Genomic DNA, 144,179 nt, shown 5'->3' on the forward strand with positions numbered 1-144,179 from the left:
TTTTTATTTTTTTTATGTGTTTTCAGTCCCCAAAACACCATTGACTTGTAAAGGAACAGGCAAAACACATAAAAAGTTTCCAGTTTTTGGCTGAAAACTTTGCTGTGTAAACAGCCCCTAAGTTGTTGACTAGGATTAAGTCAAAAATTACTATATCTCTGTTAGTATAAAGTTAGTATATCTCTGCAAGAACTCAGAAGAAATACATTTTCCATCAGCCAAACAGTTTCAGTATGTGCATGAAAAATTTCACTTTTGTAATGCAGACAAGGTCAAAGCAAAGATGTGGAATTCTCAATAAATTCTTGAAATCATTTTATTTGAACCTCAAAACAAGACGGGAATGAGTATGTGGTACATTGGGAATGTAGACACAGCTGTACTTTTACATTTTTTTTTTTTTTTGGTGTAAGCTCAGAGAAAACAAAATTGTTAATACAGTCATAATAATTGCACTTCATAAATCTAGACTGTAGCCAGCTTTTTGCCTTCGCCAGAAATCCCCGTCGATTCTGTTGAGTTGCTAAATTCAATTTACCGGTGAAATTTGACTGACAAAAGAAATGCTAATTTAATGCCAGGGACCGCTGTGCCCATCCAATTTTTCTTTATTTCCCCCTCTCTGTCCCACAAGGCATTAGTCTTCTCAGTAATCTAAGTGCAGTACATTCACAGGAAAGTCACAGTCGGAATAAATATTTCAGTGTTGAGACAAAGCTTACTAGGGTCTCAACCCGGCTCGAAACCGCTAGCACAGAGCTGAGAAAACTGCTCCTCTCCTTTCACCTCTGTTTGAGAGAGGCAATGATTGTTTTTATCCTTTCAAAAAGAGGAATGGTAAAGTGACACCTCTCTGGTCCTCATTTAATGGAGTCACATGCACTTCGAAGCTTTCGAAACCATGAGGGAAGAGTTGTTTGATCCCTAACCAATTGAGAACAAGATTTCCAACAACAGACGGCTCATTTTTAGAATTCCAAATTAGATTTTTTTCGGCATGTCAGAATAAGTTTCTATGACTGAAACAGACCTGATAAGCCTAATCTTGTTAATGAGGGCGGTCTCATTTCAGAGCTTTCCAACAACAGGTTACTTTAACATCTGCTTATGTGGAGAATTGATTCCAGTGTAGGTAAATAAATGAGTGTTCTGTTGTTTAGCACTCTGTGGTGGTTACACCATGAGAACAGCAGAAACATATACTGCAGCCAAAGGAGAATAAAATAAAAAAATTAAAGACCTTTAACGAAACATTAAAAAAACCTAAGCATTTTACACTCGTACTCCCTTAGCAGCCAATGCATATTATATACTACAAATATATATTTATATAAAACAACAAAAATAGGTTCAAGTCTTCAAGTTCTTTAAATACATTATATCTGAACGTCTAATTTCCCTCAGACCTCCCAAGACTTTCACACATTTTTACAACCCAAGCAGTGCAATTTCTCTATAATATCAAACTACCACTAAGGTTTTCCATTTTATCCATTAGCATCACCTAAAAGCACTGATCTAGTTGCCTTTTTGGTCTTTGAAATTCTGTAATGCGTGCATACCGTTACCTCTTACAGTGTTTTGTGAGCACAGGTTCAACCGTATTTTTTACAGACAAGCGTGGTGCTTTAAGACCATCATCTTCATCGCGCTAATCCAAACAATTACTTGGGGAGGAGGCCGTTTTTACTTCATTGAAACCATTGACTCTCACCAAAAATTAAAATATTAGTCTGATGATAAAATAATTCAAAAGGAAAAAAGAGAAACAATTGGAAAACAACAACAAAAAATCCCTCTTGGTAAAAAGAGAGAAAAGAATCACAGAATCCACATTTAGGAACATTCCAATTCCCAGCTTGCAATTCTCTCCCAGCTCTGAGCCGAGAGGCACCGATTGGCTTTCCAGCATTTAACCAACAGTGTTCTGATCCAGACTTCCCCCCAGTCTGCTTTGAGCAGGATCACCCAACTCCACTGCAAATCTAGGCAATGGCAACAACTGCAGTTTGTGATTAAAGATTTTCCAGTCGCTCTTTATATTGGTCAGACCAGTCTCTTCTTATCTGTAAACAGGGAGGCGGATGTGTGCATGCTGGTGGTCCAATAGTCTCGGCACAGACACAGTCTCGTATCCCTTCCCCAACATCTGCTCCTTGATGCAGGGAGGATGGATGTCACTGATCAGGTATTCCAGTGACTGCAGACTGCTGCTCAACACTGACGTATTACATAAACTCTTACTGGGCAAACTGCAGCACAGACCACCCGTGCTGTCTATGGGCAGGTGATGATGATGATGATGTTGATGGTGGTGGTGATTATGATGAGGGTGCTGGTGAGGGTGGGGGAATCCCAGCTCCCTGTGTCCTGTGACCGGTCCACCTGTGGTCGTAGCTCCTGGAAGCTCCTGTGGGTTGTAGCAGTCGCTGTCCGGAGTCACCAGAATGCTGTTCCATGGCGGTGCAAAGTACTGACCGACAGAAAAGTTCCCATGCATCCCCACACAGTTCAAAGGGGAAGAGCTGACCTTGTCTAGCCCACCCCCTCCGCTCGTACTGGCCGTCATCGGGTAACCTCTGGAGGAGGACACCTGCGCCCCCCCGAGCATGATGGACCCACCTGGGGCGCAGGTTTCGGGCGACTTACTTATAGCGCCTCCACCTCCGCTCCCTTCGCTATACATCCTTAAAACCGCATGCTGCTGCTGCTGTTTCTGCCACAGGAGGTAGTCCATACCTTCAGGATACACCCCGGCCTTCATCACCTCTCCGTTCTGCCCTGGCAGCACAGTCCCTGAATAGGCCATGTTTCCCTGCGGAGCCACACTAGTCACGTAAGTCCCCCCCGAGGAAATAGCAGTGCCCGGTTTGGATGGACTGGGGTTCGGAGGTCCTGTCGACACCCCATTCTGACACACCTGCTGCAGAGCCTGGGCCTGGCAGTGCTGGTTGATCTGGTAGATGATGCTCTGGATGGAGGGAAGATTTGACTGGGGAGGGAGGTTCAATCCTCGCCCCCCCGCAACAGGGATCACAGGACCGGCCACAGTGACGTTTGGGGGGACCGCCAGAGAGGTGGCCTCTGGTGGTTTTGGAGGCCCTGCGTGGTACACAATCTGTCCGTGGCAATGACCTAAAGTGCTGCTGTTGGGAGGCGGATAAGGAGCTACTGCTATCTGCGCTGGAGACAACTTAGTCCTCCTGCCCTCTGAGTTTTTGAGGACGCCCTTTGTGGAGTGTGCGAAGGATGACGAGGAAGATGAGGATGACGATGAAGAGACCTTGACAATCGCTAACAAACCCTGATAGCCCCCTGTGTGGAGGTGTGGGTAGGGGCTGTAGCGCTGTCCGGTGGTATCGTATCCGTTCACAGTCCGGTTAACGTGCTTGTGTTGTGGGACCCTGATGTTGGTGGGGAAGATCTTGATGGACAGAGGGCTGTTGGCCGTCTTCTGCGCGTAGGCATCCAGCTCTGCTGTGCTGGGGTAGCGCGGGGAAGGCATTGGGACAGTCAGCTCACCTGCAAGACAATAAAATATGTATGAAAACCATGAGTCAGAGTTACAGCCCACAACCTATTTGTCATTTGGAGCTTGAAAGCTACCGGTCACCATCTAATTCATCAGCGGCCAGCACATTCTTCTAAACAGACACGATTCTACATACCGTACTTGTGTGCACATCCCCATCCTTTTTAAAAGAGACAAGTGTGGTAAGCCTGAATGAGTCAGTTCAAGTGACTAAGAAAATAATAATACAAATTTAATGGCACAAACCCTAGATGTGTATTTCACAAATAATGTTAATATTGAAAGTTTTAAATTCACCCTGTCTATAGAAACTATTTTATTCCTCATCCAGTCCTCTCTCTCTCTCACTTTATATTCCAGTGGAGGTTTATCCCTGGATAAATAGCTCTGTTTTAACTCGAAATCAGGCACCTAAGGCATTATTAAACCAGCGCTTTGTGAAATTAATTTGGCCTCGCTATTGTTCAAAATTGGGTTACCCTTGGAGACGGAAAGGAGAGCGAGCAGGAAGTGAGGAGGATAAAAGACTTGTTTAATTGCACTGACACATTTGAGATTTATAAGTAGCACCAGTAGGTCTTAGCCTTGGCCAGGCCAATTTCTCAATTATTCAATCAGACCATCTCCAAATGAGGAGACAGACCTACATTACCCCTCCCATGAACTCCTGAAAACTCCACTCACTGGGAATCCGTAACCGGGTTTTTTCAGCTTGTACAGAGAAAATGTGAGACAGAACGTACTGCAAGAGCTTTGTCATAAAACAAGACTGAGACATCCATTAAAAACTGTGCTGCGAAACTGACTCACTCCTATTAAAACGCAAAGACCCACACGTTGGGCAGGGCAGGAAATGATTTTTTTTTTTTAAACAATAAGCCCTTAATGTCTCCGACAGCAAGACAGAGTATCCTTGTAGTTGGACTCTGTTTTGGCTTGATCAGGGTTTTGAGTCCGGCCTTTTCAGACAAACCCGGGGCTCTTGGGATTCTGAGAAAAATGACTTGGGAAACAAGAGGAAAGAGCTGCGAGAGGCAGCACAGAGGATGAGCGGAGGTGAAGGGCCGTGGTGAGATTGGATTTAAATGACATTATTCAGGCAATTTCATGGCTACTTAGTTCAGTGCTACAAAAAGGCAGAGGGGGAGCAGGCAAAGCACTCAATTTACAAGTGATAAATCAACTGCCACAAATGACTAGAAACCCTCACAAAAATTATATTTTAAGGAAAGCATATTTCTTCATATCTGCATATTTTCTGCTTGTTTTTATCATTCTGACTAAATTTAAACTGCCACAAATGACAGTGTCAGCAAATGTCAGAGTGGTTTTCCAGAACTCCGGGATCCAGCTGTGAGGAAGTTGTCACATTTCTGATTGTCACACATCCTTTCCTCTCTAGCTTCCAAGCTGACACAGGTCAATCACTCAAGCAGCTAAATCTACATCATCCATTGCTCTAAGCCCTTAAAGTCTAATAGCTCATGGTAAAAAACAGTGGTAAAAAAGAAAGAAGTGATGTGATTGCAGAGTCAAGAAAACAAACATTTGGCAACAACATACGCTGTCATATCTGCAGAAGCAGCTGAAAAATGATAACATTTTGTTTGCAAAATAGTTAAAAAATCATTAGAATCAATGATAATGTCTAAAATATTATAAACAGTTTCATTAAAATGAGGCACTAAGAAATACTGTTTTTTGCACTAGTGTTTATCTTGAACAATTAAGCTGAAGGAAAAAGGATCTACGGAATGTCAAATAAACATTTCTTTAGCTGCTGCACAACTTTTCCAGTGGACATAGCATATCTGACCCATTCCCCGTTCCAAAACAATTTTATTTCATGTATATTTATAGGATGTCTTGCTTGAGTGGCCTGCCTCAGAACACAGCATTTCAAATGGAATTGGAACCAGGGCTCCAGAGAAGACCAACAAATACAAAATTGCATCCAATTGTGCTTCTGCTGCTGCTGTTGTTGTTGTTGATATACACCTCTGTTTGGGATCTCTGTCATGTGGTGTGACGCTACTTCTGGGTTTTTTTTTAAGACCCCCTATAAATGAGTTCACAATATTGTTTGTTGCTTTTATTTGACTGTCACTGTCTGAACTGATTGGCACTTATTTAATTTAATTTATGACCACCTTTTTATGGATACAGTTTTTTTTTCATGCATGCACCACTTTCCAGCTGTTTATTTAAAAATAAAAGTCAGGTCATGTTTAAGGCAACATTTGTGCATAAATCTAAACAAACCCCAAAAATTCACTGTCTCAGACCAGCTCTTTTATGTCTAATAAGTCTTTTTAAAGCATTCCTGAGGCTACAGAGGTCTGTAGAGTGTTTAAAGCGCGTATGTTAGCTGGCATCTTCTTGGGCAGCGGATGAAAGGATGCTTGTCTCCGCGCTGTCACAGTCTAATTGGAGGTGTTCTAAATGGGTCAGATGAAATGGGGGCTGTCGAGCATCTGTCCAGCCCATGCAGGGCCAGCGCAGGGGCCGACACTTTCAACTCCCTCGGTGACAGCAGTGCCACGGCGCTTTGATGTTTCCCCGACAGCCAGCACAGAAGGGTGGGTGGGGAGGGTGTGTGCGTGTGCCACAGTGTGTGTGTGTGTGTGTGTGTGTGCGTGAAACAACTAAACTGAGATTTTCCTCACTTCATTGGATCCAGAGTGAAAAAATAAAATAAAATACTGGATTTCAAAGAGGCATCAGTGGTCCGTATGCAAATAGACTTGCCAATTTTCTGATCTCCCTTACGTAAGGAGGGGGGTCGGACTGGGTGACTATCTTTGATCATCACATGGTTTAATTAAGGAGCCATGCTTTGCCATGTCACTCTCCCTTAGCCTTCTATCTCTGTACTCCCTTCACTCCATCTCGCTTCACCAAAACGTGCTAATTATCATTAAAGCTCAGCTAATACGGTTGCTGCCATGTGTTTTTGGGTGACAGGTCCATATTTTCCATTCCTAAACTGCTCTGTTGAATCCTTTCGTACAAAGGATAAAGCCACTGTTGCAGCTTTTCTCTCAGTGTCCTGCTCTTGTTTGTCAACAGGCAAAAGCCTCCAGCGCCCGACCTGCCATCAAAGGGTTTCACACTTCACAGGCCACGGGGATTAGAGGCCTTTCAGACCCATAGAGAGCTGCTCCAACCCACAAAGGCCTCTGGCTATTACAGCAGCTATGAGCACAACGGTGGAGAGAGAAAGAGAGGCGGACAAAGTTTTAGTATGCAGCCATCACTGATTTTCTTTAATGTAACTAATGTAAAGTGAGTATTCAAAACACAGACATAGAAACCACCTACTGAAGAAATCATCTGTTGCAACTAGTTGTTAACCTGCATGTTGGCGACACATCAGACACAAACATATTTTTGTGTATATTGACGATACTGCCTACTCCCTCGACTAAAGATTTTTCTGGTCGACTGGTCATCTGCTCGAGTTCACAGAGACGGCAGAAAGTGCATCATGTTTGCTTTCATTTTTTTACAACAGCGCATTTTGCTGTTATTTTGAGTGCACACAAATAAAACTAGAGTCTTTGCAGATATGAGAAATGTGTTACTCTTATCTGTGTGACCGAAAATAAGTATTTTAAGAGCAAGTGAGCACACCAGTGCCTCCATCTGTCCTGCAGTGAGCACTACACAGGCATGATAGGTGAGCATTTGGGTGTTCTGCCCAGAGGTACTGTATTAAACACTAGCCATTAATGATCTGTTATTCACAGACTGCGTGACTTCGCCTGTGGATTAAACAAATTAATTTTGATGACTGATAAAATTTTGGTCAACCATTACTCTTCTGGTTGACTAATGATTAGACGACTATTAGGGGGCAGCCCTAAAGATACACTCTTCATACATAGGCCTGTCACGATAACAAATTTTGCTGGACGATAAATTGTCCAAGAAATAATCGAGATAAACAATAATATTGTCTTTCTAAGACCAATTTCAATGAATATAATGATAATGGAATAATAAAGCATACAGCTTTTCAAAGATCAATAAACTTATTTTATTTTATGGCAGATTCAAAGCAAGAAATACCAATGTGTTGACTTTGTGTGGCTTAAAATTAATAAAACTTGTATATTATATTATGTTTATATGCCAGTTAGGGATGCTCATATTGAACGTTTAACCATTAACCTAAAGTAAAAATTTTGACCGATGAAGGGACCCTTCACATATCACGTCTTTTGGGCTCTTAAAGCTGCAGTCGGTAACTTTTGACGCTCTAGCGTTTAATAAACAGAACTGCATGCATCTTGCGGAAGAACATTGTAGCCGGAACTAATTCTCTCTGTTTATGTCTATGAAGAATCACAAAGGTACTGGGTTACTCCGCTGAAGCAATCTAAAATAGTCCGAATATAAACACTTATTATAGGTGTACTCTAGTGATTCAGGACAGGCTGAAAACACAGTTTGGAACATGGATTCATGGTGTACTCACTTATTATATACATTTTGTAAATCTTGAACACAAAAAAAGTTATGGACCGCAGCTCTGATTGGTTGTTTCTTAACGGGAGTGATGGGTTTCTGCAAATGGCAATAGGAGCACTGGGAGGAGCCAGAGGAGCTTGATTTTTTCACAAATTATCTGTCTCATATTCTACTGTCAGGACATAATGACAGGTTTAACAAATATGTAAAAAAATACATTTTTATAAAAGTTACCTACTGCAGCTTTAAGTTTGTTTTTTCAAATGCGGTATGCGCGCTCGTAATGGAAGCAACGCGCACGCACGTGGTGCGACGCTCTCATTTTTTCCAGGTGCATCCGCACCTAGTTCAGCTGTTCAGAATGAAACAAGCGCACCAGGTCATGTGACAAGAGCCAACTCAATCAGCTTCCTTCGGGGTGAAATTCCACGTGGTTTTTTAAAAACGGGGTGCACCAAAACACTACCTTAATTTTTTTTATTGTGCGATTAATTGATTTATCGACTATCGCTACAGGCCTAATCATACAGTGTAGAGAGCTTCATTGGTTGTAACGGGAGATTTTTTTTTCAAGTGCAGATTATGTTTGATAATGTAAATGTCCTTTGCTTGTTTTCTGTAGCTGCTGTTATTCAAAGCAATGGTAAGCATTATAATTAATAATTTACAATGTTTTTATTAAATTGTTGTCACGTTAAATACAAATTCAGTAATATAAAAAATATTTTAATGACATGATATCCATATGCAACATGACTAAAAAGATTTGTGTAGTTCATAGATTACACTAACATTAGGCTGCTTTTAGCCATACTCTGGAGTAAATTCACTCACAGACTATGAAAGTAGTCAGAAACTATAAAACGATTAAATATAATATAATGAATATTAATACACACACACACACACACACACCAGATGGGTAGATGCTGAACTTTCAAACAAGACATGTTATCTCACACTTCCCCCTGCCCAGATATTACACTAACATTATCTGTCACCTAGGCCATCTCCCGTGTGAGAGCGAGTGTGAGATCTTTCATCAGCTCAGACCTGCGTGACTTATTGGTGCTCAATGTCTCTGATCACGCTTGCGAGCACAGCACAGATGGCGTCCTGTGACAAACAGACACGTACACCTAAACACACGCACCCACATGATAAACTCAATAACAGATCCACACAAGAGACATGTTCGCAGCGTGAACACACCACATACGCAAACAAAACATACTCCAGTAAATAGGCAGACGTGAAACCACATACACTATCACACACACCGGCTCAGTGGAGTGAAGCATGTTGTGGTTGTTCCTATTTGCAATATGTATGTGTGTGACGTGTATGCTAATGTGGGGCAGGAGTTCTAACAGGTGTCTGCATGGGCGACAGCCTGCAATGCCTCCTGGGCAAAATGCTTCAGACTTGCTACATCTCGACATGCGACAGCCTTGTACGGATTAATTATTTCCCTTGAGGAAGGCAGCAATCCATTCCTCGCTCGCTCACAGAACAGGAGCTACTGTGTGTGTGTGTGTGTGTGTGTGTGTGCGCTCAATCCCACAAACAGTGAGAGCAGGCAAACCGAATTACACCGGCCCTGTCCTGTCCATTTATTGCAGATTATTCCTCTTCACTTTACAGAAATGATCCATCACATCCGCTGGCCGCTTTGATGCTGCACGTTTACCAGCAATCTAATATCAGTGCTGTCCTCAGCGAGCGTATTCAGTCATGCATTGTGCCTTTTTCCTCTTCTGGCACAAGGACAAATGATCCCGTCCTGCCAGGCACAAAGCGCACCGAGAGGACGGGAGGGGAAGATTGTGGGAAGCGGGATGGCAGGGGGATAATTAGCGGAATGACCTCTGTCCTTAATCACTCACGGCTGGCACTGAATGCCCGTGTGTCAGAGCGGCAGTTTTCTAAATGCCATCTCTCATTACCACCAACGCACACCAACCAGAGAGGCTCTGCGCACACACAAAAACACAAAAAGACAACAGGACCTGATCTCCGCAATCTCCCTGCCATCCGGCAGTAGCCTCGAATGGCAAGTGGACACCTGCAGGCTGGAATGGCTGGTATTGGGGCAAGCAGGGTCAGGAAAGAGCTGAGGGTTCAGGGGAAGCCATAAGGAGATCGTGCGTCCTTCACGCTGCCTGGACTGCCCTTGAACGAGCAGGCAGTGTGGAGGAGGCATAATCCTAAATACTCAATTAACACTACTCTAATTAGCAGCAAGAGCTCTGGGTGGGGGGCATCAGAGGGATATAAGTGAATGAGAGTGGGGAAAATTGTTTTAATCGGCTGTGTAGGCCGTTTATTCACTCTTTAAAGCAATGCATCGATGTAGAGAACGAGAGAAAAAGAGAGCGAGGGGCCAGATGTGTGCAAGCATCCTCTGGGAGGCGTCTGCAGGAAATGATGCAGAGATGAAAGAAAAACTGTGGCACAAAATAACTGAATATTTTCAGAGTCACATTTACAATTAACCCTACCCAAAATATCAACTTCCCATGAAGTACAGATGACGTTGTACACCTCAACCCTATAAATATGTGAATTGTCTGTGACGGTTGAGAGGTGACAGGATAACAACAAAAAAAAAACCTTTGAGATGTCCAGCCGCATCGAGCATGCTTGCAGAAGCGGGAGAGAAGGGGTTTATCAGCCGCCGAGTTTCAACAGAACAACGAACACACACAAAACCACATCAGCCTTGGCTCAACAAATATGGGTTGTGGCAAGGCACAGATAAACAGGAACTGATTCTCAGAAAAACACACACATACACTGTCAGAGGCAATGCAACATCCAGCAGGTTCACAGCACCCCCCCCCCATCAAAACCTGACCTGTTAAAGCATATGAGCGGTCAGCACAAACGCTTAGACAGGAACAGCCATCATCTTTATGTGCCTGTGTGTGTGAGACATCTGACCCGGCTGGCAATTTTGGGCCAAGTCCAGTTTCTTTTCCACTGTAGGTGCCTGGACTCCTCAATGTGATTTTACATAAACTGCACAATTGAACAACAGATGGGCTGATTTCAAATTCACATACTTATGAGTGTGAAAAATATGTACTACAACAGAGATATGACAGTATGTGTTTGAGTATGTAGCAAGAAGAAGGTATGTTAACCCTAGAACAGACTGTAATTTCATAAAACTGCATTTTCATAATATATCAGAACTCTGAATTTGTAAACTACTCTTAAATGCAACAATAACATAATAGGTTCATTACATCATAATGCATTATAGAGGGTATTTTAAACAATATTATAATGTCATGAAACTATTTTTTGAAACATTTATTGTTGAATAGTGCGTTTAGTTTCACATGCCATTTCTAAATTAACACAGAGCTTTTAAAGGATTTCTTTTTAATATAGTTTTAGCGTTTCATTTTATTAAATTTACATAAAAATAGCATAGAATTTAATATCAGCCATTTATTGGTAATCTGCCATGATAGTTTTAATATCGGTGCATCTCTAAAAGTGGTCACATTTACCTTTGCATGGCAGAATTCTGCTGGAAAAATGCTGTCATCTCAATAAGAATCCACAGAATTTTGTGGGAGTGAATATTTTTCAGACTCCTAATCAGATTTCAAGTTTACTGAACTTTTAACCAGCAAATTAACCTGGAAGTAACCTCTAAGTAAGCAATGGATCTAATTTCCCTGGAAAATTTTGCAGAATCGCAAAGGATTGTGGGCAACATTACCATAAAAAAACACACAAATAAAAACGTGGGGATGCATCGAAACCCGTCAATCAAAGGCACTAATGGAAATTTCGGCGGACTGGAAGGCGCTTATCCAAATATTGCATACCATGTAGGACAGATAATATGCAAACAGGATTCAGATTTGTCCTGGTTAAACACACAAAACAGTCAAAACACAACTCATGCATGCCATCCCCAACACAAGCAGGGTTTTATGTCACTCTAGCAGCAGAATGGTTTCATAAAGTGAGACGGTGGAGTGAGCGAGCGAGTGTGAGGGCCTTCTGGTGTCGTTGTATTCTAAACAATACCTGCCTGTTGCTAATGGACGTGTCATCTGCTCTTCTCTCACAATGATTACTCAGCGATTACTAACCCAGGGCCCCAGTCACCGTAACAACCGTTGCCGGCACAATGGAACCCTGAATGTGGCAGCTGTTTGAAGCTCTACAATTAACCCAGCATGCCTCTGTGCGCTTCTCCGGCTCTAATTGAGTGGAGAGCTAAAAGAACGCGGCTGTCCTCCCCCAGACCTCCTGCACCGCAGGCTCGGGATCAGATCTCTGCCCCTCTCAAACACACACTAATGACAATAATAGAGCAGGACTGTGGACCTGTCTGTCCAAACCAAGAGTGCTACAGAGAGAGACATCTGAATATGCATAAACTGCTAAAAATAGGTATGCTAACGATTCACAGTAATTGCTAAAGAGATCATTGGAAAAAACAAACAATGCCAAGGTGGGATGAAGAGAAATTTGGACAATACTTTTATTATGGGAAATAATAACTGACAGATATAATCTGTCTGTCAATCAATCAGTTAATTAAAAAATAAAATGCAATAAATAAAAACCTGCCGCCTACTCGAGCTGTCCTCTATGCAATGACATAAAGAAGTACTAATACACCTACACTTATAAAAATAAATGATCCAAAAGGGGGTTTTCGGAGTTATGTCATAGAAGAACCATTTTTAGTTCCCTAAAGAACCCTTTAGTCAAACATTTCCTAAAAGAATCATTTTTCTTAGCATGTAGAACATTATCTAAAAACCTTTTTTCCACTATAAAAGCCTTTTTGCAATGGAAAGGTTTCAAGGATGTTAAAGGGATAGTTTATCCAAAAATGAAAATCCTGTCATTGATTACCCACCTTCGTGTCGTTCTAAATCCGTAAGACCTTCATTCATGTTCAGAACACAAATTGAGATATTTTTGACGAAATACACGAGTTTTCTGACCCTCTGTAGACAGCTTTCAAAGTCCAGAAAGGTAAGAGGAACGTCATTAAAATAGTCCATGTGACATTAGTGCTTCAGCCTTAATGTTATGAAGCTACAAGAATACTTTTTATGAGCAAAAAATAAAAATAATAATAATTTGTTGGTAATTAAGTAATTAATGACTACATTTTCACTTTTGGGTGAACTAACCCTTTAAAGGTTCTTCATTGTAATAAAGATTCCAAAAATAAATAAATAAATAAATAAAAAAACTAATTACATTTCAGGATGTCCACAATGAACCAGCACACATCCATGTCAATGACAGAAATATGACTTATAAAAAAATGTGGTCTGTTTACGTAAGGGTAAAAACAATAAAAAGCAAGTGTTGAGTAGACTGAAATGGAAAAGCAGCCCAAAATGTAATCTAATATTTAGTTAAGGCCACACTTGGCTCCGAGCTTAATCGATTCATTTCCTGCTCTGCTCAGGGTGAACTGGCAAAACATATTCTTGTTACTTAGCTAATTCCCCACAGATACCAGCGAGTACCCAATCAAAGGTGAATCTCAGAGCTAATAAGTGCAGGGGCTCCGAGTCAAATTAAAAAGCACATGAATAATACGCCTGATACTTGAGATCTTCTCAAAGGAAATAACATTTAAGGCAATATCCACCCGAAGAAAGCACATGGAGTTTTCATTTACATTACTCTTCAGCGTGACACCATTTAAAAGCCAATTCCAACACTTTAATTCAATGAAACGACGCACATTGGAGATGCTCTCTTCTCGGTCTCTGTTTGGTTTCACCTTCACACAAACACACAGTCCATGTCATTTGAAATGTCTGGAAATCTCTACTCACTCACCACTATATACTACTCTGCTCCTGCTCTCTCATCTATCTCTCCATCTCTCCCGCTCTCTCTTTGAGTAAGCCAGTTTCATTGGGGGTACTTGCCGACTGGAATCACCTCAGGGCAAACACTTTATTATCTGCGGTCAAAGCGTCACTACAAATACCATTCTACACACACAAGTGTCACTTTGCATTTGTCTGCTCTCTGCCTGCATAGGGCCAGCAGAACCAGGCTGCCTGTACACACACACACACACACACACACACACACACAGAGAGAGAGAGCGTGAGAAAACAGCTTGTATCTGCTTAAACACAGAAAAAGAAAAAAAAAATATATATATATATGTGTGTAATATAAAGTGCATATATATGTAAAGTGTGTGTGCGTATATTATATATATATATATATATATATATATATATATATATATATATATATATATATATATATATATATATATATATATATACATACAGTATATATACAGTATATATATATAAACATACATATGAAGAGTTCATTTGCAAAAACAGTTAATTCTGTTTTTAACAATTTTCTAAAATCATGTTTTTTTTCATTGTCCATTCCAATAAATCTCTTTATTAAATTGAAGTTTGGATAACTAAAAACTACAGCTAACAAACACAATACACAAAATATACAACATAATAAAAAACATGATATTTGAAAATTTATCGTTTTTTGCAAATAAAATATATATATAAGGATATAATAGTGTTTACAACTGTACAAATGCAATGTTTAAACATGGATCTCATATATAGGTTTTTTACTCTTTGTGTGTTTTGTGGTGCTTGTGAGCTTTTTGTGTTGCTGTTTTTGTTATTCAGCACAGAACAGCTTTTCTCTGCCCTCCATACCGTGGGAGAGAGCATGAGGTACGAGAGATTATAAAGAAAGATGAATAAGAAATACTCTGAGCTTGTAGCAGCGAGAGGAAGATAACAAGCGCTGCACTCCCAGAGGAGAACCCCACACACCCCATCCACACACTCTCCTCCTAACGCCTCCGAGAGCCCCTCTTCATCATCCGCAGCAGCGGCGACAGCAGGCAGCGAGCGCCGTCCTCTCCCTGCCTGTGTGGAATGCTAACCGTCAGCACACATGTCAGGGGCATTGTGGGACGAGAACTGGGCGACTTTGTTTTCTCTCACACTTCATGCCACATGGCTCGCCGGCGAACGAAAACGGCACAGACAGAAACAGAGCAAACGGCAATGGAAAAGCTTGTACTGCACTTTTGCATTGTTCAAGTGTGTCAAAACCAAAGCAGTTATAATATAAACAGCTTCAGAAACTCACTGCAAAATAAGCTCACAAACATTTAGAGTACATTCAAAAATGTGATTGCAGATCTATCCGTGATTCCATTTGTTTTGCAGATATTTGTGTTAACATGTTTTATCTATGTGGTGACTCCTGGCTCAAGGCAAATTCCTTGTATATCAAACAACTTACGAAGCTATTTTTTCCCCATAGTCCTCCCTTTACTTTGTCCTTATTCTGCCCGCCAACACACAACATGCCCCACTCCTCTCAGGATCTTCAAATGCAGTTTTGTAGAGGTTTCTCTATGGTGAGGTCTGATAGCCACCCATGAAGAAACAAAACATCAAGCGGACCATTTCACTTTTATACAACAGACTTGTCGACTTGAATAAATCCCTCATGTGCGTTAGCATTTCTGGGGTCACAAAGTCGACAGCGAGGACAAGCCACTGCTGGATCCAAACATCTTCCTGGGAGAACGAGAACGAAAGGAGAGTCACAGACATTTGTAAATGACAAGTGCCAAATAAAATAGCCAGCTGCATGATTTCTTCTTTTTTTTTTTTTTAAAGGAATACCCGTGTTACATACAACTCAAGCACTATCGACAGCATCAGTGGTATTTTCTTTTTTTTTATATGTACCTCATTTTTGTAAAAACAAACCAAATATGTAAAATAATACATGTACAAAAGAAGTCTAAGGAGCTATTGATGTACAACTTGTATTTAATCCAAAATATTCTTTTTTTATTCTTATAAAATGTTCTTCGGTTGAAAATTAAAAAGAACCGAAAGAACTGAGGAACAAACACTCCGTCAAATAAAATCTTGGAGAACATCACAAGCTTCTTGATAGAACTGAAGATAATGAAGAGATAACTAATAATGTGAGCGAGGAAATGAAGAAAAAAAAGGTTCAATTTCGCTCGTCTCTGATAAGATGACCTCGTTTCGACTGCAAGATTCATATCAGGAAAACTTTTAGAAATAATCATTCATGCACGCACACACACACACACATACACACACACACACACACACACACTGCAAGATTTGCACACATATGCACAATGTGTGATAGAGAGACAAATCAGAAAATTAGGCTGAGATTAGGAAGACGAACAAGATCTCAGAGGAACAGATAACAGAAAGACAGATCTAAGGGTGTACAGTATGTGTGTGTGAGTGTGTGTGTGTGTGTGTGTGTGTGTCCTGACAGGCCGAAGGAGATCTCACAGTGCGAGTCTGCAGGTAAATAGAAAAAGAGGGCTGCCTGCAGCTAGCCTGGAGCAAGTCTCAACCCTTCTGCTCTCTCATTTAGGAAACAAGGTCTCCACTGCTTCGAAATGAATATTAAACACCCGACACACACAAGCGCTGGTAAAACCACATTAAGCCATTGGCCACTGAGCCATAAGTCTGCATGCTAGTAAAAATATCACTAGACGGCCAAATAACTAAAGGTATTGCATTTGCACAAACAAGACACAAACAAGATCTATTTTCATTTCCAACACTTGTTTATTTAGATCTAAACATGTCTTTGTTTGCTTTTTGACAGTGTGTCTGAGAATATTAGACCACAGAGACGTGTAAGGACAGGAAACAAGAAACCCAATCAAGCACGCAGAGTCTTTCATACTAATGCTTCTGATACTAATTTGCAAGAGAGGCTGTTAGCACACACACTCTCTTTACCCAGAGGACAGTGAGTGTGTCAGGCAGGCTATTCTAATTGATGTTAAAGGTCCCAAAGGAGCAACAATGTTAGTTTAGCACGTCGTGTACTGTCTGTCTTTCTCTCTCTCAGACACACATAAACCATGTGAATATGATCGGTCCGTCTTTCTTCACTAATCTCCTCTTTCATAACGCATTCAATAAGAGAAGCAGATAAATGGATGGAGAGACAGACAAGAGAAATGGACAGAATGCAGGGAGTTAGACGATGAGAAACATATAGAAAAGACAGAGAGTAAGACAGATGGTGAGAAATATTTATAGAAAAGATAGAGGACAGATATATTTAAACGACAAAACCAGCCTTAAGACACTGGTGTTTTTTTTTAGCAATAACCAAAATAATAATACACTGTATGGGTCAAAATTGTAAATTTTTATTTCATGCCAAATATCATTAAGATATTAAGTAAAGATCATGTTCCATGAAGATATTTAGTAAATTTCCTACCGTAATATATCAAAACGTTATTGCTGATTAGTAATATGCATTGCTAAGCGTTCATTTGGACAAATTTAAAGGTGATTTTTTTTTTTTTCCAGTATTTAGATTTTTTTGCATTCTTATATTCCAGATTTTCAAATAGTCGTATCTCAGCTAGGGATGCAACGATACCATTTTTCAGAACGATTCCATCCGATACCAGCAAAAAATTTTTTTTTAATAAAATCTACTGAAATATTTTATTTAAAAATAAAAGGGAGTAAGTCTAAAATCTGGTAAAATGATACACATTGCTATTTGTATTATTGTAAAATACATTCATGAAAAAACAAGTATATACATTTATATAGAAATATTAAAGACGTTTCTTTGAAATATGTAGAACAGTAATAAAGGCAGCAACATATGATAGATAGCACAGAAAAAGAAAGACTATTAATCCTCTTTGATTGAGTAGAAAAGTATTATAATACTAAAGGCGTCAGAGCGCTTATGCACATCCTGTGTGCAGAATGATGAGCTTGAAACACCATGGAGTCAGAGTGTGCAGGCTGTGCAGCCCTCCGAGTCCACATAGAAACCTGCTCGGCTCGTGTTCATCTTCAGTTCTCTCTTCACAGCAGTTCAGTCAGTGTACTGTTTCAGTTAATGAATTACTCGGAGGGATTGTTAGCCACATTAAAAATGTAATTAACTAAGTAATTTGTGGATTAATGCTAACTGTGGATGCGAACCGGTTCAAACGATTCAGTCCGATTTGGAGAACTGGTTCACTAAGACGAACCGGTCAAATCAAATGATTTGTTCGTGAACCAGACATCATTAGTACGAAGGAAAGAGAAATTGATACATAATGTATTAAATCTGTGCGTTAGTTTAATGAGCCTTTTCTTTGAACAGTTTTCAACCTCTGTTACTGTGCACTCTTGAAGAGAGTTTCATGGTTTTGACTGTAGTAACCGAACGAGACACGCAGTTTGATTTCTGAACGGAGGATCACTGACAGCTGCAGTAGAGAGAAGAGTTTGTGAACGTGAATTTAATGACTTCAATATTAATCTGTACCTCACACTGAACTATGTAGCAGCTTCAGAACACTTGAAATATTTTCTCGAAAACGTTTTGATGCTTTATAATAATGTTTTTGTGCCTTCCGTGTGGCTCAACAATAACACAATAGTATACACAGGATCGGATTTGGATCCGTCTCGTCTGTCCGATACCCGATCCGCAGAAAATGCCTGGATCGGAGCCGATACCCATCCCGAGTATTGGATCAATGCATCCCTAATCTCAGCCAAATATTGACTGATCCTAACAAACCATACATCAATGGATCAGTTTTAAAAAATTGACACTTAAGACCGGTTTTGTGGTCCAGGGTCACATATAGAGAGAAATGGAGAGAAATATACATAGACAAGACAGAAGGAGATAGATAGATTGATAGATAGACAGAGATATATGCCTATATAAAGACAGAGAGTTATAGAGATCCAGACAGACAGACAGACAGACAGATATGGACAAATAAGACGGATACAGACGGACAGAGAGAAAAAAGATTGATAGAGATCGAGATAGAAAGAAAAATAGACAAACAGAAGGTCAGTCAGCCAGACAGAGAGTGATTAATAAATATGAGATGGAGACAGGCAGATATCACAGTGTGTGTGCTCATATTCTTCATCTTCTGACCTGTCTCTCGACCCCCAATGGAAGGTCAGTCTCCGAGTGTGATCTCATTTCCTCAGCTGCTCTGGGAGCCCTGGATCCCCTCCACCTCTTCCTCCTCCTCTCCTGCCCTCCCTCTCTACCTCCTTCCAACCCGTTCATGTACCTGGGAGGCTCATGCGCCAGCTTACAGGGCATCTCGCTTTCGTCTGCCAAAGTCACGGCAACAGCCGCTAGCATACCAGGCCCCCTTCCCCACCCTGCTCTGCCCTCTATGCCAGTGGCACCCAAAGCCCTAGGATGGGCACAGAATAAGTGGAAAGGCTGGTGGGTTCCCAGCAGTGCCCGGAAATGAACCTTAGGGTGTGTCTGCAGGTTGCTGGCAGGGCGATCGGCCAATTGTAACCTTGGGTAGCAAAGAATACTGACTGGATACAAACAACAATAAAAAAACTCTGATTGTCTTTGCCTAGTCACTTATTGACATTAATGTGAATGCTCATTGCACATCATGAGCAATGAAAGCCCTAAATGCCTCAGAATCATGACATGGAGGGAAAAAAATCCAAATCTGTGCAGACACAGGGCCTGAGGGCAGCTGTCAATCAATGTAAAAAGGTGAATATGGGCAGATTAGAAACTAAGGCTAAAGGTGACCTTTTAGTTGGCCTTGTAAGCATGTTTAAATATCTTGTGCAAATGTGATTTGTTTTCTGTGTGGGGACCCCTGCTGGACTGGAGGAGCAATGCACTGCTGAAACAAAGACATTCTGGCAGGCATCAGCATTTCATGACCCTTCCACAACCCTTAGCCATTAATGTGAGAACTAAAGCTCAGTCCAATTCTGACGTCTTGTCAGTATGGTACTGACTTCTGCTTCTCATATGGTTAAAATCTTTCCCAACGGGCCTTCAGAGGTGATAATCTCTATCTACCGGATTGGATGTTGTGACCCTGCAAATGATGTCACAGTGCCATATGTGCATCTGATTGGCTGCCAATACCTGCTGTGCTTCAGGGTAGAGGGAGAAGAGTGTTGTGATTGGACGTGAAGCACTCACCTTACACAGGTGAGTGTGTGTAACTGATCATGTGTAACATTAGCATGTGTAACATTCAATCTACATGAAGGAGAATAGAAAGAAAATTAAAATGCATGAAAAAGGCAAAGCAAAAGGAGGAAAAATAAACTGGAGCAAAAGAGTGGAAATAAGCAAAATTAGAGATAGTAAAGAGAAAGCAAGAGATAAAAATTAAATCATGAGCAAGAGTGAACAAAAAAATTTAGATAAAGAGAAAAAAAGCACAGAAAAAAGCAAAAGAGAGAGAACTAGAGTGAACAAGAGGGAAATTATGAAAAATAAATGAGTGAGAGAAAAGCAATTTAGAAAAAGAATGAAGTAAAGAATTAGAAGATGAGAGTGAATGAAAAAATAAAGAAAAAAAGAGTGAAAGAGAGAGTGAATAGAAAGAAAGAAAAAAGGAAAGTGAGACTAAAAAGAAAGAAAGAAAGAAAGAAAGAACAAGAAAGCAATGAAATTTAAAAACCAGGAATAAACTGAGTGTGAAAAAAAGGGAAATAAAATGGAATAAAAGAAAGAAAATAAAGTGAAAGAAAGAAAGAAAGAAAGAAAGAAAGAAAGAAAGAAAGAAAGAAAAGGGCAGGAATTAATGAAGGAGTAGGGAATATTCAAAAGAACACAAAAAAGAGAGTGAAAGAGCAAAAGAAGGTGTGAAGGAAAAAACGAGCTACGAAAGCAAGAAATGCAGAAAAGCACCCAGAATGCATTGCAGAGGTCAGTGTTGGAGTGGCTGTGATGTGTCCGGCCCGGTGCTCCTGTCCCCAGGGTGCTCAGTGATGAAGGGGATCTGCCCTCCGCTCAGACTTTCATGTCGCCATCTAAGCTCCTGGCAGACAGACGCTGGCGGGGGGCTGGACGACAGCTACAAATGTCACCCGAACAGGGAGATTTAATTAGGAACGACAAGCCCTGACGCGCAAGAGTGCCGCCACATACTCCGAGAATTTAGGCATGCTGAAAGCGAGCGGCTGTGATTTATAATTTAACTAATGCTTGGCGTTTCTTTTTCATTTCTTGGCTAGAAGGGGGAAAACTCAAAAGGCCTCCTCACTGAAGCAAATCTAATACGATATTTTTAAGGGCAGGCGGTCAACGGCTTTTTAAAAAGCACGTAGCTCGCTCTCTCTCTCTCGGTTTCTCGCTACCTCCACTTTGCAACTCGCCTGAATTTCGCTCTCGTTTTTTTGAGTTCTCTTTCTGCTCAGACAGGGAAAGAGGTGTGATAATGAAAACAACCTCCTTTCCTATTTCCCGCCTCTCTCTCTCGCCCGCTAAGCTCCATGCACTCTGGGGAAATTGATTGTCTGGCGAGGCGATCTGAGCACTCGCAGCTGATGCTGGAGCCAGTTAAGTCCCTTTTTTATTGAGGGTACAAGGCATTTTTTAATGGGAGTCGCATCAATGAACTGTACAGCACTCAGCATCTGCATGCAGAAGGGGGCTTTTACTTTATAGTTATTTGAATACCCTCCCAGCTCCTCTCACTCTACTCATACCAGATCTGAGGAGGACAGAAAGCAGAAACCCATCCACCTCCATCATCTCCAGACAAACTGGCCTCTCTCCGTCCAAAGCCTGACACCTGTCTGCAGCTCCAGACCAGACGGTGCAGTCCATATATACTGAAACCACAGACACTCTAATCAATGACACACACTAAGGTCTTTTACTTATTGTTATGAGCTTGTGCTTTACTGTAGCCATCTCTCAATCCAAAGCAAATGGACGCCAGGAAGAGTGAGTGAGTGAGTTTGTGAGACAGAAAGAAAAAGAAACTGTTCTTTTGCTATTGATTTCAGCCTCAGACCCCTACCGACTGCTTCTCAATAAGAAGTCGAGAAAGGAAGCGGCTAAATCCTGCTGAAATTGAAGGGAGGGAATCAATTTAAATCAAGCATGGCGGTCTCTGTTCTTTCTTTTTTTTTTCATTTCCATGCAAAATCATTGATCGATGAAACTTCTTCATCCATTCAACATTTATACCTCTGCTTGGATTGTCAATTCATCCAACCACTACTTCATCAATCCATTTGCAGCTTTTTCAATCATCCACTCATTCATTCATTCATTCAATCATTTACTTCTTCATCCATCCGTTTGCTCATTCATTTTGAATCCATCCAAAAATGTTCATCTATCCATCCATTTCTTCACCCATCCACTCATTAATTCATTCATCCATTCTGCTCCATGCATTCATTCATCCAACCATCCTCTTTTTTATCCATTCTTCCTTCCTTCTATCCACCCACCCATCCATCATCCATCCACTTTTTCAATTGTTCAATCATCCATCCATCCGCTTCTTCATCCATTCTTTCATCCATCCACCCTTCAATTATTCCTTCAATTATTCATCCATTCTATGCTTGTTAATCCATCTATCCACTCATTCATCTACTCATTCATCCATCCATTCACTTATTCAATCATACATTCATTCATTCAACCTTTTGCTTCTCCATCCATCCATCCATCCATCCATCCACCTGCCTGTCCATGGATGAATTCACTCACTGATTCATTTCTATTGCACCAGTAAAGTTCTGTCACTTCCTGTTCTCAAAGTTCACTCTTTTACAAAACATACACGCACACATTCTTAAAACCTCACAACAGAAACATCTCAGACAACGGCAGCAGGTGCCCATGGATGTCTTTCCCAAAACAGCCGTCCCTTTGACCTTTTCCTGTTTGTCAAGAAGGTGAAAGCAGAACGAGACCAAGCTGATCAGAGAGCAGCAGGAGGACGATGCCATCCTATTACCTTTAAGCTGCTCTGAGCTTAGAGCTGAACCTAAGGGACAGTGGTCAGAAGTTCCTCAGCTCTTCTGCCTGTCCTCACCGTAATCAGCTTGTGCATGTGGAATACTGCCACGCCAACAAAACAGAACCGAAAGCATATGGAATGTTCTAAAAGAAGGACATCCCCCCTCTTCCTCTCTGTTCTTTCCTTTCTTCTCTCCTTCTCATTACAGGAAGAGCTCCCTCAGTTTAAGTCTAATCTGAAGCTTAAAGCAGAGCCCTGGGATCTTTGGTTGGAAAAAAACAACATTTCTTTAATCTCAGAGCCTGCCAGAACGAGATTTGTCAGTCTGTACAATTCCTACAGACCCTGAACAAACATGGACGTACACATGAAAATGTACACAAATATACAGTGTGGCAACCTGTTCTACATGGTTTTCTTGTGCATATGTGTGAAACCGGCTTATGGAAAATGAGCAGATTTGTTTCAGCATGTGTCTATTTGCATACAGGTAAGTCGGTAAGGAGACACTCCACTGCAAATGTTGAGCTAACCTTGAGCTAGAAGACTTGAAGCCGTGGCAGGGAACCTCAGGAGTAAAGTCTTTAGTTCTCGCAGATTCAATGGTTATTGAACTATGAAGACAAACACTCTATAAATGATCCATATAAGGTCAACAAGACCTTCCACAGACATTCCACACAGAATTACACATAGACAGGTAGAGGCTGAGTTGAGTATAATGTACTAGAGCAGAGCAGGTTAAAGTGCACGATTCAAGCCACGATTTAGATTGAATGAATCTTATAATGTATATTTAATAGATTTGAATTTAATTTCAGTTTTCTAAAGACTGGTAAAAAAAAAAGGTAAAATAACTGTTGATATTTTATTCTATTAAGAGCAAAGCAACAGTAAAAAAAAAAAAAAAAAAAAGTAAATACTTTACAGCTAATATTTGAACAATTTGCTTTAGTACAAAGAGAATATAAAAGCCAATTCTTCAATTATTCAAGAGGACAATTGTATTTCTGCACCTCTGCGGCAGAGTACACTACAGTAGAGTGGAGTATAAATACTATCGGAGGGGAGAACAGACTCGAGCACAAGGACAAAAGCCAGCAGCACTCCAATCAAGGCTGCGAAAAACAAGATGTTAACTCTTTTTGTCTAAACAATGCCACTGTGTGTGGAGCGAAGCTTCTTGGGGCATGAAATGAATGTGATGTGAACATTTCAGGGGTCATGAATGTGCTTCATCACGCTGACATAAAAAAGCTTTGTTAATAGAACAGTGTGAAAGAAGAGTCTATTGTCAAAGTTCATTTAACTCATCCTCAATGCCGTCAGTGCCTAACTACACAGTCACATTTAATCATTCAGTCTGAGTGTTCGGTCCCATCAGAAGGAGGTAAATCTAATCTGCTGTGCCAGCAATCAGCAAGTTTGCTGTCGACCATTTGTATTTGTCATTTATGGTCAAATGAATCTAAAACCAGAAATCTAAACTCTGCTCACATTTGCGGTTGACGTGTTGCGTTGGCTCAAGACTCTTGCTGTTGCTGCAGACGGCCGTGGCGTGCTGGTGCGCAGGGTTCTGCCTCCTCTGCAGACAGGCCAGCATGACTGCGCAGACGCAGGTATGATTCTACAGACACTGGTTTGCCGAGGCCGACCTGCAAAATGAAGAAAAAAGTAATTGTTACTGATGTAGTCAGAATAAGCAAGATGTGCCGGAATTACACTGATTTAGATGGAAAAACAGTATTATAAAAGTCATTTGAGAACTGGAGGTTATAGCATATAAAATATTTTTTGAATTAGAAAAAAAGTTTAATATTGAAAGTATTAATAAAGTTATAAATATTTAATGTTTTTAAAATAATTAATACGTCTAAATAAAAGTATTAATAAAATTACATATTTCTTTTTCAAAATATTTTAAAAACTAAATGAAAAAGTTTAAATAATAAAAGTTTCTTTTTCTCTCTGTAATTGTTTGCTAAATAAAAAAATTAAGTTTCAACAGCATAATAATAAAAGCATTAATACAATTATAAAAAGTTTAATTTTAAAATCACAAATAAAAATTAGTGTAAATAACAAAAGTAAAATTACACTTGTTTAAAAGCATAAATAAAAAACAAGTTTAAATATTAAAACTAATACTTAGAATTTAAAATAATGAAATAAAAGTGTAAAATAAAATAAACTTAAATAGGAAAAGGCAGATTCAAACTCGCATGTGTCAGAGCACAAGCACCAACCACTAGGTCACGGCTCAAATGTGTATACGTTTTTTTTTTTTTATTCAGTTCTTCAACTCACACCTGTGAAGCACAGGAGGAGGACACACACACACACACACACACACACACAGAAGTATGTAGGTTTAATGCTGCTCCAGCTGCCTCTCGGCTCCGTGGACTGAATTACAAACACACACCTGCTGCATCACATGGAAATCCAGCAGCCCCGTCCTTCCTGGCCATCCCACAGCACACATCCATCAACAGCCTATCACTTCCTTCAGTCACAAGAGGAATAAAGCACCCACCAATGCTCACAACACACACGGTAAGAACAAAACCCTGCGTTGACCTGCTGAAACCCTTCCGAGGTGTTTTTCTTTTTTTTAAATGATGCAGGTGTCAAAAGAGAGCCTGTCTGCAGTTCAGACAGCGACTGGGATGGTGTTTTGCCCAAAAAGATCTCGAGGCGGTTTCCAGGAGTTTCTGCTTGGAGTGTAAATGTCCATATTGTGTGTGGGTGTATGTGTAACATGCTGATGAGTCGGGAGGTGGGGCAAATGCCAAGCACACATCAGGGCCAGTGACGGGTGTAATCAATCTCCCCCCGGGCCATAAATCTCTGGCTGAATTCCTGCTCTGCCTCCCTCCATCTTCAGCTCTTTCGCTCCAGAGGAAGAGGAGAAAACAGGGAGCGCTGCCAGACAGGAGACACAGGAAACAGCAGCTCTCTTGGAGAACGTGTTATAGGACCATCTGACCACGTTTTAGGCAGCACTGCCACCCACCAGCCAACTCTCAGACTAGCAAAGACAGTCTAATGGGAAGTTTAAGGAACAATCCTGCTAGAGTAACTTTAGGAGAAATGCCCTGTTCAAGGGTTCCAACTTGCAAGCCCCAATGGAACTAGATCAGGACTTTGATTTCAGCACAAATGTGCAAACGTATCAAACTTTGTTTTACAGCACATCTGATTGCCAATCGTTAAGCATTTATATTGATGTCCTAGACAGCAAAGCTAAGAAAGGTGACAATTTTGGTTTAGTTTTTCTAAAATATGCTATATTACCAAATGTGTAAACTTCACAGAGGTTAGATAGCAAAACTTTTTATTGAAACATTGAGTGCTTTAACTTTGGCAGCCCTAAAATTCTAAAACCAAAATAAAAATGAAATAAACTGAATCTAGAAAGCTTTTGAAGAAAAAACTACAATAAAACCATCAGTCATCGAGTGAAAACTAAGTAAAATTAAGACAGATAAAGTGGAAATAAAATAATGATATAATAACCTTGGTGAGATGTTTAATATGGTTTGGCTAAGTAGGTAGGACATGTTCCTGGATCAATATCCTTGTTGTTCTGGAACAGCATTCGTATCAACCAATCAGGTTTTAGGATTAGGCTTACAGCTGGGGTTAAGGGCTTGTACAACATTCTTACCCCATCATCCCCCTGATTGGTTGGGTTCTGGGTTCAACTAGGGCTATAATTTACAGCTATGTTATGCAGCACCAACAAAAGATCTAGGAACATGTAATACTTGGCTAAATCAAGTCGTGCCAGAGGGCAACTGTGTTAATTACAGCTCTTTAGGTGGTGACGTGATTAAACTGAAGCAGAAACATCTCGAAGCTCAGCAAGAACGTCTGACAATCCTTTACCACCCATCTTGTCAGTCAGACTTTCAGAGGGAACGAATCTTAAACTGAAAACATGCAATCCAAGAGTGTGCTGAATCGCTCCGTTTTATCGACATGTGAAATCTGTGTTATTTAAAGATCGCAGCTCATCGGTAAACATCTCTCTCTCATTCTCCTCAATGGTTTTCTGTCACAGCGGGGGAATGGATTAGCCCTTCCTGAGACTGTGTTTCCAAAAATCTGCATGTGAATGCAAGCAGATGATGAGGGACTGAGCAGAGAATGAGAGCGAGACCGACAAGCGACTCAGGTCTGTCTGCCTGTCGATATTTATTTATAGCAAACAAGCATGCGCTTTGAAATTGTGCAGCCACGTCAGCTAACATGTGCTTATCAATGCATTTGAATAAACCAACTGCAAAACCAATAAAATCTCCACCACTATACATGCAATCCTCATCGTTCTCTGCCTTCTCTTCAAGATTTCCGCAATATCGCTTTTGTGTGCTTCCTGAGATATGAGCCACATTACATATTTGCAAATTCTCGGATCGCTGTTATTTCATAAAACAAGAGGCTTATAAGGGAATGAACCTCATGCAAACAGTGCGACTGAACTCTTGCACCACTACAAGAAACGTGTGCACGCGTGGCTAAAACCATGACAGCATGGATTTAGTTTAATGTTGTTTAGCATGTGATTTTCATCTTAAGCCTTATAGCCACACCGACTTCATAGACATCCCTCCTGAACATCCTGGAGTTAAGTCCCTTGGTTAGGGTAAAGGCTCAGGTTCAGAGAACTCAGACTTAATAAAACAGGGTTCAGTGCAACATGATTTTAAAACCAAATGCATCTCTATGAACCACATTACAATTCACAGTGAAATTTGTTTTAAACACTGTTAAAAAGATTATGAAGTTTTAGAAATGCATACATTATACTGTATACGGTCTTAAATAATTATAACTGAATTTAAAATGCATAGCATAACAATGAATTGGTAAGTGTTATAATGTATTTACTGATTATAATTATTAATGAGACTGTAAAATACATTACAAGGCATAATTCATGGATTACTACTACTACTTTTATAATGTGTTATACATAAAAGCTTAACCTTTACTTTTAACAGTGTTATTAATTTTACTGTACAAAGGTTTCAGTCTTTGTGTTTAACTATTAAGTGAGTCTAAAGGTAAATTCAAATTCAAAAACTGGATAAATGAGCATATGCATTTAAAATATCCTATTAAAATATAACATATTAAAATTAAGCACTATCGAGTCTAAAATTAAAATTTAAAACCTTAAAAACAATTATTTTAAATTCTAAAAGTTAGTTTAGGCATGTAGTATGTAAAAATGGATATTAATTTGGATGGAGTCAAAGATCATGTAAAATTGTGATTTTAGATTATAGAACTATTCTATAAAAAAAAAAAGATTCATATGCAGTTACTGCCAGTTTTTCTAGGGCTAAGATCTTGTTTTACACAACTGCAAGTGTTCTGTTTGACTGCGATTGGGTGGCTTTCACACTTTCAGTGTGAAGTGACAAACTACAATAAAACTTCTTAGGACACAGACGCTCTGAAATCTCCGACTGAGACATGTAGCTTAAGTCAAAGTACCCCATGCATAAATCAGCTTCCGTAATGAAAGTGCTTTTGAACCTTTAACAATATACAGTTTCAGGTAGACACGCACTTAGTTTGTCTGATGCATGCCGAGATCTCTGGCGAGTGAATTAACCTCACGCTGGCCTGAGCCCCCTGAATTCTCTGAAGTGCACTTCTGTGGGAGAGCCGAGTAGATCGATAGACTGGAAAGTAAGTGGAAGGTGAGAACGAAAAGAGGTGTTAGTGAGGATAAAAGAAACTAAGACAAAAAGCATGATGGCTAAAAGCTGATTTCCTGTCTTAGAAAATCCTCCATTATGACCAATACAGGCTCAGCCTATAGGGAATGTATGTAAAGGAGGGAGAAAGAAAAAAAGGTTTGCATTTATCTGCGAAAGACAAGGGGACGTAGAGGAGGGGGGCTTCTCTTCCTAATTGAATGGTGACCTGCCAGCTCGGTGTGAGTGTGTGTGTGTGAGACAGAGAGCCCCATGCAGTGCTTTTAAAAGGGCTGTGCGTCTCCGCTCTTAATAAGCCCAAACAAGTTAATCCAATCGACACACCCAGACCCTTTTCTTCAGCTTTAACAAGCAGCCACTACAGTTCCCCATAATCCCTCACACACACGGCACCGCTGAATGGAAAGCAATGAAAGAGCCCATTAGAGGGACAGACAGAGTCCCCGACCCCTTAACTTCGCTACACAGCACACACACACAATCTTAGACACTCAACACTATTATATAAAAACCACACACACAAACATGCGAATAATCCAACAGGACAAGGACAAACGAGGATGCAAAACACACACAGACAAGCAAACAATCCTTCAGAGAGGATAGGCACAGACTTTGGGACATAAATCCAACGACTGTTAACAAGACACACACAAACACACACACACACACACACACACTGGAGACCCGACGCTTCCTAACGACACATGAATGCAGGAGAGGACGTAAAGCCCATGGAGCGCAAACAGTCCTGCTGACAACCAACAAACAATATACGCAAGTGTTTCCACTATGCATACAGTTTCATCCAATAGCTAACAATATTCACACACAATATCCACATCTGCTCCATTCCAGGGTCAGACACGGGTCAAACACTGTTGCAAGCATAAGCAGATGGAAGATGGTTTATTTTGTCGCACAAAGAATGAACATTTCTTCACGCCAAATAATGGCCTGTGAGCAGGAGTTGGCTGATAATATATGATGAAGTCTATTTCTGTCACAGCACGCCAAAACTCACACCTGTTATCTGGAATCACGCTACAGTAAGCCCGCATTTACACCATCACATCGATGGCTGAAGCACCAGCTAATTGACTGCTGAGACAAAATGCACACACACTCACACATATACATACATACATACATACATACATACTAGGGGTGAGTGATATCTCGATATTTAAAATATATCGAGATATTTTTTAAACACGATATGGATTTTGACATATCGTATATATCGATATATTGTTTATATTCTGATTCCGCCACTTTGCTTGTTTGCCTTCCCTGTGCTGTGCTCGCCCCCGCTCGCTCGCCCCCCGCCTCCTTGCTTTTGTCCCCTCTCACCTCGCGTGTAGAGAACTAGTCAAAAAAAAAAAAAGACAACTGGCTCCATTATATGGAGATACTTCAGTTTTAAGGCGTAGGGCGAACGGCAGGCAGATGTCTACTGTAGGGCCCAATGAAACGCGGACGGAATCGCGGAATCCAGTCATAAAAATGGAATTTACAGTTTAACGCGGAATGTCACGGAATTGGTCAAATTTTGAATGAATTAATCAAAAGTCGGTAATGCACTTACATCAAATCGCGAAATGGACTAATATCTGCAAATATTAACCCGGAAAAGTCTATTTAAATATGAATCCTGCATGTTCTGCGTGTCTGTGCCAACGAATGGAGCAGAAGCGCGTCTTCATTCATTAAACACGGAAGCTCGCATAACGCTCGCGCTGATTTCATTGTCTTTCCTCTCTCTAAATAAAGACGTGAACACATGAGGAACATCTCCAGAACTGCACTGAGAGTCACTTCATGAGCATCTGACCGTTTGATTTGAGTAAGACTAGCTCATATCACATCATAGACTGTGGTATCACATACACAGAACTGTAAAGGTAAACCCGTCAAAATAAAAGTATTTGACAGAAATCTATTACTATTGTACAGCAGAATGTAGATAGCCCACTACTACTACTATTAAAATGAAACGAACATAATTTTATAAGGAATAATCACACAACATTTCTCCCATGTTTTATTTTTAATAGTAAATCCCCTTTGTTTACCAAAAAATAAAGTTTGCTTAATTTTAAATAATTAAAAGATAAATTAAATGAATGTTTTATGCCTTCATTTGATAATCAGAAAAATGTAAATACACAGAATTTCTGAAGGGAAAAAAAACATTTAACATAAGGCTATTTTAAGAATTGTTTTTAACTAATTAAGTTGTTTTTATGCATTTAAATAATTACACATGCTAAAACACAGAATTAAGTAACAATAAAACATATGGTGAAGAAAAAAATAAAATGTTTCATAGGCCCCTTAACATGTAATATTTGCCATATTTGTTTTTGCAGTAGTTTTTTGGGGGTTATTTTTCCTGTAAAGATATCGAGATATATATCGTATATCGAGATATAGCAAAATATATCGAGATATATTTTTTGCTCCATATCGCCCAGCCCTAATACATACATATATAAAATTGACCTATACACACACACACACACATACTGTACACACATATGTGTGTGTGCAGGGCTTATTTTCTTCTAACAAGGCATTTACATACAACCAATTGGAAAAGACAGATTGTACAGCCCAAGCGAAGAGAGATCACACATCTAAAAGACACATCAGAGCAACTGATTGTTTGTTAAACTGTAACGATCCACAGAAAAGAGCAGCTAAACTAAAAAAAAAAATTAAAAACCAGGCACACTGCTGGCCATCACACCGTTCATCACACATCTGAACTCATTCACATAACACAAGGACCCCGTTTAGGATTAACACTACATGAAAACAATGGTCTATTATATGCACAGCACCCCCACCCCCTAAAGGCATTCATTTGTTGTGTGAATATTCAAGTGTCTTCTCTTGCCGTATTTTGTTCATTGTTTGTGCTGTTTGATCACAGCCTGAGGGACTGAAGTCTGAAAAATGAGCCGTTGTTGGTCGAGGGAGTGAGAAAAAGATAAATATGGAAATTATACATGCTGACATTGACTTATGATGACTAAAAACCTAACGTACCATCAATAATTCAAATCCATAGAAAATAAATGAAGCTAAAAAGTTTGAACCTCTATATACTATATCAGTGTTCTCTGAGGACCCTCAACAGTATCCCAGAATGCACTTGCAGGCATCCTGACCTTAATTCCAATTACCATTACCATTGAGTGAAGGACAATCAATTGCTGGGAAGCAAGCACAAAAGAAGTAGCAACCATCTGCATGTTTCATGAACATTTTAAAATGAAATCATGTTTTGGAGGCAAAAAAAGGGTCAGTATTTTCAGATCTGTCAGGTGTTTTAATAAGGTTGGCCACCACTGTATATATCCCATTGAGATAATTAATAAGAAAAAAAACATTTATTTTTCCAAGACACAATGTTGTTATGACCTAATAACCCAACCACTTTTTCATTCCCTCCCACTGAACCTTCAGAGCTTAAACATGTGCTGGGATGTGCACACTCAAATATATATGCTTTATCAGACATCGCTTCCTCTGAGATTATCCTTTTCCTGTCCAATAATCAGAGAGCAAGTGAGAGAGAACGAATGACGGCCCTGTCCTGCCCCAGTGGCAGGAAATATCTGGCACATTCCATATCACACAGCCGTCCTGATAAAGACCCGCGTTATCATTCCCCTTCCGATAGATATGAGGTACTGAAGGTGAGGTATGCATGTAATTTAACGTGCATGTGAAGGTCACAAGAAAGTCTGAAAAGTCTCAGATATGCACACAGGAGTCTTCAAGGAAAGGTATCCCATTCATTGCTGCCGAGACAAAGCTGCTTTGCAAAATGTCATACAAAGCAGGACGCTTCCAAACACACACACACACGACTCGGCCATGTGACTCTCAAACCAACGTCATATTCTCCCAGAACATTAGAGGGTTTCGTCCCCTTTGCTGGTCTTGAAAATAATTTTAAATCGTCGCTGACAGCTTGACGATCATGAGGTCAAGTGAGGCTTGGGAGATTCATCTGAGACTGAGTTTCTGATCCGATGAGGTGGAAGAACTCCACTTATTCAAGAACACTGTTTATCCTGAGGATGATGCACAAAACAAACACTAGGCCTGAAACCTCTCACGCAGACTCTCCAGAAGAGGTGCAGTCATGCAAAACCCTGCTTATGATGAGACGTGCCCTCTGACCTTCTCTCTCTCTCTCTCTCCAGCATGACACACACACACACACACACGTCCCTAAGCAGGGTTCAGCATCTTAAATTACTGCCTGCCCTTTCCCTCTGTGTGCTGCCCTCCTCTCCTGACCCCTCCGCTTGGCTGACGGGGAACTGTTCATAATTAAATGTTAATCAAAAAAAAAAAAACCTTTCCTTCTTCCTAGCTCTGGCTTTCTCTCCCCCACATTTTTAGGAAGAGATCTAGTTAGAGATTGCATTAGCATGAAAAAGAAGGCTGGTAATTGTCTTCACCCAGTGGAGTGATCTGTAGCTCGGTGAGCAGAGAAATCTGAGGATTAGTTAAAAAAAATAAAAAAATAAAAAGGCAGCGGCTCTATCTTTGCTCCGAGCGCAGATGCTGCCCACAGAGTCTCCGATTAAATTACACTGTGAAGAGGATGTGGCCACTGACTTAAAAAATTAAATAAAATAGACCAGCGGGAGACTAAAGCTCGACCTCCGTTTTAACTGCCGAGCGAATCCACAAACCCTTCATCTTGCTAATCTATTAATATGCATTTCTGCTGAAAACGAGGGAAGGGATTGTGTTGGCGGTTAAACGTGGTTTCGAGATATGGCACGGTGTATTAAAGGGGTTATATATCCCAAAATCATGCCTTAAGGCCCTACTGCCCTCCTTTAATCCTGGGTGTCACATTTTAGCTTGTCTGCTCGCAGGATTCCCACTTCAAACACACATACACCCAGAGGGCAAAAATAGTGCTCAAAGGTTGCTCTTTTAGAGCTCAGGAGACTTCATGTTCTCAGTTGTTTTGTTCAAAGAAATAGTTCATCCAAAAATGAAAATCATGTCCTCCAGCGGAGCTCACGAATCTCATTTGCACATGCGCATATTTCAGGCTTGGAGCATTAAGACTGTTGCTGCAAGTTTGATGTAAATGATAACAGAAGTCATGTATGTTGAGACACACCATGTCTTAATATCCAGAACTGCAAATTAGATTTGAGCACTTTCATGTTATTTTTGGGACCAAAATTCTTCAAAATGTCTCCTTTTGTATTTTGTAGATGGTTAATTGATTTTACTTTTGTGTGCACTATTGCTTTGTCTCAGAAGTTTCTCTTAAAACATAAATGAGACATAATTATTAACACACACTAGAAGAAGAGAGCTTTAAAAAAAAAAAATCAATAGTTCAGCACTTTTCATAATGAGTCACAATTGGATGCTTAGCAAGTACACGGAAACTGTGTAGAAGAAATATATAAAAAAAATACAATAAAAATAAGGGTTCAGAAAAAAAAGTGCATTCATAAGCTATGTATTAAATAAAATGTAATATTTCAGTACAGCATTAAGGAAAATAAAAAGGATTGTAAATCAGTTAAAATTGGGAAAAAATAAAAGGGATTTAATTTTTTTACTAAATTAATATAAAAAGATTCAACTGAATAAATGAAAAATAGAATGATAAAAAAAAATTCTGAAAAATACAATAAAATATTTCACAGTATAAATGAGTATGAAAATATCTAGCCGACTTTATATTTTCAGAAAGAGTAAACCTTACAACTGGATCATAATGTCTGGTGGGCCATAGATTATCCCACACCTGACATACATAAAAGACCTAGATGTTGGAAGATTTTGATAAATATTTACATTCATACTTAAAACAAATATTTTCTTGTAGTTCAGCTATTACAGAGATCTTGGTACTCACCGTCCATTCATTTTGTCTTAATGCCTCTAGCTACCACATACATCAGCGACGAGAAAAAGTACTTCCACCTCCAAGGCAAAACTTCAGCCGGCCAATAATCTAATATTTCATAAGCTCCTTTATTACTCCTCACAGACTTCCTTGAGATGAAACATTTGCCCTGCGAGCAGTGACTCGCTGTGGGATTAATGGCGGTGTCAGGCAAGAAGTTAAGGACCGGCAACTGACCTTCTCTTCTGCCCAGATCTCAACGCACAATTAGCTACATCCACTGTACCGTGGAAGCCCACAACAGAGCTTCTCGGTTTACCGTCTACATGGGAAATAACAGGGCAGAAGGGCGATTCACACGTGTCTAGAACGTTTGTGAAGACCTTGAGAGGCATTGCAACTTTGAATTTACCATAGACCACAAAAAAGGATCTGTTTGTATGGCAAGCACAGCGTGTGTCCCGACGGTGGGGTAAGCAGAGCTGACGAGAGATTGACAGATTGAGTGTACAGGATACGGGTGAGGAGGCTTTGTGTGGAGACATACGACTCCCTCTCTGATCGGCAGTCCCTGACCTTCCGATGCACGCTCCTTAACTTCCTCATTAAGCTGTCACACGGCCTGCCAAAAACAAACCAGAGCTCAAAACATATCTCCCTCCTATTCAACCACACAGCCTTCCTCCTAAAACAAAAAAAGCAGAGACAATCGAACCACTGGATGGCTGTATCGGTTTTCAGCATCTCTGCTTGCCCTGCTTTGTAAATGCGCTCAATACTTGCAACGATTAAACTGACCGTCCCGTCTAGCCATAGACAGTCTGCCTCTCCGTCCACAGCAATCATACCCTATTAGAATAATGATAAGATATCCCCGTCTCCTTTTCTTTCCCCTTCCTCGGTGTCTTCCTGGTCGGGTCTCTGATAGACATTAATTCCGGTTTCATCTATAAAGCCAAGCTCATGCATATTTAACAGAATCTATTACTTTAGGATTAAATTATAAAAGACTGTCTCTCTTAAATTTTTTATAGTTTGCATAATTGGTTGCAGGGTGCAAACGGGACCTCAAAACCCCCAGTTTATTAAGAACATTTAAATAAAACAGGCCAAGACACACAGAAGCAACTTGAAGACCTTCAGAAGTCTGTGCACACAGTGTGTATACAAACTAACAAACAAACAAATAAATAGTTCAGCCGCATTAAATCGACCTGACCCTACAGGAAGAGATTTTAATTGGTTTCCAGGGCTCAAGGGACCCCTCACAGCGAGAGGACACCTCCATAGAGGATGGACTAGATTTCTGACAGCCTTCAGTCTGAACTGAGATTTGGATGACAAGTGAGAAATTTAGCCTAAGAAATGATTAAAGCCTGTGTGCATCACATTTCATCATGTCCATAACAGCATAAAAGGGGCTTTTCATTTCGCACTGACAGCGATTTGCAGTGAAAAAGCCACCGAAAGTCATCCGTTTTTAGTGAGAGTTAGTATATTGCATTGACTTGAGTAACAGCAAATGTGAAAAAGTTAAGAAAGGTTCCACTCAATGTTCCGCTCATGCAAATGAACCATGTAGAAATATACAAATTAAATGACTTAGGGTGATATTCAGAATTTAATTGAGACTTAAATTCTAATTTAATTGCTCGGTGAAGAAAATTTAAGAAAATGCAGTACTGCTATTTGAATGCAAGTAGAATTTCAATTCATTTAAAGTTTTGAACTTTCAAAGTTTTAGAAAAAAAAAACAGTTTATAGGTGAAGAGTTGAACAGACAATAGATAGAAATATTGGTAAAAGATAGAGAGATGATGAACGACAGATAGATAGATAGATAGATAGATAGATAGATAGATAGTTACAGAGATCCAGACAGACAAAGGGATAGATACAGAGATGGAGTGACAGAATGATAGAGCAAAAGAGACAGAGCAGAAAATATCAACAGAGCGATAGATCGACAGACAGACAGACAGACGGTTAAATTTCTTCAAAATTACAATTCAGTAAATTTCTCTTCCTGTCATTCTAATTCCTAAATATAGGCCTGAGTGAAACGTACATGGGCAGGTGTTTATCAAGGGCATTTCCTAACAAAAAATAGAGGGAACAAAAGAGAGAAAACTCTGGATGTCACCGTCCCCCAAATTAGACAGAAGGGACATTCCCTCAGCTCGTCCCCACCGCCCGCCAACGCTCGGCCGTATCTGTGCAGGGGACGAAATATTTCACAGCGTGTGAATTATTAAGGGTGCGCGTGAGGCCGGTGTGCTAAGCAGCGCAGATAGGCCAGTTATTCACAGCTCTGCTGGGACGGCAGCGTCTGCAGCCTCCGCACTCTCCTATCAGATCGTTTGTCACCAGCGATAGACAATTTACTACACAAGCCTTTTTCAATTTATTCATTGTGCTGTCACTGCAGTTTTCTCCCCCGCACTGAAAGCCGCCATACTCCCAAACCAACCCCGCCTGATGGAGAGAGGCTTTGATCCGTGTCTATTTGGACACACACACACCTGCTGAGGCTCCCTCTTTAGTGTGGACAAAGACAAACACTGTCTGTTTAAATCTTCTTAATTGAGAGTAAAGGAGAAGAACCCAGGAAACACACAAGGCAGATGTCCCTTTCCGCTCGCTCTCTCTCTCCCTCCCTGCCGAACTTCGGCTACTAAAACAGTGTGATAAAAGCATGCGAGGTGGGAAGAGCACATAGAGACAGCAAACACCCATCTGCCTTGTCTCAAATTAGCTCTGGGCTGGCTTGAGGAGATAGCCAGTGAGTGCTTCCATTAAGAGCAAACGAAGCCTTCTGTGACCAGCACAACCCTCCCTCTACACCAATCTCAAAGAGGCTCAAAGTAACCCAGGGCTCTTCTGGGAGCACCAGCAAGAAAGCAGGTTTGGCCTGTGCTGGCGAAGCAGAACTGCAGGTCCTAACACTGAGGACTGTGCAGGTTAAACCAAGTGCATCTGTAAAACACTGCCTTAAACCAACACAATCAAAAACACTAATCACAGAGTTTGTCTCACTATAATATAGTGCAATAATTACTGTACAAGAACGTAATGAAAATAAAAAATAAGAATAATGGCATAATCCGGACACATTTGGTTAATTAAAAATGTCCTTAATTGTTATGAAACGGATGTAAAAATATATACAAACACAAAATATCTAATCTAGAAGTCTTAAAAACCAATCCATTATATAGCATACTATCAACTTGTAATATATTATTAATATTAAACAACAATAATAATAATATTAATTATTATTATTATACTTTTCCATTTCAACATTAAAAAACAATATTTTTCATTGAGAAATTTAAAATGTACTTTGTATAGAAGTAAAATCATCTTAGCTGAAAGACTTCAACAAATAATAAAGAAAAAACAACAATTTACAAAAATCATAATAATAATAATAATAATGATTATAATAATAATAATAATACTAACAGTTATATATACATGCATATACACACACACACAAAATGACTATAAATTATTACTATTATTGCATTACAATAATGAAAATTGTTATTAGTAGCATTAGTAGTGTTATATTACAATAACATTATATTATTATTAAAAACATATCTTTTGACCACACCTAAAAGCCTTTTATGGGTTGAGAGTCACTCATTTAGGCCCCGTCCACACGGAGACGAGTTTCTGTGAATACGCACAAATTTTTTATCGGATAGGCGTTTCGTCCACACGGATCCGGCATTTTCATAAGGTGAAACTGCTATTTTTTGAAACCGGGTCCCAAAGTGGATACATTTGAAAACGCCATCTTTGCATTTTCGTCTGGACGGCTAATCCGTATATTTTCTGAAACGATGACGTCATCAGCCCATGTCTCCCCCCTAGTCAGAAACCTCTACGTCACGTAACAGCAACAAAAACATGAACAAACACTGAACGATTGTCTTTTTATTAACTAACATTAACACTGATTAATAAATGTATTGTTCCATGTTCGCTTGTGTACCACACGCAAGGTTTATGAGCATAGTCCAAGTCTTCTTCTCTGTTTTTAGTGTATCTCTTTGGCAGAATTACAGCGCCACATACTGGTCTGGCATGTATACTACATCATTATGCGGTTTCGGGTGGACGCGGATATTTCTTGAGACGAGGGAAAAAAAAGATCGGATTGGGGTAAGCTCCTTCTCCGTGTGGACTTGGCCTTAGACTATGAACCTTATTGGGAATAAAGGCAAAGCATGGTTAAAGTCCCTCTGGACCATCTCTCTTCAAGACACTTCAAGGACAAAAAAGTTCAGAGCGCTACAAAGTTGCTGTCATGCTATTCGTTTGAAAGATTTCAGCATCTCGGAGTTTAGCACCACATAACCTTGCTGCTGGATATGGGAGTCTCTTTGATTAGTGACTTTAATGAGCCACACAATTAGATATGAGGCAATAAAGGGCTCGTTTAGGAGCTGTGTGGTCTCTGACAGCTGAACCGAAGTTAATTGAGATTTACGTGACAAGATGCTGCTGCAGCAGTTAACCGCCTTGGAGAATGGTCAGCCTAAACTGAACTATTCAGCATCAAAGAAAGGACCAAGCAGAAAGGAGAGCAAAAGATAAGCTTGCTGACACACGCTTGGCATAGTATTTTGTATTTTCTGTCAATTTGATAGTAACTTTAGGGAAAAGAACAGGCTTAGATCTGAGCACTTTATTTCATTGGGTCTTTTAGGATCGGTGGCCATGAGAAAACCAGAGCCGGAGAGTTAGGGGCCACTGTACATCCTTCATGTGAAGCCAATGCCACTAAATAACAGCAGAGAGAAGTCTCCCCAAGGACCACAGTCCTCATCATACACTGATCAAGGCAAAGCAGCTGTAATAACAGCACACATAATCACAGATATATGCAGGTCTTAACAAAAACCTCTTCGGCAATACTAGTACCAACAGACTTTGGGGTCTGTAAGATTTGAATTAAAATGTTTTTGAAAGAATTCTGTCATATTCACCAAGGCTGCATTTATTTGATTGAAAATACAGTAAAAAAAAAATCTGGATTCCCTGATAAATAGTAATAGATAAATAAATAGTTGTAAAGTTTAAAACAACAGCATTCATAAAAAATTAAAAAAACCTGATTTTGTTTTGTAACAATATTAAAATGACTTCGATGTCAGTTTTTATTGAAAGCACCCTTTTTTTTATAAAAGTATTAAAAAAAAAATCAACAAATCCTAAACAAATATATGCAATGTGATGCAGTAGTACTGAATTAAATTAAACAGAAAGCAGGAATTAAATCATTGTACTATTATAAAACATTTTTTTGATAATAGCTGCTATAATAATATTATTAGTATTATTGGTCTTATATGACCTAAAAATAGCTTCAAGAAAGAAGAGAGTTAAGATTCTAAAAGCAAACATAGCATAATGCGCAGTTAAACCATACAAAATGATTAGGAAACTAAACAGGGAAACCAATTCTGATTTGTTAACAGACCCACTGTGCCTTGAATGGCCAGCATAGTTTTTTACAATCCAAACACAGATACAGACTTCAGTGTCCTAAAAGGACAGTTTATGGAGATTTCAGCTGCACAGACAGATCCAGAGCTTCTCCAGTGTCTCGCAGGAAGAATGATGTCAACTGTGCAACTATCTCAGATGTCCCCTTTGAAAGCCCTGTTCCAGACTTTTTCTCTCAATAGGGGGAATCTGAAAAGGGGTGAGATGAGAGATAGATGTGCTCAGAGCCCGGGTGTCTGGCCCTCGTATATAAAACACAGCCCAAATATCCAGAGAGGGCACTGTTTGTGCGGGGGACAAGGTGACCCTGTCTCCCGGGAGCCTGTGAAATGACACAATAGACGCCTCTCATCTCACACACATATATCCACACACGCCAGCCAGCTATCACTGTGCCAAGGAAGTAGACGGCACAAAAGCGGAGGCTGGTGGGGTGGGGGGCACCGCCCTTGAGCCCCCATTCAAGCAGAATCCGGTGACAAGCCCCCTGCATACACCCCACAGACGGTGCCGAATTCCAGCCTCCGCCCTGAGCCCCAGCCACAGACCCGACAGATGGAGCGGCTATTGATTGAACAGCTCACACCCTCCCCGCCCGATGCATCCATCCCCTGAGGAAACAAAGGGCTGGAGAAGTCAAGAGAGACGCCTGAATGCAGGGAGCAGGGTCGGGCAGAGGGGGGCCGAAATGCTTCCACACAGCTGAGTTATGCAGCAAGTGTCTGGGGCATTTCAAAGCTTTGAATGCACTTTTATGATCCAGACTCGGAGGAGACAGGTTGTGTGGAGAGCACACAAGATCAGCGGTGGCTGTGTTTGCTCGGACATAATGGACAGTAAACACTGTCGGAGGAGATGATACGGTTACTGACGGACAGAGCATCATCAAAACAAACAGCTCTTTTTATCAGCAAGCTGGGAAACCTCACAAATGTTTAGACGGATAAATTGTTTGGCTAAACTAAATGGAAGAACATGATATCGTGACAAAAAGAAAAGCCTTTTAAACTCTTTTAAAGGGATAGTCCACTCAAAAACAACAATTCTGTCATCACATCCTTAAGAAGATATTTTGAGAAATACGTTATTTTGTTTTTTTGTCAATACAATGGAAATTGGTGGTTACTTACTAAGATGGTTTTGTACTTTTTTATGTTTTCAAGTACTTTTAACAAGTGTCCCTTTAATTAATGAAAATCCTGGGATTTCCACAGCAATGAATTTCTATTAATTTTGCAGCTGTTCACGATTACTGGGTACAGTATTGGGACAATAAAGATTGTGTAAGAAATTTAAAAAAAAAATTCACTAAAGAAAAATTTAGAAAATTGAATTTTTGCAAAAATTTGAAAATGTTCCCCAAAAAGAAAAACATAGCAGATAAAACACAGGACTAATAATAAAATTAAAAAACAGATTTTTAAAAATAAATAAATAAATAAAAATAAGATGCAAAAAAGCCCTTCCCAACCCTATATTATATATTTTGACTAGGAAATACATCACATTAAGGAAGCTAAATGAGTTTTGATATTGTGTCATGTTGTCTTACACATTTTATATACCTATAGAAAGTTCATTTAGTGGTAGATGTTCAGAAAGATCTACATATAAATATATATTTCTTACACATTTTTCACAAATAAATATTTAATAAAAAATATGAATAAAAAGGAAGCAAACTAATCAAAGAACAGGGCACTCAGTATTCTGGTAAGTTTGTGTGCATTGGTAATCATGTTTTTCAAACAAAGCCAAGGTAACACTCATGTCAGTTTGCAAGGTTTGTGATAGTAAATATTCATTAGTCATTCAAAGATTAGTTTAAATTATATAGATCATATGTGCTTATTAATGCTGAATGGCAAATGAGAAAGTATTATAAAGTTTACATTTCCATTACTAATAATATAAAAGTACTCGTTATAACACTTTTTGTATACATTAATTACTTTGCTTAACCATTCTATCCGATTATTACACAGACTTCTATTCATATTAAACAGAACTGTTGACGTCGACAGTAAACAAGAGGGAGAGTGTGAGCACTTTTCAAAATAAAAGTCCTACCTCAAACACATCGGCCAAGCATAAAAACTTATCGGCCGATGTCGATATTTGAAAAAAAATGCCAAATATCGACTGATATATCGGCCATGGCGATATATCGGTCGACCACTAATATTCAACATGAGTTCTGCACCAACCTATCTGCCTTGGTTGGGAGTCCTGCAAGGTTTTTCTGGAGAGGAAATTCATCCCTGTGCAGTCCCCGGGAGAAACCCCTATCGAGTAGCACTATTCTGTGCACCACTGCGCCCAGCCAACCCTGTCTGGAGCTCTCAGCCCGCTGGATCGAGTTTCCCCAGGTGGGGACCTGAACACCTCATCCTAATTGGGAGAAGGGGGCTGAGGGTATGAGAGGGCATCAGCATGAAACAGAGCAAATCTATATAGGGGAGAAACCATTACCATTTTGTCTTTGAATAAGATGCCTGACCTCTTGTTACTCTTCAGGGGGATTGTACTTGCATTCAGTGTACCATGAGTCACTTTGAATTAAAAGTGTATGCTAAATGCCAAATAAGCAATTAAAAGAAGCACGTTTCAGCTAATATTAATCACACCATAAAAATGCTGTTTAGAGGATCGGAGCTATTTTCCTCAACTCACTAGTTTTATACTTTTTAATTCCTCCTACAAGGCAACACTTTATTATCAGCGAGAGTCTTTTCGGCAGAACTGCCTGCTGGTTTTGTGAAAAAATGAGTCTGTGGCCTTGCTTTAAAAGCTCACATGAAAGGTTAGCATTGATTTCTCCACGGTCTGCTGTTTGACATGAAAAGAAAAAAGCAGAACAAAAAAAAAAATTCTCTTCATAATTAGAAGTGTTTGCAAAAGCAAGTGTCACTTCTATTATTCCTCATACTTGTGGTTAGGGGTTTGCTCAAACCACTACTAAACCAACCAAGTGTTATGGACATGAATTATACCACAAATCATGTGACTTGACGTGTTGTTACTTCTGTAAACGATTACACGTATGATTTTCACTTAGTGGATGATTAAACAGATGGAAAAATGCTATAGGCCTACACTGAAGGATGAATCAATATGGAAGCCTGTTTCCGCCACTGAATAAAACATTGTGAGTATTTATCTTACAATTCTGAATTTTTCCTCTCAGAATTGTGAGTTTATATCTTAAGTCTGCGAGTCTAGATCATGCAATTCTGAGAAAAAATATTTATAGGCATAGTCTCACAATTGCAATTTAATATTCAGTGGCAGAAACGGGCATACATAGATCAGAGCCATAACTAGGGACAAAAATTTCAGAGATTTTGGGTGTAAAACTACTCAAAACACCCAAGAAGCCATCCAAAACACATTAGCAGCTGCATTTGGCATAAAAAACAAACACTCTGAAAACGAATAGCATGGAGTATTCCAGACAAGCACAAAAATCGAGCGTACTTATTCCTTTGCCTCGCAGGACACACAGGATGTTACCTTCTGTAAGCAGCATGTTTGTTCTAATGTGCCTGTTTTTTTCCACTGCTGTTTTGCCCTTGAGCGAGGCAATGAACTCACATGATTTGCTCCAAGGGCGCCTGCATCTCCTGGCCTAAGCCCATGACCTCAGTGCAAAAACCTTTTCCAAAGAGCGGAGACCACCCAGTGACCTTCCGCTACTAAAATAAAGGTTAAAGCTACTCACATGGACTTTTTCGACAAGAAAAACACACCCTGTGACACAGAACGGGCCAAAGGGTTAGACGAGAGCAAACGAGCAGAGGGCCGGAGGGATATCAGGTAAAACCGGACACAGCCCGATTTCACAATCACCTCACCATCTGCATGTTGCTCATCTATCACCCGCTCTCTGATAGATTGGATTTCTAATATTATGTGCGTTCAGAAAGCTTCGGTTTCTCCTCCTCAAAGAGAACGAGCCTGTTATGTTCCCCCGTTCGCTCTTTTTCAGAGTGGTCTCCACAGAGCGCTCTCAGATTTCAGAACACAATGCTGCTCAGGTCTGGCTCGGATTTAAAAGATTAATAGCCCTCTGTCGTGACAGAAATGCAATCGTCTGAGTTTTCTGTGACAGCCGGGAAGGGGACGTGCAAAAAAAAGATGAGTGTGAAAACCAAAAGAGAGAAACTATTGTCCACGGTCACAAACGCAGCTGATGAGGACTGATTGCTATCGCTACTCTCTCAAGTTTGCCTGTCAATCAAACCCAACGACATCAATGGGATGAATTTGAATGATAAAACGAAAAGTCACAAGCGGCAGCATTTCGCTTGTCATTGGGGTTAGCGAACGTGTCGACGTGAAGAGGAGGGGAGGGGCGAAGTTTGAGCAGAATTCAGGTTTTGCAGCAAAGACGCCATCTCTGCCCTTCAATCAAAACACAAAGCTTTACCACCGAGCGTCTGCTTAACAATCCACATTTCAATACCCAGCACAAGTCTGTCACTCGCACGTGAGAGAGAGAACAGAATGGGCCTGGCGCTTCAAGACACGTCGTAAGTGACACTCAATGGAAGAGTTTCATGGCTTGTCTCTGCTCCATCAGCGCGAATCAATCAAGCCTTCCCCAAGAACCAGCAGCTGTCACCTCGTAGGAAACATCAATCAGATGTCGTTCAAAAATAAAAAACGGTAATTAATTTGAGAAAAAAAAAAAAAAAAAAAAACACACGAGACTAAGTAGATACACTTGGGACCAATCAAAAATATACTTTAAGCATACGATCGCAAACATATGTCAGGAGATATACAAGAACTTAGAGGCTTCGAAGATCAAAAGCTCTTCAGAAACATCACTGGTCCAACATCTAGAGGAATTGATGTAAAAGTGTATGATAAATGTTTGATGTGCAGTGGATTTGAACCTAGTGATGGGGCCAAAGAAAGTGGGAAAGCGAGAAAGTACATTTTGAAAATCTGTTCTCACTACAGTCTCTTCCCAGGAGAAATTCTCCTCCGCTCTTCTTGGTCTTCCATTCGGGCCGAAGACCTGAAAGCCCTTCTCTTCACATCAGAAAACTGACTGCTTTGATGCGGATCCTTTCAGCCTGACTCTCCCATCTACTACCACCACGACTGGAAGGACGAGGAGAAAACAGGGTGACAAGATGAGCGAGGGAGGGAGGGAGAAGGAGACTGAGATATCCCTGCAGGCTCTCGTCAGTTCCAGGCCATTAGCTCTGCCTCACTGGGACTTTGTTTACAGGCAGACATAAATAGAATTCTCCTCCTTTATCTGAAGTGCCATCCTGTGCCACTGATGAGGGATGGGACTTCAGAGTGGAGTCTCTCAGAGAAGCGGTCAAGTAAAAGGTGCTATGATCTAACAGCCAAGAGATAGTGCGTGTTAAGAACTGGTCGCACAGGGCTCGTCTTACCGTATTCACTTCACAGGGCAAAGTTAATGTCACACGACAGACCTTCATCAAAACTTGCAGATGGTGACTAACCTTAGGATGGAAACAAACTATGAATAAAAATTAAAAAAAAATAAAAAAGAACTAAACATACACATTTTATTTATTGGTTCATTACGCTTTTTGTTTGTTTGTTTTATGTGAAAGGTTAAATATTATTGATTCAACACTCAGATTATATATTTTTTGTGTAGTGAACTATATTTTGTTGGATAAAACAACAACAATATGACACTAAAAATACTTCAATTTAGTGAACTGGTTAAAATAAAACATCAACTGATTAGCCACATAAAAGCCATTGTATTACTGAATATTTTAATAAATACTGCTGTCAACTATGTTTTTAAATGACTTCTAGATAGTCAAATGGACTGAAAATTAAAAGGTTCATTTTAAAAACCATTTTAATTTAATTTCAGTTCAAATATGGTTTGTTTTTTATCTTATTTCTTTTTTACAATGCTTTCAATTAGGTTTTATAGATTGCGTCTATAAAATGTTGTGTTATTTATAATAACATAACTATTTCACTCATTTCATAGGTGTCAGTTTGACAAAATCATTAAAAAGAAGCATTTAAAAACAACAAAAACAAAAAAATTATAATAATTTGATTGGCAATCGTACACCACTACTTAAAAACAAAACAACAACCTGTGGATCGCCCCACTCTCAAACCACTTTATATTAAAAACACTCTGAAAATGCTATAAGCTGACAGTGACAGCACTACTTGCAAATCAGGATTATACATGAAATATCATACAGAGAAAAAAAAATTAGGAACCATCTGCTACTCACATCTCTGCACATTATTGGTAAACAGGCACAGAGGGAGAGCGTTTGTGTGTGTGCATGCACATGTTTGGTATAAAAGCACAGAGCAATGCTCCGACACACTCTAATATTCCTCCGAGAGAGACAGACACACACGCAGACAGACTACTTCAGCTACACTTCCACAGTTACTGCCCACAGCACAATCTGATTGGCTGCGACAAGCTGACAGCTGGACAGATGTTCCAGAGGAGGCACACATGGGAGGTTAGAACGTGTGCGCTGTGTTTTCAGCATGTCTGCATTCTGACTCCATGAACAGGAGAGCTGTCACAGCCGGATCCCATGGAATCGGAGCGGAGCCGCTTGAGTCGTCTGCAATTTCATACGGTAGACATACTGATTGTAATTTAAAATACATATCAAATGAGACTATGGCTTACTTTAGAACCAGGCCTGCATTTACATCTAATAGCCTGTTTCTTGATGGAACTAATAGAAATGAACTGTGAACCATCAAAAAGTTCAGAATGACATTTATCAATAATTAAACCATATCCTCTAAACATTATCCATCAGTATACAAAATAACTTGTGTTCATTCAAACCAGTTTACCATTTACCAGTTCAAAGTTCTGCAATTGTGTTTCTAAGACTAACTAAACAAATGCTAGACCAAGCTAAATCCAGGATGAGCCCAAGCAAATATATATATATAAATATATATATATATATATATAAAATACTAATTAGCATTTCCAGCAGAAGGCCACTGAAGAAAAAAAATCTGCTTATTTGAAATGGTTCAAACTGCAATTAAGGTGTTTCCAAGCCTAAAGAAATCAAAACTGAAATGTCAAATTAAAAGGAAGAGATCCTTGATTTTAAACCAGAGTCTAATTCGGGCTTTGAGGCTCTTGGGAAGCTCCAAATTAATTTTCATCCCAACCTGGAGAAGCAAGAGGAAAGTCTTCAAAGCTGGAGAGATAATTGGCCGCACACAAATTACATCTGAAACTCGGCGCAATGCTAAAAGAACATCAATGACTATCGCTAGGAAAAAGCAGTGTGTAAATTGGGGTCAGGCTCAAGAAGCACACACGCACGCGCAGTCACGCATACAGCGGAGGTTGCAAATGTGGGATTTTATAAACAATAAAAACTCTTTTGAAAGCCTCTCTTGTCTACCTTCTCAGCAAGAGAGATCTGGAGTTAAAACACTTGGCTTTTGGCCAACTGGATCTGCCAAACCTCTCATCTCCCTTAAGCGACGCAGGCAATTCATTAGTCCGTGGAGGGTCAGCAGTTCCACCAACTCAATCAAAATGTTAATAAAACTAAGAGTCCACAAAATGAACACAAGAAATGAGCCAAAGAGGGCAGTATCGCAAAGTCCTCATCACCCTGCAGCAGTTGTCATATCAAAGGCCAAAGTTCCCCGGGAAGATGTCGTCTGGGGTTTTCAGAGTAAGCATTAACTCATCAACAAGACAAATAACGCAAAAGCATTTTAAAAGATAACCACGTATGCATCTTAAACACACAAACTAGACAAATCAATCGTTTTGGAAACTGTTTGAAATGAAGCAATCAACTTAAATGACATGGCATGCTAAAATGAATGATTCCCCAATGCTTTTCTTCAAATTGGGACTGGAAAAGAAATAATGACTTAAATGAATCATTTTGGAATCTTTATTGAACCAACACAGCTAAAATGCCTCAACCATTTTTCTTTTTTTTGGAGGCTTGTTAATTAATTAGTAAAAAGTGTCAATGAACTGAATGGACGGTAGAGGGTAACTGCACATGATGGCCGAAATCAAACCAGTAGCACATGAGGCACATTTCAAACCAACCTCAACTCATTGCAAATGGGCAGTCCACGAATGCCAGGCTTCTCATATGCCTGCCCGATGAAAGAGCCATTAGGCAGGTTTCAAAGGATAAGAGCGGACTTATAATTATACATGACAACTTTGAGAGATAAAAGTGATTACTACGGATAAAGGGTTGGGGAGGGCGGCTAAAAATTGCTTAGCAACTAGTCATTATCCCCCCGAGGAGAACCAGGTGACCGTCCATCCGTCTAACCCCCCTGCCCCCACCCATCCAAATACAAACAGTGATAAAAAGTGGTGCAATCGCTCTTGACACACAAATAGGTTAACACAATAAAGCTGCCCGTGCCCAGCTCACTCGAGGGAGGAAAGCAATTCCAGCAGCAGGCGGAAGGTAATAAAGCAGAGGTTTGGGCGTGTGTGTGTGTGTGCATGTGCATGTGTGTGTGTCCATCCAGTCTTCATCCTTGGCTCCTGTGCTTGAGCAGAGGAAGGCATGCAGAAAAGTAGACGCCCGAGGGCCTAATATCACCGTTGGTTTAGAACCTTTTGACAAGAGCAATAACACTGGCCAAGAACGGCAGAAACCCCAGCCTACAGCGGTGGAGCACTGTGCAGAAATAATGGCGTTACATTAGAGCCGTGTGCTCGCTTTGTTGTTCGCCACTGTCTCTGAACAATAACATTAAAATCTGGGAAAAGCCCTACGCAATGGCTTTTTCAATCACGAACCTATCAGAGGAGAGATTTATTGTATTCCAGCCCATCAACAATTAAACATCTATGCCTAGCAATGTGCGAAATACAAATCTCCAGAGTTTTAAGTGTAACGCTCTGCATTCCCAGCACACAGCGTGAAGTCGGCAGCGGGGGTGTGGGATTGCTAATCGCACACGGTCGAGGCCGGAGGCATTGTTTCCTGCAGTCGGTGGAAATTTCATTACCTTTCGACAACACTGCAAGCTGACTAACTGCCTTTATGAAACACACGGCGTGTACGATATAGATTGCATGTGTTTCAAGAGATTCAGGGCCATCTAAGTCACCGCCAATGACATTTCTGTTCATTGTCACTAGCTTGATTTACACAACCGGCTTTCAACGTAAACCAACTTTTGTCTGTGCGGTCACAGTTAAGAGCGTAATTAAATCTGTTAAACTTTCAACCGCACCACATGACAAACCCCATTTTCCCTGGCAGTAAACTAAACAGGATTTGTAAACAGGTCACAGTCTAAGGCTCTCACTGCATTTTAATAGCCTTAATACGCTGGAACAGAAAGGCTAGCACGCAATTTTTCCCCCACTTTAAAGGCTGCCCAACACAACGTTAATAAATAAGACTCAGAAGCACAGTGGGAGTATGATACTAGTCACCCCGATTGCCAGATATTCTCGCTCATAAATAGAAGTGAAAATACATCTACTGTATTCATCGCACCTCAATGAAATAATTCAACAGCTTGAATATGCTGTGTCTGTCTCTTTCAATATTCCTAAATGCAGAGGGTATATGCATACTATTGGAAAGGCAACCGACAGATAGACGGATGATTGAGCTTTGACTTTCAGCGCAGCCTGTCTTACCCTCCTGGGGGATTAGGAGAACTTTCCACTCCGTGAGAACACCAGGCGCTCTGTTTTGTGCTGCAGTAAGCCCATATCTCATGCATGTGTCATGTCCTATCAGTGAGCTCCATATGTTCAAACAATAACACTGCTCTGTATAATAACAGGGCTGACATAGTTTAAGGGTCAACAGGAGAGTCGCAATGATCCAAGATAAGCTATGGATTTCAAGTCGTGAGAGATGTAACACTTGTGTGAAACCAGGCTGCAAATAATAAAAAGCAGGAAACACAAACAGGCCTTAAAGGAATGATTCAAAGTAAAATCCTGGTGTCATTTATTCACTTTAATGTTTTTCCGAACTTTATGAGTTACCTGGAATACAAAATATAATATTTTGAAGAAAACGTAAAGAAGTAAAGAAGAAAAAAAGCATAGCAAGGCTGTCAAGTTTCAAAGAGGACAGAAAGGCACCAAAAATGGTTTATACAACTAATGCTTCTTACTTGAAGTCTACTGAATTGAGAATGACTCTAAATAATGTCTGAACTGAAACTGAATTTGAATTAAGGTAGCAAACAGGATGCAAAATTACAACTCAGATTTGATTTGAATGGTTTGAATCCAACTAAAAATTATCATCTTAATTTATAAAGTTTGTCAAGATTTTTAGTGCTGGAGTCACATTCAGAAATTTGTAAAGTTCATGGGCTTATGGGTGGAGAGAACAGCACACAGGATATATTCTTACTTGCATGTAAAAGTGCAACACATCTTTGAGGGGTGAACTATCCCTTTAAGTGATGGTGAGAATTATAGTCTAAACACCGCAGCATTTGATTGCAACGCTGGTTTCATTACAGCATGTCACAATGATGAAATGAACCATGGGAGGGTCTGGGAGTCAGGATATTGCCCAAATCTTTCGCAAAAATGGGGTAAATAACAAAGATATCTGCAACAGCATATAACAGAACTGCATTTTGCTGAATTATGCTGGCAGAGAAACAATAGTGAAGGGAGTACAAAGTCACTAACTGAAAACACAAAGCCGTAACTCATGGAAATTGAATTGCTCCATTTACAAGGAGGAACAGGATGCACTATGAATTCTCCAGAAAAGTTATTTAAAAAACACACTCCTGTAATTCTCAACGATTGATGCCCGGGCAAACTTTTCAGTCCTTCGGGAGCAGCGTGGAGGGCCGCTTTCCCAGCATCCCCCACTGTCATCAGCAGGAAATCAATGTGCCCAGGAGGCCGATTACAGAGCCGTTTGATTTTTAGGAAGAACAATTTGCCCTTCAAAAGGGCACTCTTTGAATATGATTCCTGCTCGCTAGTGCGATTAGCTGTGAAGCAGAGAGGATGTGAAGTTGAACACACACCATTTAATCTGCCGTTTTCCTCCGCACTCAAAGCCATGAAATGACAAACATGTCCACAGGTCTCTCTTTCAGCTTGAAGGGAGGAAAGAACAGTCCCTCCAAATGCTCAAATGGAGTTTAACTGCACTTTTAAGCATTTCACTGGTGATCTTTCTTCAACAGCACATAAAAACAGGACAAACTATCCAAACCAATTTGCTAATTCCAAAGCATTGGGATCTATGGAGTAGGCTCTTCAACAGGCTGTGAAAACATCATCTCCTAGAAGCTGCAGAGACGCCAGAGATGAAAAGAGCCTTGAACGGCTAAATCAACAAGCCGCAGCCCGGCGTCTCATCTGGATGAGGATAAAGCTGCTGAAATTGAAACCGCAGCATAGCAAAGGTCAAGTAAACAACAACAACACGCGTTATCCTGAAATTCCATTTAGAGCGGCGCATCTTGACACCATTTCCATGCTTGGATTTTCTTCCCGACACTATTAATCAATATCACCTACGAAAGCAACGCGGGCTGAGCCTTTTATGTAGCGACAGGGGAGAATGGAATGCCATAAAGGAGAAAATCAAACAGCCTTCACCGCAGGTGTTGCGCATTAACAGATGTTGGGAACATTAGCATTGTACAAGCGGCTCGGAGAACGGAGTGGAGGAGAGAGGATAGGAATTGCGGATTACCAGGGGCACAGATATAATAGCTCTTCCGGAACAATGGCACCTCCTTAACACTCAATACTCGCAGGAGGAGCTCTGTAGGAGAGCAGCGAGACAGGAGCATTCACAATCCATTCACCACACTTTCACAACTAACAAAGACATTTTCTTTTGACACTCTTTTCTATTCTATATTTCTCAGCAGCCGCGGTAAATTGGTCTATTCATTTTTTCAAAGCACCAGTGATTTCAAAAAAATGCACAGACCCATTCTGCTTGTGAAGGTAAAAGCAGCCAGTAAGTTTAGACACTTTTTTTGTGTTCTACTGTGGACATCAGGGCTTTCATTTTGAACAATACCATGGGTGACAGCTGAATCTGGGACAAGGTCCATATGAGGTCCTGCCTCACCCCACACCCACCCTAATTTGTGTTAAAATTCAACTAAACCTCAAAAGATGACAAACATCGTGTTTGGATGGCAATGGCCTCTTGATCATTACCAGAAAAGGGAATTAAACAACACATCCCATAAACAAACCCAATATCCTAAACATGCACATGTTTCCTTCATACATTAACTTAGTATCGTCCTATCAAAAGGCAAACTAGCATGTGAGGACAAGGCTGTGACCTAAGCCTTGAGAGATAGTGAGATGTTTGTACCTAATGACCCACTGTTTGGGCGCTCCAGAGAGATAAGTTCAAAGACCATGTCCTGCCCCATCCATCCAACTAACTGCTTCACCAAGCCCAAAGGGAAAGGAGGTAAAGCAAAAGATGTGTTTCTTTAAAAGCTCATTTACAGATACAGAACAGCTACTCTCTGTTATATATTTCCAGAAAGAAAGGTTTGATCATTCGACCAGGGAACTACTAGGACTATACCAGCCGAGACAATACCTAAAAACAGATTAATATATAAAGCAGGAAATTAAAATTTTACTAATATAACTATATTCATGAGCGAAGCCCTTGCTCTCACCGGTTTTAATAAGAAAGCGGTTGAGTGATTTCACCCCATAGCCATCAATCAATCAATCTACGCAGTTATCTCAATATTCAAATGAACAGCTCACGCTTCTTTAATAATATCCTAGTGAAATTAAACTATCCATCAACATCTGCAGCAGCAACGGTGAAACGGGTACGAGTTTAACTTCACACCTCTGGAAATTCGCTCTTGATTTAATCTCATTAAGATCTTTCCATTTCAATACAGTCGGAAGAGGCTGAATTGCACCCAAACAGCGTTTCTCCATCAAGAGAGACCTTTCTGCTGATGGTGGCACAATAAACTGACTTTCTTTTTGGATGGCTTTCAGGTCATGAAGTCCTCCCAAATCATCTTGACATCAGTTTTCTGTTGTCAGACTCTTTGTAATTACCCAGCAGGGGAAAAAATAGCTACGGCACACGAGGAAAAATGCAAGTTTGACTCCCGAAACTAATAATGGGTGCAAATGTGCCAACGTGATCGAGTCAGATGTGGAAAAAGTCAACAAAAATGAGAATGTGACAAAAAGGAAAAAATAAATAAGCTATGAAGAATTAGAAACAATGCTGAGGCCATTCAGTGACCTAAATATTAGACCGTACCATATCACCACCAGCTATCTCCCCCACGCACGCTCAGCTCAGTTGAGATTAGCATTATGCTGGAAGCTCTATTTGTTTAGGTGAGATTGAGCCACAGAGTTAATACCGGGCCAATTTGCTCAGCGGGTCACGGATGTGCAGCAGGAGTAGGAAATGAGGCAACTCTGGCCCCCGGAGGTGAACCTTTCCACTCGTACATCACTGGATGTTTTATTCAATAGAGTGGTGAGCATACTCCTTGACAGGTGCTGTCTCCACGGGTGGAGGGAGTCGCAGCCCTCAGAGTGAGGGACTCTACTGGGGTAATGAGGCTGCCAGGCCCTGAGGAAGGCCACATGCTGGAGTCGAGCTAAGAGCCAGAGCCCTAAGCCTCCGGAGTGATGACTTGCAGAGTGGAACGTCCACTGTGGAGCAGGGGGCCAATCGCATTAGTCAAAGCAGCGGAGAAATGACAGGGGGCCTCGCGAGACATTTAAATTGTGATGTATAGTGGGGGAATAAAACTCTCTTTCCTGACTGACAGACAATCAATATGCATGCTTGCACTGGTCTAAATATACGTTTTTTAATCAGCCACTTATTTTGCAACATTAAACTACTTGAGCTACTTTTAATAATGAATTAAAAATATGCTTAAGTTGAGGCTGTTTTGCATCAGATATTGTTAGGTAAAAAATGTTAGCCTGAATGCACTGTAAGTCACTTTGGATAAAAGCGTCTGCTAAATGCATACATTTAAATATTGATTGTTCAAGAACTATACAGCAACATTTAAAGATTTACGGTGTGCCATAGGACCTTCTGGGTGGAACAAGCTCATGATTAGATGGGTCAAACCTACCCAGGGGTCTCCTGTGGAGCCGGCCCTGAGGGAAAAGTTTGTTAACGCTCTTAAAAATAAAGCTTCTTTATTAACATCAACAGTGCTACAAAGAACCTTTATCATCCATCAAAACTTTATAGTGGAAAGTATTACACAAATGATTCACAGAAAAGTTATATGAGGTGTCCAGAATGGTTCTTTATATTGCACCTCTACAAAAAAAAAAAAAAAATTGAACTTTTATTATTTTTTTAAGAGTTTTACTACGCTTTTATGATCTATAAAAGACTGTAAAACCTGGGTTAAAGTCTCTGGAAATAAATAAAAACAACAACATTGTTTTGGCCCAACTGACCTGCTTTAACATCTAAATAAACCCAAGCTGCACGTAAGCCGGTATCCAATCGTTCACTGATTAGATTTCATAGATAGGATATGCAAAACATCAGTTCTTGGAAACTGCAAACGGTGCATGGAGAAGGAACAGCTGACATCCGAGTGCTGGGATAATAGCTTTACATAAAAAGCCTGCTGACAACCAAGACCACCGTCCAAACAGGCCTTGAACACACAAAGCATTTAATCAATCAAACCTTTCACATCTTGCCATGAGCCACTCCTAAAACTACTTTGCTGAAGCTTTTACCCAAAACATCTTTCTTTTCATATGGGTTAGTCCTCCTGAGGCAACCTGAGGTTAAGTGCCTTGCTCAAGGGCACAACTGAGATAACTTGAACCTCCAACCCTTCACTTCCCAGCCCAGCAGAGCTCCAGCAGCACTGCTATTTCAATTCAGTAGTTAGCGATTAAGTCATAAAGGAAATCATTGACACACAGTCCGTGATGAAACTAAGACGAGGAGGTGCTGGCAAAGACTTTCGCACCTTTTATTCAGATTCTCTCGCCTGCCATCGAGTTGAAACCAGATTTTATGCTTTGAGAGCATTCATCCTGTCAGAGCACTCTTTAAACACCCAGGGTGCACATCAAAGCGCGTCCCGGGGCCATTCAGCGCCCGACACCTCCATTTACTGCACTTCCTTCATTTATTACAGGTAAAACCATGAAACAAAGGTTGTATGTTCTGTCAGGGACCCAAAAGACGCCACCCGATACCACTTCACACGATTTTATGGCGACAGAAGCGAAGCGTTATTCAAATGGAGCTAATCATTGCTGAAAATCATCATCCAAGGGCGATTATGTTACCTTTCAGTCAAAGTTGCAATCACAGATTTTGCATAATTGGGTTTTTACTATAGTAGCCTATACTTCAAAATGTGTTTCAAAGTAAGCGCAACAATGTATCTACATTAGGCTACCATAAAAAATATCACTGTGATAACCACAGTAGTAACTTTGCTTATTGTTTCCGTGATAAAATTGTGGTAATCTGCTATGAATCATAGATGTTACTTAAGGCCAATACAATACATTTCAAAAGAACATTATTTTTCTTTTAATCTACTGTTTTGTAGGCTACTGATTGAAGTGTATCCTACGTCTCGAGGAGCGTTAAATTATGATGAGTGCTTGAATCCTGCTTAATTATGGGGAAAACAAGCATGCATATTTTTATTAAAAGATCAATTAAGGCTGAAATAATGAATAGGGGAGAATATATTTACCATAAATCGCTCTGTGGTGCTGACTAGATCTCCACGCAGGTTGGGGATGACAGGACTGAACGTGAAGCGCCCGAAAGAGCAGACGAGGGGGAAATAATGAGGGGGGATCAATAATATCTCATTGTGTCCTTAGATGAAATGGAAAAATGTATAATCCCTGGTATATTCAGTTGACTTATTATAAATTGATTTTCTGCGTTCTTCACACGCGTAAAAAAAAGAAAAAAAGTCATCCAAAACAGCTTCCTCTGCAGGATTGTTGAGCAATTTTTCTTTTAAGAGATCTTCTTTTTTAAGGAATCCGATCTATTTTTCTTTAAATAGGAGACGGCGGATCAAAACAAACAAACAAACAAACAAAAAAAAAAACGTTAACTGCGTTTTGAAACTAACGTTACCGTGAATGATTCCGTCGGTCAGGATTTTTACCCGTTTACTAACTGGATTCTAATCACCGAGTAAGGCTTAGTATGAAATTGCAAACTCCAGTAAAAACGACAGCTTATTCTGCTGACACGAATACGATAAATAAATAAGTGCTTTGCCAATTAAACAAACTCCGATTCGCAGATGTCCTTAAATCCAAAGAGCGAACAGACTTTGGCGTATACAATCAAGAGGAATGTTTTATTTTCGGTATATACTGATTGTTGTATAGTAGAAAGCCCTGGCTGTGTTTAAGGCGATATTCCTTTAACAGGAGAGCAGGTGCAGGAATGCAATATACGCCGTTAAATCCTTGAGAAGAGAAATCACCGTTCACTTCCAGCGGTTCTCTACATCCCCTTCAACGGAAACCTTCCGTCGCGATTTTAACTCCGCTGTCCGTTTAATTATTCCTCTGAAGGACTCCAAAGGTTGCAGCTCTTGTTCAAGGTAATATCAAGCAGGAATTAATCAACTTGAATCAATAAATTGTCTGTATTCCGCGTCTTTGTGATACGCTCGCAGGCACTGCGCCTCACCCTTGCGCCGGGGAGCCGAGACTGACAAAAACCCGGAACGGTGCAGACTCTCGCGCCTCCAAAGACCGCCCACCAGCCAATCAGCGTACGGGGTGATTTAAATATTCCCACGGGTCGGCCAATCACTGGTAATTGAGGGCTGTTACCACGGTGACGCTGTCAGCGTCCAAACGTCATATTAGAAAACACGTTTATTATGAACGCTCAGGGACTGGACGTTGGTCTTGTGAAACTGTTGGGGACGGCGTTAACAAAGGTTACAGCCAATAACTAGCAAATAAAAATGAACTATTTATTGGCATATATATATACACAGTGTTGGGAAGGTCACTCTGGGAATGTAATAGGTTACAGATTACAAGTTACTCTATCTTCAAGAATCGGCTAAAAACACATCTCTTCCATCTTTATTTGAACCTCTGGAGCACTCTCTATTCATATTGTATTCTTTTTTTAATTTATTTTTTTATTATCCCTTTAAGACCTACACTTTACTAATTTACTGCTTGTTTTCTTAAAAAAATAAAATAATAAAAATAATAATAACAATAGCTTTTCTAACCTTTTTGTATTCTATTTGTTTTCTTTTTATTTATTTTACAATTGACAAAAGCAAAAAAGACCTCTAACATTAGCTTGCTCTATTCTTTTTCCATTCTGTCTGTTTTCTTTTCATTTATTATATTGGCCTAATTTAAAACTTGTATATCATTTCTCTTTTGTTGTTTTTGATTGCTTCCATTGTCCTCATTTGTAAATGTAAAGTAAATCTAAAATGCAATAACTAGTGTAACTATTCCAGTTACTTTATTAAAGTAATGGATCCTTACTGATTACATTTGATTACTTAAAAAAAAAATCATTTTCAGACCTTTAACCAGGCATTAACCTTATAGTAGGCCTACTCAAAACTGATTATCGTCAGACTTTCACAATCCGTTATCCCTTGAATTAAGAAATAATAATTTCATTTTAAAGCACAGCCACCACAAAATCAGACTTGCTTTGAAATCATTCTGAGGTTATATATAGGTTTAAAACTACAACAAGAAATTGTTTAGTAGCTACTGTTTTTTAAATTAAATCTTTGCATAACTATGACAGAAAACAGCTGGCATCTAACAATGGCTTGGAAAAAACAGCTATTCTTAAAATGCTTAAACTCGTATAGGCTACCTTCAACCCATTAAGGTTGTATTATTTTATTCTTTATAGTTATGCCTGCTATGTTGTCGACCTTCCCTTTAATATTGTGAAGCTACTACTAATTAATTACTTTTTTAAAGTAATCAAATCACATAATAATATGGTAATTGGTTGCAAGTTTGGTCATTAGCTGAGTTGAATATGATTTATGCATTTTTCTGTAACTCTGTGACTTACACGCTTGCGGCCTTTTTCAGTTTAAAATGCTGCTTTTCCGCCAGTGGGAAATTATTCAGTGTAATATGACATTTGACACATTTGTTTTGTCTCGCGCATACATAATTCATCGCTTTTATGCGTGCTCATGCAGCCAGACTGCTTGTGTTCAATCTTTATTGCAAATTGCGTCCACTCCAATCAAACTTGAGCAAGCACGTGCGGAATGTTAGTCGAGTCATCTGCTTATGAAATCAACAGATAAAATGCTCTCCCACATGCATGTCTTAGCAGGAGTTCAATTGATTACCGATGGATTGTTCTCAGAGAGATGAGATTGCATGCTTACCAGGTAGGAAAGAGTGGGATTGAAAGACAACATTAGACACACTGGTTTAGTTTTAATCATGTACACTGACAACTCAAATAAGCTATTCTATTCTATTTTATTCTATTCCATAAAAGAGTAGTCTGTCTGTCTCTCTCAAAGCAATTTAACCTCTTCTTAAGCTTCAGTAATTCTGACTGTTTGACATTGAAAACATCAGAGAAGGCTAGATCCTATAGGCTGATCTTATGGGGAGAAGCTGACGCCTAAGGAAGAATTCTGACAGCAGCCTGCAGCTCTGACTAATGCCTTTCCATGCCTTTCACATCTCAAATCAGCCCAGCAGGCATTCGTGTCAGGTCAATGTGAAAATCTTTTAGTTTTGAATCAGTGAATAGTAATATTGATATGGGGGTTGCTTAAAGGTTGAGTTTTATTGAGAACATTAAGGAAAAGGGGTTTGTTTTCTTCAGTGAAACTTCACTGAAAACAACCAAAATGGTAAACAGCTGTTTATTTTCTAGCCTTAATAAAAACTGATTGTTGTGTCAGTTAAAGTGCTTGAATACACATAATACACCCTCAGCTCACCTGTTTTTCATCTTTGTTGTTTGAAGTTTAATGATTGTTTTGCTGTTTTGGTTTTGCTTTAAAAGCCTGTTTAAAGTAATCAACCAATAAATGAAAAAAATTTCAGAAAATGTACTCACTTTTCTTTTGAGAAATGTAGAATTAGATCACTTGCTCACCAATGGATCCTCTGCACTAAATGGGTGCCGTCAGAATGAGATAAAACCATCACAACAATCTACAGCATGACTCCAAAAAATCAGTTATTGTCTGGTGAAGTGCAAACTGTGTTTCGGTAATAAGCAAATCTATCATTAATGTTTTTAACTTGAAACCGTTGCTTTAAAATATGAGCCTTCTGTCCATAATATAGCTTTTTCCACTGAAAAGATCATCTGGTCTGGATCTGGAGAGAAATATGCAAAGATCAACAACTGAGAACAGTCCAAAAAAGTTTTAAATAAATGTTGGTGGATTTTCATGTGAGATGACAACAGGGGATACACTTTTTTACTGGAAAAAGTTTTAAAGGTCTTAAAATCATCTTAATAATAGATTTGTTTCTTACAAACAAACAGCTTTTCACTTCACATGACATCAGTCGATAGAGTGGGAGTTGTGTGGATTATTGTGATGTTTTTATCAGCTGTTTGGACTCTCGCTCTGGCGGCACCCATTCACTGCAGAGGATATATTGGTGAGGAAGGGATGTAATGCAGAATTTCTGCAAATCTGTTCTGATAAAGAAAGAAACACATCTACATCTTGGATGGCCTGAAGGTGAGTACATTTTAGCAAATTTTCAGTTTTGGTTAACTTTTACTATGTCAGGTTCCACTAAGACAACATGCTTCACTACAATTCAATATGTGTTAACCCTTTTTTCTTTCCAAACTAAAGCCTAAAATGTGTTTTAACATCATTATTGATGAGGATTGTATGATCTATGAATAATATTGATCTTTAAATGCAGGATATTTAAAATGTACCTGATTTAGCATACCTGGTTTAGCATACCAACAGTACAAATACAGGGTATTTTTATTAAGTATATAAATATGTAACTGCATTTGTAGTATAGTTTCACTAGGGAGTACAGAACTAAATGGATTAAAAAGCTCTGGTCTTTTTATTATCTATTGTATGTTGTTAAGGAAAAAATCATCTGTTCTCTGATTGATGAGATTTTACTATACAGGAAGGCTGTCTTAGTAAATAGCATTTATATGAGTCACCAGCTTCTGAGATGTACAATGGCAAAATGTCCCATCTGTGATTTGGTAAAAAACTGCTCATTCTGACAAAACTGTCATTTGACATTTCTGCTGCATTGAGGAATTAAATCTGAACCGAAGCAACCTTCTCTTACCCTCTTCCTTGATCTTTCCCTCCTCGTCTTGTCCTCATCCTTATGTTACAGTTTGTTCCTTTGGCGAAGTAAGGCAGTTTAATTGAGCAAGATTCGAGTCTTCACAAACTGCAAGGTAACAGAGAGAAATCGATGGAAACAGAGGCATGGGAAAAAGAGATAACATTGATTTATCTGCCATCGATAGGGCTGGATCACCGAATCCCGCTGCCAGGTGAAACGTGTGCTGTCTGCCAAAAGGATCTGAAAAGGTGTCAGGTGGTCAGAGGACAGAGAGACAGAATGAAGGAGGGAGAGAAAAAGAGAGAAAGAGAGGGGGAGGAAGAGAGATTGAGAGCGCGAGGGCAACTTGATGATGGAGAGCATGGAGGAGGGCAAGGGCAAATAGACATCAAGCTGAAAAAAGAGCTGCTGATGTGATCTGATGAGATTGAGAAATAGGGAGTCGGGTTTAGGGTCACAGGTGTCACACACACACACACACACACACACACACACACACACACACACACACACACTACAGGTGGCTGATGGCTCTGTGTGGCCTCAGGCACAGAAGTAAAGGTCAAAGAGAGATGTATGTTTTCCATACAACTCAGCAGCACAAGTGCTCTTAATTGTGGTGTTTTGTGAGCAATTGTTTATTTTGGAAAAAAATTGACTACAAGTTATATTGGCGGCGTATAAGGGCTGTTGTCAATAGTAACGACTCATTTAAAAATGATCCAAGATATCAATTTTAATTTCAATTCCTGTGTTGAATCATAAAACCAAAAAAGCATGTTGCAGAATAGTTTTGAAATGCATGGACATATAAATAAAATGAAGTAACACTGAATTCAATTCAACTAACTAATTTAACAACAAAACGTTTTGCAGGTTTACAGGCCTTGCTGACAGACAGAAAGTCAGACAGACAGAGACAGATAAATAGACCAATTCATTTTAAACTTCAAATCTACAACACTGATTTGCCCCGCCCACAACAAAATCTGATTGGTCCAGTAATGAAAATAGCTGGGCATTAAACACATTACAATTGGGAGTAATTGTTGCATGTTGTGTAAACACTTTGCCTTCAGAGAGAATAGAAAAAAGACATGTCGTAAGAACCAGGTTTAACACTGTGCCCTTACCAGACCTCAACAAGATGCGAACTGTAGACTAAATATCAAATATGTTCTAATGGGCTATTATTGTGCCACGTAGCATTTTTTTTTCTTTCAGTGTGGACAGACAAATTACGTGTCACTGCAAACTTTGCACCTGGATAGGACACGGTGTGAGGCACCATTGTACTCTTAATCTTTCACTATTTAAATAATGCCAGTGTCACTTTATAATCTTTTAACGTATAATTTTATCTTAATAACACCCTTTCACGAGAGAGGGAGAGTGTGTTATACAGAGCTCTGGTTAGGTATGAGTGAAATTTTACAATAGGTAAAGTTTGCATTTGAGATAGAAAATGGAGATAGGGTGTTTTATTGGGACAATGACCATGTGTTCCCTGATAGTCTAACCGAAGAGCAGTCAAGTGGAGGATTTTGGCTTTGTGTAGGTGTTAAACCTTTGGGTGTGAAGGCCCACACTGGCTCCGGCAGGTCTGCTTACCTGAAGAATATGTTACAAGTCATTTACTCCCCTGGCTTTCCATTGCAGAACAAAGGGACAGGTGTGATCCAGGTAAGATAAAAAAGGGTTACTGATGAGATAAGACCATCCTGTGAGGAAAGGTGAATTCAGCCTGGATGACCTGTGAATGCAAAGGGATATTCTGCCACTTGGGCTGAAAATAAAGAAGTTAAAATGTTTCTATTTTTAAAATGTGAAACAACTTCAAGGAACCGCACGGCCAGAGAACCGAACAAAAGATCACGACACCGAGTGCTGTGTCCTCCCACAGAAAAGACTCTTTAGTGTCTGCGTTTTGACAGAAGCCACCAGTGAATTGCCAGTTTTCTCTGTAATCAACAGCTGATTTGGACAGTGCTGCCAGGAACAGGCCTTTTAGGCTTTTTTTCACCACGCAGTGTGTCAGCATCACGCTTGGCTTTTTTAAAGGCCTCTTAAGAGAGGACGGAGCATTAGTGTGCCTGACAACATGAGAGATCTCTGTGTCTAACAGCAATCGTGGGGTAGTTAGGGTGGAAGGGTTATTCTTATTAAAGACGAATAAGGTCTACATTGGGGTGTTGAAATTAATCATTGCATTGATGCATCGCGATGAGGAAATCGATGCAGTAATAGGCCAAAATCAAATATAACCTTCTGATGTCACGTGAAAATCTGAGCTTAACTTTTTTCCACACATGGCACGTGTGCAGCCTAGAAGCAATCACTGCTCACTGCTGCGATTAAGTGCACTTGCATCTACTTTTATGATCCGAAATTGATGTGAACGATCAGCTCTGTTTTCAGAACAGGTAAAAAAAAATCTGATATGCTGAAATAGATCTGTGCATTAGTGTGAATGCAGTCTATTAAAGCTGCTACTGTCTATGATCTCATCAGTAATAATCAAATGCCAAAAAACAACAACAACAAGACATAACTATGATTATGATGATCTGTAAACCTTGGAATAAAAAGTGTTCTTTGTTTATCTCTTGTAGTTGTATTTTCCCCCTTTATCTCTTTATATTTGCTTGTATGTTTTAAAAGATACATTTACTTTTAATTCTTAATAATTAATCAATTATATATTAATGAATTAATATAATATTAATAATGAATAATTAACATAATTATTCTTAAAAATAGCCTGCTTATATCATTTCATAAAAAGGCACTGAATAAGTTTGATATAATCGGGATGCATCGTGATATCATCTTGAATTGAATCATGAAAAAGCTTGAAAAGGCTGGGGAAGGCTGGCCACAGGGACTTGGGGAAAAATGGCACTCAATTAGACACAACTGCCACTGCACAAAGAAATATAATCTGTTATGTCTGTTCACAAAGGGAATATTATGGCGTTATTTTAGAAATAAATGTCGAGAGGGCATTACTGTAGCGCGAAAGCACATTAATGCGCGAGCATGCTTGCTTGCGGATTTCTTTTGCTCTAGCACAAAATAAGACGCGCGCTGGTTGAATATACGCTGCTCTCGGCCGAGGAGAGTGCGTGCACTTAAAACGTGTTTCTCTCTTATCGTTTAAACTGTGTCCTGTGCACGCTCAAATCTCTCTGTGCTCATGCTCTATAGACATTATTTTCGCACCTGAATTAAACGTTGTCAAAGGTTATCATTATGCACTTTTAAAAAGTAGTTTCAAAACCAATATTTTTTTATTGTTGTATTTGTGTTTGAACATAAAATGGTTATAGTGGCTACTTTGTTTTACTATATCTCTTGTATTTTTATATTCTCTTTGCACATATGCATCTCTTTGTACTTAACACTTTTTTAAAAGGTACTATAAATAAAGCTTTAACCAATCAGACCTCCACAACTGACCTATGAAAATACATCATGAAATATTATTGGCTGAGTGAACTGAACCTGGAATTCTTTTGACAATCAAAGATGGATCTTTAATTTCTTTCCATCTTAATAAAATTTAGCAATGTTAATGAAATAGAAATGGCCAGGAATTGTGTGCTTGGATGATTTCTACATAACCTCTGTCCAACTGGCCGGTCTCTGAGCAATTTATCTAAAAACAACATATTATAGCCTACGGCCCTGGAGACTTTATATAAAACATCAATGTTATGTTATAATGTCAGAAAGATACCTCAACTGAATTTAAAATCATAGCAACAAATCCTCAGTTGGTATGATGGCAATAATAAATAACAACTCCTCAAATCAACAACAAATGTAAAAATAAATGTAAATGATGCAAGATATAACAATAAATGCTCTAATAGCAGTTCGGTTTAATTTTTATTATTTTAATTCAGTGTTTTTTTTTTTCAGGTCGCCCCGTGGTTTTTTATTTATTTTTATTTTTTTATGAAAATGCACTTATTATTAGCTATACATTCAATGGCACTTCAATGACTACAATGACATGATATATAATGTAATTGCATTGTATGCAAATGGTTTAAAACCATAGAAAATAATGTAGTAATGTTATGGCAACTATGGAAATTTTATGGAAAGTGTAATATTTGGTATCCAAATCTTAAGTATAGGTTTAGGGAATAGTGCAATTGACCTATAACTAAATATTTCTGTCTTAAATCAGAAGAATCTATATATATATCAATCCAAGTACACAATATATATAGGCCTAGTGACCACATTAATTTTAAGAATCATGTTTTTTTGTTTGTGTAGATAAATTGTTCAGAAGGGTTTACAGATTAAAATAATCCAAACACTTGATTAATCTGATTAGATACTTTTGATTTGGTTTAATTCAGGTGCGAAAATAATTAATACCTATTGCGCATGAGCCCAGAGAGATTTGAGTGTGCACAGGCCACAGTTTGAGCAAGAGGAGAGACACGTTTTAACCATAGACAGTATAAGATATGGACACAGCGACTCCATTGGAACTCAACTGAGACAATTGAAGCCCATTTTTAGCCTTTTTTAGCACTTCTGTTTCTGATGCGCAGACTCAAACGAAGCTTGACGACGTCAGCAACCTGTCTGACAGATGTAAATCTTCTAGTAGCTGTGCGTGCAAACTGCCATCGTTAATGTTGCAGAGACGTCGAGCTTGAGCGGGGAGGTCTTTGGCGTGAGTGAGCAGGAGTAAGTATTCTGATTAATTATTTTGTATAGTATTTTAAAATGTAACGCCAGTACGCCATATTAAGTTAATTGCCTGCGAGCTTCTCCTCTTGTCTGTACGGTAATGCGACAGAGAGTCGAGTGGTTATGACGCAATCGTTAGCCTATTTTTTACAAAAACTGGTTCTACGGGGCCATAATGTAACATAGAAGGTAATGGAGCCCTTTATACATTGTCGTGTATCTTTAGAAATAAATAATGGACAAACAGAGTCTTTAAATGCCTCAGATGTAAAGTTATTCACTGTCAAAGTGACGGCAAAATGAATGGGAGTCAATGGGAATGCTAACGCAAGTGAAGTTCTGCTACAAGACACAGCCGACTTCAACTTCCGGTCGACTTCCTTGCCGCCTGGTTTTAACTCCCTCTGGGCCAGAGCAGCGTATACCTGAGTGCGCTTTGTGCGAGACCAACGGAAATCTGCGTGCAAGTTGAGAGATTTGCGCTCGCGCATTGTATTAATGCATTAATGTGCTTTCGCGCTACAATAATGTCCTCCTAACATGTGTCAGTAAAATAACGCCATATATGAATAGACAATGTCGTAAATTAAGATCTGCTCTCATGTTGCGCCGTATTTCATTTTAGGTGTTTTACAGTGCATTTCAACTAATCACACTCAGTTCTGACGAGTTTAAGAATGCAGTGACTAAACAGAAGCGTTCAGATGAGTCCTCGCTCATCAGTTTTGTTGGGCGCGTGCACGTTCGCTGACTGAATTACGCACTCTTGCAAATTCCCTCGTCATAAACAACAAAGTGGAGATGTATAAGTGAGAGATTAATTTCACAGTTTATACAGTGATGATAACTTTAGGTTTTTTTTTTGTGAGAGTGCTTAAACTTGCGGTAGATCATTGTTAGTTATAATGTCACTCTCTAAAGCCTATAATTTATTCACTGTTTGAATAATCGTGGATAGGAAACACTATATAATTATACATTTCTAAATTGTAATCTCGTTAAATACAAATCCCATTAAAATATTGTATTTAACCTACATGACACCCATATCTGGTTCCTGCCTAAAAAGACGTGTTTATGATGTTTACTACCTTTAATTTAGCCTTACCCTGGAGTTGGTTCACCCTCCGCCTATATATATATATATATATATATATATATATATATATATATATATATATATATATATATATATATATATATATATATATATTGATCGTTTTTAGATATGTAAGCCAAACTTGAAAGTATAGTCCAGCCATAAATGAAAATCCTGTCATCATTTACTCACCCTCATGTCATTTTAAACCTGTATGACTTTCTCTCTTCTGTGGAACATAAGAGAGGTTATTTTGAAGGATGTCAGTGAACAAGCTGTTATGGTTCCCATTGATTTCCGTTCCATTGTATAGACAAAAACAAAAATACAGTGGAAGTCAGTGGGATTGGAAACTTCTTACCAGCATCCTTCAGAATACATTATTTTGTGTTCCAGAGAAAAAAAAGAAAGTCTGTTTCCCACGAACTTTCATTACATGGTCAAAAAATACAATGGAAGTCAATGGAACCAAAACAGTTTGTAAGAGTCTTCCTAGTTAAACTGATTAACTAAACCAGTGGTTGCTTTATTAGGGCATCTTTCTGAACTGGTTCGTTGGCAGATGCCACTTGATTTGATATTTTAATAACTAAAACAACAAAATTCATACATATTCATGGCTTAAGTATGTCAATGGTCTTTGGGGAAACTACACGTATGGCTATTTTGACCAACATCAAGCATTTAATCGTAATCGCCATTATGGTCCACGATCAGGTGTTTTTATGAGTGCAGTTCATCATTATTGTCCCTCGCTGAGGTCAGATAAAGGAAGCCTGATCATGTATGATTTTGGAGAACATTCTGCTCTGACCAATTTCACACCTCCTTTCTCACCTGATACAGAACCATTAATTCTGACAGGTCCTCTTTGCCATCTGGGATTTTAAGTGCCCTTTCCTGCTCTCTTCCTCTGGCTCTCTCTCTCTCTCTCTCAGATCATCATCATCTCCCAGTCTTTAAAAGATGATAGGTGCAGGCTGAGACGGATACGATAGCAAAGGTGCCAAGTCCAAATGAGGATTGTTCTTGTTTTTCCTTTAGTATCCCCTTCTGCTCCACTTGCAATGGGCAACCGATCAGTCAAGAATACATTTTATTCAGGTTCCCATAATCAGACCCCTGCATCATCGCAGCAGGATTTCTGAACTTTTGTGCGGTTTGAAGTTCAACTAATTCACAGTTTAGCTCTGAGACTAAAATGAGATATTCATATGGTCATTGCATGCTTTAAAATGACCAATTGTGTGCCTGATTAGGGTCAAATGGCACTTTTATTAACGCCATTCATGAAACATCTTTCAGCAGAGCTTAAAAAAGGCAGCACCTGGGACCTCATGACCTCAAAAATTATGCTTTATTAGAAGGCTTTTCTCAGAAAAGGCTTGCACCTAAATAAAACAAGAAATGTCACAGTCTCTGCGCTTTCAGCATGAAACACTTGGTCTGAAATATGTGCATTATTAACTACCTGCCCCAGATTGCCTCTGGGAATGGGGTTTATGGAGAAGAACAGGATTAGACGACTAGAAACACAACAGAAAGAGAGAAAGAAGGAACATGCAATCAGCACTTGAGGGGGAGCCCAGCTGAAGGAAGTGCTGTGCAATTAGTAAAGTTACAGGATGGAGAGCTGTACAATTAAATAGTCCATATACCGTTCCAGGGACATAATTGATTCACAAAGTGGTTTTTATTGCTAGTCAGCTCCTGCTATGCCATAAAAAGTGCAAGCTGAAAGAAGCTTTTAGATAAATAAGCTCCAGGTGCTCATTTCCATGCTTGCTCTTCCTGCTGGCCCCCCCTTTCCTGCAGTTCACTGTGTCACTGGATGTTGGAGGGGTGTCTCTTCACACCGCTTATGCCCGTTAATATGCTTGCTTCTCTCTTCTGCTCCCTGTCTCATGCCTTCCATTCCTCTCAATGCAATTTTGATGTGTGCCACTCCAGTTGCCCTCATAGCTCCCACTTTCCTACTCACGGTGTACACGTTTTAACCATTTTACCAATTTTTCTGTCGCAGCTGCAGAGCAGCTCTGTATTCGATATTCACATGCCAAGAATGCCAACGTGGGGCATTTGCATATGTACGGTGTGGAGTCAATATAAAAAGAAATAAAATTTAAATACAAATTTGCCAGGAAAGGGATTTTGCCATTTTCAATGTACAAAGCGATATCGACATAATGCAATAGAGTTAACTTACATAACCTCAGTTTGTTTTGAAAAATGTTGAGAATTAAATTAAACCATGGCTTGTTATTCTAGAAGCAAGCTGTTGCCTTTGAGTGGAAGTGGTTTTAATAATATCACACCATGTGCATTCATTTAGACCAGAGGAAAAATGATTCTCAGACTGAGCCTGGTTTCTCCCAAGGGCTTTTTTCTAAATTTCTGTCACCAACTGAGTTTGGCTTCCTTGCCAGTGTCGCCTTTCACTTGCTTAGATGGGGTCTAAAAGACACCTATATTCAGAAATGGCACTGGGTGAGAACAAAATCTGAACTCAAATGAATAACGACACTATTATCTTTTGCTTTATAGCTGAAATAAAATTAGTTCATGATGAACTTTGCAACATTGAAGCTGTTATTGAACAGAACTGAATCAACACTGAAATGTCTTGAGCTGAATAATGACCCCATTGTCTTGCTACAGCTGCTTATATATATATATAAATATAAATTTTTTAATGCGACAGTTCTGTTAATTTTCCATTTAATACTGCAAAGCTGCTTTGTAACAATGTCTATTGTATAAAGTGCTGTGGAAAAGTGACTTGACTAAATTTATAATCAACAAAAATTACAAAAAAATATATAAGTAGAATAGAATAAAAGATAAAAATTATAACAAATATCTAAATCCTATATGTTTAATTCAACAAAGATCAAATTAAACCAACTGCACAGACTGCATGTGCTTGTTTGAATGAAAAGGTTTCTGATCACATTGCAAAGCTTCATAGCTGGAGAAAGAATTTTTTTTTGAATTAGAATGAAAAAATAACAACTTTCTACACTCGTCCACATCCATGATGCCCACAATTAGCAAATCTCCCTGATGCAACATCTGCTCATTTCTGACCCCTGAAAATCTCCTTGTATAACGCATCCCAAAAGATCCTCTGTGCCTGAACCTGGCTCTATCTTTCTCTTTATCTAACTCATCTATCTTTCCCCTCTGCTTTCCTAAAGGTTGGCTGCCTATCCATCTGTCAGTCAGTCATTGTGTGCAAATCCCAATCTTTTGCTGTATTACTGTGTTTAAACACCATTTGTTTCACAGCTGGCACGAGAAGCATCCAGCTCCCCTCCTTGTGAAGCACCGCTGCTGCTAATCGTCCTTCCACCCACATCCCTGCACTTCCTCTGTCTCTCTTAATATCTCAGACCACGAGTCAGACCCCCGTCTCCCTCTCCTTCCCTTTTCTCGAGGAGGCGTTTAGGTGTTGCAGGCTGTTTAGCACCTGGAAATCAGTTTGTCTGGAGTCACGTCTCTCTCAATACAGCTATTGTCATTCACTAATGCTGGGCTGGGTCAAGATATCCTTCCTCCAACATGCTTTAATTGGGTTCTTGCTGAGAACTCACACAAGCACACACACACACACACACACACACACCTCTGAACGAAGGTGAGGAATGTCATTGTCATCATGCGACTGCAATTGGACAGGATCCGCAGCCAAAAACAGCACTTCCTCTCTGGCTGCCTCTAAACGGCTGGGTGTGGGGAATCGTTGTGCAGCCAGGCTATAATGTCAGACACTTTGAAATTCTCGCAATGTACAATCATGTGTCATTTTAATCTGCAGTGGCTCTCATCAGCGACAGTTCCCCGCCGAGAACAGGCTCAGCTGATTAGCAGCGAATCACTCGCCGTCCGAGACTCGGCTTGCTCTGACGACAAGACCAATGTAAGGCTCGCAGGATGTCAAGTCTTTTCTGTTTCCATCACGAATCCTCTGAGAATTCCTACTGAGAAAAGAGCCAGAACTCTGCAGTCACATCAGATAAAATGAGATTACCTTTGGGTGACTTTATGCAGCGTTTTAATCTCTCCATTTTTTTAAGACCATGCAATCAACTGCCAAAGCAATTCCACCACTCTATTTCCCTTCTCTCTGGAGGCTCTGACAGACGTAAGACCGTCTGGGCCTGTCTTTTACCCGATGCTAAAGGTTTTACCCTTCGCAGTTTGCAACTCTGATCCCACTGCCAATGGTGGCAATTCGTTTCCCAGGCAACACTCTTCCCTCCTGGCTAGTGCTATGCTAATTCAGCAGAGGGCAAAAAGTTAAGAGAACCAATCCATTCACATCACACATGTCTCGGAGGGAACTCTTTAATAACACTAAAGCTCAGTTTCACAACCCAGTGAGGATCTTATTCCTTCCAAGGCAGCATCCTGACTGAAATGTGCCCTCAGAAGTGACCGATCTGGAACATCCTACTCTGTACATCATACAAACAGCATCTGTCATGAAAATCTCATGAAAGTTTTGTCAGTGGGGATTTTTGTAACACTATACAGGGACCAATAATCAATAATCTACATCCCTAATCCTGACCAATACCTTAATTAAACAACTATTATTAAGCAGCTAAGTAGGGGTTTATTGAGACAAAAGTTGTAGTTCATGTTTTGTTAATAGCGAGAATTTGATTGTTAAAATAAAGTGTGAAAATAAAGGTTAAACTAAATAAACAGGAAACTAATAAAGTAAGACAGTAACTCTATATTAAGCACCAAACTGTGTACTCTCTTCTGTGTTAGCTGCAACACAAGCATCTGTTTTCTATGTGTATTTACACTGCGATCTGAAAGAAAACAGCGCATCCTTGTGGCACGGCAGACAGAGAAAAGCATAAGCTGCTTGGATTCAGCTTATATTCTCCAAAATGGCACTATAGTGATGTGAAGAGACACAGAGTAGACAAATTGTTGAATAAAGTCATTGTTTTTGTTTTATTCATGTACAAAATTCATGTCTCATCAATTTATAACATTACGATTTAACCGTTGATGGCAGATTGATCATTCTGATGATGCTTTTCTTACTTTTCTGGACCTTGACAGTGTATTTAACTTGAGGGCAATTGTAGTGTAGGTATAGGGCCCAAACATTACCCCAAGGCCAGGGCCCCCCGCCCCTCTGCTCTTGAGCCCCACCATCATTATCTGACAGGATTGAAACATATACTTTGTTTTGTTTATTTTATATTTTGAAACATTTAGCTGGGTACTATATAAAAAAATTTATTGGTAAAAAAAAAAATTCCCGTCCCCTGCCTTGTGCAGTGTTGCTTCTTATAATCAAAATGCAGTCTTGATCTTGATATTTTTTATTTATCTTGTTTTAGGATTTTAGATATTTGACTGAAATAAGTAATTTTTGCAATGAAACATTTCTCTAATGTTGTCCACCTTCTTGAATGACTTTTCCTTCACAAGCATTTGTCATATCACATGATGCTGCATTAGAATTTGTTCTAAAGTATTTCTGAAGGATGCATAATTATACAGGAACCTCAAGAATGCTGTCTAGGTAGACAGTTGACTAGTCTGTCCCTCTCGTTCTCTCTCTTCCAGTTCCCTGTTTTGCAAACTTAGACAAAGCAGACAGTTTAATCCTGACCTACAATATACCTTATAGCATGTGCACCACATTCCAGAGTGTGAGAGCATGACAAAGGCTCGGTCTTTAAGAAAGAAAACAACAACATCAAAACAAAATATAGACGTTCCATCCCTCAAAAGGAAAAGCGTGGTACTATACTAAAATAATTGGATTTGGAGTCTCTCTCTCTCTCTCTCAGGCGTGGAGTGCCCATGTCCTTAATAGGTAGTACCCGAACAGATGGAACACAAATTGCTCTTTCCCTGCACCTCTGGGTTCAAGGCAATTTTATCCCGTGTGCCTGTGAAGTTCTCAGATTGCCTTCCTGGCCTTTGAGCTGTGTGTGCTTCAAAGGGCTCCCTCTCTCGCACACACACACACACACACACACACACTTAGACGTGCACACAGACAGCATGTCATCTGGACATAAGTGTTTGTGCATTCATCAAATGTATAAACCGAAAGAAAGCTTAGGTTGGCAGGTCACCGTGACTAAATGGTTTATAGCCAATAAAATGTATCAAATTTTTGTTATTATTTTAACATTTCTTTGGCCTATACTGCAAATGATCACATCAGTCAGCTCAAATGCATGCATTTTCATGCTGAAATAATAAAAAATAGTTATAATTACAATTACATAATTATTATTATATAAATATTATAATGTACAATATTACTATTAAATATTAATAAATATTATATCATTTTAAAAAAGTTCAAATAATGTCTATATTAAATTAATGAGCTAAACAATTTTTTTTTAGACATTTACAATACATTATGTATGAGATATGGTATAATAGTAAAATTATGTGGTCTACAGTGCTCATGTGGTTTCAAATCTTGACATTTTCTCACCCTGTATTCATAAAAATTCTGTAAAACACATTTGTCCATCACCCTTTTTGCTCAAATATAATAAGGATTTAGACTCAGCGATGGAGCCTTTTGCGGGAAAATCCATAAAGGCGATTAAAAAAAAGCCCCCAGTCCCATTGTTTACTGGCCCATTAACAAACAAACATCAAGCCCCATCTCACTAAAAACTGCTGACGGAAAAGGCCACGATTAATCACCATGGCAACCAGCCTCTTGATTACAAACTGCTTGATGGGGCTTTGGGATGCAAGGGGACCAGCGGAGAACGGGAGGGAAAAAATAGGGGGAGGAAGTGAATTTAAAGAGCATTGTGTTAAATTAGAGGCCTTTATGAGCAGTAGCGACTAACCGGCCGCCTGATCTGCATACCAAGTGAAGGGTTAACCACGTCCCTGAGGTAATTATGAACAATCAGGGCTCCAGTTAGCAATTAGTGAATTAACTGTAATGAGTCTGTGGTTGCCATAACAACAATGGTTTTTAAATGACACTTGTCAAACTGAAGAACACTTGAACGTTGTGGAGATGAGGCCTTTCTATTAGAAAGGGAGGGGGTGTTCATTTAGTCGAGGTCCATTGAATTATCTGAGAGACGATGAGCATTATTTGTTTGTCTGAATAAATGTAAAACACACCAACAAAACAATGTAATTAACCTGTGAAATCAGATCGAGAAGAGTGCACCTTAGAAAACTTTGGCTTGAAGCGCTTGTGTGTGTTTCAGTGCATTTCTGGTGCTCCATTCACAGGCAGGTGAGGGGAGCGTAATAAATGCGGGCAAACAGGGTTCAGTGATGTTTTGTGTGGGTTGGAACTATTATTTTATAGAGCAGAGACGGAGAGCGAAAATTCGGAGAGGTGTAAAATGGATAAATAGCTCTCTCTCTCTCGACTAAATGGAGGCTGAAACAAGATTTGTGAAAAATATGGATATATGTATGGATAGAGTGTGGAACAGTATAAACGACTGACGGATGGAGACGGTGTGCGCGAACGTGTGCCGTCATGCTTTCTCAGTCTGTGTCAAACTGAGATGCTCCAGGTTTCTGACAGACAGTGTGGAGGAAGAGCACCTTAAACTGCCTTTAAACAACACTCAGAGTTTAGCGCTTTGTCTTCTTCAGCCCTTTCGCACACATTCAGCCTTTTTAATGAGAAAACTGTCTGAAATACGGGACGCAGACAGTCTCCTGACGCAAGCGGGACTGTCACGCAGACGACCGTGATGGAAAAGCTCCCACAGCAGCACTAAGTTGTAGAAAGTTACTAAACAACCAAATTGCTCACAGTTAAACTATTGCCAAGGCTAATGATGAAGGTGCATCTTTGCATAATGATCGCATATATTAAAATAAATTTTTTTTAAAGGGGTACTATTATGCTCTTTTACAAAGTCTCGATTTTGTTTTGGGGGTGTACTAGAATAGGCTCTCATATGAGGTTGTTCCAAAAACACATTATTTTTCAGATATTTTACATTATTACTAGAGTTGTTCCGATTCCGATACTAGTATCGGAAATATCTCCGATACCACAACAAATTCTGGCATCGGCATCGGCGAGTACATGAACCCATATACCGATCCGATACCATTTTCTTAAAAAAGACCTAGTTATGACCGCAAGCTTTGCCTAACCGCTGCACGGTTCTTCTTCGCTGCTCAAAATGCATTGAAAACACAGGAAGTTGTGCTGTGTTGCCACAAGCAACCCCTGTTTAGAGCAGCGAAGAAGAAATGAAAACGCGTTAGCAGCCCTTATCTATATATGACTGGATCACTCATCACATTCTAAACTGCCAAAAGACAGTGAAGCCGCTACTATATTATAGATCAGTGGTTAGCAGTATGTCTCTGTAGTACCGGTAGTTACAGACTCTCGAGTATATTCAGTACCGGCAGCTGCGTTCAGTCGCTTCCGTGTAAGTCAAAGCGCAGGGCTCCAGACAGTAGCCGAATATATACTAGTGTCTGTGAATATTAAACTGCAAAATACTATTTAAATATTACTCCCGCAAAATCTACATCTCTGTGGGTGACTGGCACAGATGCGCGAGAGCTCGCTGTTTTGTAGTCTCTGCTGTGTGTCATGAGGACACGAACGCATAAACCGTCACTTCATGAGAATTTACCGTTTCATTTGAGAATACTGTCATATCATAAACACAGACACTCAAAGATCTTCATGGCAGCCCATTAAAATAAATGTTTGGTTTACATGAGTAAATTGACAATATATAAAGCTACTGTTGTAGCCTACAGTAATAATAATACGTCTCTATAATAATAATAATTATGCCTAGATGGTTGCTTGTTTTTTACTTGTTTTGTTGTAAAGAGATTATCTGATTAATAGATCTTTTTTGTTGCAGTTTTTTTATACAGTTATATTGTAAAACTTAAATACCTTTTTTAGTTTGCGGTGTTAGATTTTTGGCTGCATTTGAAGTTCTTCTTTGCATAAGAAAATAAATAATACTGTCAAATTCATGTTAGATAATAAAAATACTGTAATAAATACAGTAGTTCACCATGTATTTGTTCATGTTTTATTGAGGGATCTGTCTGAAGCACACCATAAAAAAATTCTAGCAATTTACACAGGGCTAGTAGTATATACAGCTGTATATACAGATATACACCCAGGTATCGGATCAGTACTCGGTATCGGCCGATACCCTGAGCCCAGGTATCGGAATCGGTATCGGGAAGAGAAAAAGGGTATCGGAACATCTCTAATTATTACAACACCTCTCTCCCCAATTTGACATGAAAGGCTTGAATAGTTTCTGTATCAAATGAAGGCCCGCCTCCTGGAATACGAGATGTGCTGTGATTGGTTAGCTGGGCCAGTCTGTGCTGTGATTGGTTTATTTTAAATAAAATATCTCCTTTTGAATTGGACTTTGAGCTTTGTAACTTTGCAGATCTTTTTTTATGCTCAAACAGCAACATTACAGACTTACTAAAGTTGAAAATGTGAAAAAGCACAATAGCACCCCTTTAATGGATCTGTATCTCTGTAAATAAGCTGCATCAGAGATATCACAATTTATATACATTGTTTTTTTTGTTTGTAGTATATTCATGCTGCCCATAAGGAATTGCTGTATTTCTCCCATATTATTAAACCCAGCATGTAGATGGTGGTGGTATCGTGTGCCACTCTGTGGGGTTAGCGTAAGATAAATCACCAGTGTTGCTACATTTCTGCTGAGAAGCTTCTCGTACACCACGGGCCGAGCTTGTTACGTACTCTCATATGTGCACACATACACACATTGCCGAAGGGTTTTCAGATGGCTATATGTCATGCGGTTATTTGTGTTTATGCCATTAGTGTTGAAACATCACCGCTGTTCCCTGCAGAAACCACCACAATAGTAAAAACACACAGCACATATACAGAACCTGGCTTATTAGCATCACTGTGAAATTTTACGTGAAAAATCATCAAAACTGCCACTGAAAGAGAGGAAACAAACAGTTCTTACAAAAGGTGTTTACACAGACTTTGACTCAATGAATGATGAAATACAACAATCGCATATCATAACATATCATTCTTTCATTTAATTTTACTTTTATATTAAACTACATACAAAAATTAACACGTAACTTAACAAGCTGTTACATGAAGACTGTCAGCGATTTAAGTCTCACTTTTTTAAGGCATCATGGGTCATATGCTCAAGAATTAGACTGTCTACAGTTGTGTCTTTGATTCACTTAAAAGATCCTGCTCAAAAGTGTCATTAGTTAAAAAATCTTTCTGCACTCTCTGCATTGTGTGTTTTTGATTCGCTAAAAAGAGCCGTCTTAAAAGATTCATTTGTTTGGGAAAGTAACTAAACTTGTTGTACTGCGTGTGTCTGATTCACTTAAAAAGAACCCGATCATAACAGTTATTGTTTGCTCTGTATGTTCTGAAGTGACAAAAAATGAGCCAGTTCATAAGAGTGACTATACTATCAGAGTAGGTCTTGCTGTCTGTTTCACTCTGTAGCAGGAGTGTTGCAGATGCATGTTCATACATCTACATCTACATTTTCATAATTGATCATTTCAATGACCTATATAATATTCAGACAGATTTGGCCTTCTGTCCGCAAATGGCATACACCCCTAGCTCTGTGATTGGCAGGTTTATAAGGACATATTTATGGCTCCATTAAGTGCTTTCATAAATCTGACCTCATGGTCATGCACTCTCAAAACAGAGAGGGGTCACGGACTGAGAGGTGTGGATGGTTAGCATTGTTCCAGAAAATAGCAGATATACTGTCATATTCTTTTTTTTTAATGCTTTATGTCAAGACAGATTTCGTCAGTACCTGTCTATTTGTTACTTTTCCATTTTGTTGCCTAAAGAAAAATTCCAAAATGAAACAAACTGTTGTTTGAAACAGTCTTCTTCCTTAAAGGAGTTCTAGTCTATTCTGGTGGGTAACTGAGATGCTTGTATACAAAACTAAAGACTAAACCTTGTTTTCTTTCTGCAAATCAGTTAAAATGGAGTGCTCATTAGGAACAGTTCAGTGAGCTCTGGGTGGTGAGCCCGAATCATTACATTAAAAACGACTCACACATGAGTCAGTACCCAATAACAGCTTTAATGACTCCTCAACTATATTTGTAAAGGAGCTCACTGTCTCTGACAGAGAATTTAAAAGAACAGTTATGCACATCTTATATGGGAGTTAGGTATAATTCAGTAGCTCTGAAGCACTGGAGCTACAATTCATATTGCACCATTCATATCTATCCCACTTTGCATATTATTCAGGCTACAAACTACCTATTTCGGAAGGTGAGAGTCTAAAGACAAAGCAAAAAGATTGGTATGGAGAAAATGCCTTTGTAATAATAATAGTAATAGTAGTAATAGTAATAATGGTAATCATAATAAATCCAAAACCGAAACAGATATCCTTTAATGACCTGACAATACATACACGTAGAGGAAGCTATGTTAGCTATTATCCATCATCCATAACATGAAAGACAGCAGACAGGGCAAATCTTACATGAAAAATATCAATCAGTCAATGAAAATGCCATTTAAGACAGCTATCCATTATATAGCATCCATTTTCCACAAAATGAAATGCAGGAGAGAAGGGTGAAAAAAAAAAACATTCCAAAAATATTTTTTTTTATGCATTTAAAAGTCTCAAAACAGTCAAATTAATTTAAAAATCCATTTGATATTTCCATTATCCATAACATGAAAGCTGGAAGACAAGTGAAGAAAAAAAATCACCTTTTGTTTCAAATGTTTTTGAAAGTCTCAAAGCAAATAAACAATAAAAGGAAATAAAATAAATGAAATCTACTTATCTACAATATGCATTAGATGGTTTGTTAACTCTCTGTGGGTGGTCCATGGGTGGGCCGTCTGAGTTTGTGTGCAATACCACCCAAAAAACACTAAAAACATAATGCTGTATTCTCATGTCTATATATCCACTCTATATGAGAGATCACATTTTTATGTTAACAACATCAGTTTTTTTTTTCAGGTCTAAAGCAGAAAATCTGAGAGCATCATACAGTAAATAAGAATGTCAGCCGCAACAAGAAATAAACTGATGACCCTCTGATAGTGCTGTGTTTATCACCGAAACATCCACTGACTCAGTGCAAGGTCAAGCCATTTTTGACTGAAGTCAGTATAAATCTCAATATTACACTTAACAAATGCTCCCCTCTCATCAGGGGTGAGAAGAACACATTCAGAACTTGCTGGAAGTCAAGGCCTAGAGGAAGTGAATAACAGATTCTGAAATGATAGTTTTGGGAAGATACTTTAAAGGGGTCATCGGATGCAACGTGCACTATTACAAGCTGTTTGAACTGAAATGTGTGTTTGGCAGAATGTTGACATGACCAGCCTACACTCTTAAATATAAAGGTGCTTCACGATTCCATAGGAGAATCTGTTTTTGTCTAAATGGTTCCATAAAGAACCTTTAACATCTGAAGAACCCTTCTGTTTCACAAAAGGTTATTTGTGGTAAGAAGGTTCTTCAGATTACAAAAGGGTAATAAAGAGACGTTTCTTTAAAGAACCTTTGACTGAATGGTTCTTTGTGGAAACAAAAATGGTTTTTGAATGAATGAACCAAAATAAAAAGTAACAAAAGCACTAAATATACAAAGTACAACCAGAATCCATCTAATTGTTTATACAAAGGAGATACATTTAAGCAAATCTTCTGCTATAAGGTGATCTAACTGCTTCATAGCGACTCAAATCAGTGTATTGTTTTAAACCTCTTAATTTAAATGAACTGTCCAGATGAACCAATTCACTAAAAAAGGAGCCTGTTACAGAAAAAAAGCAATATTTCGACAGCAGCTTTACAAAAATCAACAAACTGCAAAGCTCAATTCTGAAGAGTGTGAAAATATAATATCATCCATAAAAGGGCTGCAATCACTGTGATCATTCCTCCATTGGGACTGAACTGCATTGTGCATCATTGCATTTAGTCGCTACATCAATACTCAATAAAATGCAATAAAATAACCTGTTACTGGAAATGCTTCACTATTTTGAAAGCAAGTGAGCTACTTTCATGCTAAAGTTCCCACTACTTTTGTTTAGTTACTCCCCTTTTCATTGTCTTCAAAATCATTTAATAAGAGAACTGGACATTTCAAAATTAAATATGCCACTCTATGAGGGATTTAAACAAGCACACAGCTGGAAGCACAGAGATGCCAGCTTTTAGGCACAGAGACAGAGAGAGGGGGATTGTGGGAGATTACCTGAGATTACCTGAGGGTAGGGTAAAGCCAAAGCGAGTTAGAAAGACAGTAGATTAAAACCTCTATCCAGGGGACAGCCTGACTTATTTACACATAGATTCAATTCACTCCTGAGCTTCATACAATCTGACAGAACCATCCAAGAAGTCTGACCAAGAGTGTGTGTGCATGTTTGCACGTTCATAGGTTGACCAAGTCAGCAGCGTGTCCGGGGCTCTGAATGAAGCAGTAATTAAAGTGAATTAGATATGTGCTGAACCTATTTTCACAGATACTGGCTGGCAATACTTTTATTATTGGGATGGATCAGACTGGCTTATATGGTTGGGGATTCGAGCCAACGGAGGAGAAAAGAGTGAAGATTTATTCAGAAAGAACCCCCCCCAACCCCCAGAAATCTCAAGGCTCTCAAATGCAGGTAGTGGTGTGGAGAAAATCACTTTCTCTCTTTTTTCCCCTCCTTTATTCCAGAGGGACGGAGATGACAGCAGCAGGAAGAAGTGGAAGTACCAAGGTTCAGTGGAGGAGGAGAACCGGCGTTCACATCAAAGACTCTCGGCTGGAGTGTGTCCACACCTTTCTTTTTTTCTCTTTCTCTCATTTACTCTCAAGCAGACGTGCACACACCTCTCACAGACTCTTATTTGCCAGACAAACGACCGTTTTTAATTTGTGTGACAATACATGTGGATGGCCCCTTATTTGCAAGGGGAAGCCTGGAGCTGCTCCCATTTGAATAAGCACACATGGGTTATCAGGATCAGAAGCCTGTGCGCACAGACAAGCAGAGCGTGACGAGCCGGGCTTGGCCCTCGCCACTGGTGCATGGAACCAGCGCAACACAACACAACAGAGAACAACACAACAGCAGGGTTGTGTGCCCTTCAGAACTGAAGTGAGAATTAATTTGATTTAGTTCACTCACATTTCTGAAACAGAATGATTGATAGATATATAGATAGATAGATAGATAGATAGATAGATAGATAGATAGATAGATAGATAGACAGACAGACAGACAGACAGACAGACAGACAGACAGACAGACAGACAGACAGAAAGACAGACAGACAGATAGACAGACAGACAGACAGACAAAGATACAGAAAGACAGACAGATAGATAGATAGATAGATAGATAGATAGATAGACAGACAGACAGACAGACAGACAGACCGACAGAAAGACAGACAGACAGACAGAAAGACAGACAGAAAGACAGACAGATAGACAGATAGATAGACAGACAGACAGACAGACAGACAGACAAAGAGACAGAAAGACAGATAGATAGATAGATAGATAGATAGATAGATAGATAGATAGATAGATAGATAGATAGATAGATAGATAGACAGACAGACAGACAGACAGAAAGACAGACAGACAGAAAGACAGACAGACAAAGAGACAGAAAGACAGACAGACAGACAGATAGATAGATAGACAGAAAGACAGACAGACAGAAAGACAGACAGACAAAGAGACAGAAAGACAGACAGACAGACAGATAGATAGATAGACAGACAGACAGACAGACAGACAGACAGACAGACAGACAGAAAGACAGACAGACAAAAAGACAAGTCTCCAGACTCTGTGTCTGTGGGGTCTGTGGGGTTCCAGTTCCAGTACACCTCAAATTAAAGACTACACTAGGATGCTGCAGCACTTCCATAAAAGAAAACACATTGGGCTTTTCCACCGTGTCATCCTCATGTCTTATTCCCTCATGAGGTGGGGAGAAAAACCTGAGTGAACAAGTGAGCATTCTCCCAGAAAATATCATTTCCTCCGTCTGTCAGAACAGCTGAAGACACATCTTGTTTGTGCCTTTTTCCCGTGTCAGCTGCGAGGCCCTCTTGGCGACAGCAGCCCGGGGAGAGAGCGAGAGAGAAAGTGGCTCCCCTGGGGGGAGGAGTTGCCTCGGGCCTCAGAAAGCCTATTTACGACAAGCTGTGCTTGTTACTTTCATCAAAATAGAGCACAGAGCTTTTCTTCTCCCCTTGTTTTCTTGTGCTTTTGGCAGGAGGTTGTTATTGTAAAGCACCAGGTTCCATTGTGCTTGACCGAGCAATGAAAGTAAAGGAGGGATGACAGTCATTCTCAAAAAAATGTGACTTTATGACCTACTAAATGCTGAAATGTTAAATACAGTTCTCATCAAGAAGCCAATACTAAGTACACACTAATTTCTTGACATTACTACTACAAATCAAAAAGGACAACTTCACTTTGTTCTTTACTTTATTTCACAACTTCACATGCCTAGACGAGCGATATACAAGGAGTCTGAGCTGTCCTGTTTCTTCATGTTATTCCAGACAGACTGGATGATGATGAGATCAGATCTCTGTGTGAAGCACTGGCTGTTTTCAGACTCCTTAAAAAAAAACATAAATCTCACTGGACTATTACAGTAATGGCAAAACATTACAGTGATAAATGCAGTTAATGGTGAAAATACTAGTGTTCTAATAAATTTGGCCACCACTGTATACTGCAATGATGAATAACCAAGGATAACTAAAAACTGGAACATAAGAAGAGGGAAAATACATTGTCTAGGTTTATAGCAACCCCCACCCCACACCCAACAAATGTAAATGTGCAAAAAAACAAAAGAAAACAATCAATTCTTATTATTTGATAACAAGTTACAAAGGTTTTATATGTGATTTTTAATATCAATAATCCTTTTCATAACTGAAAAGTCATCATATTTTGAGAACGACCGGGAACATTAGGGAGGGAAGGGCTGAAATAGAGGATTACACCTTTTTCTTCCCGGCCAGCCTTTCCTCTCCATACACTCCGTCGCTCTATCTCCACCAGAGGAGAACCTGTAATGTCACAGAGTGTGCGCAACCTTTGATCCTCAGCTGTACTCCATCAAGTTCAATTAGAGCCGCTGCTGTCCCTGGTGGCCCCGTTTGTCATCATCTATTGGCCTGTGCACATTCCACATATTGAAGGAGTGGACAGAAAATCAATAAATAGGATTGAGCTGCTGAGGCCTGTAGGGAGCCCCCCTCTCTCTCTCTTTGTCTCTCGTCTCTCTTTGTCTCTCTCTCTCTCTCTCTCTCTGTTTCTTATGGAGTCTCTGCTAAAGCAGTTTTCAGATCTGCTCCATCATGCCGACCGATTTTCACCCAACTCTACACTCTTCTCAACTTCATCAGTAAGCAAAAAGCTAGTTTTTAAGTTGTTTTCTCACTTAGTTTGATTGCATAAAATGTAACATCGTCTATCTTGTATATTGCATCATTTGTACGTTTGAGTAGGAGCATGCAAATTTGCTAAACTATTTCAATAGCATTTTATTTTCGCCAACAGTTAAGTGTGCATAAAACGTAATTTTTCACCCAGCTTCATCAAACCACTTGAACACCATCCAAACCAACTGATCTCTAGCATTAAATGCACTCAGTTCAACACCATAAGCTCTAGTGTGATTCTCTCAATCTCTCGTTCTTCCTCTCCTTCTGTCGCTCTCGCAGACACTTACACTCACGGTCACCCACTGCGTTTCCACAATGCAACTGCTCAGTTTGACTTCCTCTCTGAAGTGCTTCCTAGAGCGCGACCTTTCACCCTGCACCCCTGCATGACTGCCGGCCCACACTGAGAGAAGTCAAACATGAGACTCAAGGCGTTTTTTTCACCTGAGAAAATAAGAAAATGCTGTTTGATTACAAGTGTAATGGCACAGAAAGACAGCATTTGAGTAAAACATAATAGACATTTTTGGAAATGCACATGAAACGTCATCCTACAATGGTGAATGTTATTAGAAGTTGTGCTTGTTCTTTATTCCGCTTTTTATGGGGATTAAAAATGTGAAACTATGATGAATAAAATAAATAAATACAGGTCTCTAGAGAAACAGGAAATGCTTAAGAAATGGTATTCAAAGGTGACACAATGACGCTTTAAAATCTACCTGAAGAACACTTAACTCTTTTTAAAAGCAGCAAAGGAATAAAAAGGATTTTTTTATTCACCTAAATGCTCTCGTTCTTTCTCTCTCTTTCACACACGTGTCGTACAATCATTTCATCAGTGCAGGTGCACAAAATGCTCCCCCGAGGTCCTCCCGTATTCCCGCTGACAAAACTCTCTCCTCTTTCACCTGGAGGAAAAGTGACGAAGCCTCTCAAGGTCAGCGACTCCTTGACAACCGCTCCATCTGCAAGGTATTATCATTTCATTACCTGCCTGCGTCAAAAGACCCGTCTGTTTTCCCTGAGATTCCATCGCCATAGTAACTATTGATTTATTGTTGTTAGAGGCCAGTCGTTCTTGGATGATTAGCTCTTGATAGCACCATATGACAAACAGCTGCTCTTTGAGCCAGAGAGGTTGTTGTTGCAGAGTTGGTGTATGTGCACATGTGTGTGAACATCCCAGAGGAGCCCACCCTGAAGGCTCACTTTGTCTGTTTTGAACGACAGAGAGCACGTGGCTAACTGGAGCTCTCGGTGGACCTCTGTGGTGCATACAGCCGGGCAGTGCTTTGTCAAGTAGAGTTTGATAACTTCAGTTTTCCTCCAGAAAGCTGCATAAACGGATAAGAAACCCCCTCCACCCTGCCACCCACCCTCCGAGGCAGCAGGATCTATAAAGCCCTCCATCAAAATGAGCTCACCTCCTTTACGAGAGCATTAATCACCGCTCTCTGCTCTTCAAAGCACCTTCACGATGCCAGGGTGCTGTCTTCAGCCCCACGCTGCACGGCCCAGCATGACTCTTTAGCTCTGGAGTGATGAAGATAGAGCGAAAGGACCAAAACTAGTAGTCACATTAGCGAAATTTTGCAAGCAAAAATGTCCATTGTCTATTGTTAGTAGCGTAGTATGAATCACAGCTCACACAGAAGTCACTGTAACTAAGCGGTTTTATGTGGGTCAACACAGCAAATATGGGTGACCAAATTGAACCCATTGCAAAATATGTGGGGAAATTTTTTGCTTTGATTTGAAATTCGAAAATGGTGTGGAATCCAATGGATTTCGCCTATGAAAAAAAAGTAAGCGATTGTTTGTTGACAATAATACTTTTTATAGCATGGACAGGTAAAAAAAAACCAAACAAACAAATAAACATGAAATCCCATCCAATCAGTCGTAGCTCATTTGAAGTCATCTAGTCAAACTTTTGTTAATGCACCTCAGTTTGAAAAATCACATACATTTTTACTTTTATTTTTTATATGATCATTCAGTGTGTGACAGGATGTTACCTTGTGTGTCACTTTACTCAAACTCTGCATATGTCAACAGCAAATGCAGTTTGGGGTTGGTAATTATTAAATTTTTTAGAAACATATTAATACTTACATTCAGATAGGATGCATTTTAATTGATCGAAAGTGACAGTAGTCTTTCACATTGTGATAAATTTCTATTCTATTCTTTAAAAAAAACAGCTAAGTGTACTGCGCTAGACTAACTGAGACTTGTCTGGAATTTACATTTTAATGTACATTTAAATAGTAAACAGTTATTTTAGATTGTAATAATGTTTCAGAATATTACTGTTTTATTGTATTTTTGATCAAATGAATGCAACCTTGGTGAGCACAAGAAACTCAAACTCTGCTTTTACAAACAAAAAATAAAACAATAAGAATTAACGGCAAAAATCATCCATCGCAAGTCTCATGCAAATGTGTAATGTTACCATGAAAACTAATGTAGGCATGCTAGTGAAAGAGACTATAATTTGAACAGAGAAAAAGCACAAAAAAAATCTAATCGTGCCACATTTTGAAAGGTCAAAAAAAAAAAAAAAGGTAATTTTGCAGAAAGTCATTTTTTAAGACAATGTAAGTGCATTTATGATTAAAGTATATATAAATATACATGCATACATATATTGATTTATATTCATATTTCAGTTCATATTTTAAATATTTATTTATAAATGTTATATTAGTTATACAGTATTATATCAGTAACCTATAGAGAATGAAAAACCCTTACTGCACTAGGCATGTATTGTTATCAGTGTCAGAAGGCCAGACTCTACTTTACTTTGTGCTTGTGCATGCTGTGAAGCAAAAACTGACCGAAGCCTGGCAGCTTTAAGAGTTTTCTAAAGCACAACCAGAGTTCCATTAAACTGTGACCAATCATTGCCTCCGCTCACCCTGTCCTGTTAAAGAGCTCCATTCACATAATTTATGGTGCCTACTTTTTCGTTTTTAAAGGGGAGAGAGAGAAAGTGAGAGAGGGACACAGAAAGAGAGCTCTGTGGAAGACCCTAGCGAGTCCCGACGCTGCTACTGACTTGCAGTAAATAAATTAGGCAGGCAAACGAGGCAGGTCACGGGCTGGGAGCACCACCTCACTCAGGCTAATGACAGCCCTGGCTGCAGCCGCACCACCCTGGAGCTAACAGGTGGAACTGCTGATATTAATGACTCCAGGTGGACCTGCCAAGCAGGAGAGGAAACGAGAGAAAGCGAGAGATACAGACAGACAGAATGAGAGAGAGAGAGAGAGGATTAGAAAGCTGAGACCAATCCAAAAGCAATCTCTCATCCTCAGTCCTAAAGCCATTTTACAGATATGCTCATAAGAGAAAAGGCAACAAAGCAGTTATAAATACTCAGACTAGTGGCTTTAGTCCTGTCATACCAAGGCAGAAAGAGGGGTGTAATTTGGGACCGGGGCAGTTCAAATAATCCTGCAGAGGGACATGGGGTGCACAAGGGGTATTTAGCATCAACACATTATAAAAAAAATAATCATTCTGGTATCATTTGAGGTCTGTGTTGTGCATCTATGCTGTAGCTAGTTGCTAAAAAGTACAGTGACATTATGAAATACATAGAGTATTGATAAAATGTATATGTATAGAATGATATATGTAGTATATTGGTAAAGTACAATAGATAGATAGATAGATAGATGGGAGGACGGCAAACAAATGTGATCCCCTCTGCAAAACCTGTGGCAACCTGCTCTTTTCTTTTTAACAGCCCGTCTTCCTTCCTTTCTGTCTTTTTGCAGATGTGAATTGTAATCAGTGACAAGAGAGCAACGCACATCAAACGGCAGGAAACGGCTGGGGTCTGTGCCGCCACCTAATAAAAAGCAAACAAGCAATAAATAAAAGGGAATTTTATAGAGGGGCGTCTGCGGTGGGCTGGTGGAGGGCGGTAAGGGAGGCTGTGGAGACACACACACACACACACACATCAGAGAGCTACAATGATTCTGTGTTTTAATGTAAAGCAAGGAGAAGGCTGGGAAAAGGAATGAAGGAGAGATAGAAAGAGAGGAGTGAGATAAGGTTAGATATGACAGCAGGTAATGAGATCGTTTGATGTGGCAGATGAGGGAGAACTGAACGCCAGCCACGGGCCTCTGGAGAGGAGAGAGGTGAGGGAAGACCAGGGCTTTGGTTACAGATCAAACACACACACACACACACACACAGTGATATGGTATTGTGTGACCCCACACAGCCATTCAATATGTAACAGATGTTTAATCAGAACTTAATGTCCACATTAAATTAAAATTAAAATCTATTGTTTTGGTCTTACTGCAACATTTAGTTGATTAAATATTTAGAAAATTTAGAACTATTATTATTATTCATTATTTTAATCTCATTGATATATTATTGTTGTTTTTATTACCATTTTGAACCCGTTTTTATTTATATATTTATATATTTTTTTGGGATTTTTAGTTCGGTCTATAATTTTTTTTTCATTTAATTTTCTTTTCAGTTTTAGTTTTAGGTATTTTAGAAGTTTATCAACTTTAATTTAAAATGAGAAATTAAATTGAATGATTAATTTATGGTTTTAATTTAGGTCTAATTTTAGTTAACTGTAATTATCCCTCAATTGATTATACATTTGTATAAAAAAAACTGTAAGATGTAATATATATATATATATTTATTCCTATTTCTGTATTTGATTTATTTTTTTACTGAAAAAATCAAAATATGTGATGCTATGGAAGGGCTAATTTTCTCAAACACTAGCGCATATATTAATATTTTTTTAGCCAATATAGCATTCAAAAAGCAACATGCTGAGCGAACTGTCACATCTGACAGTGTTTATTGTGAATCCTTGTACTTTTGACACTTCTGTGAGATGGTCTTTGTTGAGGCTGACTTTGAAGGCCTCCGTAGAACAATAATCAAGGCCTGTCTTAAAGAACGCATGAGGATCAGAGGGAGCCGCGTTCACAGATCGAAAACAAATTGGTTTCACCTCTTCAGACAACCTCGTGCAGAAGAGAGAGTGGGAGTAGTTTTTGACATTTCTTGTTTTATTTTTTATTTTTTTAAATGGGATTTTGAAAACAAGAACACAGTGATTCATCAAAGTTTGTTTTAGAAATGAACTTTGAGTTATAAAGACACAAAAAGAGACATTTGACTTTCATATCTCAAAACCTGATTAGTATACATGGGAAATTAGATTTTTAAGTCGACATGAAATCAAAAAGGACCTTATTTACTTTCTTAATGCACGTTCTAGGTCACTCACTCTAGGAGTGGATGATTTAAAAGTGCATGTTACTCCAAAAGAAAACATGTTTGTTTTCATTTTCTTTGATAAAAATTGCTTCACTTCTGAAATTACTTTCCTTTCAAAGAGAAGGTTTTACCATAGAGGACCATAGTGGCTTACCCTGGTCGACAAGAAGGGACCATGTGTAACCAAATCATTTTGTGCATGAAATTAATTATGTGACACCAAATGCAGCATTTCATGACAAAAAATGAGTTGCACTTCACTTTGTACACTCTAAACCAAGTTTCTAACACTTTGTGCACGTATTTTTGGACAAATGCACTCACCATAACAAATGCATTTGAAATCCAATTTCTTAACATATTACTTACAAATTTGTTCAAACTGACTAATGAAATTAGCCTACTTTTCATTTGAAAGGTTAGTGGCAGATTTACGCTTCTCTCTTGGAATCATGAAATAGTGTGCGAGGTCTCTGTCGATAGAAAACAGCCCGTATAAATCCATAATGACAAGCAGACCTCCACTTCCTGTGTGTGTGTGTGTGTGTGTGTGTGTGTGTGTATGCTCATTGGCCATTAAGTCAGACGGGGGTAAGTTTTCACCAGCAGCTACGTGTCATTTCCTCCTGTCACATGTCTGACTGAACAGGTTTCACCAACAAATCCATATTGATATTCTAGATATCACACAGGATATTCTGTGACAAAATAGTCACCAATTTACAAACTTTTGACGGCTCATTTCTTTCATGTGTAGACAAAGAAAAAAGGATGTAATGCAGTATCAATGCACAACCATCTCTAGGATTTACAGAAAATGGTCCGAAAAAGATCAAATATCCAGTGAGCGGCAGTTCTGTGGATGAAAATGCCTTGTTGATGTCAGAGGTCAGAGGAGAATGGGCAGAATGGATAGAAAGGCAACAGTAACTAAAATAACTACTCGTTAAAACCAAGGTATGCAGAATATCATCTCTGAACACACAACATGTCTAGTCCTTAAAGGGGGTGGTTGACTGGGATTTTTCTAGGCTTGATTGTGGGTGCAGTATAACGTGGTCATGCTTAGTTTAAATAATTTTTTTTTATCTTTATTCCACACCAATCTTTCCTTTCTCTCACAGACTAATATGCTATTATCTAATACTAATATGCTTTTAATATCTAAATCCGTTAAAGGATTTTTAGGCTGAATTAATTAGGTAAACCGGAACCAGGAACACTTCCCATAACACCCTATGTACTTGCTACATCATTAGAAGAATGGCATCTACGCTAATATTAGTCTGTTTAGCCACCAGATCCATTCTGTATGACACTATTTAAACTGAACAGAGATGGCATCACTGAATTCAATGATGAACTGCCTTTAACTATCATTCTGCATTATTGACTGCATCATTAGTTTTCCTAATGAATGTTGTTCAGTTGTTTTGACCCAATGTATTTTGTTTAAAGTGCTATATAAATAAAGGTGACTTGACAGACACCTCGATCATTTTTTATTGATTGCCATTTTCCAATCAATTTTCTTAATAGCATTTATGTTAATCTCAAAGACATTTCATCGAAGTTGTACGAAATTCTCATTTTAGTAAGAAGAAGATTCATCTTTTTAGCATCAACCTTATAATAACTCTGCATTGATTCCCAAATTCACGAAGCATGAAACTTTAGCATCGCTCTATCTCTCTCTCTACGGGACACCCCCAACCCTTATGGATATAGAGCTGATACTGGTCACCTCTAAATTTGATTTAATATCACTAAATAGAAACTACTTTCTGAGGCATTTGGTAATCAAAGCTAAAGGCAAGCCACAGGGGGGTTCATTATGGGAAGAGCTGCTCTGGGGTCCATGGCTAATTGCTAAAATGCACAAATGGAGTGGAAATTCAGTGTGACGTGAAGCATCATAAAGATAATACAACTACTTTGAACAAGCAGCATGTGTGTGTATACAGCTCTCCGGCTGGGCCTGCCAAGTATAGGGATTGAAGGTAAGACTGGAATAAATGTACGCACACACACTCATAACCTCTTCTGTGTGCTATAGAACAAACACAGAGCATTTTCTTTGTTTGATCCGAAGCATGCTTTGACTGGCTGACTTTGTCATAACAGCAGAAGTACGGCGGTGAAGGGCAGAGCTTATCATGGCTAATTTACACCTGGCAAACTGACAGTGAATATAAAGCAGCCCATAGCAGAACTAAACCGAGATCATCGCCAGCAGTTATGACATGGTGGAACAGAGATAGCGTGTTATGCACATACTGATAGAGTAATGGGGTCAGGTGGTGGAAAGTTTACTGCGTGATCACTGGGAGGCTCGTAGTTGTGTTGTTCTGTATTTTCTCAGGTTTGGGTTTATATTCTATTATGACAACATGCTGGCTGATCTGTATCCATATTTCATGGCTGGGTATTTGGTACCGTGGCAACGGGCTGCAGGGGCCAATGAGGACGCAGCAGGGAGCTCCAGCTGTGCAGCTCAGTTTACCCATATGCCTCTGATGCTGCCGTCCACCCCTTCCCCGAGAACTTCACTTCCTGCCAGAGAGGAGCAGCAGGAGACAAAGACATGCTGAACCTGCAACCTGCCTAATATCCACAAATATAGAGCAACAAACACAAACATTTAATTTCCTGTATCTACAAAGACACATAGCATTGATATATACAAATTTGATATAGATCTATGCTAATGTTATCCTACACCTTAAAGTGATAAATCCCCCCTAAATGAAAATTCTCTCATCCTTTACTCACTCTCAAGTTGTCCCAAACCTATATGAATGCCTTTCTTCTGCTAAACACAAAACAGGATATTTTGAAGAGTGTGTGTAACCAAAGAGTTGATGGAACTCATAGACTTCCATATTATTATTTTTTCATACTGTGGAAGTCATATCATAATAAATGCATAAGTAAATAATAATATTGCATAATAAATGTTATATATGCATATATAATAACATTTATTATGCAATATTTTATTTACTTATGGAAATATTATTTAAATAACACATTAATTAATGTTATTGTTTATTTTGTATTCACTTATTGGTAACACTTTAGGAGGGTCCAATTCACACTAATAACTAGTTGTTTATTAGCATGTCTATTATTAACATATTGGTTGTTTATTAGTGCTTATAAAGTGCATAAAATGCATGACATTCATAATCCTACCCAATACCCTAAACTTAACAACTACCTTATAAACTATTAATAAGCAGCAAATAAGGAGTTAATTTAGGCAAAAGTCATAGTTAATGGTTAGTTAATAGTGAGAATTGGACCCTAAAATGAAGTGTGAACCACTTATTTATTATCTTATCATTATTTTATCATAGAGTGTGTGTGTGTGTGTGTGTGCAAAAAGTGTCATAAATAAAAGATAACATTTGCATATATATATATATAAACAAAAAAATAATAAAGAAAATAAAGAAAAAAGTTAATTACATGTATTTTGTTTTTTGAGTGAGCTATCCCTTTAAAAATACCCAACTGAAGAGCTTCCTTCCACTTCTGGTGGCTAATTTATGAGTAATGGCTACAGAATGAAGATGGAGTCACAGATGCTGACAGCTGGCCAGATGTATCTTTTAGAATCTAAGTGTCACTCACTCCAGATCCAATTATAGCCTGCAGCTGTGAACAGATAAAGTGACTCGAGTTTATTTCAGCTTCCAGTCAATCAATGTGTTTCATTGTCTACAGACCCTGATTCACCGCCTTTTATATCAAGGTGAAAAAATACCAAAATATCTCAGCAGACTCCTCAATCAATAGCATCCGAATGGGCCACAACACCGACATTAGCTAAATATTTAGAAAGACTCGCTCATTGACTGAGGAGAAGAGCTTACACAATGGGATCTGACACTTTTTTGTCTTCCAGTTTGTTCAGATTAACCAGCGACAAAGAATTTGATCAATCACTCCAAAGCTGCTATCACAGAAAGCAGGACAAAGACAGAGAGGCCAGCAGGGTCACGAGAATGTAATCAATTGAGTCAATAAGCAGCTGATTTCCGCCTGAGAGCGCTGGAATATAAAATAACGTTACAGATCGGTTTTTGCTTCGTCTCTTCTGCGTGTCAGAATATGTTTAGATTGCTGTGGACTAAAAAGCTCGAGGCCAAGATACTTTTGCACTTTCTCTAATGGTGTGTCTAGAAGCCAACAAGGGTTATCGGTCTAATAAAATTATACTGAGTCTGTGAGTCTTATAACATTATTCTATTTAGACAAGTATAATCTCTCTGTCCATCTCTCTCAGGGTAAGGGATATCGCTCCCTCTGTTTTTCAGATGGAGGGCAGATGGCTGCTGCTTCACTGATGGCAAATTTCCATTTCCTTAAGGTCAACAGCTCACTGCCACAAAACAGGCAAAGGATCTCTGATAAACACTCAGTATTTGCATTTAAAATAGGGTTGAAGAGGGTCAGCCTGAACCGCATTGGCTGCCTTTCTGCTTGAGAGATCAGGAGGAGAATCCAAAACACAGTATAAAGTGTCACTTTTAATCACGCGTTCATCCAAATGTGTGGTTTCTGATTTGTCAGGAGAAATTACTGTGGGTGCAGACAGACAGTTTGAAAAATAGTTGGCAGTGTATGCTGACCTGTACTGTGGACTGTTTATGTTGGCTATATTTCAAAACTGACAATCAGTCACACAGGAATTTGAAACACTTCTCTGAGGATAAAAGAAAGAATGTTCGAAAGTGTTTGCTCATTATCTTTAAAATTGCAACTTTATTGAATTGCTTAATCTGAACAAGAACAGGTTGCATATGCATGTGGAAAACTTGAGATGAAGTGAAGCTAGAAATTCTTCAAGATTTAATTTATCACATTGGTTTGATATACTATTGTTCTTTTACTTCCTATCCATCAGTTATCACAGCCGTGAACTTTTAGAAATCTAAAGTAACAAACTTATGAAATCAGTGAAGAACTATAACCTGAGGCAATTTAGTACCACATCAGAAAGCCTACCAGACCTATGCAAAAACAAAAACAGATGATCAAATTATAGAATTGGTAATAGAATACAACTAGTAATACAATAGTAGCAATTTAAAAAAAGGATATAACACACACAGACGCACGTATATATATTGTTTTTGTTTTTATATACACGTTTACATCAGTCCTTCAGTCCTAAGTAATAAGAATATTACAAACAGTTCTATTGTTTTAAATACTGTGGCTCAGTGGTAGAGCCTTGCATTGGCAGTGCAAAGGGTTGTTGGTTCAATTCCCAGGGGAACACATGTTAGGTAAAAAAAAATGTGAGCCTGAAAGCACTGTAAGTCACTTTGGATAAAAGTGTCTGCTAAATGCATGAATGTAAATATACAGGTAGTTATAAAAACTATAACTTAACCTATACCCAATATTTGTTTGTTTTAAGTTGTTTATTTCCATGTTTTGCTGTAGTGTGTCACTGTATATCACTGTACATTTCTAAAAATTCATTTTAACATTAACTGTAATAATCCAGTGAGATTTTTGTCTGACAGCAGCCAGTGCTCCACACAGAAATCTGATCTCATCATCATCATCCAGTCTTTCTGGAATAACATGAAGAAACAGAACAAACTGAGACAGACTCAATCCAGAAGAACTGTGGCAACGTCTCCAAGATGCTTTTCATACTGATTAGTTCATGAGATGCTCATACACTGTTAATCAGAAAGCATAAAAAAGTATCCTTTCAAACAACTTGTATGGCTGTGTTTTCTGAAATAATATTGAATCAACCCCAAACCCACTTTCACTTCTTAGAATTCCATCCTGCGAAGCTGGCAAAGCTACAGTATGTCTACCTCAAACCAGAAGGCTGGACGAATCAGTACAGAGAAATTCCCAAAGCAGAGATTTCTGAAATTTATATCAACTTTGACAAGAAGCTGTTTATCAGAGTAAAATCTGCCAGATATCAGACTTCTCCTATTGTTCTCCACATGTGTGTCATCTTCACTAAATAAAAAGTGGAGGTATACTCTGTCTCCTGCGAGGACATTTTAGCCACGGCTGTCTGGAGTCATTGATTGTGACTAACGGTGGAGACAGTAATCCTGCGCAGGTACTAGATTGCAATGGCCCTGATCAATAGGCCCCGCACGAAGGGAGGTAATGCCCACAGCGGCAGCAGCATTCATCAAAAGGATAACAGGAACAAAGTCAACACTGCCCACAGTCTGTCTGCACAGAAACCCGCTTGGAAGAAGAAAGCATGCAAATATTTCATCTCTGAGTTGAAACTTAAAGGTCCCTTTCTTTGTGATCCCATGTTTTAAACTTTACTTAGTGTGTAATGTTGTTGTTAGAGTATAAATAATATCTGTAAAATGCTAAAGCTCAAAGTTTAATGCCAAGCAAGATAATTTATTTAACAGAATCCGTCTACATCGAATGACCAGTTTGGACTACATCCCTCTAGTTCCTGCAGTAATGACGTCACTAAAACCGTTTTTTTTTTTTTTTGACTAATCTCCGTCCACAGGAATAAACAAAAAAGGGGGCGTGGTCTTGTTGCGCTCCGATGGAGAAGAAGAAGAGCTGTGTTTGTGTTTGTCGCCATGTCGTCGAAACGCTGTTATTTTCATCTCGGAGTCCAATCATCTTTGTTTGGGCTTCCCAGGGACGCTGTACTTGGAGATTAATGGTTACAATTTATGTTTAACTCGGTTCCCGAAAATTATAATCCACATGTAAAACTATGTGCAGCACATTTTACTGAGGACAGCTGTCTTAATCTCATTCAGTTTAATGCCGGATTCGCACAAAGATTATTCTTGAAAGATGGAGCAGTTCCCTCTTTGTCTGGAGAAGGTGTTGTTTATGGACAACAATCAGTAAGTGTATTTTATTATTTAAGTTGGTTTCTGTAACTAATTACACAAAGGGCAACGCTGTTTAGCTTTGTTAACTAGATGGTAGCGCTGTGCAAAAAATCTAATGTGATTTTCATGCGCATCTCGTCAGTAAAGGCGTTCTGTGGTTAGAAGTACACCTCCATCACATGCGTTCAGATCAGGATTGACAGGTTTTCAAAACAAATCCTGCCCACTTGCTTCTCAAAACTACTCCAAAACTAGCCCAATCGTGATTCCAGGAGGGCCGCGTGCACGCTGCTGTCGAATCACAACACAGGAACCGCTGGCCCAATCAGAACTCGTTATGTATTTCTGAAGGAGAGGCTTCATAGAACAAGGAAGTCATCAGCCCATTTTTATGACAGTGAAAACAGCGGTATACAGATAAGTGAATTGTTTTTACATGTGAAAAATTAACACCTGTTATATTGCACACTGTAAACACAATCAAAGCTTCAAAAAAACACGAAAAACGTGACCTTTAAGTCAAGTTTGTTCAGGATGAGCTTCAGTGTGACTGAGGAAAGAACCACACGAGAGGGCAACCACAGAGCTGAATGGGGCAAATGTCTTTCCCGCCACATGAATTTATTTGACGTACAGGCACTCTCTATAAAGTCTCTCATATGCGATATCAAAGACAGAGTTGTCAAAACACAGTGCATTTCTTATTTTCTCCCACAGCTTCTCCTGGTTGTCAGTGTTGAAACAGTTCGGTATTTCCCCCACTCTTCCCAATGTTATATTATGGCTAATATTAAATCAAAAGCTAATTCGCTTGCCGTTCTCAATCTTATTTAGAGCAGAGAGTGATAATTTTTTTGTGCCTGCACCAAACTGTGAAATTTTTTCCAAGCGCAGCCTGATAAGATCCCAATCAGTAGGCCAGATTGGTTTTCCAGTATCTGTGTGGAGATCAGAAGACGCATCAGTGAGATAATTTGCAAACGTTTCCTGTGACCTCCACACATTCAAATGGAGTCCTTGTTTCGGTGCTGTCTCGAGTGTCCGCAAGTTTACCCACAAACCTCGAGCTTCATGCACATGGGGACATATTAAAATTCACTGCAACCCAGCAGTCAATACCACTCCATATTTTATGCCGTGAAGCTCTAAAACAATCCAGTTTATAGATTGACAGGTGCTTTATCGATCAGAGTGGAAAAATCTAGCAATGATCTAGTTAATATTTCATAAATCCTACTGAGAATCATTCAAATCAAAGTGACACGGAGCAGAACTGTGACAAATAAAAATAACAAGACAGATAAAGAGACTATATTAAAAACAGACACCTTCAGCTGAGAGAAAATGTCACGGAGAAATGATTAATCCTTTAATGTTGAATAAAATAAATCACTGTCCTACTTCTTTGCTGTTATAAGAGATGCTCTTTGATTTCTCTTTTGGTCTGGTTTTCACTTAGTTTCCCCGTTTTTTTTTTTTTTTCTCTAATCTTTTTTAAATTATAAAGTATTGAACACAAAAAGGCCCTTTTGATCTTAAAATTGTGCATTTTAAATACTATTAATAAAGGGATCCCTAAACATAATAAAGCAATGTCACAAAAACAAGAATGCTGCTGTACCGAATATTTTGATAGTGAGCGAGATATTGCATTAATACAACAGTCTGATTAACAAAAATAAAATATGCTTTATTGCATAAAAATATATAGCCTATTAGAGTTCTAGTGCTTTCACAGGAACTTTGCTGTTTTCGGCTAAAGCAGCTACTGTGAGTCATTGAAACATATTGATCGTCCTAAATACACTTATGTATGCCTCTTTCGTATGCGGATGAAAATGAATCAAAATCGCATTTGATTAAATGTGCGAATTCAGTAATGCATCCACAGGCACCATTAACCCATCAGAAAGGAAACTTCGGATGCTTACAAATTACAGAGGGACTGCTAACTTCATGAAATGAAATAAAGGGACATTGAATTTCACCATGAAGACTTGACATTTAAATTTGATTGATGCTTTGTGAAGAAAATCATCAAACCATCACTTCTAAATGCCACAACAGACAGTTTAACAGATGAGCCTGGGTGCATTCTGAAAGGTTTAAATTACACGATGCTAATCCGACAGGCACGGTGAGATACAACGGTAATCTTTAAAATCAAAATTGCATCTGGTACCTTTTGTAATAATGCCCAATGTATCCGCCATATGTGGCTAAAAATCAAGCAGTGTAGGACACACTTTAAAACTGTTTGGTGAGATCAGAGAGCTCGGGCTGAATTGCTTTTGAGACATTCTGATGCAGTTGTCTTTTGGTCTCTCTCTGTGTGTTTGTATATTAGAAATACAGACAGAGGTTAAATAATAATGGACTGGAAAAATAACACTGTGATCCATATCCAACACAACATAACTGCATAACTGGCCATAATTTTTCAGTAAGACAATAACAAATACTTAAGCATCTGTCACATCACAGGATAAACACGCCTTTGATTTTGTTTTGATATTTATAAAGCCTTCAAACTGTTTACTGAAGCCTGACGTGCACTTGTGATGCCGTGTGGAAATAGTTTTTGGTACACTGCACAGACGGGATACTAAGCCGAAGCTATAAATGATAAACGAGAGGAACGGCAGAATTTCAAACGTTGCAGGGAGCAACTGGAGTGCTGCTGATGTTCCTCTTTTTTGGAAGTACACACTGAGGTACGGTGCAAGGGCATTGAGAAATAGAGTACAGGTGCCAGATAGGGCCATAAAGCGCATAATTCACATGAAAAAGAGGCTGTAAAAGCATTGATTGACTGCTGCTCCTGGTTTGCAGCCACGGGGAGAATTTATCAGATTGGATGGAACACGACAACAGCCGCACGAGTTTCCCTAGTCAGCAATTATATTTATCAAAACCCATACAGAATTCTTAATTTACTTTTCATACTCATTTCCTAACCTCCCTCACCCCATCAAAGCATTACTAAATCACTTTAAAACAGGGCACAGTACGTACACACACACACACACACACACACGCATTGCCAGGTGCTGCAGTGTGTGATTTAAAGCTATGATTCTATTCAAACGGCAGCAGAGGTTAGCCTGGAGCAGGCTCAGGCGATTCATCATTTCCTGCTTGATAAGAGAGGGATTAATACATTTAAAGCTTTGGTCGCCAGCAGTCATCCGTCTAAACGTGGCCTAATCCATTCAGGCTGCAGCTCCCCAGAGAACGCCGCTAAACAGAGAAAACACCTGAAACTCAGATGCGAGAGCGGGCCGCTTACATATTAAGGCGTGCTGAGAGGCAACACTGCATTAAAGAAGCCCACACTAAGGAAATCTCACGCTGCGCTGATCTTTCTCCGACAGGGCACGCGGTTCTAGAAAATGCCAGAATGCCACCCTGTGGATTTGGGCACCTTTGCTCGAGCAGCAGGGCCAGATGGAGTGAAGACCAGAGGTAAAGTTTGACCTAAATGCTAGAAACAGAGAGAGAGAGAAAAAAACAGGGCTTATGCCCACCCTTACTATACAAAGCCATCACCCCAACAACCCCATTCCAGTCCAAGTTCCTAGAGCGCTCGGGGGATTTTGCATCCGAAAGGCAGGCCGCAGGGGCTCCAAATGCGCTCCAGCATCAGAATTCACAATTAAGCCCCTGTGTTTTTTTAGGACACTCCTTTTCTTTGCCCTAATAGCTCATAATGCATTCATTCCACACTTAATTTAACAGCCATGCCCATTTGTTCTCCCCTTGCTCATGCACTCACTCTCTCTCCCCCCTTTTCCGTGTGTGCAAATGCGACGGCCAAGGAATGAAAGCAATCCATTATGCACATGTGTCTGAACAAGGCGACCTGTGTCACAGCTGGCTCTCTCTCTCTCGGCCTCTCTAATTTCAGTTTTATTGTGACCCCTGAATACACACTAAATACACACTTCCTGGACTGATGCATCTACGAAGAGAAACCGTAGATCTCTGGAAAAAATAAGAGGCCGGATCCAAGCTGCAATTGTTAGCCACCTCCTGCTGAACAGAAAAGCCTCCATTGTGTGCTAGAGAATAAGACCTAATTAGTTACTGAAGGAGCGGCCCTGGAGTCCGTCGTAAAGCGTACTCTGACTTTCTCTTACTATGTTTCCGAGCCCTCGGGGCCAGGCCGGCTCCAATTTGGAACGGAGTGTTCTCATGCACCCGAGCTCGGTCTCATCTGTGAGGGCCGCTACCACATGGCTGTTGGCAAAATTTGACAGAAATTTTGAATAAGAAATTGTACTGTAATTACTCTTACATTGTGAGGCTAAATTAAGGATGTGTTTCTTGACCACTAGTGCTAACATTGCTACAACAAAGATGGAAAGTGTGTTGGGGGGGGGGGCTGTATTAAAGCGGTACTTCACCCAAAAATGAAAATTCTGTTACCATTTACTCATCCTCATGTTGTTTCAAACCTGTATGAGTTTTGTTCTACTGTGGAATGCAAAAGATTATGAATATATTTTCTTTTTTTAAAGGGAATTTTTGGACCCCATTGACTTTTACTGTATGGTCACATACAGTTAAAACATTCTTCAAAATATCTTCCTTTGAGTAAATCATTGCTATTTTATAATTATTTCTACATTATTTTAGGAGTTATTAATATTCTGAATTGGCTTTCATAGCTTTTAAAATATATTTTCAGTTTTCATTTTCATTTAATGGTAAGTTTCAGTTATTTTGTTATGTGCACTTTTATCAGTACTTTTGTTTATGTTTGATTTTGTTATTTATTTTTTAATTTATTTGGTATTTAACTTTTAATTCTCGTTATATTAGTACTTACAGAAAATAAATGTATTTTATTTTAGTTAGCTTCCATTTCAACATTTCAAATTTTTGTTTAATTTTCTTAAGTCCATCTAAAATATACATTTAATTAGATTTCTGGTTTATTTCAATTATCAAAAACTGATTTTTAATAGTTTTAGATAACAACAACAACAACAACAACAACGCTAGAGTAAATTATGACAATTTAACTTTTTGGGTCAACCCTAACTTTAAGAACAGCAAATTATTTTAAAAGAAAAAATTCACATTGTAAAACAGCCACTGAAAACCTAATCAAAGGTTCACTCTAATGTACTGCAAAAGAAATGCACAAAGATCAACACCAGTCCAAACAGTGAGAGACAGGGATGAAAGGGCCTTTGATAAGTGACAGTGACTGTGATAGTCATTGTCTGAGATGACAGGATGAATGAGTGAATGACAGAACAATGACAGGATGAATGAAGCAACAGAACTGATGGATTCAAATGGAGCCTGGCATGCATGATGGAGAGTGACAGAGGAAAAGACGGACCCCTCCTTGTTCCTTATCGAAACTTTCAAATCATGCACTGTAAAAAATTATTGTGATTTTAACAGTAAGAGGCTCTATACAGTAAAAACCTGTTAATTGGTCAACAGTAAGTTTCCATACTATATACGGGGAATAAATGTAACTACATTTAATGTAATTTTACAGTAAAATACCTTTTTTTGTATATGTAAAAGAAAAAGTCATTATATAATTTACAGTGAAATACCGTAAATTGACACTTCTGGAATTCCTTGCATGACACTTCATATTTGATGGTTTTTTGTTGTTGTTGTTGAAATAACTGTTTCTTCTTATGTTATTCTTGCAAGTTGTGTACATTAGGGTTTTATCTTCCATCTGATGTTGTTAAATGAATGTTTTGCATTATGTCAGTACCAAGTGTGTTACCGTGATGGTGTTTAGTGTTTGTGTGAATGAGACTGTGCACCTTCTATATAGTAGTGATGGGATTTATGGCTCTTTGAGGGGATCCGGATCTTCGCGATCCGTTCCTTTCAAAGAGCCGTTCAAAAGAATGGCTCTTTTAAAATATTTAGTCAGTTTTAAGAAGCCAGCTTGGGAGCATCTCAGTTTATCCTGGAAATAATCACTGGGAGGTATTATGAAGTGAGATTTGTAGTCAAATAATTAAAGCTCAGATATCACACACCAATATCTGAGTTTGAATTATTCTGAAATATTGATTGTTACCTCATTTCTCATGTGTGGACTATATTCCATAGGGTTGCACAAATCCCTCTGCTTAGACAGTGACATCATTATTTTGATTTACCTTTAGTACAAAGTGTGTGTGTGTGTGTGTGTGTGTGTGTAAAACTACGTTGACTTATGTTATTCATACAATACCTACTCACAAATAAACATAAAAAACAAAGCCGGCTGCAATGAATTTCTGTGCAAAACAGCTTTTACTTCAAACACTTCCTCACAAGAACATTGTTATCACACAAGAACATTTTGATAGAAAACTATTTTTTTTTTTAAAAGTAGATAAAATTAGAATAAATAAAATGGAAATGTCTACATACTACATACTATTACTACTGTAAACTTTGCAAATAGGACATCAGCCCCTTCAAGTCAATGAACAATAACAAAGTGGGCTGCAATGAATGTCTTTGGAAAACAGCTTTTAGTGAAAAATTTCTATACAAGTACAGTATCACAAAAGAAAATTTTTAATGATTTTAAAATAAGTTTTAAATGAACACAAAATGCAATGTAAATGCATGCACAACTAATAACTAATATCATCACGCTATAAAGGGTTGGCCTGCGCTGGGTGCGCCCCCCCCCCATAACTGTTCTGTCTCCTGGAGGAGCTCATTTGTATGAACACGCATAGGAAAAAAGAACGATAGAAAGAACGGCTCCTCTCCACTCGCGACTCGGCTCCCATCGTTCATGTTTATGAGCCGTTCAAAAGAATCGGTTCGTTCGCGAACGTCACAACTCTACTATATAGAAATATTCTATATATAAATTAATATTACATCAGTTCATGAAATATGGTATTTTATTGTGAATGTAAGTTAAGTCTGTAAAACTTAAAATGTTATTACCATAGTATTTACGTTGAAGTTCTGGCAACCACAGCTGCTGGTATTTTACCGTAAATTTCACAGATTTGTTTTTTAGAGTGTGGGCAATTACAGTGGCACATTTTGGAAACTGACTGAAAGTTAACTTTTTACATAGACATTTTTATTATTTATATATTCACACGTTTATAAATCTCATCCACATTCTGTATGAATTATATAGTCCCTGCTCATAAATTTCCATTGGTTCCCAGGAGACAGCGGCCCTGCAGTGCAGTAAATAGATTGTAGCCCCTTTCTTATAAGACCTGATTCAGCCACACACTTAGTTCCATCAGCCGCATCTGCTTGACCTGCAGTTCGCTCACGCTGTGGAAACGGTGCTCAGTCATTTACACAGCAAATGTTCTGTGTCCTGACCTCCACAGCACCGTCCATCTGACCAATCACTGACAACACATTTCATCACTGCCGGAAACCACACATGCTCTCAATTTCCTTGAACAACTACCACAGCGCTTGCTAATGCAATCATCATTATTGCTTATAATCTGGGGATTTCAACCAACACCTGATCCTAAATATTAAATGTCGTTGCATAGCGTCCCACATTGACTGTGCTGTGAATGCGTATGATACTTCAAATCGTGTGATTTGCTGAAGTAGATTTTTTTTGTAAGCAATCAACCGAGAAAACCATGGCAATCACTTTATCTTTATCAAACACCTTATCTGCATAGCAAAACACCATAACATTTTCGGCAACACTTTACTTAAAGCCTTTCTGTATAATGCATTATAATTGGTTATTAAAGGGGCTAATGCATTAAAATGATTCATAATGTGCATTGATTTACATTATATTGTGTTGTAAAATGCACAGTGTAACAATTAATTGATACGTGTTATAACTGTAAAATGCATTATAAGGTGCCTATTTTTTTTTTTTTTTTTTTTTAAATAGTAACCACAAAAATACTAAGCAGCACAACATTGTAATAAGCATATTGAATCAGCATATTAGAATGATTTCTGGACACTGAAGTATATTGCTGACAAAAATTCAGCTTTGCCAGCACAGGTATACATTTTAAATCATAATACATTTAAATAAGAAAATAGTTACTTTAAACCGTGATAATATTTCACAGCATTAGCATTTTTGCTGAATCTTTGCAAATAAATAAGCTTCTTTGAAAACATTTTAAAATCTGACAAACTAATAGTATAATTGCTGAACGTAAACAGCAAATCAAATCCACGTTTTACAGTATTGTACATTTTACCACAGTAAAGGGATGTTGTTTGGCACTGTGTGGCAAATATCTGTCTACACCATGAATGAGTGTAGTCAATTCAAACAAAACCATCTTTGCAAGCAGAAATGTGAAATATGACTCGTGCAATTTAAGCAAATGATGTTGATTTTCTTATTAGAGCAGCACTAATTTGACTGATATTTGAAAAAACTAAGAAATAATGTCTGAAAGTCTCTTTCATCCGACTAGAGGAACATCTGGATGATCTCTCAGGACACTGACCCTCAGACTCTGGGCGGAGGGGACAGCGCTGTGCAGACACTGAAGAGACGGCACTCAGCAGGGGTCAGGAGGTCACACCAGCCTGTGAAAAGGCTCTAGTGCTGTGGAACGCCCTCCACTGGTGTGAAAGACATACCACGATACACATGGCCACACAGCTGAATGCTAAGAAGGCATGCAAGAGCATTTACAACAGCATCAAAAGAAGAAAGTCAAGTCGAGAAAAAGAGTTAAATACTGAAATGGAGACAAAGAAAGAGGCAGAGAAAGGCAATGTATTTGATCTACTTTGCAACATCATTGTGAAGGATTGTAGAACCGAACATGATTTAGTGCAGACTATGTATTCAATATTCACATGTGCAACACAGAACATAAACAAACCCTTATTAAAATGTTAGCGAAGCCCAAAAATAAAATCCAGTCATTATATGCTCACCCACATGCTGTTCCATGCTATATGGTGTTATTTTTTAATAATCTCCACGCATATCTCTCCCATGAAACAACAATAGCAACCACATCAATAAGCTCTAAAAATGAGGGGTGAAAAACACCATGAAAGTCCTTCAAATGACTGGAGCTGTATTCCAAATCTTCCAAATCTACATTACAGCTTTGCATGAGCTAGTCATTTCAGTATTAATGAAATCCACTTATTGAGTCAATGAGTTAAACGAATCGTGATTTTGAGCCAGTTCTTTTCCTAAAAATAAACCTGCTGATCTAGTAAACATATCAGAGTTAAAAACTAATAGAGGTGCAAAAACTGATGCACATCTCTGTCTGTTGAAACTATTGCATGGTTTCAGAAGGTTTGGAGAAAGTGCACAGGTCATATGGACGGATGCTGATGCTGCTTTTTGGTTTATCTTTCAATGCAAACAAACTATTCCTTTAAAAATTAAATATTTAAATATTCATTATATATATATATATATATATATATATATATATATATATATATATATATATATATATATATATATATATATATATATATATATATATATATATATTTTTTTTTTTTTTTTAAATCAGCTATTTTTAATAATTACACATTCATTTAAATCTAAATTCCACAATTAAAAAAACTCACACAGAGCACTTTAATTATCAGCTTGAACCACTTTATTAATGACATGCATTAAATTAAAGAATAATTTAATGACTCGTCCCCAAATAAGGCCCTAAAAATGTCCATGCTGGGCTGCTAAAAGGCTCCGTTCTTTCATAATCCAGTGTTTCCTCACAGCAGCCCATCAGTTTGAGGATAATGATCCCAAAAATACTGGAACACAACCATAATCCGGACACACCACTCTTTAATCACACTCTGATTCTGTCATCAGTTCTGATTTCTGTAGCTCTCTAATCTCACAGAGAGACGCTGTAGTATTAGAGTGTTTGTTTGGGATAGAGGGGGTGGAGAAACCAATTAGGATCTCCCATGAGGAAGATTCTCCCAGATTGTGGCACAATTTCTGAGCACACACATCTGTTCTGCAGTCCTGAATCGGGAAGATTTAATGTACAGTACGACTCTTAGGTGACATTGAATTAAATGTAATATTTAGGCCAAAAAAAGGTGAACTTGCATCACTTATATAAGAAACACAGCTTAACATGTCAAGAGAAAGAGCAGTAACCTCTGACCACAGAAACTCTTTTGTGCTTCGTTTCTCCTCTGTTTTGTTCTCATCTCTCTGATCCGTATGTAAATGACCCAGACAGTTTGACCTCTGGCCAGCCTTCGTCCATCCCCGCTGCTTGACCTTTAACACACTCACACAGCAGTCATGCACAAAGGGCTGCTTTCCTTACCAAACCAGCATCAACGGGCGATCTGTCTTATCTGACACCTTAAAGCCAATTTACAAGAAGAAATTTCTCTCACAAACTCTCTTTAGACAGATCCGTGCTGTTTAGGGATAGCCTCAGCACAATTCTAGAGCATCCTCGAGGTGACAAAAACATTACGAATGCCCCAGATTTTCCCCACCAATTCATTTCTATATAAATATTGGCAGCATATGTTGTTGTTGTCATTTGTACTGCTGTTTAATAGGGCTGAAGATCAGATATAAATAAAGATGAAGAAATGTATCAACCAAATTTCACTACTTTTTGTTTATTCCATAGTAGATATATTTGTGAGGGATGCATAAAAATCTTTCCGATAGTGATAAGCTGATAATAAATACATATTAACCATAATATATATAACATAATAAAATTCTATACCATTTTGATTCAACAAAAAATAATCACTAAAACCTAGTTGTGTCTTATGCTAGAATTTAGGCAGAATTTAAGTGAATTTAGGCATAACATTATAATATATTTGAACTGAAATATATATAAACTGATATGGTACAGATACTGTATATCATGCATCCTTAATATCTGTGTGTCTGTTATTTAAACATAAAACGTGAAGTAATATAAAAATACTGTGGAACATCCCACAAAAATACTCGGCAAAAATTGCAGTTTCAAATAAAAAATTAAATCAAACAATATTAAAGTATTTAATCTGTTGGATGGTGACAAGATATAAAACAACGATTAATAAAATACATTTGAAAAATAACTAATACTGCTTTCCTCATCATCAAAAAATAAATAAAACCACGCACCCCTATAATATGTATTTATGGTAAGATATATCTATCCCCTGCGCTGGTAAACAAACCGCAGGATGTGTTATGACTCTTGCATTACATGGGAACTGGGTCAGAATCTGGGCACGGCATGCGCTTTAGAAGTGTGTATTGATTTTCTGACTAAAGCAATGAATTCATTAATATCAGTATTAGCTGACCAACTGACAGAGCAAGCGGCGGTGGGGGGTGGGATCCTATTAGTTGATAACGTACACGCAGACAGATCCGCTGAAGAACTTAATAAATCAAACGCACTGGTATTCAAAGTGTTCCTCAAGAGCAAGGCCAAGATTAACTCCAATTCAGTTACACACACATAAAAAATATAAACATGCACAGATTTTCTCAGCTTGATTTTGACATATTCTGTGAGAAAACAATTCCATAAAATCACTTGTAAGCGAGGTCAAAACCAACAGTAAAAACAAGATTATTTTCCCTTTAATCCTGAGACATAATCTTAACCGAAACAAAAGCCAAAGCAGAAGATGCATAAGCAGTGAGGAACAAAAACTAAAGGTAATCTCAGTCCAGCAAAAGAAGCCTCTGGCCAGAAAACAATGGAGAAAAAAAAGGATAAGAGAAGCATGCAGGAAATGAAGGGTAAGAAGGATTTGAGATTTATATTAAAATGCTAGATGCGTTTTATGTACATAAAAGGTAAGATGAGCGCTAAAGAACCACTCTGAACTAGATTGACATCAGTGTAAGGTTTGGAATGACATGAGGATAAGCAAGATCTTCTTTACTGGGTGAACTATTACTGTCCATCTAATGACAAAGTCTTTATATTCATGTTTATTTCTCATTACAGCACCTTTTATAGATGTAAATGCATTTAGTGGCACTGAGTCCTCCGACTCTCATGGAACATCTAAGCCTTCTTTAGAAAAAGAAGAAACATTGCACACATTCAGTATATCCCATACAGAAATGACCAATATGCATATGCAAACACATCTTTCCCAGAGCAGCTGGGTTGCTGTAGTCCCTCTGTTAGCTGAGGTTGAATTTAAAACTAGCATTTGTCAGGATTAGGACTGTAATCCCTCTCTGGGTGCTGGAGAGGAAGAAACAGAGCGATTCAGCCCTGAACAAAACTTTGGGTGACCCCATGAATCGTGCCCTTCTGCATCTGCATCTTAATTGTGTTTGAAAGGGTATATTTGCAATATATTTTCACTAATTTGCTATAACAAAGCAATATTTTGAATCATTTTCATATTATTATTATGTGGCCATTTGTGGTCTCTCCATCTCGCTGCATTCAAATGTGTAGATGTTTACTAGTGTCTATGATTTAAAACTCACTTGCAAAAAGGTGTTACATTCAAAGATTTGATTTATTTCCATGACTTGCTTCAAACTGTTTGTTGCAATACATTGATTCAAAACTCAGATTTGTTTGTGGCATCACTCAAAATAAAATTTCCATGCATTAAAAAGAAAAAGAAATCTGTAAAACAACAGAAAATGTACTGGTGGCTCATTACATTGGACATTAAGTATTTAAATATTAATGTTCATTCTTAAGTAGGAGATGATTATCATACTCCATATACATGAAATTGATTAAATATTCTTCCTTGCTCTCATTTGGAGGAAAAAAACACCTAGATGTAAACATTCCTTCATTATTTATTTAATTTGATTTCACTTTTCTTCTCTTTGAACACTTTCTCTGACTGAACCAAAAATGATCCCCAATTCAGAAGAAAATACATACATTTTAAGCTACATTTGATGTTTTTATTTTTAGCCTTTAACTTTATTCAGTACTATTAAAGCTGCAGTAGGTAACTTTTGTAAAAATATATTTTTTATATATTTGTTAAACCTGTTAAACCAAATGTCCTGACAGTAGAATATGAGACAGATAATCTGTGTAAAAATCAAGCTCCTCTGGCTCCTCCCAGTGTCCTATTGCCATTTGCAGAAAGTCATCTGCTCCCGTTAAGAATCAACCAATCAGAGCTGCGGTCCGTAACTTTGTTTGTGTTCAAAATGTAGAAAAATGTATATAATAAGCGAGTACACCATGAATCCATTTTCCAAACCGTGTTTTTAGCTTGTCCTGAATCACTAGGGTGCACCTATAATAAGTGTTTATATTCAGACTATTTTAGATTGCTTCGGGGATACCGCGGCGGAGTAACCCAGTATCTTTGTGATTCTTCATAGACATAAACAGAGAGAAGTAGTTCCGGCTACGATGTTCTTCCGCAAGACGCAAGCAGTTCTGTTTATTAACCGCTAGAGCATCAAAAGTTCCCTACCGCAGCTTTAACACTATTAGTTAGAATATAAATATAGAATTATAAACATACTTTACTGTTCAAAGTCAGAAAGATAAAGTAATGTATTCAAAATTATTTTTCAGATAAATGCTGCTCTTTTAAAATTTCTATTTAGTCAAGGCTCCTAAAATATCAAGGTTTCCACTAAAATATTAAATGGTAAAACTGTATTTTTGGTTAATAAATTCAGTCTTTGTGAGCTCAAGAGACTTAAAAAAACATCTTACTGATCCCACATTTTTAACCGTTCCAGCTCTAACTGCAACACAAGCTAAGCTGTAGAGTAAGCAGATTGTTTACCGTCTCATTCACCCCCCCTAAAATCCATGACCTCCCCCCCGCAGAACTCCCCCTGCGACACCAATCTACAAAAATTACAGTGCAGCTGCACGATTTCTGTAGGGAAGCATTATGCCGGGTTAAACTTTCTGTCATTACTCGCTACTGTAAAGTGAGAACGTCTCTTACCCCGGGGCGGAGATGCACTCGCCCACTTCCCCACATTGGACAGCTCCTCCTCAGAGCTCAGGGTGTTCCTTTTCGCTCGGCGCTAAAAGGAAAGTGCAGCCAAAAGCCCCAAAGCACCTCTGCAGGGCTCTCATGAATCAAACATGCTCTTCTGTCCGGTTCTCTCTGAGCACAGGGGTCAGCGAGAAGCATTAATACTCCCAGACTGCAGGCTGCCAGTCTTACCCTGCCCTGACCTTCCTCCCTTCTGCCCCCAGCAAGAGGCCAGAGTCTAGCACACAGCCAGGAAACCCTGGATCGGCCCACCTTCACCCCAGTCACATCGCATTACATTCACATATACGCACGCATAACAAGAGAGATGGATCGAGAGAGAGAGAGAGAGAGAGAGGGAGGCACAGAAACCCACTGAGATAAGGGAAACCGAGAATGAGAAATGGACAGCAAAGGGGGGAGGACGGGGATTAAGGGAAAAATAGAAAGAAAGACAAAATACGCCTTAGTCCAGGGTTGAAGGCTCCAGTGAAAATCAATTTGTATACACAATCCCTCATGAAAGCCACCCATCTTCATCCAGCAGGCGAGAGGCTGAAATATGTGACTGTCTGCCCGTGTAAATTAGCTGCTCCAGCCCATTGTGTGGCAAAGCATGACGAGGCCGGACAGTGCACTAACTCAAGCGAGAGAAGAGCTCGGTGCACATACACACGTGCGCCCACACCGACACAGCAATCCATAAATCACAGGCGGGGGAAATGAATGGCTGGTCGTTGGTGCAGGACACACCAGCTGGCTGGGCCGCCCGGGGTACCGGCGAACAGGGCGGCCGAGCGGCATTCTGCGTAGGTAGGGATGAAGAAAAACGAGGTGCTTTTTCTCTTTTCCTCTACTGCCTTTCTCTCCTGGGCCGGCCGTTCGCACACAACGAGATGTATCGTGTGAAAAAGGTAGGAGGAAATTCTGCCATGTTGCAGACAGAAACTAGGAAGGTAGAGATTGTACACACAAACAGCTTAAAATAACTCATGCTGGAGGTAGTTTTGCAAAAATATGGCCCTTGGCTAAATCATAGCGAGCTGAGAGTGTTCATCATAGGCACGATCACAATTTGAATGCCGTTCCAAACAGTAAGTGACACGATGATGCTTAAAGGTACAGTTCACACAAAAGTGAATTTACTCACCCTCATGTTGTGCCAAACTTGACCTGAATTTCTTCTGTGGAATATATTTGGAAGAATGATGGTGTCCAAGTTGAAAAGTACTGATATATTAGCTATAATGTTAAGGGGATAGTTCAAACAAAAAATTAAAATTCTGTCATTAATGACCCTCATGGCGTTCCAAACCTGTAAGACCTTCGTTCATCTTCGGAAAACAAGTTAAGATATTTTTGATGAAATCAAAGTTTTTCGACCCTCTGACACGTTTAAGGCCCAGAACGGTGGTAAGGACATAGTCCATGTGACATCACTGCTTCAACCTTAATTTTTGATGCTATGAAAATACTTCTTGTGCACAAGGAAAACAAAAATCTAAACAAATTTATTCAACAATTTCTTCTCCATTGTCATTAACGTGTGTGAAAGACTGGCACAGAAGAAAACCTATTGTTGAATAAAGTTGTTTTTTTTTCTTTTCTTCGAGCATGGACGCATGGACTTTTTTACTGATGTGCTTACTATGATTCTGGGCCTTGACAGTGATAGTTGCATTTCTGTCTACACAGTGTAAGAAAGCTCTCGGATTTCATCAAAAAAAATCATAATTTGTGCCACGAAGATTAACAAAAGTCTTACGGGTTTGAAATGACATAAGGTCATTTTTGGGTGACCTATCCCTTTAACCAGTGGAACCTTTTTATAAATATGTAGAAAAATAAAAATAGATTTCATCTAATAAGCTATTTATTTGTTCTGCTAATTATCACATGCTTTGTTCAGCAACATATGCTACACCAATCTCAGTTGTCTGTCCTTTGTGTAAAAAGCTATTCATGTGATACATGTGAGTGGCTGTTTTGAGAGACTAAAGAGCAGCAAAGCTAGTATTTTCAATGAGACTGCAAACAGTGGCCCACTAGTGCTGCCATGCAAGTGAGTTTTACCTTAATGCAAATGTGAAGAAATTATCGTCATTGAGTGCAATTTCTCTGTTCTGTATGATTGTCTCTGCCCACATATGGAGATTTTATACAAAGGATGCATAAACATTCATCACATTCATGATATGAAATATCATGCACTGATGCAATATACATTTTTCCCTCCAGAATGTTCACTTTTGGCAGCAAGAAAATAGATTTTTTTGTAAAAATAGAATATTTTACCGGCATTACATCTTAAAACCTATGGCCAATTATGCAACCCACCAATAATGCTAGTGCCTCCAGACATAGGACTATAAGAAAACTGCAGCTCATGTCAAACGCTCTGTTATGAGATTCAGTTATTGTTGGGATGCTGCCTTAAAGGGACAGTTCACCCAAAAATAAAAATTCTATCATTAATTTCTCACCCTAGTGTCATTCCAAAACTGGAACTGGAAAGTTCTCCTAAAATATGCTTTTTTTTTTGGGTTCCGCAGTTCTTTATTCTGTGTAACAAAAAAGAAGAGCCAATGCTGTTTGGACAAAAAAAAGTTCTCCTAAAATATGCTTTTTTTTTGGGTTCCGCAGGAGAAAGAAAATCAGACGGGTCCGGATGCACATGACGATGAGTAAATTATGACAATTTTCATTTTTGGCTGTCTATGCTGACAGACAGTGATGCAAAAATTTTGTAAAGGGGCCTATGTCTAGAGCTGAAAAGAAAAGTTGCATATGATGAAGTTTGAGAGACTCATCAGCGTAATGACTCACTTTGAACCGCCATCAAATTCAATCTCACAATCAGATGTAATTAAAGGACAATATGTTGATGAAAGCTCTTTCTGATGAGGATTTTGCTGAATTGTACATGGAGGGCTTCACTTTCCTGCTGACCAAGCTCTTTATGCAAACACAGGTGGGCGGCTGGACTAACAAGCCTCTTAGAACAAAAGTGTACCAAACTAAAACAGAAAAGTGCCAAATGATACAGAACTATCAACCCAGAGAGCAAGGAATAAATGACTGCGAGACTGAATAATACAAACGAACAATATGTACTTCAAATGTGATTCTTTTGTAGAACAGCTTGTAAATACACTTCACCAATGCTGTTAATAATGAAACAATATAAATATATGTAGACCAATGATAAGTTGAATGTGCAAGGCTTCCATTGGCTTCCAGTTATTTTACCTGTACAAAAGCATGGACATACAGTCCATTATGCTGATATTTGTTATCATATTATTTTAATTCATCCTAATTATAAGCACAAATATTTTTACAGCACTTTGTTATTCTTCTAGTTACTTAACAGCTAATGAATCAGAAATCGTGCACATTTAAAGAAAATAGTTGATTTCTGTGCTGCAAAATATAGTGGATAAGGTCTGGTAGGATTAATTTAGCTTATTTTTTGTGTGTAGCTGGGCTACTGATTATTGGTAGAGATGCATCAATATTGAAAATGTAGCCAAAACTGATAACGCAATCATTTATTCATGCTGTGGATGATAATAGATAAATGGATTTAATAGATCAATATAAGTTTGATTATAATAAATAGATAACAATAGTAAACACACCAGGTTTAAAGTATATTTATGCATCACAACCTTATAAATGTAGAAAAAACAAAAAAGATAAACAGTGCTTCTGATATCTGCTAGAACAAATATTAACTGGCTTGATGGTTAGATCCTGAAAAACTATAATAGAGCAATATGGTAATTAAATATTAAAAAAATACAAAATGCTTTAACAAACACGGGGAAGTCGTGGCCTAATGGTTAGAGGGTTGGACTCCCAATCGAAGGGTTGTGAGTTCTAGTCTCGGGCTGGACTGAATTGTGGGTCTGGGGAGTGCATGAACAGTTCTCTCTCCACCTTCAATACCATGACTTAGGTGCCCTTGAGCAAGACATCGAACCCCCAACTGCTCCCCGGGCGCCGCAGCATAAATGGCTGCCCACTGCTCCGGGTGTGTGCTCACAGTGTGTGTGTGTGTGTTCACTGCTCTGTGTGTGTGTGCATTTCGGATGGGTTAAATGCAGAGCACAAATTCTGAGTATGGGTCACCATACTTGACTGAATGTCACTTTACACTTAAGTCCAGACTTTTGGCACTCTAATTAAACTTAATTAACATTTTATTGAATTGAATTATACAATAAAGGTTCCATTTGTTGACATTAGTCAACATTACCTTATAATACAAATACTTTTAAGCCTCTATTAATTGATCAATACAATATACAAATCTAATTGGCTTGTAGTATTATTTAAAATGACCTGCGCTATCTGTATTTTTATTGACTAACATGAACAAAGATGAATAAAAACTGCAAATAGTGTATTGCAAATTGTCATTAAATATTAATGCATTATCCATTAAAACTTTACTGTAAAGTGTTACCAATCAAACATATGCTACAGTATGTGTAACACCCATGGGCACTGCAGTGTATGGCACCAAATGTCATTTAAAGTGTTACCAAGGCAAGTATATTGCACTCCACATTTCCACTATGGGAATAGCTACAATATTTTTCCGAGTGCTGTTGTGTTCTAGTCAGCCAGAAAGGGCTGTAATGCCATCTATAATATTGTCTGGGGACAACTGTGAAGCTTCAGTTGACAAAAACCACAAAACTGCGGTGGAGAAAAGGGAAGCAAATGTCATTGGCTGTGTGAGTGACTGCAGAGGGGCTGGTCCCACTGACAGACAGGGGCAATTATCTGCTCTCCCCCCAACAGTTTTAACCTAATTTCTCAGCGACCAGAGACCCTCAACACAGTCTATCAGCGGCGAGGGAAAAAAGAATTATCTTCCGCTTTCTGCTCTCTCTTTGGAGAATGTCTTTTCTGCTGTCATGTCTTTGTGATGGATGACAGGCAGAGACAAGGAAAGTAAGAGAGAGAGAGAGAGAGAGAGAGTGCTTAAAACACCCCTAACCCCCTCGGCTTCTCATTTTTCTTTAGCACTTCCTAATTCATCCCTCTTTCTGCACTCGTCTATCCTTCTCTACCCCTTCACGTGACCCTGGAGAGATACACCTGCTGCCCGAGGACCATCGGCTTTGACAGGGTGTCTGATTCAATCATCACATCTGGCAGAATACGAGCGATGAGAGAGCCAGTCAACCCTCCACCCTGAACCATGCATGGATCCAGATTCACAGAGACAGGGTACATACACACCCCAGCAGAAGATGCGTTAATGCACTGTAGCTGAGAAGAGCCGGCTTGATTCCGTTAATGACGGCAGCTTTCCGTAAAAAACCTGTTTTTTTTTTTTAAACCTCACCAGTCTGTTAGCCAGCAGCTTCCAATCGCTGTAATTTAGTGCACTCTGCTCTCCTCTGCAGCTGTTGCCATCGCCCCCGCCTTACAAACACAATAATGCTCTGATGCAAATGTGCCACGGTGCACGACTCCCAAAACATCATCTACAATGCTACAAACTAAACATTCTGGGAGGAAAGTGTTGTTTGCTCCAACCAAAAGTTCAAAAACTTACATCAAATGTTTAGGCTAGTTATAAAAATTCACACTGAGAGGGATTTGCAGCGACAAAGTGGTCAGGATATATAAATTTTCAGTCAGAGACAGAGAGATATTTGAGGCAGCATGATAGAAAGTGACAGGAGTTAAAATTTATGTGAACAAGCAGTTATAAGTGTTGTTACTGATCACTAAACAAGTCCAATGTTTTTCAGTCAAATATGAAATGAAAAACGTAGAAAATGTGAAAATGATGGAAAGTCACCTTTGCGGCTCACTGAAATCAATGTTTAAGATAAAGTAATACACTGTAAAAACTGAAATAACAATAAATCAAGCTTTTTAATGAAAGAATGCTGCTTTTGAATGTGAAACATGCAATAACATTTTTAAGAACATTAAAGGGGTCATATGATGCGATTTAAAATTTTCCTTTCTCTTGGGAGAGTTACAAGCTTGGTGCATGAAGAAGATCTGTAAAGTTGCAAAGACTAAAGTCTTATATCCAAAGAGGTAATCTTTATTAAAGTTAAGACTCTGCCACGCCCACCTCAGACGGCTCATTTAAACACGCCCCACATGTCTATGTCACGATGTGGAAATATCTGTGTAATGCCGCACTAATGTTCACATGGTTTCAGTAACACAGTTAGTGCTGAAGCAGTCATGTCAGAGAGATGCTGTGTGTATCTAGGCCAAAGCAAAAGCACTTTATTTGGCCTTCCGAAAGTAGATATATTTAGGAATCTTTAATATTACTTACAACAGAACAGCAATGCATTTTATGGATGCTCATTTCGTGAACCTAGGAGAGGTTCACATATGAGCTTCATCACTGTGTCTGTCATTCAACTCTGTTCCTCTTTCAGGCTTGAACTGATGGTAATAAGGACATTGGACATATTGACATATTGAAAGATGAAGCTCATGATTATGGAAAGGGGCGTTACATTTCTGACAAGTGCTTGTGGTGCTCGGCCAATCACAATGCACTGGTTCAGTTGGCCAATCAGAGCAGACTGCGCTTGTCTTTTTTTTTTTTTTTTTTTCAGGCTGCGCTCGTCGGAAGGAGGGAGTTTGTAGAAAACAACGTGTTTGAGAGAGGCGTGCAGAGAACCTACAATAATGTACCGTTAATGTACAAAAATAATGTGTTTTTTGAACATTAAAGCATGTCCAAATACACAAAATAATTATCTTTATAAAAGCATCATATGACCCCTTCAAGACAAAAATTAAACTAGTTTTTCAGAAAAAAGCATTCAGTGAACAATAAAGGATAAACAAGTTGAAGACCAGATAACTATTAACATTACTAGAAAAAAAAATATATATATACAGGATTTTTAAAAAAATAAATACATATAATAAGTCACCATAATAAATATAACGCTTTTTGCAATGCAGATTGTGTCGAAGCAGCTTTACAGTATTAAACAGGGAAATAGTGTGTCACAATAGTGTGCCTTTTGTGTTCTTTTATCAGTTTTTAATCTATTATTCTAATCTTTAATAACACAGGCAGTGAAGATGCCAAATACCAATGAAAGTTTAGAAAATAAAGTTCAATGATTCATTAGTGCATTTTTATATTAATCTATGATCCAAAACTGTAATATTATAAATATATACAATATTATATCAAATGATGTAATAAAATAAAATAGGTCTTATTATGCAGTAGTAAAGCAGGTTGCAAATGGACATATAAAGCCCTATATATTTGCATGCGCTTCGCAAATGCTTCTTAAAAACCTCAAACAGTGATTAATTGCTGTATTTATGCCAAATTTGCTCCACTGGTTAGTGGAAAATGAAAAAAAAGGTCAGCTTCATTGTCTAACACCGTATATCCATCTCAAACACTCATCTCTCATCCTTCCACGTTCTGACAGCTGCTGAGATGCCGGTGGCCGATCAGGAATTAGTGTGTGTGGGCACGCCACCATTCAGAAGTGCTAAGGCCTTTCACACTCCTAATGTGTAATTAGGTGGTGTTTTAGAGCATACAGCCTTCCTCAACTGAAATTAGTGGCCTTTTATTAATCAGACAGACCAGCACAAAGGCATTCTGAGCCCCTCTGTAATCTACTACAAAATGTTTCTCTTAATTACAGAGGTGGGAAGCGGGAGCAGAGGCAGGGGGTTTATGGAGGTGCTCTGCACAATGTGTCAATTTACGTGCCGCTATCTGAGTCGAATTTGCAGCACAGTCTGTGCAGCTGCCACATTGATAACAAATCATCTAAACTGTTCTTGTGCACATTGATTTGCACATAAACACATACTCCCACACACACCGTACAAACGCTACCACCCACAGGCAAAATCTAACACGAAACAGACTATGTTACTGTGCATGACTACTGATCCGAAAAAAAGGTACACAAACATGAAAAATGTATTTGAGTAAAATTATTACACTACTGTTTAAAATATATATATATTTTTATATATATGGATACTTTTTATTTAGCAAGGTTGCATTACAATTAATCAAATGTGACAATAAAGACATTTTTAATGTTACAAATAATTTTTTACTTGCTTTTCCTTAAAGAATACTCAAACAAATGCTTTCCATTAAAAATATTAAGCAGCACAACTGTTTTCAACCATGGAAAAATAAGAAATGTTTCTCGAGGACCAAATCAGCAAATTAGAATAATTTCTGATGGATAATGTGACACTAAAAACAATGGTATAATGGCTGCTGAAAAAAATCAGTTTTAGCATCATAATAAATTGCATTTAGAAAAATATTAATAATTAAATAATTGTAACCTTGGTGAGCATAAGAATTCCAAAATGTTCAAAAACACTAAAAAAAATCATACTGATTGCAACCGATTGATTTTAACAGTAGTGTATATCCTTTGAAATGATCTTAAATCTCACTAAAAAGCACTTCATTAGAATTTATAAAACAATTTCCTTAAAAGATGAACACTGCAACCACCTTAATCAGGTTAGGCGCTGTATTAAATGTACCATGGACGACAGTGAACATTAGCAAACACCTGACAGCTGAATCCTGCAACTAACCAATTAGAATCAATTATTCCAGGCCTACATTACGGTAAATCTACACTTTACATGATGAGTCCAGCAGCCATCACTGTGATCAAGTGGCTAGGTGCACCTAATGACGACTATTCAGACAGCTAATGCCATGCAAGAAATCATGTTCGAGAATTTGGATGCAAATCAACTTCCTGTAATTGCCCGAGGCGAGCAGAGGGAACAGCACCCAGAGGGCCTGGCAATTAGGCACAGGAGGCATAAAAACATGAATGGTGCTCCTCAGCTCTCTGTCTGTTGCTTTCCATTTATAATCTCTGGCTCAAATGTTCATTTTTATCATATATATGATCCATCTATATCATGTCGAACAGCGAGACGAAATACAAGCATTATGACTGAGCACAGTAATGTGGCTTTAGACTGTTCAGCTGAATACAGATAAAAGAGGCTTCGTTCAGTTCCCAGGTCGCTGAATGCCACTCGCGGTTAAGAGGATGTTTTTCTTAGTGAGAGGAATATCAGGCAGACTCTTTCATGTCTTGTGCTCGGTGAAGGACAGACTTTGTGAGTACATCTCAGAACAGCGGCACACAGGAGCGTCTTATCCGTGAGGCGATGCTGTCATGAAAAGCTTTTGACTTTGTTTTCAAGAATCCGAGCCCTGGTTCTAAGGAGCAGTAGGACTGCCAATCACAACCTAGAGTTTTGTTTTTTTCTAACCTTCATTTACATCTGACATGGACCCGAGCAGCCGATGCTCTGTTGCAAAGCCGTTGTTGTCAGGTAAATTGCGAAGCGTACGACATTTCGGTGGAGGAGAGTTACACTTGGTGAGCACACTGTCACTCGGGGACCCCAGCTGACCTGTGGGGTGTTCTTCTCTACGTCAAAGGAACAGGAATAACTTTCTTCTGTTACTCAAAGGAGATGAAAAGAGACAATGTTTGGACTTAATGCATACTCTGCAGTGTATACTATATACTGTCTATATTAAAAAATGGCATGTGAAACAGTATGCAATAATAAAGGCTTCATACAACAGGATGCAACATTACAGTCACATGACTGGGAAAACTGGTGAAGGGCCACTGAATTATTGAAAAATGATGCACACTTGAGGTGTTTATTCTGCTTATACCATCATGGTTACAACCATTCAAGACATTATTCAGGTGTATTATTTCAGTAAGCTTGTTTGGCAGTGTTTTTGGTTCTTTTGTTGTTTTAGTCTCTTTGAAATAACTGAAATAATTGAATGCAGTGATTTTGGTCATAGCTGTGCATTTCCTGGAAAATAACAGCATGCTTTAGAACATTTGTCAACCAATCGGAATCAAGCATTCGTCAGCCCTGTGGTATAATCGAACTTACTGTACAATATAGGATAAATGAGGCAAATCAATTTGAATGGTGATATATCAATTTCTTTTTTAGTTATTGCGTAGTTAAATTAATAAATTGTTAAGGTAATAAAACGATATAATGTTTGTTATTTTCTGGGTTATTAAACTTAATGACACTAATAGAGGGAATACATTATAAATGCACCGGACAGGCAGATTTCTACAGCAGTGTTTTTTATCTACCTCCCTCACACACCCTCACTCTCACTAACACACACACAAGCACAAAAATGGAAAGAAAGAACAACAACTTAAGAGTCTGGTACAAATGTGCGTCTACCTAAATTTTTTCACAATTAACACTAAACGTACTTATGCATAGAATTCAATGCACTTTAAAGCTTAAATGACCACTGGTGGCAGTTAAAATCATATGAAATAAAATAAATGTTTTTCACACAAATAATGATTTCAGGTGCAGATTTCACGTGGTTTCTTGCACATTACTATGGTATGTAGTAAACTTGCTCTGCAGCTCACCTGGTATAGCACTGCATTTATGATGTGGCACACTAGGGTACAAATCCCAATAAAAGAGATTTTAGAAGCAGGATAAAAAGTAATGGTTGCTTCTGCAAATGCGTTTAACCTCACATTTGCTTTTGTAAACACTGTTCCTCTAGGTTTAGGGTAGGTGACATGTTATTTTTTGTGTTGTCAAACGATTAATAGCGATTAATTGCATACAAAATAAAAGTTTTTGTTTGAATAATATATGTGTGTTCTGTGTATATTTATTATGTATACATAAATACACACACATACATACCATAAAATTGTGCCATTTAATTTCCGAATTGTCACAATACCTACAACAACCAGCACCACTCACTGTATATTTCACTTTGAAAGTGTTGTGAAATGTGCAAGCAGCAACATATTGTAATTTCAAGCCTGTGAGGAAAAAGCGCAATGCAAACCTTTAATAATTCAGAAACAATACATTTCTTCTGTATGGAAAAATAAATATTGGATTTTAAAGGTAGAATACAATAAGAAGAACTAGTGTAAAAAGTGACTAAAAGTCACAAAACGAACTAGAACTAAATACAGAACTAACTTTCTAGGCCAGGCAAATTGTGAATGAAATAATTGAAAAAACATCCTATTAATGAGCCCTGAAAGTCTTAACTTTTGAACAGTTAAACTCAATAAAAGCAGCATACTGTAGATTTAACGTCACAAAATCCCACTCAGCTTCTAATTAAATTTAGCTTGTCTTAATGCACTTATATTAGTCTGTTTTGTGGCCTCCTTTTCATCAAAACACTAAACTGAAGCAGCTGTCCTGCTGAGAGTGAAGGCACCATGCTGAAATGCCCCTGGAGTAACTTTGTGCTTTGATTAAGTGCCTTATTCAGAGAGCAAAGAGAATCAACAACACTTTCCTGATCATTTTTGGGTGCCGACCAAAGAGTGAGAATGAAAGAGATCATTACTGTTCACTCACTGTGAGACCTGACGTGCTTCCCCCTGCAACGTGCCACTAAAGGATTCTCAGTCTGAGATCTGACACATTAAAGGAATAATTCACCCATAAAATACAAATTCTGTCATCATTCACTTACCCTCATGTCACTCCGAACCCATTGGACTTTCTTTCTTCAATGGAACACAAAAGACGAATGTTCACACTGCTCTTGTTGAGCTAAAAAAAATCATGCTGTAGCTTGATTTGTTTGTTTTAATATCACATGTCTCCAACTGTGATTATGTTGTAAGATTGTGATTTGTATTATATAAGCTTGTAAGTAACACCTGGAACATACAGCATGAAGTACAGTAAATGCCAACAATTTCATTACTTTTAAGTCAAGGTGAGCGTTTGCACCCCGAATGTTAGGATCAACCAACATGATCTTCACGAACAAACACACTTGCTATTTTCTTCACTGTTTTACTATCAGCTGTGTGTGTGTGTGTGTGTGTGTGATTACTCTGACTGAAGGCCTCTTGGGAATAATGCTGAGTGAAAGCTAAAGGAGCAGTGGCACTCTGGTTTGACACATATACTCTGTGACATCTTACAAGGATAGTGGTCTAAGCCACTGCCTGAGTGAAAATAAAGACCCCCACTGACAACAGGAACCATGGCAAACAGATTAAAGGGGGGGTGAAATGCTATTTCATGCATACTGAGTTTTTTCACTGTTAAAGAGTTGGATTCCCATGCTAAACATGGACAGAGTTTAAAAAATTAAGTTGTACGTTTGAAGGAGTAGTTCTGTTCCAAAAATACTCCTTCATGTTTGTCACAAGTTTCGGAAAGTTTTTTTCGACTATGGCTCTGTGTGACGTTAGATGGAGCGGAATTTCCTTATATGGGTCCTGACGCACTTCTGCCGGAAGAGCGCGCGCTCCCGTATAGCAGAGCACTGAGAGCACAACAGACTTCACTGATCAGAGCAAGAGCGTCGCGAAATGTCACATTGTGGTTTTGGTTGCCAGGGCAAGACAACCCTGCACAGATTACCAAAAGAGAAACAGCATTAAGGGACCAGTGGATGGAGTTTATTTTTACAGAGCATCAACGGAGTTGTGCAAGTGTTTTTGTTTGCTCCCTGCATTTCGAAGATGCTTGTTTTACAAACAAGGCCCAGTTTGACGCCGGATTTGCACATCGTTTATTTCTTAAGGATAATGCAGTCCCAACGGAAAAGGGTCACGATCGTGTGTTGGATCCGCATGCGGTGAGTAATACTGCTTTAAATATCTCTGTATTATTAACTTAGCTATCGGCGTGTAAGCACATCAAGTAAACAACATGCGATGTTGTCATCAAACTGCACTTTCCACATGTACACCTTAAAAAAAAAAAGAAAAAAAAAGACGACATAAAGTGGAACTTAGTCATTTTCCAAACCCGCTAAGCAAATATATACAGTTTCAGTACATACCACATAGAGACTGATTGCTGATGCTGCTCTTGTCAAATTTCAGCCTCTGGATCTGATTCTGGATCATAAATATACGCTGAATCTGACTCTTAGCCATGGTTTGTTTTGGTTGGTTTTTCCTCACGGTGTCACAGCTTCCAGACGCTCTATACGCAAAAGCCTACTGGGGCTTGTGATTCTTTAGCTCCGCCCACACGTCACGCCTCCAGTCGGTCGTGTTTTTCCGGGAAAAATCGGTACAGACTATCTTTCTCTTATGAATATAATAAAACTAAAGACTTTTTGGAGTTATGAAGGATGCAGTACTACTCTATAGGTACTCAAGATTAACAGGATATTGAGTGAAAACGAGCATTTCACCCCCCCCCCCCCCTTTTAAACATGCAGTCCCAATGAATCTTGTTTTATTTATTTAAAATAAACATAGGAATGGGTTTAGTCAGTGATGCTAACACCTCATGTTTTGTATGGGCCCTCTGATAGTTGACATATCAACTATTAAGACATTTTTTTTTTTCATGTGTTGAAATTCATTATATAACAAACTTCTACACTTTACCATTTTCTATACCTGTTAAGTCCTACCAACTGTTATTTTGTAATGTTTTCTTTAATGTTTTTTCCCCCTAGGGTTAAATTATGACATACTGTAAAGTCAATATCAAGAGAAATATGCAGGTTAAAACAGCAGAATAACATTGATATTATCAATTTAGCCCATTTTTGGTCTAACACTAACTTGATATGAAATAATTGAACCTGACAGCCAGTGACAATGAGGAGAGTTCAGGGTTTGATGGGATCGTGTGTGATGTGTGCCATTCAAATCCACCAGTCAGCAGGGAAACAGAGAACGAAGAAGAAGAAAGACAGAAAGAAGGAGTGAAATATAAAAAAAAGAGGAGAGAGGGAACCTTGAAGGAGATGTCAGCTGAGGGCTTGAGTCGCTCTTGCGCCTGGCTGAATAGCGGTCAGCCCCTCTGCACGCTTCTCTTCCCTGAAAGCATGACATTGCCAAAGGGGGAAAAAACACCATTTTATCATTCTGTGCCATTCACACCCTCTCTTTCCCTGTCAAACATGCCATATGTCCCCATCTCAGGGCGTCCTGCCGGCTTATCGAGCGTGACAGGGCCATTCTCACACTGCTCCCAATCACACTCTGTCTCCGGCGGGTAGAATCCTGCTTTGGCGGCAGCGTGCAGTGATGGACTGTCAGGGAGAGGGCAGTGACTTCCGCAGGGTCACACCACAGACAGCCAGAAAGTCCAGAGAAGACAGAGGACGCGGTGGATGAGAGGGAGTGGAGCTCGGGAGTAAAGGTGAGGATGATGATCATGTGGCCCAGAGTGCAGACTCGTCATTGGAAGTGAATTACTCCAAACGGACCATGCATCCAAATTCACATACTGTATTATGCATCTTAAACAGAAGGCACAATCAACACATTAAGAATTAGTGCATTCCAAGTCACTATTTCAAAGCTGCCTGGATCTACTTTTTCCATGCATCTGTACATGCTCTTTAGGCTAGTATTGCTCATGACAGAAATATTTTTGTTCAGATAAATGAAAGGGTGCAGCTGCACAGCATTTTTTTTTTATTATTGCTGGTAAGTAGTTTTCAGCTAGATGCAATTGCTTACATATAAAAACCAACTCTAAGGACTCTGTAGCATGACACAACTTTATGCAACACAGACTCATTGGAAAAACTATTTTTGCAAAACTCCACAAACATACCTATCCATAGAAATTCACTGCAGTTTGTAACTCTACACTAGTGGCAATATAACAGCAATAGCTTTTATTGCTTTTCAAACAAATATTGATTACAGGGGCGCTTGGTTATGAGTCCAATGAAACACTCGAAATAACTCGTTTTTACTTCACGTTTGCCTTGTTAACACTATCGGTTAAGTTTAGTTTAGGATGTAGGATTTAGTAAAGGTGGTACATTATTGTCAAGCTCGATTAACCTTTTAGAACCACTCATTGCATGTACTGTATATACAACTAACTTAATAAAATATTGTCAGATTCACATACATCTGTTTTGAAGAAAATTGAACATGCTTTTAGCACCACTCACTGGACGTTACACAAGACGAGCAAAAAGCAATGTACTATTTTGTAAAAATTTTGCCACTTGCACACTTTTCCTATAAGCGTGAACAGAGTTTATGATATTACATTACGGAACAATTCAACCAAGAACAAAGAAACCGTTCAGCCAAAAATGTAAATATGGTGAAAATGTACTCACCCTCAGGCCATCCAAGATGAGGATGAGTTTGTTTGGAGAAAAGTAGCATGCTATCACTTGCTCATCAATGGATCCTCTGCAGTGAATGGGTGCCGTCAGAATAAGAGCAGCATATAAAAACATCACAATAATCCACAGTAATTCACACCACTGCAGTCCCTCAGTGACTCTCTTGTGAAATGGAAAAAAATCCATCAAAACATTTTTAACTTCAAACCATTGCTTACTCTATACATAATACTGCTTTCTTCAGTGACAAAATCATCTTGTATATGTACTTGGAGAGAAATGTGCACAGCTCAAGCACTGTTTACAAGCAAAACCAATCCAACGGTTTTACATATGTCAGTGGGTTATGATGTAAGAGGACAACAGGGAATAGACTTTTCCACTGGAGGAAATGTTAATATTGACTCTAGACAATATTAAAACAGCCTAATGATTTGTTTCTTATAAACCCGCAACTTTTCACTTTACAAGATGTTAATTGGTGGACTGGAGTCCATGTGAATTATTGTGATGTTTTTAATCATCTGCTTGGACAGCAGCCATTCACTGCAGTGCAATCCTTTATCTTGGATGGCCTTCACCCTTAATTTTGTGTGAGCTATTCCTTTAAACCCAAAACATAGACAATGGAAGCATGTGATCACAGAAGCTATTTTGTACATGGTTGCATTCCAAAATGTGTCTGCTTGCAATTTGACTACAGGTTCTCATACTTAAATCTATATAGACAGAATTAATAATTATTTATCCATTTCACGTGAGTCCATTAATGAGAGGGCTACCAAGATAAAGGGAGTTTTTTTCAGCTGCTCAGAGATTTTAAACATTTATCAAAAATGTTGTTTTTGAAACCTTTAAGAGCCCATATTGCGCTAGGTTTTAGTTCCTGCGGGCCTACGGCGTGTCACTCATATTGTGACACATAACATTAAGAAAAGCTCTCGAATCCACTTGAAAGCTCTATGGAACATTTTTTCCTCATTACAGAATATCACTGTCATGTCACAGCACCTTTCCTCCTGACAGCAACTTAAGTCCAAGGTGACTCGGAGCACTTAACACCTCTAGCATTAATACAGATGAACGCACCCAACGGCGAGCAGGTCAAACGGCTGCAGAGGAGACGGAGCCAGTACAGCTCACCTGGGAGGCCAGGTTACAGCTTCGTTTTCCCGCTCATTAGACCTTCTGTCTCACGGGGCTGGGGGCAGGGAGAGGTCACACTTCGCTTAAGCATTCGACGGCGAAACGAGCCTCACGTATGCAGATGATGGTGCCTCCTGATGACTAATGTGTGCTGATTGCTCAACAGCACTAGAACTCTGGGAAACGGCGCAGGACACGACGAGCTCCGCAGATGCCTGGATGCTCAACAAGTGAGTAATCAAGAGAAAAGAGGACAAGAATTTCAAGACATTCCAATCCTCTACTGATGATGTGCACAGAGGCAAAATCAGAGGCTGAAAAGGAGCGAGCGAGCGAACGAGGGGCCTAAATTACCTGTAACTAGCATCTCGAATGCAAGCCAATGCGAAACCTAAAGTCTCCACATCCTTATGAGCGTTTTTCCCTCTTAAAATATATCTGTAAAATGATTGCTAATCTATGCAAAGAAGCAATCAGCAGCTCATGCATAATGCATGAGCATGAGAGACCAATTTTAAAATGCTTTCAGATTATTAGATATTATCAGGAATTCAGCAGATGAAATCTGAACACTCCTACCTGCGCGGCTCTAATTACAGCAGCCGAGTGGGCAGACAGGAAGGCGAAGCGCCTTCTCGCCGCAGGTCATTTGCACACATCATTTAAAGCCAAGGTGACCGCAGGACAAATCCCAGCTCCAGGTTCGACTCATACTAGATGGAGAATGAAACCACAGTATTAGCATGTATATCTCTACCAGTGAAACTGATAGCTGGAGATTAAATGGTTCAATCGCTTTCGCTATCGTGGATGATTTTTCATAGCCTACATCAAGATGGTACAGCTTCAATTTTAATGCATTCAAATGCAGATCAAATCGGTTGATCTGCATGATATGGAATTGAACTCGGCACGGATGCCGACTGCTTGTTTCAGTTTTTATTTAAATGAGCCCGAAATCAGAGTGGGATGTTATATTCTCCATTAAGTGCTCAGGCAATTGCATTGGATTAAATTAAGCTTATCTCTGTGGACAGAGGATGCTGTCTTATCAAATGAACATCTGCATTTTAAAAGGAGAGAAAGAATGGAGCAGAATGTTGGATGATGGGAATAAGCAAACTCTAATTCATTTTCGACACGTGGCCATGTCCGGTCCATGCACAAAGGCTGCATTTAGACACCTGAAGATCCACCATGCAATCAGCTGTCATTCACAGTGAAGTTATGAAAGCTCAGGAAATTCGGTTTGACATCGTACTGAGTAGGAGTTATTAGTTTGTGTATTAGGCCAGTCTGGATGAAAGCAAGACTCTCAAGCTCTGCTCCAAAACCATTTTCAAAGCATTTTAAAAAATCGCAGGCAGACCACCAACGCAAATTAATTATGCTGGCTCCTAAAATACCTTGTGTTTGACAAATTGTCAATGTATGGAGAAAGCAATTCCAGAACGATCAGAGAAGAGGAAAAAAAATCAAGAAGGCGGATGAGACATGAGAAATTTTAATTATAACCAAACTTTCATTTAATAGTCTACTTGAATTAGAAAAAAATGATACAAGTTTGGTGTTATTAGAAATGCATTCTTTTCTGAAATATTTGTGTGTGCTCTCGACTTTTACTCACACAGGAGTAGACCAAATCTACCCCTTAGCCCTTCCACTGTCTCGATTCTCTTTTGGTTGGAGGGGTAGGGGTAAGGGGAAGGGCCAGATAGCCCTTCAAACCAAGATTTTTCGGGACCACACTTCAAACGAAGGGGTATGAATTATCTCGAAACATGGTTGCTACAGCGAACAAAAAGACACATAAAGGTAAGCTTTTTTGGCATGAATAAAGATTTTAATGAAAAGTAATAATTTGTTTATGTTACATTGAATTGTGAGTTCATATTAACGGTCATGTTACTCAAAGAAATGTTAGAAAAAAATCGCTAATATTTGCTAACGTCATATCATTACAGACTGCATGATAGTGCCACAGCATATGTCTGTTCAGGGCGATGATAACTGGCGTAGACATTGATGGGGGCTAATCCCCCCAATAATTAGAAATCGCTAAACCATTTTCTCAAATATTGCCTATTCGAGAGAGACAGAGAAATGGAAGTTGAGTGTATTCGCATCTGTGCGATTATCTTTTTAGAGTGAGTTTACTTTAAAACAGCAATTGTATCCTCTCGTCGCTGGAAAATATAATGTAGCGATTCAGTATTTAAACTGTATTTAATAAAAGCTGTGGGGCAGCGTTGACAAGTTTATCTTCTCCTGGATGTGTGAGCGGAGTGATTTCCACATGTCAGTAGAGCTCATTAATACAGAACGATAATTAAAGACTCTAATGCACACCAGCACACCAGTATATGTGTGTATTGTAAGAGTTAGACGACGAATGATGGCGTGTGACGTCATGGTAGTGGTGTCCCAATCCTTAGGGGAATATTTTCTCCCCTAGGGGAAGGGGAAGGGGTATAAAATAGAATTGGGATTGGGCCTTAAGCTCTGATCTAGGAATCAATTGTAAGGAGTACTATGAAAATGGGCATGTCTATTGTGTCTTGGTTCACAACTCTGTAATCGCAGTTACAAACTTATTTTTAAAATTCCTTTTTTTTTATACATCTATGGATTTTATGGCTTTAATGAGGTAAAGAACTACAAAAAAAAATTATGTTTAACTGTGGCGCAGTTTGCTTTCATTGTAGAATCAAACGTAATGTAACGTAGTCTTTCACCAGGACTTCTGCTGTTAAACAGGTTTATTTTAAAAATCAATAAATGATATGGACTAACAGCCATAATAAAAGCATATAACACTGATTAATAACCTCAAAATAGCTCTATTTTTAGGGTTCATCTATTAAACCCAGTTAAAGTTGCTGCCTCTCTAGTGCATTCCAAATCAGTCACATGTAAAGTTAGGATGCTGCCTATGTAGGGCAGCTCACTAGTTTTTGGAACAGAGCTTCAGACAGCAACCAAATCTCTTCGTGTTCTGGGAAGATTCTTTACTCCATGTGTTTGTGTTTGGAGCAGGTAAAGGTGCCCTTCCCCGACACCCTCCACTCTGAAGCGCTTCGATTTGCTCCGAGAGATTTTCTGAGGAGAGTCTGACAGGATTCATGCCAAGCAGAGATGAACGCTTCTACAAAAATCAATGAAGCTCTTCAAAACCTACAGTACAACAAAAGCATTACTCTGCGATTAGATCTGTAGACTTGAGCGCCCAAACACTACACTTAGTACAGTTTAGATATTTTATATTGTAAAATCAATATGGAATATATACAGTAGCACAGGCATAATAAATAATTTTATGCCATTTCTGTGCTATAAACCCTTAGTGAGAAAAAAAAAGGACTGTGGCGGTGGGAGTATCAGATATCATCATATTCTTGGAAGTACCACAACAAAAACAGTAAATGTAGTATACGGGTAGTTGATTCATGTACGTTTTAAGTTCAAATTTGTATGAAAAGGGCTCTCCAGTTACTATGAGGTTATAAAAGCTGAAAGCATAATTATAAAGAACGATCAAAATTATACTTAAAATAGTATTACATGTCATACCGCAGGATTTCAACAACCCATAAAGCATGGCATACTGTTTGATTACTGATTTATATTCATATAATATGGTATTTACATGGTACTACAAAGAATGCATGACTTTATTATGATGTTATAATGGAATGTTTTTGTTTGTGGAAAAAAATAACTTCAATCACAAATGCTATTAACATACTACACAGAATCATTCATCATTGAACTGAGACTCTGAATAACAATAATACTGGTTCAAATGTGCTTATTCAGCAAGACAGGACCTTACAGGGATAGTTCACCCAAAAATTTTAATTCTGTCATTAATTACTGTTATCAAGTTGATCCAAACCTGTAAGACCTCCATTCATCTTCGGACATCAGTAAAATAAAACATGTGACATAAGTAGTTCAAACCGTAACTTTACAAAGCTACAAGAAAACTTTTTGTGCGCAAAAAAAAAACTTTGTTCAACAATTCTTCAGTAACATGGACTATTTTACTGATTTACTACGTTTCTGGACCATGATCGTGATAGTATGTAGGGTCAAAGAGCTCTCGGAATGCATCAAAAATATCTAAATTTGCGTTCTGAATACAAACGAAGGTCTTATGGGTTTGGAACGTCTTATGGGTGAATAATTAATGACAGAATTTTCATTTTTGGGTGAACTTTCACTTAAGTGAATTCATCAACCTGAAGTGTCTATAAGATGATGAAGTCTTGTGTTCTCACTGATTTATCCCACTTATTCATGCGCTCACACAAGGACTTCATCTCTCTCTCTCCCACACACACACACGAGCATCATCCTCTCGACATGTGCAGGTCTGTGCCAGATTCTTCTACAACCGACAGCCTTAATGGGGTCAGCTGACCTCTGCTCTCACTTCTCACCAGGGCCAGGCAGAAGGGGAATGCCTTTCTCTACTCTGAAAGACTCACAAACTCCCACACATACTCTCATTTTACACCACCTTGACCCTGACCCTTGCAGCATCTTCTCAAGAGGAGCAGAGAAAAGAGCCCTGCTCAGCTGCAGAGCCACGATCTCTTGAAGGAAGGTGAGAGGTCACCGGTGGGCAAGACGAAAGCCTTCTCACCAATTGGAATTGCACCAGGCTTTGCCCGTGAAATATCACCAGCCTCGATTTTGCTAAAGTTGCTAGGGTTAAAAATCAATAAGTCTAATGAACTAGAGAGGAGAGGAGAGAAAACGGAAATAGGAAAATGCCAGGATAGAGAAAAGCAATAGAAAGGAAAAGGAGAGAAAATAGAAAGGAAAGGGGTAATTACAGAACAGAGGAAAGGAAAGGAAAGGAAAGGAAAGGAAAGGAAAGGAAAGGAAAGGAAAGGAAAGGAAAGGAAAGGAAAGGAAAGGAAAGGAAGTGAAGGGAAGGGAATAATGTAACAGAAAAAGGACGAGAAATGACAAATGAAAAGGAAAAAATCAGAAATAAGGACAACCTGTGAAAAGGAAATGGGGAAATAATAGGGCAGAAAAAAAAGAGTAAAAGGAAAGAAGGACAGGAAAGTGTCAAAACAGAAAGATAAATAGGAAAAGAAGGGGAAGGAGGTGGAAAGGAAAGAACAAAATGACAAAAACATAAAAAAGGAAAGGTAAAGACTGGGGAAAATAAGACAGGAAAAAGGAAGAGAGGAAACAGGTAATTAAAAAATGGGAACAGGATAAGGAAAAGCTTAAAAGAAAGAAAGGATCAGAAAAGAAAATATGGGGAGTGAAAGAAAAACAAAAATGACAAAACAGGAAGGGGAAGGAGGAAATAACAGGACAGGAAAATAAACAAAACGGAAAAGTAAACAAAAGATCAGAGAAAGAAGAAAAGGACAAAACATGAACAAGAAAGGGGAACATGGAAGTAGAAGGAAATAACAACTATTAAATAATTAAATTAATTAGGAAAAGAGCAGAAAATAAGAAATGGAAAAGAAAGGTAAGATGACAGGACAGGGACAAGGAGAAGGAAATTAATGGAAAGAGGAAAGGGAAAGAACAGTAAAATGAAGAGGGGTGATGAATATTATTTTCCTTGTAAAAGTGCTATCAAAGGCAAAGCCTGCGGAGAAGACCCTCACACACTCGAACAGAAAGGACATGCTGCCAGCGGTCTGTTTAGAGTCTCACACAGACAAACCCAGAGTTCATATCCATCACACACAGTGTCACATCCCTGCAGAGAACGAGTCACAACAGCACCACACAATGCTCACATGCCCAGAGAAAAGAGGAACAAAAACACATCATGTCCTCACATTGACTCATTACTTGAACGGTCACTCTTGAACTTCGGTTAAACAAACACATGGAAGGGGGAATCATTTCGGTCAGCCAGACATACAGAATAAAGGACAAAATGCCTGAATTCTTGTTTTGTTATATTTCAATAGCTCTGCCGTTTTCTCTCCATCCTTGACCCCTTTTCATAGCTGCCTCTGTTATATGAAATAATGCCAGGCCATCCTTAGAATCTATTCATCAGTACAGAAAGAAGCTGCAATGACATTGATAAAAAATACCATCTGTGTCTCGCAGGGAGGAGAGACAGAGAGGTACAGCTCGCCCCTCCTCCTCCTCATTCCTCTTCATCAATGCAGTTTAAATTGAAGAGCTCAGTGGTAATTAAATTCAAGCTGGGATTACAGAGGGGGCCGAAGACGTGGATTCGACACAACAGAGAATGCGAACAGAGGACGCCACACGGAGGGTCAAGGTTCACCAAAGGCAGCCTTGGCCAGCCGGTTCCCATTCAATCAAACAACCTGTCTGCACAAAAGCCTTCTGACATTTAAAGAAATGAATGAAATCAACAGAGAGAGGGAAGGAGAGAAATCAATTATTCCAGATTTTTTTCTCCCTTGCACAAACTGACCTTTTCTCTCTAAAATCCTCTGCCAGTTGTTTGTAGGATAGACTTCAAAACTGGCAATAGTGTTTAACTCATTGTTAAGGGCTCTCGTGTTCGAAAACGGGATGGATGGAAGGAAGGAAGGAGGAAAAGCTGATAACCATTTGTGGGATCCGTTTTTGTGAAATTGTTTGTCAGCACAAACACGAGGCGCATGACTAGCAGCAGGTCAAGGGGATTTCGGTGGCCTCTTCTGGTTAAAGCCAGCTTTACTCATTCATCTGTTCTCCCTCGAACGACCGATGCCGCCCTCTCCTCCCTCCGCTAATCCGGTTACCGCATTCACAGGCAGTCCCCTCTCTCTTTTCATTACAGCAGATCAGAGATTGAAAAGCGATTCCTCAATCTGTCTGAGGAGGAGATCCAAATTGGATCGGGCCAAAGTGAATGTGGCAGAGAGGGGAAAATGGGAAGGGAAGATGATTTGAAGATGAAGATGACTCATTTTTACCCTTTATAGAGCTGATTGCATCAGAAAAAGCAATATTCATAGTGTGTATGTACAGGTATATGTGGCCAGTTTGTGATTGACAAGAAGACAACGGCTCACTTCGGGTCTGAGGTCACTTCCTTAGAGTGCTGCGGTCATTTCCTCTTAAAACATCAATGTACTACAAAGGTGTGGATCAGCTATACACAAGAAAGAAAGAAAGAAAGAAAGAAAGTACACTTCTGTTATGCATTTACTTTATGTTTTTGAAAAAATGTCTTATCAAGGCTGCATTCATTTGCTCAATATCAGTAATTAAAACAGAACTATTACATCAGTTATAGGTTCAGTGTCATACGACTCTTCAGAAATCATGTTAATATGCTGATAATTTTTTATTATTAGTATTGAAAATAGCTGTGTAGTATTTCTATGATACATTTTTTATTATTTCATGCATATAAAGTAAAAAAAAAAAACAGCATTTATTTTGAAATAGTTACAATTCACTTTTGATCGATTTAATGCATCCTTGCCGAATACAAATATTAATGAAAAAAATATATAAAAATATTATTTTAAACACAAATGACTAGGAAAAATAATCAAACTGACATGCATCCTGCACACAACAGCTTCATCGTTAAAAGTCATGTTTCAGCTCAAGTGAATGTTAAAACATAAATGTGCAATGAAAGTCAGGTTTTGAACTTCACTGCGTGGACAAAAACAACACTTTTTCTGCACAAAACATAAATAGCCTAAACAATACAAATGCGCTAAAAATAGAAGAAAATAAGTGGAAAACCTTTTAAAGGTGTCTCTGACCTCCCTGGGTCTTCTCAAAGTTGACTTGTTCAAACATAAGGGGCTCTGTCCTTCGGTTTACAGGAACACATTCATCTCAGTGCAAATCCATTTCCTATTCTCTAGCTCCAGGTCTTGTGTGCTGAAGATAGCCCTCTTTATCTGCTCCTCACAAAACACCACTAAAATTACACCCCTCTCCTGGGACTGTGGGGAAATGTGCTCCGCTCTGAGTGCAGAGCGTTTATTTCATCACCGCGCTTCACAGATCAACTTGGACTGCGTCTGGTCGACAGCCAAATGCGTCCCAGCATCCCCTCCTTGGCTTCAAAACCGTTCCGGTGCAAAATATTCTGACCAAGTGCAATGAACTGAAAAGTAATTACTTTGGGTTTAGTGACAATAATACAACGGCTGTACTCAGTCCAAAATGCTCCAAGCTGTGCTAGTTCTGGTCGGAAACGTGATCCCTGTTGAGAAACATTTTGGCAAATGAGATGATCATACTGCATTTGCTGGGAATACATAGACGGGCCAGTAAAGAATAATGATGTGCATGACAGCTTTTTATGATAAGGCTGAAATTGATTACAATTAATTTAGTTAGTATCATATTTAATTGAATTCTCTATTTTTTGCATTCAATAAACACTGTCAAAATTTGACAGCATTAAATCTGTTTTACACTCTGCTGCCATCTAGTGGCCGAGAAAACTTTACAATGCATGCACACTGAAAGTAATAAGTAATACAACAAACATTTTTTAAATGTTCTTCAGCTCCTCAATGGTGCTCTGAATCACAGAAGTATCTGTTTCTGTCAACAGAAAGGACAAAAACATCCCCATTACACTCAGAATGAAACAGGTGATCCATGGAGTTAAAGCTAAATTGTGTATTTGCGTCATTTCTGCATCTACAAAATATAATATAATATATGTGACCCTGTAGCACAAAAGCAGTCTTAAATCACTGGGGTATATTTGTAGCAGTAGACAAAAATACATTGTATGGGTCAAAAATCATTAGGATAATATGTAAAGATCATGTTCCATGAAGACATTTAGTAAATTTCCTACCATAAATATATCAAAACTGAATTTTTGATTAGTAATATGCATTGCTAAGAACTTCAATCAGACAACTTTAAAAAGGCGATTTTCTCAAATTTTGCACCACAGATTCCAGATTTTCAAATAGTTGTATCTCAGCTAAATATTGTCAGATAAGAAATAATGATAAATGATTTATTTAATTCAGCAAGGTCATAGTAAATTGACCCAAAAAGATTTATATGTAGCATTTATATGTGTATCACGATTTCTACAAAAATATTAAGCTGCACAATTCTTATAAATGAAAGTAAGAACGGTTTCTTAAGCATCAAATCAGAATATTAGAATGTTTCTGGAAGATCATGTGCTTGGCTGCTAAAAATGACATACATTTTAACATATTTTAAAATAGAAATCAGTTCTGTAAACTGTATTTTACTTAACTTTAAACTTCTGAAAGCTATTTATAATATATTATATTATATTGGATTGGATTTGAATTTATGTCACTTGCATAAACAGCACAACTCATCGGCAGGAGCATGTGAAAAATTGTTCAGGAAACAAATTTGGGAAACTACTCGGTTCAGCTGAAAATATAATTTGTACGACTTGATCACATTTGTTTGTGTCAGGGGCACTGACCATATGCAGGTGGTCTGACAATCTGCCAAACCCTCAAACATGAAACCCAAGAATCAGTGTGTGTGTGTGTGTGCGTGCATCACGAGGTGGCTGATACTGTTCCTCTTGAGTTTTAGAAGATGTAACTAGTTGCAATTTTACATGCAAAATACAAAAACAGACCACTTGCCGTGTCAAGTAAGAATTCAGTGTCTTTTTTGACAGACAGGAATCCAGTTTTGGTTTAAATAATGTTGGGGTAGTAAACTACCTCATTTCCCAGAGCGAGAGGACACACTTGGATTAAGACTAATTCTGTTTGAGAATTAAACGAGCGAGAGGACGTCTTAAAAAATCATAATTGTGCCTAGAAATGACAGTGTCACATACTCAAGTTGTTAGGCATCACAAACGTAGGCCGCCTTCTTCAGCATTGTCTTCTGTAACGGAGGCTGTTTTTAAAGGTTCTAAGATCCTGATTAAAATTCAATGCGTTAGTGGCTTCAGGCATAAACAAAGAGTGTGGCCCAGTCTGACAGCTGCTGTGTCAAGTTGTTAGCTTTGTCAGTCAAGAGTGAGAAGTGAGAGTCAGCTCACGAATCCCTCTAAACAGTCACGCAGTCTGCAGGGGGCCACCCTCATGAAGACTTTTCAAACAGTTCACAGCAATCAGACTGATTAACCACAGGTAGCATATCCAAAATATTCACTGTAGGGTTCCAGGAAGACATTTCATACGAAACCAACAACGACTTATACAATTCTAATAAAGCAGAATTGATAGAAGGTTCTCCATTTGTCCACACAAATGCATTACAGTGCTCTAGCAACCGCCCACAACACTCAGAAAAAAATGTTTGAGAGGTCAAGCACCGGTTATTTCTCTGTGATAAAGATAAAAATGTTCATGTTTGGTACCTGGTCGTAGGAGAGTGATTGCACAGCCTCCTCCTCCTGCTCCGGTCAGAGTGACCCCACACAGTGTGTCCAGAGACCACTGACCCACAACCATCTCGTTCAGATGGTGCTGGTTTATATCAATCAGCTCCTGAAGACAAATGACACACAGAGAAACGTCTCCAAAAGATCAATATTATCCATCCATCCATCAGGGCCTTCTCTAAATAAAACTATTGATCATTTCTTTGCTCTGAAAATTACGGTTAGAGATGGATTCAAACTTGAATCTCCCTCATGGACACCACAATCAACGAGTAAATGCACAAACTACTAGGCCACATGTCTCACCCCAGAATAGCATCTTTGCTCTTGTGTAATATAACAAGTTTTGAGGGAATTCAGTGAATTAACTGATCCTGATACAGAGTGCTCTCTACAAAACCTTTTGTGTTTGTCCTAAACATGATAGATATGAGTCAGATTGTACAGAATTACTAGGGATACCAACATTTTCATGTTATTTTTAATGTATATTAAAATATTCATGCTATATTTAATGTAATTAATTGCTAATGCTTTTATCACGGTATATGTCATTATCATTATATTATCAAAGTGTTGTCATAATACAGTATAACAGGCTTAATAATTTTTACTTGCAACAAAAATAACTGGTCATTTAAATAAAATAAAGAAATACACAAAAAAATGCATAAAGTTGAAACATTTTACAAAGATTAAAGTGGATACTTATTCTATCACTTTACAATAAGATCTCATTAGTTAATATTAGTTGATGCATTTGCCTTACTACATTTGCTACAGAAATTATTATTCTTTTTAAAAATACAACTCATAGTTCATGTTATCTCAATTAAATAACACAGATGCAAGAGGCATATTTTTGTCTGACTGTATGACAAATGTCTTAGCTGAGGTTCTGACCGCCTCATTTACATGCAAAAACTAAAATGATGACACAAGCTAGATTTTGCAGTAATGTTAGTTACATTTCACCTGGAAAATATCACTTAAAGATAAACAAAAATACAATTATGGCAAAAAAACTAAGTATAAAAAAAAAAAAAGACTTTAAAATATATTAGTACTTTTATTTAGAAAGGATGCATTAAATTGATGAAAGGTTCAGACTATATATATATATATATATATATATATATATTTTTTTTTTTTTTTTTTATGCAGTTCTTTTGAATGTTGTATTCATCAAATAATCAGTGTTTCCACGAAAATATTTAACAATTAATTATAATAAGAATTGTTTTTTGAGGATCAAACCAACATAATAGAATGGTTTCTGAAGGACGGCTGCTGAAATGTATTTATTTTTGCAAAAAGACATTAAAATAAGCAAAACAGTTATTTTAAATTGCCATGCTATTCCACAATATTATTAAATATTTAATCAAATAAATATAGCATAGGTGAGTATAAGAAATTCCTTAAAAAAAATCAACCCCAAACATTTTTTAACAGTATTAAATCACAAAAGCAGCTGCTCAAAACAGAAATCATTACGTTCCTCAAATGTGTCCTAGACACAACACTACGCCAACTTTCAAACAAACGTCTGACACAAATGCTCAATAACATCCATTTACTGCACATTGCTAAAGGTGTCACCTTCTCTGTGAAGGACAAGCTGTGTGATTGTACCTCCAAGTATGTTGTAGTGCTCAGCTGAAGGTCCATGTGTGGTCATCTCTGTGAGAGTCTGTTCACAGGCGCAGGACACAGCGCTGACCGACTCCAGAACTGGCTTCATCACGGAGGGAAACTGCAAAGTAACAGCACAAAGAACTATGAGAACAGAATACAGATACTGTACAAACACTGGTGAGGAAACAACACTTTATCAAGAAAAATTACCTGCTTAAGCTTGTCCCATCAAAAGACATTTAGAACTGTCAGCCTTAGAAAAGAAAGATATCGCCGTACATCTGCTGCTCAAAATCTTGCTTTTTGCAATTTTTTTTTGCATTCTTCCATCCATGATATTGATGTTTCTCAGTTCTGAACTGAACTGATGATGTCTACGCTTCTGACAGATGACTATGTAATTGAGTTGACCAATGAAATCATCAGAGAGGGGGTTTGTGCTCAACTGGTTTGAGTGGGATACAAAAACAATGGTGAATTTTGGCCACCTACTGGTTAGGAGTGTGAAGCACACGAGAAATACACAGCATCTGCCTTGATTTTGTAAACAGTTTTTTTGCTCACACTCTTGGGTGCTATACTGAAGCATGGTGTACTGCCATCATACTGAATACATCAACTGGATATTCTTTAAATCATCTCCTTTTGTGTTCCAGCAGGGAAGGAGGAAGGTGATGCGAGAATAATGAATTTTTAACCATTCTTTTAAAGCAAATTCGAAAAGAGGGTGGACACAGTACAACTAAATCTCATTTTTTATGACGTAACGCTTTGACTAATAATGCCACGAACGTGTAAAATGCGACTCTTTTAAAGTCTGTCCTGACTCTGCTCTTTTCCATCCTGATAATACCGGGATTCCACCAATCAGAATGTGCCAGCAGTGCACAGTTTAACTGTTCAGAACAAAGAAGGGAATCATGAACAACCATCACAAAACAGAAAGACAGTCGTGGATCATCTAGCTAACAGCAGTATTAAGAGCCAAGGGTTCACAAACTTTTGACTTATTTTTGTCTTGTGGACTAAATGTAAACATCTTTTATGGACAATATATTACTCAGGACAGTACCAAATAAAAAATAACATGCATTTAGTATGATCTCATATTTTTTGAAAATTATTAACATTTTCACAGATTCTGCTAGTTCCCAAACTTTCGCATGCCACTGTATACAAGTAATAATATTTCAAAATATGTGTTTTTATTTGTTTTGTTCAAATAAAATCATAATTGGTTAAAAAAGAGCTATTCCAATCCTTGTGTTTTTTATTTTATTTTATTCATTTTTATTATACAATAATGAAGGAAGAGGCTGAAGAAATAATAAAGTTGATCACCTGCAGAAACACTGCAGCTAAATGTGTTTGAGTGTGACCAGCGAAACAATTCTAAATGTTATGCATTTTTTTCTATATTTCTTTTGGAAAGTGTATTTTGAACCACACATTTTCAAATTTCGATAGGACAGACGAAGAACAAAGACTTCATCTCTGGTCCTTGGTTACTTAATCTATCATCTGAATTTCAAGGCTGGCGTAACCTTATTGTTAACAATCTGGACTGGACACCAAAAGGCTTCAGATTGTTTCAGGAGAGCACTCCCTGTAATAAATGACTGTACATCACTTCTAAAGAGTTAAAAGCAAATGGAACAGTCCTTACTTACATTATCTAAATAAAAGCCGCATAATCCATTGTAATGAAGTGTTACCTGGCTGTGGTGTAAGAGGATATGATATGTTTCCTCTAGCAGACAGCAGAGCGGCAGACATTAAGCAACACTGAAGCCTAAACCAGCTCCTGTGGGCAACTCAGGAAAAAGTGCATATATGCAGCTTTAATAAAATGATACAGAGTTTAATGGTGTTCTTACTCTGCAAAAACAGACAGGTACATATAGAGGAAGGCCAACACTGCCATGCTTCTTGTGTCTGTGGAGTCCTCTGAAATCTTTGTGAATTCACGTAGTCTCTTCAAAAGATCTGCATCAAGTTCCTTCAGGCCGCCTTGCTCTGCTGAAACCATGAACAGCCAAAGAAACATTAAAACTTATGAAGAAACTTATGAAAGGTCCAAATAATAATGACTGAAATATTGACAGAATTTTGGGTGAACTATCTTTTTAATAAAAATCAAACATCCATCTCTCCTCACCTATACTACCTTCCAGAAGAGACTGCAGTTATTTCCCAGGACAGAGATGTGTCAATATTGGGGAGGTTGATGTGCACTTTACCGGATGATGTGGACTGCAGCCGCAGGAACGTGCGCAGGTTCAGACTCACAGCCAATGCAAGCTGTGTACCTTTTTCCTGAGTGTTTTTCAGTCAGCGTCACCTTGTTACATCTGCTGTATGTGGACTGTTGTTGAGTGAAATGGATGAACATAAAAAAGCATCACCAGGTTTTACAATCTTCATCATTTGACTGCTTGGCACATTTATAAAGGCAAATCGTCCCCTTGGAATTATAATGTTCTATCTGTGTTCTGAGTAGATTTGAGATATTGAGCTTTAAAGTTTTTGTGTTCCATAGACTTCTGTAGATAGAACCTTTTTGTGTTTTTTCAATAAAAAAATCCCAAAATGTACACAACTTAAAATAAAACATCACATAATGTAAATAAATTGTCACAGAATAAGAATATGTGAATAACTCAATTTTGACAAAAATGTCAGATAGAACCTTATAATTCCAAGGGGACGAAATACTAATAGCTGGTTAATCTTGTGACAGAACACCAGTTACGGCCTTCATCATAAGCTAATTTTGGCTAGCTGAGACAAGACCCAATGTTATGTAAAGCTGCGGTAGGGAACTTTTGACGCTCTAGCGGTTAATAAACAGAACTGCTTGCGTCTTGCGGAAGAACATCGTAGCCGGAACTACTTCTCTCTGTTTATGTCTATGAAGAATCACAAAGGTACTGGGTTACTCCGCCGCGGTACCCCCGAAGCAATCTAAAATAGTCCGAATATAAACACTTATTATTTATAGGTGCACCCTAGTGATTCAGGACAAGCTAAAAACACGGTTTGGAAAATGGATTCATGGTGTACTCGCATATTATATACATTTTTCCACATTTTGAACACAAACAAAGTTACGGACCGCAGCTCTGATTGGTTGATTTCTTACCAGGAGCGGTCCATAACTGCAAATGGCAATAGGACACTGGGAGGAGCCAGAGGAGCTTGATTTTTTTACTGTCAGGACATAATGACAGGTTTAACAAATATGTAAAAAATATATATTTACAAAAATTACCTACTGCAGCTTAAGGCTTTGTGTCTTGGGGAAGGAACATGTTTCTCTGATAAGCGTCTGGTTTGTACAGAGTAACCCAAGCCGAAATATAAGATTACAAATTCTAAGATAGGTTTTATTAGGCTATACCTATCTTCTACCATTTCAGTCTTTTCTCTCAGTTCATACCCAATTGCTTTCGATAGATCATTTCAAGTTAAGTCAAGGTATCTCAACTGACTACATCAATGTCAAGTTTGACTATGATCAGCTCTGAAATCAGTCTCAAAGCAAGACTGTGTGAAAAAGATCACCACTGTGACAGTAAAGGCTTCCAAAAAAAAAAGAAATAAAAAGTGTTGTAATATAAATAGTATGAAAATATTATTTTCAGCCTTGGAACTCACTGATTCTGTTTAAAAGAGATTGAAAAAAAAATTGCCGTATTTTATACTCATAACAGTACTATGAATAATGAACAAAACAATTGAAGATAACTACCACCAATGTCTTTTTCATTTTAAACGTAATTTAAAAAATGGTTTTCTTTTTTCAGTCATACAAACCTCCACAGGACTTGGTTGGAGCTCATGGTTCTTCAGTTTTGATAACAGCTCAAATATCATCCAGCAGTGCACCATGGGTGAGTGTAAGCCTCTCTAAAAGGCATGGTAAGTTACAATACAGCAAAACAGCTTAGGGATGTTACATGAACTTATTTACCTGGAACAATCACTTTAAACGTGTACGTCACATTTACAATGAAGAGTTAGTTCACAAAAAAAAAATTATAATAATTATATATATATATATATATATATATATTGTTCCAAACCTTTATGGGTTTCTGTCTTCCATCGAACATCAAACTAGATATTTTGAAGTATGGTTGCCAGCATTCTTCAGAATATCTTCTTTTGTGTTCAACTTTTCATGACTGAAAGAAACTAATACAGGTTGTGTGAGTAAATTACAGAATTTTAAATTTTTTGGGTCAACTATCGCTTTAAAGACTTAAGTTTCATACATTTTGTCTCTGCATTATACAGTATCATGCTCTATTGTTATTCCAGCATACTATCAAGAATCTCACTTGATAATATAATAACAAATGACAGTGCACATTCTTTGTTGTTTAGTAAAGTTTTTAGATTTGGATATTCAAATATATGTACGTTTGTTCGACAATTAAGTTTACATTTTACAGAGGAAATATTACTGTACACATGGATAACTTTACAATGCCATTGCTTTGTAATATACTGGGTATATAACAACCTGCAGTTCACGTAGTGCAACCAAATTCAAAAGACACTTCATCATCAGGTGAAGGAATAGCGACCAGACACTTTAAAGGTTGTTGCCTCCCTATCAGAGAGAGAACAAGATTGTGTGACATCATGTAATTCAGCTGAGCTGTTTCATACACAGCACAGTCCGTGTTAATATTTTTGCATTTACAGCATTATGCCAAACACATTCCTCATCCACAACACCAACCAGAGCACTTGAACATCTTTCAAAGGGAACAGCATGTTAATGTCTGTTAATTTAAGCACAAAACTCTGCTTTTGGACTCAGCAAGAACCCTTGTGCATTAGGACAGTACATTTATAACTTAACATTGACAGCAATGCATATAAAAAAAAAAAGTTACAATGAGCTTAAAGCCAGTTTCCCACATCTACAAAGGACTCTATACATCAGAAGATACTTCCATGCCTTGGTTAACGGAGAGCCGGGGAAGGCTGGGCAGACAATGTTTACCTCTATAATTTTGCATATACGGCATACAAATGGAAAAAGGGTTTGCATATAATAAATATTCTGGACTATTCTAACTACAGCCAATTAATGTTTTTTAAAGACCCTAAACCAAGGGTGAATCTTATGAAGAAATGTCCAGTACATAATTCACCCCAAATTCAAATCAAAGCAAAGTAACAAATCATATTTTGCATTAACAAAATGCAGCCTGATACAATGGTTAAAAATAATAATTTCAGTTCAAATAACCCGCATGAATAAATGCTACCATGATGTTTACTTCATGGTCAATTTAGAATCTAAACGGACTTAAAAGCAGGCTTCACTTCCGTTTTGCAAAACATCTTTTTCTTAAAATTTTGCGGGGGGGTGGGCAACCCAAAATTTCTCAACAGATTAAGCTTAACCTTTAAAGAACAAAAAAAACAAAACAAAAACAAAGGAAAAAGAACAAACAACACAACAATATCAACAGCACACTATGACCTCTGTGACATGGAATCATTTCAATCATCCAATGACATCATCATGACATTTTTTTTGTCTACTGGAAAACCATTTCAGGAGATTCCCTTGAGCCCATTGACCTTTCTAGGAAGTTACTGCAACATTCTCCCTTTAAGAACAAAAGTCCCCACGAGAGCTGGTTTGATAGCTGGTCATCTTTACTGTATGGCTTAATTCCAGTAGTATACACCTCAATGATGAGCAAAGAGTTAGTGGGAGATGACAGGGAGAATGGTTTGTAATGTAATGACTGAGTAAAGAATTCCTTTTAGTGGTTAGCCTTCCTTCCTTCATCAATTAAAACAGTCCAAGATAAGGAATTGATCTTAATGAATAGATGAGTTTGACATGAATACAGGGTTAGGGCTGAAAAGCATGAATGAGTATAATATCATGAGTAAAAAGAAATGTCACTATGACGTGAGGCAGATTCTGGAAAGAGCTCTCTGTAGTGTATGTGAAGAGAAAGCAGGAAAGGAGAGGTGTATCTCTGCAGGGACATCTCTTATCTGACATACCGCTGGCTCTGACACACTGAAGTCGATCAACAGTGCTGGGTTTCCTCTTAAAGCATGATCCTCAAGTCCAGTTTAGCTTCAGCTATGGGCTTGAAAGCATTTGCCTACCAAACAGGCAAAAGCTTCATTTGTGTCTTGAGTTGTATGGCTTGCAGTGCATTAGTATTGCTTTCCTGTTCCCTTCCTGGAGAAGTGAGACACGGAGACCTGAGAGACAATGCTAAACTGTTTCTGCAGATCTGTATATCCACCGCTGTATCTTCTGTGACTTTAAGATGAGGTTTAGGAGTGTTTGTCAACAAATGGACGCAGTGCTTAGAAGCTAATAAAGACTAAGCCCCCGATTTAGTTATTCAAATGAAGTTGATGTATTAGGGACTTGACAACATTTAATTGAGCTGGTTTAAAACTGATCGTATAAGGCGTTTGGAGCTCTCTTGGCTTCAAATGCTGGGAATGAAGAACATGACACTAAATATGGATCTTTAAGTGGTTCAAAAAACAACTCTGTAGGTAATGTTCAAGAGTTTTTAATATACTTCTATGGTTGATCTTCTTCAAGTCTCTAAGTCTGAATGGACATGTTTGTATGTTGCTTCATTCACTTGCCATTTGGTAGATAAAACTGATGAACAAAATTCTACTTGAGCAACTCAAGTTTAGGGGCCTTGGCTGAAAGCCAAAATGTCAACGAAGCAAGACTGAAATCATTAGGTTTCAACTTCAACCTTTGTGAAGCCACTTTAGCTCAGCTGCTGCCAGTTTTTGTATTTGTAGATGTATGAGTTTGTATGGGATGGAATAAACTTGTTGTGTTATGAAAGCTCAAAGCCAGTGTTCATGCTGATTGCGTAGCGGAGTTTGTCTCTGAGGATGCTCTTCTTGCTGTAGTTGGGCAGCTTGAGCAGGTTGAAACAAGTGGAGGATGTAGGGAGGCGACCGCCTGGCTCCTTCTTACGAATGGTAAAAAAGCCGCGCAGAACGCTACCTAAAGTGTCGCCTGTGTCCTGCGTATGCAATCAAACACAAAGCAGCATGATGAAGAAGCTACACAATCTTTGCAGATCAATATGTGGAATAAGAAGATGAGGGGTGATGTCTAACCTGATCATCTGACACTTCCACACAACGGATGGA

At 38.7% G+C, this 144,179-nt stretch overlaps 2 protein-coding genes and 1 pseudogene across 6 annotated transcripts in view; all 3 read right to left on the reverse strand.

Annotated features, from left to right (window-relative positions):
* Window positions 1-298: 298 nt before the first annotated feature.
* On the reverse strand, window positions 299-82,960 carry LOC127957851 (protein FAM222A-like). Of its 4 annotated transcripts, none has more exons than XM_052556552.1 (3): window positions 82,941-82,960; window positions 24,339-24,496; window positions 299-3,522 (listed from the first exon to the last, which is right to left on the reverse strand). In XM_052556552.1, exons 2-3 carry the CDS (start codon window positions 24,442-24,444, stop codon window positions 2,063-2,065), a joined length of 1,566 nt encoding a protein of 521 aa, XP_052412512.1. In that variant the 5' UTR covers window positions 24,445-24,496; window positions 82,941-82,960; the 3' UTR covers window positions 299-2,062. The 4 variants fall into 4 exon arrangements, with proteins under 4 accessions (XP_052412512.1, XP_052412511.1, XP_052412510.1 ...); XM_052556551.1 differs by lacking the exon at window positions 82,941-82,960 and adding an exon at window positions 56,496-56,737; XM_052556550.1 differs by lacking the exon at window positions 82,941-82,960 and adding an exon at window positions 55,740-56,736.
* A 50,545-nt stretch (window positions 82,961-133,505) lies between these two features.
* On the reverse strand, window positions 133,506-139,331 carry LOC127958205 (mevalonate kinase-like; annotated as a pseudogene).
* A 2,043-nt stretch (window positions 139,332-141,374) lies between these two features.
* Window positions 141,375-144,179, reverse strand: part of LOC127957657 (ubiquitin-protein ligase E3B) — a 16,000-nt gene continuing 13,195 nt past the window's right edge. For both annotated transcript variants that reach the window (XM_052556279.1, XM_052556278.1), the window contains exons 26-27: window positions 144,147-144,179; window positions 141,375-144,049 (exon numbers count right to left, since the gene is read on the reverse strand). The exon at window positions 144,147-144,179 is cut by the window's right edge and continues 60 nt beyond it. In XM_052556279.1, the coding sequence (XP_052412239.1) occupies window positions 143,858-144,049; window positions 144,147-144,179 (225 nt within the window). In that variant the 3' untranslated portion in view covers window positions 141,375-143,857. The remainder of the gene's footprint in view (window positions 144,050-144,146) is intronic.

The sequence above is a fragment of the Carassius gibelio genome, chromosome B5 (genome assembly GCF_023724105.1).
Source record: "Carassius gibelio isolate Cgi1373 ecotype wild population from Czech Republic chromosome B5, carGib1.2-hapl.c, whole genome shotgun sequence".
Lineage (NCBI taxonomy): Eukaryota > Metazoa > Chordata > Actinopteri > Cypriniformes > Cyprinidae > Carassius > Carassius gibelio.

Coding starts and splice junctions, on each gene's coding strand:
- LOC127957851 (XM_052556552.1), bottom strand. CDS start 24,444: ATGCTGGCCTGTCTGCAGAGGAGGCAGAACCCTGCGCACCAGCACGCC. Junction 3,523..24,338: donor GCAACACGTCAACCGCAAAT/GTGAGCAGAGTT, acceptor ATTGTCTTGCAG/GTGAGCTGACTGTCCCAATG.